Source organism: Musa acuminata, chromosome BXJ2-10, assembly GCF_036884655.1.
Source record: "Musa acuminata AAA Group cultivar baxijiao chromosome BXJ2-10, Cavendish_Baxijiao_AAA, whole genome shotgun sequence".
Taxonomy (NCBI): Eukaryota; Viridiplantae; Streptophyta; class Magnoliopsida; order Zingiberales; family Musaceae; genus Musa; species Musa acuminata.
In genome coordinates this window covers 30,000,110-30,137,713 of record NC_088347.1, presented here as the reverse complement: position 1 = coordinate 30,137,713, position 137,604 = coordinate 30,000,110, and the positions used below count along the sequence as shown (strand labels likewise).

Here is a 137,604-nt window from a genome sequence, read left to right as displayed (position 1 = left end):
AATACAAAAATTCATCCGCTTAACACTCTATTATATGACTTTGCAGCTTGTCTGAAGCAAAAGGGGGACTGGTTATGGCGGAAACTTTGCAGATGAATGGGCTTGTAAACGGAACGTTTCAAGTCAGACATGCAGCAACGATGTCTGAAATTGATGATTTCTGCAAGTCTCTTGGTGGAAAGACTCCCATCCACAGCATATTGGTTGCAAATAATGGAATGGCAGCAGTTAAGTTCATGCGCAGTGTCAGAACATGGGCTTATGAAACATTCGGAACTGAAAAGGCCATTCTTTTGGTGGCTATGGCAACTCCAGAGGACTTAAAAATTAATGCGGAGCACATTAGAATTGCTGATCAGTTTGTCGAAGTTCCCGGCGGAACGAACAACAATAATTATGCTAATGTCCAACTCATTGTCGAGGTTGGCTTTGTTTATCTTTTGTGATTACCTATTTGAGATTACTAATTTGAATAAGAAGTAGATATTATGTGTCCTTTTTTGTCATGACAATGATGGATAACACATGAAAGCATGGCAGTTGGCAGAGATAACCCGTGTTTCTGCTGTGTGGCCTGGATGGGGTCATGCGTCTGAGAATCCTGAGCTTCCAGATGCACTGAATGCAAAGGGAATAATCTTTCTTGGGCCTCCAGCTGCACTGATGGCAGCACTAGGTGATAAAATCGGCTCTTCTTTGATTGCTCAAGCAGCAGGAGTACCAACACTACCCTGGAGTGGTTCACACGTAAGTCTTGATTACTAGTTACTTCCTATGGAGTTCATTTCTTTTCACATTGCTTATTTTTTCATTGTGAAATAAATCTGTTTTCCAGGTCACAATACCACCAGAGAGTTGTTTAGATTCAATTCCAGAGGAAATATATAGGAATGCTTGTGTATATACAACAGAAGAAGCAGTTGCTAGCTGTCATGTGGTTGGTTACCCAGCCATGATCAAAGCATCTTGGGGTGGTGGTGGTAAAGGGATAAGGAAGGTCTGTTATCTATAAGTGCACAACAACTTAATCTTTTTCTTTTCATGATGTTAATTGGACATTTAATGAAGTATTCTGAGAAAAATACGATAAACATGATTGACCTATCTGTTGGCATTTACATGGCATCCAAGTTATTTACCCAGAAAAAGATTGAATTAAGTACATAAAGATTATTTTAATTAGAATTCTGGAGGCTTGGTGCAGTTTAAGTTCCAATTTCTTATCCTGGGAAAGAACCTACAGTGAAATGTTCTAAAGATGCAGATTATATGGTGCTAGTTTACACTTAAACTTTATTGTTTTTGCATCTTGTTGCTTCATTGCAGTTTTAAAGTTAATGTTTTCTTTAACAAGAACGAGAGAAAGAAGCTGTAAGTTTCAAATTATTTATGGTCAGATTCGTGGATCTTCTCCCACCATTTATATCCCTTGAGGGCAAATTACTGGTGAAACTAAGAAGACTCAAATCCTCTATTCTCATTCTTATTAATATTTTTTAGGAAAGCAAGTGTTGTTCACATCTGAGGAGGATGCACTTCCTAATTTGGATCTAAATGTCACTTAATTTATGTAGGTTCATAATGATGATGAAGTTAGAGCTCTGTTCAAACAAGTGCAAGGTGAAGTTCCGGGGTCTCCAATATTCATAATGAAGGTAGCATCACAGGTGAGATTTTGCTTGATATCTTCAATTTGACAGTCAGTGCCTGTCCACTGAGTTCTGACATAAGATGTAAATCGAGGCAACATCAAACATGGTCTTGGGTTTAATATCATTTGGGGAAGTTTTTGACACATTCTGTCTGCTACTGTGGTACTATGAACATGGTTTTGGTGAGATGCCAAGGGCTATCTTGACATTGTTTTGTGTAATTTGGGCTAGTGCCACCTTTCACAGACTATTTGTTTTATATCCTAGTCATGAATTTAATCTTTCTAAATTGTTTAGACCTCATAACTTATTCTATTGATACAATATAATAGATGATTGGATTTTTGGCAGTTGATATTTCAAGTTCTTTTACATGTTTAAAAAGAATAACCTTTTTATCTAGATATAATTTTCATGAGATAAAGACCTTGTTTACCTGAGATGAGAATATGCCATTCTGCTGCATTTCTAATCTTATGTGTTTGAACTTTTATCTTTTTGTAGAGCCGGCATTTAGAAGTTCAGTTACTATGTGACCAGTATGGAAATGTGGCTGCTTTGCACAGTCGAGACTGTAGTGTTCAAAGGAGACATCAAAAGGCAAGCTTTCCTTCAAGTTTATATTCAGTGTTTCTGTTTTGTGAATTTGTCAGAAACTTTTATCCATTAACATTTAATTCTATTTGCAGGACAAAAGTAGTAACTTCTGTATCTTCTCACATTCTGTTCCCCATTATTCTTTACTAGGTTCATATTATTGTTCAAAAGAGTGCGATTTGCCCATAATGGATCATTTCTTTTTAAATCATGTTAGATCTTTTAATACATTAATGGCCAACAAAATATTGATAATTATATTAGTTGTTCCAGCATTTGGGTCTTCTTTTTCTTAATAATTTTATGTTTAAACACAAAGTCTCCCTTTTCATTTTATTTCCACATTGACCTCTTCTAGCGAAATCTTATGATAACTTGAAGAGTATCTTAATAGTGAACTTAATGGTCAACAGATCATTGAGGAAGGCCCGATTACAGTTGCCCCTCCCGAGACAGTAAAACTACTTGAGCAGGCTGCTAGGAGGCTTGCAAAGTGTGTAGGTTATGTTGGTGCTGCTACTGTTGAGTATCTTTACAGCATGGAAACTGGTGAATACTACTTTCTAGAGCTCAACCCGCGGCTACAGGTTTGTGCTTTCTTCTCAATCATCTGAAACTGCAGTTGATTTATCTGAATTCTTTCTCAACATTTTTTTCATTTTGTTCTTTTGTAGGTCGAACATCCTGTAACTGAGTGGATAGCTGAAGTAAACTTGCCAGCGGCTCAAGTTGCAGTAGGGATGGGAATTCCTCTTTGGCAAATTCCAGGTACATGAAACTTTATAGTAGATCTAACCGGCACACTATCAGTTGTTTTTTATGCCATTTAGTGTTTTTGTAGCTTAATATGTGCTTGGGTTTCCAGAAATCAGACGCTTCTATGGAATGGATCATGGTGGAGGTTATAATGCCTGGAAGAGAACTTCTGTTCTTGCAACTCCTTTTGACTTTGATAAAGCAGAGTCTGTTTGGCCTAAAGGTCATTGCATAGCTGTTCGTGTTACTAGCGAGGATCCAGATGATGGCTTCAAGCCAACTAGTGGGAAAGTGCAGGTGAACTTTTGGAGTTTATATTTCTGTATTGTAAAGATGTATAAACAATATGCTTATTTATTGACTGGAAAAATGCAGGAATTAAGTTTTAAAAGCAAGCCTAATGTTTGGGCCTACTTCTCTGTTAAGGTATGCCCTTTAAGCAGTATTGGATTTGGTTGCATTTACCAAAGAAATGAAATAGATATTTTCCATTAACCTGAATGAAACATTACATTGCCTATGCATCACACAAACACATAGGAAATTTTTTATCTAATTTTCTTTTAGGCTGATCAACATGTCCGCTTTTGTTTTGACCTATATTGTATACTCAAAATTTCTTCTAATTAGTATTAAAATAGTAATATCCTTGTTTGGTAGCTTAGTACTTGATAGATTGTAAATGCAGACTACAGACTGAAGTTTTTGTTATCTTATTCTTGAAATTGTAGTTTAGTAGCTCCTTGCAATAATGTGATCATTTTACTTCATTTGCAGTCTGGAGGTGGCATTCACGAGTTCTCTGATTCTCAATTTGGTATGTCTATCAAAATGACCCAATCTTCAAGTTACTTTTGAAGTTTTTTGAAGCCCTGCTGTTTAAACTCTTTGATACTTTTGTAGGTCATGTTTTTGCATTTGGAGAGTCTAGAGCTTTGGCGATAGCTAACATGGTTCTTGGTCTGAAAGAGATCCAAATCCGGGGAGAAATCCACACCAATGTTGATTACACCATAGATCTTTTAAACGTAAGCTATTCAGGTTTTCACATTCTCCAACGTAACCATGCAAACCCATGTTTTCATTCTCGTGCACTGCAATCTCAGGCTTCAGAATATAGAGACAACAAAATCCACACAGGTTGGCTTGATAGTAGAATTGCTATGAGGGTTAGAGCTGAAAGACCTCCTTGGTATCTTTCAGTTGTCGGAGGGGCTCTCTATGTAAGATGATGCGACTTTATTATTGCAAATTTCTGTTGTGCGTTGAGTGTAGTTTGTTTATTCAGTTCTCTTACTCTTGTTTTCAACTTCTTAGAAAGCATCCACTAGCAGTGCAGCCATTGTTTCAGAGTATGTTGGTTATCTCGGAAAAGGTCAAATCCCACCGAAGGTATGGTGGTACCTAGATTGCACGACAGTTCTTATGACTTAGTTGCTTTTCCTTTTTTTCGATTATCAAGATAATTTATTGACCTTGCAAGTTTGGTTTCAGCACATATCACTTGTCAACTCTGATGTTACTTTGAATATAGAAGGGAGTAAATACACGGTAATATACCTTTTGCCTTGTGCCCAACATATCTTTATCTTAAATAAGCATGTAGTGGCTACTCTTATTGATGCTGCTTAATACTTGTTCTATTGGTTTATATCTTAGATTGAAATGGTAAGGGGTGGGCCTGGTAGCTACAAGCTTAGGATGAATGGTTCAGAGATTGAAGCAGAAATTCATACTTTGCGTGACGGTGGTCTTCTGATGCAGGCAAGAACTCTATTTCTTTTCCTGTATTTGCCATCATAATACACTATGGTTATTCTTTTTACCTTCTAATACACTGTATAGGCTTTTATGCTTAGTAGCATCAATGTTATGGTTCATCCATGTATGCCTGGGATCTCATGGTCTTACCATCTTACATGATGTTATTTTCTGAGAGCACTTTTTCTATCCTTTAAGAAATTTTGGGCATATAGTTACAAGGCTGCTTATCAAGTGAGAAACAAAGTGTTTTAACAAGTGGCCACGATACTTTTTCTACAATGAGATGTAGTAATGAGATACTATGATGAATGGCGCTTAGCTTCTTGGGAAATCAATTTAACTTCTGGGCTAGAAATGGTCAAGGACACGATTAATTGCTAAGACCTAGATTTGAGCATGATAACTTGTTGAATTCTTAAATATTATAATTTGCTTCATGTTCTTTCCTCTAGTGTTGGATACAGTGGATCCTTTCCAGTGGTAGTATGCATTTGACTGTATGAATTCACATGCTCGTAGTGGGAACTATGAGGTAAATTGGCTATAAATTTTGTTGAACTTTGGAACAAGTGCATTAGACTTCACATTCGGGTATTTGAGAATTCTTGCGGTAATATGTTATCCGCAGGTGTTTATTCCCCTGCTATCATTTTTCTTCAACTCTTTCAGCCTTCTGATTCTTACCACCAGGGGGTGGACTAGCAGTAAACATGCTCCAGTTTTTTATGCTAAATAAGAATCTGGCTAATTCCAGATCTGGAGATTTGACAACTAGGCTATCAATTCCAGTTTGTAAATTTAGAAATATTTTTTTGTGTTACAGGTCAAGCAAATGGTGTTTTGAATTTTTTATAGTCTTGTTAGAATATCTTGTTTATCCAACTTTCAGCATTCCCAGAAGAACTGAGCTTTTTCTCCTCACCTGCACCCTCCTTTTAATGAAGACTTATGCTTGTTTAGGGTTTTGGGTAATTGCTAATTTATGTGTATAATAAGGATAACTGACGAGCGACAGGTTGTAGAAAAATTCTTTAGCTTTTGTCCAGTGATTTAATACATAGTGGGATACAAAGTATGATGTATATAGCGACATAATATTGACCTGGATTCTGCCAATTGATGGCTTTTGCAGCTCATATTTGTCCACATCTGAGGATAAACTATCCAGTAATACTTGTTGTATTGCTGTTTGATATTTTACCATACTTTGATGAGTTGAAAAACTTATTTATATTTTAAAGACTTGAACCAAGACTTTTCTATGATTTATATACAGTAACTATTAATGTTAGGTATGGATGGTTAAGCTTGAGTGATTCAGAATTTATGTCGAGATTGGTCACTATTAGCTTCAGATGAGTAAAGTTATAAGTCAGTTCTTTTAATGCAGCGGTAGCAACACTAATAACAGTTCAATTTTAGGAAAGGTAACATAAGTATCAGCTGCAATCTTGTTAAAGACAATAAGTAAGATTCAACTAATACAACATGATTTCTTGCAACTTTTTAGTATGTGCAATATCAAAAGCAAAAGTTCTCTGCCATTCACAAGTTTTCACCTACGACTATCTGTAAACAACTACATTATTGATGGCTAAGCTCATTTTGTCAATTGATAATGGAAGTATGTCTGACTACTATATCTGAATTGAATTCTTACAGTTGGATGGAAATAGTCATGTGATTTATGCTGAAGAAGAGGCTGCTGGCACTCGCCTTCTTATTGATGGAAGGACTTGTTTGTTACAGGTACAAATAATCATACAATTCTCATTTTTGTTTCTCTGAAATGACCAAATAGAATTACAATATGCTTTATGTATGTTTACTTACCATTTATGTAAGCAGTCTTTTCTAAAACAATGGCACAATTACCAATGATCAAACTGATGTTACGAGTTTTAGAAAAGGTTTTTGATGAGCATATGAACTTTGTTTCTAGTTACAATTATCATGGTGTGTGGCTTCGAGGAGCATAGATTTCTCTAGATGCTCTAGCTTTGTATAGAAAAACTAATTGATGAACGGACTGTTTGGTTATACAGGCAATCGTTTTGCATTAAGATTTGAGTGATTCATGGAAATTGTAGTTTTTCTTGTTTCTAATATGTCAGTCACTAGGTTTCTTGCCTTTTCTAAACAGTAAGCGTTGCTAACTCTCAATTTCTGTATTCTTCGGCTTTTACTTAGAAGTTGACTTTATTATGTTTGATCACTTTTTTCTCCGTTTTTAATGCTTTAAAATTGTGAAGTAATCCCCAACATTTTCAAAATGTCAATTTGACTGTAAAAGCCTTTCTTGTAAATGATTACATTCCGTTCTGTTCTGCACACTTAGCTTCTACTGAACCTATAACTGGTCTGTATACATTATGAAGCTCTAGAACTTCAAATTTCTTATGAGGTTAATTTTTCAAAATATAATTTTTTAATATTTTTATGTCCTATATTGATTCTCTACATATATATGTGATTGGCAAAAAGAGTGTCACAAAAGGTCTGTGTGAGCACTAGGAAGTTAGTTTCAGGTAAATTGTTAGAAATGCATAATGTTGCTTACATTTTCTCTTTCAATTAAAGAAACATGGCCCCTCAATCATCTATAAGTATTAATTATGAAATATACTCTTTTGTTATCAGAACGACCATGATCCATCAAAATTGATAGCTGAGACACCATGCAAACTGCTTCGCTTCTTGGTTTCTGATGGTGCTCATGTTGAGACTGATACACCATATGCTGAGGTTGAGGTTATGAAGATGTGCATGCCATTGCTATTGCCTGCTTCTGGAGTTATCCATTTTGTGATGTCTGAGGGCCAGGCAATGCAGGTAAATTGTCTTACGGAGACTTGCTCTTTATTTATAATTATTCTTGATCCTTCTCAAAGTGACCAACATAACTTATTGTTTAGGCTGGTGACCTCATAGCAAAGCTTGATTTGGATGATCCCTCTGCTGTGAGAAGAGCTGAACCATTTCATGGCTCATTTCCTAAATTAGGGCCTCCTACTGCAGTTTCTGGCAAAGTACACCAAAGATGTGCTGCAAGTTTGAGTTCTGCAAGAATGATTCTTGCAGGATATGAGCATTACATCAATGAAGTAAGCACTAGAAGTTTTGAAAATGTTTACTTACGTTTGGTCGTTCAATAAAGATTTCAGTATTTAAATCTGGATACTGTTTGGTTACCTACACTTCAAGATTCTGGTCTCCATGTGCTATAGCAATTGGAACCAGTTTTCTGTATGATGTGTTTTACCAGATGGAGCCCCAACATCAAAAGATACAATGTTGCCATTTCTGTTCATGATGAATTTGTGTTGTATGGTTTCAGAATTCAATCATAGATGACCTCAGGAAATAGAAAACACTGTCATATGCCTTATTGGTTGGGCTTAAGTTGAAGTTGAATATTTTGCCACAATCAAACTTCTGCTAGAGCCTAGAAGATATCATTTTTGACTCATCATGTTCAGTAAACACTTCCCCCATGAAAATAAAGTTTAGTTACTTAACCTTTGGCCTTTGATGATAAATTGACTTCATATAGAGCTTTAACGGTAGTGGTTGGATAGGATGGCTGTGTGACAATGTTTAGTTTGTAACTTCTTGGAATATCTAATACTTGAAAAAGGATTCATGTTTTGTGGACAATGTAGTGACATTTAAAGCTTGGTCTTTGTGTTATTATCATTGTCATTAGTGTTCTTGTTTGTGTTTTTGACAATGAAATATGCAAGAGGAATATTATTGATGGCATGACAGTCATCTTTTCGTTTGTTTTACTTTTTCATTTCCAGTACTATGCTGTTTTATAAGTTATAATTTTTTCCTATGATTTTATTGCACACATATCTTGATCTCGTCTTTTGCTATTTCTCATATTCTTTTGTCTTGATATGGTGTACCATTTCATCCTATCTAACATAGTTTCAGGTTGCTAAGGTACTGCAGTCTTTTTTTTACCTAATTACTGAAATACTTGTCAGGTTGTTCAAGACCTTCTTCACTGTCTTGACAGTCCAGAGCTCCCTTTCCTACAATGGCAGGAAAGCATGTCTGTATTGGCAACTCGTCTACCAAAAGATCTTAGAAATGAGGTTTGTAGTTAGTTGATGTACAAAATTTGTAAATTTTCTTCCTTTTGTTTATTGTCTTCCTGATTTTCAAGACTATCTGCATGTTGCATTGTGGTAATATTTGTATACTTCCAATATAGTTGGACACAAAATATAAGGAGCATGAAGCAATATCAACTTTTCAGAAAAATTTGGACTTCCCTGCCAAGTTACTAAAGGGAGTTCTTGAGGTCAGGAGTCCTAATCAAAATTTTCAGTAACTTCGTGTTTATTTTAAGAAAAACTTTCATTACTGTTTTCTTGGATATTTCTTCCAGGGCCATCTCTCATCCTGCACCGAGAAAGAAAAGGCCACGCAGGAGAGGCTTGTGGAGCCTCTGATGAGTCTTGTGAAGTCATATGAGGGTGGTAGAGAAAGCCATGCGCGTGTTATAGTGCGGTCTCTGTTTGAGGAGTATCTAACTGTTGAAGAACTGTTCAGTGATAGCATTCAGGTAATGAATTGTATTTTCAGATGATAATTTTTTTATTACGTTAATTATTCATGAAGCCACCATCAACATGACACTTCTATATTAAACTCATATATTCTGTAGCTAGCTTTCGAAGTAGCTGGCTGTCCATTGATTAGGATCTTAATGGTAACTTTTTCTCATGGTTATCATTCAATTCTTTGGTTTATACAGGCTGATGTCATAGAACGTCTCCGGCTTCAACATAAGAAGGATCTCCTGAAGATCGTAGACATAGTATTGTCTCATCAGGTATGATTGGAAACACTGTTCCATAACATACTACTTGCTGGCCTAATAAGGGTCTGATTTTGTCTGAGTCCTGTATCTTGATAAAAAGAGAAATAAACATCAATTATTGGTATTTTGCAATGATGATGTGATGATATGCTATATCTGCTGCATTGAAGGGTGTCAGGAGTAAAAACAAGCTGATACTACGACTCATGGAAGCAATGGTTTACCCTAACCCTGCTGCCTACCATGATCTACTGATTCGTTTCTCTGCTCTTAACCATACAACATACTCTGAGGTCTGTATTCTCTATATATCTTACATGTTGAAGAATTTAACTATTCAGTTTGAAAGGTCCTTTTCCCTAATTCGTGTCTTCATATAATTTTTAATCGCTGCAGTTGGCACTGAAAGCGAGTCAACTTCTTGAGCAAACTAAGTTGAGTGAATTACGTACGAGCATTGCCAGAAGCCTCTCTGAACTGGAAATGTTTACTGAAGAAGGAGAACGCCTATCTACCCCCAGGAGGAAGAGTGCTATTAATGAGAGGATGGAGGATCTGGTTGGTACTCCATTAGCTGTTGAGGATGCCCTTATAGCTTTCTTCGATCATAGTGATCCCACCCTTCAGAGGAGGGTCGTGGAAACATATATTCGTAGATTGTATCAGGTAATGTTGAACTAGTTGGCTAACAAATACTTGGTTACTTAGAATAATTACAGATAAACTCTTAATCCTGAATTTGACTAGAAGACTCTTTTTCCAGCCCTACCTCATAAAGGAAAGTGTTCGCATGCAATGGCACCGATCGGGTCTGATAGCCTCCTGGGAATTTTCTCAAGAACACATTGAGAAGAAAAATAAGTCTCAAGATCCATCAAATTGTTTGTCATCAGTAGAGAAACACTGTGAAAAGAGATGGGGGGCAATGGTTATTATTAAATCTCTTCAGCTTCTGCCAGCAGCAATTAACACTGCTTTGAAAGAGACCACTCAATGCATGAATTCTGATATTGATCATGAAATAATCCCAAATGGGCTTCCTGGGTGTTCTGGTAAAGGCAATATGCTTCATGTTGCTTTAGTTGGCATTAATAACCAAATGAGTACTCTTCAGGATAGGTTAGCTTCTCTGCAAGATCAAAATACCAAATAGTAATTAACTTGAGCTTATCCGTTGACAGTTATGTTACTAATACATTTTGCAGTGGCGATGAGGACCAGGCCCAGGAGAGGATAAATAAACTGGCGAAGATTTTGAAGGAGAATACTTTAAGCTCTGATCTTCAAGATGCAGATGTCAGGGTCATTAGCTGCATCATACAGAGAGATGAAGGACGAGTACCGATGCGCCACTCCTTCCACTGGTCAGCTGAAAAGATGTATTATGAAGAAGAACCTTTACTTCGTCACCTGGAACCTCCTCTCTCTACATTTCTTGAATTGGTTTGTGATGACTATATTCTCAAGTGATGGTTATGATTTTTTTCAACTTGTTATTGACCTTAACTTGCTCCTTGTTCATACATTTTAGGAAAAGCTGAAAGGCTACAGAAACTTACAATATACCTCTTCAAGGGATCGCCAGTGGCGTCTGTACACTACTTTAGATAGCAAGGCTGTTATCCGGCGGATGTTTCTCCGGACACTTCTCAGACAACCAAGCACAATTAATGGCTTTGCATCAAGTCAAGTTCTTGACACAGAAATAAGCCGTGCCCAACCTTCTTTGTCCTTTACATCTATAAGTATACTGAGGTCATTAATGGCAGCTTTAGAAGAGTTGGAATTACATGTCCACAACACAACCACCAGGTCTGATCATTCTCACATGTATATTTGTATATTGCGGGAGCAACAACTTCATGATCTTTTACCACCTTCAAGGTTAGTTCTACATATAGTTATTCTCCATTTCCCTTTTTATTATTTTTTTCACTGTGAGTAGTTTTGCAATAACTTTTCCATATTTTTCTGTTTCTTGTTGGATTCTTAGTGAAGTTTGATCCGACATAGAAGTAATCTTTAGCAACATCAGATAAACATTTTTTTTAAATTATCCAGGATATTGGCCCTAGATTCTTGTCAAGATGAAACTACTATTTGTCTAATATTAAAGGAAATGGCTCTTAAGATTCATGAATTGGTTGGTGTTCGTATGCACCGTCTGGCTGTCTGTGAGTGGGAAGTGAAGCTATGGCTGAATTCTGATGGACTAGCTGCATGGAGAATTGTGGTGACCAATGTTACTGGTCATACTTGCACCGTTCACGTAAGTATACTATATCAAAGCTAACAGACGTCATTTGATAGGGAAATATAATCTATAGTTGCAAATCATGAAAAATAGTTTGTAGTTGTTAATATATTTCAATCATGCAACCTATGGAATTAATATAATTTCGTAATGTTTGTATATACTGAGTAGTTTCAGCTGTATTCTTGTTTAGAAATTTTCAGTTCAATTTGAAAATTTACAGATCATTTCATATTATTCTAGATCTATCGAGAAGTGGAGAATATCAATTCACATGAAATGGTTTACCATTCTATCACCCCTGCGAATGGTCCCCTCCATGGTGTCCCATTGAATGCTCAGTATTCGCCACTGGGGTTCATCGATCAAAAACGTTTAGTGGCTAGGAAAAACAACACAACATACTGCTACGACTTCCCCCTGGTAAAATTCCCATTCCTTTATATATCAAAATAGAACAGTTTTTTGTATCATCAGATATGTTACGGTTAGCTCTCCGCTATATAATTTTAAGGATATCTAACATCCATACAGGCATTTGAGACTGCACTTCGACGGTCATGGGCTTCTTATGCCTCTATTGATGCTAGAGTGAATGACAATAAAGATCTCATCAAATTTACAGAACTGGTGTTCGCCGAGAAGTTTGGAGCTTGGGGCACTCCGCTAGTCCCTGCTAGCCGGTCCTCTGGTCTCAATGACATTGGCATGATAGCCTGGTTGATGGAGATGTCCACTCCAGAATTCCCTGATGGGAGAAAGATTATAGTTGTGGCAAATGATGTTACCTTCAAAGTTGGTTCATTTGGTCCAAGAGAAGATGCATTCTTCCATGCAGTAACTAATTTGGCTTGTGATAAGAAGCTCCCTCTGATCTATCTGGCAGCAAATTCTGGTGCTCGGATTGGAGCAGCTGAAGAAGTGAAATCTTGCTTTAAGGTTGGTTGGTCTGATGAGTCGAGCCCAGAACGTGGTTTTCACTACATCTATCTGACTCCAGAAGACTATCAATGTATTGGTTCCTCTGTTATTGCTCATGAACTGAAACTGGAAAATGGTGAGATCAGATGGGTCATAGATACGATAGTGGGAAAAGCGGATGACTTGGGAGTTGAGAACCTATCAGGAAGTGGTGCTATTGCTGGTGTTTATTCGAAGGCATATAATGAGATATTCACTCTTACCTATGTGACTGGACGAACCGTTGGTATTGGAGCATATCTTGCTCGGCTTGGCATGAGGTGCATTCAGCGTCTTGATCAGCCTATAATTCTCACTGGATTTTCTACTTTGAACAAACTTCTCGGGCGTGAAGTATACAGTTCTCACATGCAACTGGGTGGCCCAAAGATCATGGCCACAAATGGGGTTGTTCATCTGACTGTATCAGATGATCTCGAGGGCATTTCAGCCATTTTGAGATGGCTTAGCTATGTTCCTCCTTACATAGGTGGCCCACTTCCCATATTGAGATCCCTGGATCCACCGGAGAGGCTTGTCGAATATTTCCCTGAGAATTCTTGTGATCCACGTGCTGCTATTTGTGGAAGTAATGGAAACAATGGCAAGTGGCTAGGAGGCATATTCGACAAAGACAGCTTTATAGAGACGCTGGAAGGTTGGGCGAAAACTGTGGTCACGGGAAGAGCAAAGCTTGGCGGAATTCCTGTAGGGGTCATAGCTGTTGAGACACAGACGGTGATGCAAATTATCCCTGCAGACCCTGGTCAGCTTGATTCCCATGAACGTGTCGTCCCACAAGCAGGACAAGTTTGGTTCCCTGACTCTGCAACTAAAACAGCCCAGGCTCTCTTAGACTTTAATCGCGAAGAACTTCCACTTTTTATCCTTGCCAACTGGAGAGGGTTTTCTGGTGGGCAGAGAGACCTATTTGAAGGGATACTCCAGGCAGGGTCTACGATTGTTGAGAACTTGAGGACATACAAACAACCTGTATTTGTGTACATTCCCATGACCGGAGAGCTTCGTGGGGGTGCATGGGTTGTCGTGGACAGCAAGATTAATCCAGAGCACATTGAGATGTATGCTGAACGGACTGCCAAGGGCAATGTACTTGAGCCTGAAGGAATGATTGAAATCAAATTCAGGACAAAAGACCTCATCGAATGCATGGGTAGGCTTGACCATGAGATTATCAGTTTGAAAGCAAAGCTTCAGGACATCAAGGCTGGCATAGTCTCTGGCGATGCAGAGGCACTTCGAAAGAGCATAATGACTCGGGAGAAGAAGCTGTTACCTGTCTACACTCAAATAGCCACACAGTTCGCCGACTTGCATGACACTTCCCTCAGGATGGCTGCTAAGGGGGTGATCAAGAAAGTTGTGGATTGGGAGGAATCTCGTTCTTTCTTCTACAAAAGGCTACACAGGAGAGTCTCAGAGGGATCACTCGTAAGAATTGTTAGAAATGCTGCTGGAGAGCAGTTGTCGAATATATCAGCTATAGAATTGCTGAAGAAATGGTTTCTGGCTTCTGAGCAAGCTGGAGCAGTGAGTGCTGTGTGGGAGGACGACGATGCTTTCTTTTCCTGGAGAGATGATTCTAGAAACTATGAGAAGTATCTTGAGGAGTTGAGGTTTCAAAAAGTATTTAAACAACTCATGGAACTCGGTGAATCGCCTTCCGATTTGCAAGTTTTGCCTCAATGTCTTTCTACTGTTCTTAGCAAGGTATGGCACTTTTCATCTTTTATTTTGTGTTTGAGGTTATTCTCTTCAAAACTCACCTTCAATTTTCCCAAATTCAAAAAGAAATCTAATCATCTGAAAGTTCTGTTAAAACTTTTCATACCCAAATCTAAGTTGGATCAATTGCTCGAGTTATTCCTAGACTTTGCATCGGTTAAACTGTTTAATAATTATTTGTCGTCCCATCCTAAAACTCCGACCTTGCCAAAATGATCTCCGGTCCAAATCTTGGATCTTTTTTACTATGATCTCAGTGCACAATTCGATTGTTTAAATTTGATGCAGATGGATTCAGCCAGCAGAGCGCATCTGGTTGAAGATATCAAAAAAGTTCTCGACTGATTAAACTGGATGGATTCCTGCTATATTTAGTGTTCTTGCTGGAGTAAATAGCAATTAACTCCAACAGCGCCGACCCCAACCGAAAGAACCATCTACCATCTTCGAGAGAAAACAATGTTGAAATTTTCCGAAAGAACCATCTACCATCTTCGAGAGAAAACAATGTTGAAATTTTCCGAGATCAAGATTCTTCTGCTTCTGGGTATCGACAGTGCGACTGCTGGTTTTTTCTTCCCACTATAAGTGTATTTTTTTTTTCCACTATAAGTGTATATATGGTGGATGTAGGTCTGGTGATAGATCTGTACTAAATCTCTACATAGATTTAGTGAGGTAGAATGATTAAGGAATAATGTTTGTTTGTATCGCTTATTATCCAGTAATGTCAGATTTCTGAAGACATGGATCTCTCAGTAATAAAGAAAACTAAAATCTTCCAAGCAACTCTTATGTTGTTGTTGCCGCTTACTGATGGAAATTGTGTGTGAGCTTGGTGCAATTTTAAAGAACCAGTTTAGTTACAATAGCAAGATTCAGATTACATGACACAAAACAGTTGATGCACGATAGCTGACAATAACCAGCCATAAATTTTACATGGTGTTGCACTTCCACTTGTCAGAGACCCAACAAAATGACATAATTAGAAGAGTAAACAAAGAAATTGCAACAAAATCTGCAGACTTCACTTGAGTTATACAAGAAGGCATGATGCTTCTAAGGATTTTTCTCAAGATTTTGTGCAAGGCATAGCTGAATGTAATTATGGAAGTTTGTGCCATTCTCACATGAAATGAAGAACATAGTTTCTGCTCACTAAATCTTCCCTTTCAGAACCAATTGATGTAGTCCACAGAGCATACTGCTGATGGAAGATCATAATTTTCATCACAAACTTTTAGAACAGATCAAGAGAGCACATTGGAAAAGAAAATTGAAGGCAAGATTTCAGTAGCAATAAGCAAAGAGTGAACATTTTAAGTAGTGTACAATAGCAAGGAATAAGGAATGAACCAAGTTAAAGAATATGAAGTCCTCATGGCCAGCAACAAAAACTCGGTATCTCGGAGTTGAGCAAATCCACCACTGTTTATCCATTATTCCAGCAACATAAATGTCATCCTGCAAAGGTCTCTCTTTGTAAGTCTTAAAGGTCAGATCTATGAGAAGAGATCATCGACAAAGATTCGAGAATAACTATTGTTAACGAATACCATGCACTTCTTCTTTTCTAAATATTTATCATTTGCTACACAATATCTTGTAAAATCTAAACTTGGTGTCAACGAATTGATGATACAAGTAATTATATGTCAAGAAAAAACAAAAAGAAAATGAATGATGCTCAGGCTATAACGTCACCCAAATGCAAATTCATTTTCAAGATTCCTTTTTTGATGGCAGTAGCTAAAAAGTTACCTATACTACATATAGTGAGCTTGGAAAAAAGATATAAACTTAGGTATAGCATATTATACTTTCAGCTTTTCCTCTCCAAGATGAAAAAGCTGAGAATAAGATAACTGCATGAGAAAAACAGTCTCAATAAATTATCATAACTGTCTCTATGCACTGCAAGTTGCAAGTATAGTCACTTATGACAGAAATCATTTATTTGAGGTTAAGTGGAGTCATCACCGAAAGACCTTAGATACAGAAATCATTTATTTGAGGTTAAGTGGAGTCATCATCAATCTTTTGTGTAGTGGAGGTAGACCTTTGGCACCATAAAAACGAGTTTAAATTGAAGCGTTAATGCTCATCATAGCTCATCCCCTATCTTTGTGAACATTCAGATTACTAGCAGTTGTAGGTACCTCACAGGAAACTCCCTTCAAAGTGATGCTCCTTTCCACACACACACACACACACACACACACACAAAACCAACCACCTCTTAAGGACATTCATCACTGTATATGGAACTTGAAAATGTGGATATTATGAACAATGGACTTGGACATCTAAGTGTGGCTAACATACAGGAATTGCTTGTGTTTTCTGAATACAAACTCGTTACTATTAAGGTACTCATCTACTTATATTCATAAAGCAAAATATGAATCTCTTGCCAGACTTACGCTATGAGATAGTGGATTCCATACATCTAAACCTACAAATTAGTACTACAGTCAGCTATAACACATAGAGGTTCTATTTACAGCAAAATAAATGACACGGGATTTCTAACAAGTACCGTTTTTACTCATAATTTTGGCAGCATATTATTATCATCTTATACATAAACAAAATCCGTAAGCAGTTTTACATTTCATCAACCTGGTTTATGATGCCTTCATCATGTTACCAAAATCAATGAACAAATAGTAGTTAACAACATTCCTACTACATTATCTTGCCATCAATTTCACTTCTGAACCTCCTGCAATTGTATGAACAATATCCTCAGAGTGAGCTCCAAATTAAGACCTGCAAGTGATAATATTCTCTCCATGGTTATTTTTTTTCAGTTGAGGCACAGTCCAAGTTTCATTTAGTTCCTCATAATCGAAAACCTGTAGGCTCTTGGATACCCTAACCTGCAAGATAATGTCCAAAAACTAACTTAATTTCCTGGCATGTCCTCATGTCTTCTAAATCAATGTACAACTGGGGCCTTCAAAATACTACAAAGTTGATCTTTTAATGAGAAAGGCAAAGTCCTACTCTATTACAAGTATAAATCGCATGATAACCACTCATCGCAACGAGCAACATCTGAAAGCAAATTAATCTAGTAAACTGCATTTATTTTGATTTGTCAACAACAGGGCCCCAGAAATTTGTAATATAAAGACAAACTGTTAAAGGTAGAACCATGAGATAGGATCAGACCTAGCAGCTGATACAGAAATTAATATACACAAGCTCAGGTTGCAACTACAGAAGTAGAATTAGGGTAGAGAGACAAGAGATTGTGAAGCAGGAATTTCAAGAAAGAATACATATTTGTTTGCCTCAGAAATAATAAAGAGATAACATTATACCACTTCTGAGAATCAAAACATGGTGGCAATGGATGTTAGAGATTTGCAAGTGATAATACCAAGCCCAAGAATGATAACATGATGATGTGATCTAATGTACGTACAACATATTAAGCAGTCGAAATTGGACATCTTGCAATATAAACAGACAAGTTTTGAGCATCAACAGTAGACAGCTTTAACTAACAGTTAACTAATAACTTGCATCATTACTTCACAAAAGAATCCTCTTAAGCATTGTTTATTTCATGATAGAGACTGAATCGCACTCAATGCGTTCTACCAATTTCCTAGCTGAAGAAAGACAACAACCAAATACAAAAGACTCAAAGGTGAGAATTTTACCTTCGTCTTTCACTCCAACGCAACAGTGGCGCCGACTTCCTTGAGTTTGGCGGCGATCGCCTCCGCCTCTTCCTTGGTCACCCCCTTCTTGAGCACCACGGGGGCCTTCTCCACCAACTCCTTGGCCTCCTTCAGCCCCAGGTCGGTGAACGTCCTCACCTCCTTGATGATCTTGATCTTGGCCGCAGCGTCAAACTTCTCGAGCTTGATGTCGAACGCAGTCTTCTCCTTCTCCTCGGTGGCGGCCTCGACACCCGGATCCGTCCCCGCCGAGGGCAAGCCGCCTCCGGCCTGAACCAATTGATTGAGGCCGAGCTTGAGGCGGAAGAGGATGGAGTAGTCATTGCGCTCCTCCTTAGTCAAAGAAAGAAGCTCATCGGCGATTCGCTCGAGCTTCTGGGTCCGCGACTCGGCCGCAACTCCGCCGGAGGGTGCGGAAGAAGAGAAGTGGCGGGCGGCGGAGAAGAGGAGGCGGCGGAGCAGCATTTGGGGCATCAAAGGTGGCCTTTTTGGGATTAGGAACTACGGGAAACTTAAAAGGAATAACTACGACTCGAACTACGGGCGCCATATTTGGATCCGATAACACATAAAACCCGAATCCGATCTGAGTGTCATATATGAATCATGTTTTGGGATCCGTTAAACCACCACACCTTCCTTTCTTCCCCCCTCCCGAGTCTCCTCATCTCTCTGCTACTCGGAGTCCCTCTGCCGAGGCGTGCGATCGCTTCGCGATCAATCTGTCCTTTCCTCCTCCTTCCTTCTTCTTTTGGCCCTATTTTTATCTTGGGTGTTCTTTTCGGTTCGGAATCTTCTCCCGAGATCTCTTTCCTGCTGGGTTCTGTTTCGTGCTGGTCTAATGCCCGTATTCTGTTCTGGAATTAGGGTTTTCCATCTGGCCCTCGACTGAGTTCTCCATCGCCTTCGATAGCTGATTGCTCGGGCGAGTTGTTCTCCCGCCGAAAGATCGGTTCTTTCATGAGATTGCATCTGCAAGCACTGATTCATACTTTCATGTTGATGGCAATCGAGTGCAGGCAGGATCCAACAGGAGAATTGGAAGATAATGCAAGAGATTAAAAGTTCAAGATGCCACAACAGCTAGTTCAGTGTTAGATGCAATGGATTTGGGGACAAAAGCTAGTGTGGATACATTGGGAGAGTGTGCAACAAAAAGCCAGATTTTGATCACTGAATTGGGTATTTGTGGTCAGCCCAAGTGTTATCCAATTCATGTTGAAGAATTCTTCGAGAAAACTGAATCCGTGCCGTGAATCTATTACCCACCATTCCCCGAAGAAGAGGTGGCCATTTAAGCTTGCAGCACAAGGCAAAAACAGTATCATTTCAGCTTAATGCTGCTGCAAGGAACTACCTGTGTTTTCCGATGAACCAATCCGTGAAACAGCATGTGATATCGAAGAGGACTTGATGCTTGGCTCAGGTATTCGTTTGGTTGTCAGCATGATAAGGTGAGGCCCGAAGCTGACTAAATCCCGGTTGATCATTTCATCCTCTGCTTTCCCTTTGATAAACTACCATACAGCAGCATCCCGCCAGCAGGTAGTCAAGGGATCTTTGTGATAGGACTTCAGTTTCCTGCTCACGCGTCTGCAATGGCAGCTTATGAACCACCAAATCGGTATATTTCTGCCAATCTGATTGTGGCTTTTTGTGGATGACCAATCTCGTCTTCTTTTCCCTATGACCAAAAGGATCAGCAAGCTTGTGCGAAAAGAATACAATTACTAGAGACTAAATTGTGGTCCTTTGATCCTCGATTCGGATGTCTTAACGTTGAACGGAAGTTCGTAGTGATCCTCAGCTTGGTTGGCCTGGCAGAGATCGGATTCACCAGAAGACAACAGAGTAGGATCGTTACATTTCCCCTCCAAGATTTGATCTTCCAACAATACCAAGATCAACAACCAAGGACAGGTACATATATATGTACATGATTCTAGTCAAAAGAAAGAGCATCCGTAGCAGGAACCACAACAATCTGGGGAAGGAAGCCACCAAGTCAAGCAGAGAAGGCGCCATCAAAGGCAGCCAAGCCAAAGGAGCTCCTTGGTTCCAGAGCCCTCCCCACCTCCTTCAAGGCAGAGACCTCCTCCCTGGCCTTCCTCCCCAGAGCCGAAACAGTGAAAGAAGCCAGGAAGTGGAAGCACTCCTCTCGCCTCACCCCATGGTCTGCCTTCTCCCAGCGCGCCTTGCTGCTCTTCTCGAAGTCCTCCGCCACCAGCAGCGCGATGTCCGCCATTGCCCTAAACTTCCACCTTGCAAGTCTAGCCTTGTGTGTTGTGGTTCACCGGTGACCGATGGGGCTCGAGATTTATAGCATCTGGTGAGCGCAGCATCATCCTCCCGTCTTTGCTGCGTGGATGTCGGCGTGGGTGCGGATAAGGCTCGCGCGTTTGGTGCTGTTGTCTATTCTACTCTGACCGGACCGACCCACGGCGTGAATTATTGTGGGCTTTCGCGGTTTCTTCTGTGAGGTGAGACGTACGTGGACTGTTTCGGAGTGCGGTTTTCGTGGAAACTTGTGGTTTCGCCGGGTGCCAAAACCAGAAGGGTAACATTTGCCGCACTGGATCTATGATCGTTTTGTTAGATTCGTGCAGAGTCCCAACAATTGAAATTAAATTGTTTTTTGCCTGTAAAAATAAGAAAAACTCGGTGCTATCCGAATCTCCTAACTCGAGAAGAAAACTACACTGCGACCCCATTTTGAATGGTAAAATGCATGTATATTTGATTGAGGGAAAGGGCTCCCAATTTAGAGCGGAAGCAATGACGTCGTCCACCGTCACACCAACACATACGACGTCCCATATGACGTCGTATGAACACCGTCCCATATCTACTGGCAGACGACGTGTCTCCCACTGACAAAGACCTTCGCGCACCGAAGAGGAGGATGACGGTGGCAAATAGTACTCCTCTTTTATTATTTGACTTGGAGTTGGTTCGTAACCAATTTGTAGAAGCAGCAGCTGAGTCGCACGCGCTCGATGAGGTCCATGGTCTTAAGATAAGATTAGGTAGCTCTTGGAAGGTGGAAGCTTATTGTGTTAGAAACCCATGGATGCTGCTTCCCCCATCTTCTCCTGGATCGGTACGTCACATAAATAATGCCAGCCAGTATCATTAGGATAAGCATGCGTGCAGTATTTGCACGTACTATTGCAAATATACACTGATCTGGGCCCGCACACGCAACGACGGACCCACCTCTGTGTATTTGCAGCAAAAAAGAGACCTTTTTCTGGGTGCGGTGCAAAGAACGATCACGAAATAGATGAAGGCAAAGAGGAGGAGGCGGGCAAGTAAACATATCACGCTATCTTTATGTTCTTGATTCGCAAGAACGCCTGCCATAAAGATCAACCGACTACAAGAGTTTGGGATGGTGCAGTTCAAGCGAACCGGCTAGACCGATTGAGATCCGGTTCGGACCGCGATTTGCCAGTCCATTAGTAATCAGTCATCCTTAATTAGGCCCGTCGTCGCTGACATTGGGGCCCGGCCCACAAGAGCCATTTCGTTTGGCAGGTGCTACCGGTTTAAAACAAGATTCGATCTCCTTAACCCGACGAAACCTTTTCCCGACCCGTCTCCTTGGCCTCTCATCTCACCCGTCTGGACATCCCTTCTTCCCCCCCAAAGCCTTTCTCCCATTCCCAGACCCTGTCGAAACCCTAACCCTTCATCATCCATCAATCCAGTTCGCTTCGTTCGAAGAAGCCTGAATCGAAGGTGTCATCCGGCGGTTGGCATCCGATCTTTTGAACGCGAGTGGGAGAGGTGGAATCCATGGCGAGGAAGCCCAGCGGCAGCAACAGCTGCTGCGCCGTCTGCGAGGGTTCCAATCTCGCTTCCGTCTGCGCGCCCTGCGTTAATTATAGGTAATTTCTCTTGTTTGATCATCTGTAATCTGCATGATCGGATATTTTTGACGTTATTGACTTGGGTTTCCTCTAAACTTTTCAGAATAAATTATTATAGCACCGTGTTGATATCGCGGAAGAACGTCCGGGAATCCCTCTATTCGAGGCTGAGCGGTGAACTGGAGGCGAAGGTTGTTTGCGTGCCTGTTGACTAGGGTTTTTAATTTTACAATGTCCTGGATTTTGTTAAATTAAGTAGAGCTATTTTTCATGTCTTCTAATGTTTTTTCCAATAGTGCTGTCTTAGGTGTTCTTATCTTGTTTCAATGACAACCATGGATCACGTAACTGTTATCTACTCTTTTGATTTGATCATAGGCAGAGCATAATGAGAGAATAATTTTTAGAAAACGATGGTGCCAGGCATCTCACATAAAAATTTCCTTTTCCAGATGATCCCATGTGAAGAAAATCATTGTTCTTCACAATATGAGAAACTAGGAGCAAAAGAACTTCTATAGATTGCTTATTTATTCTTTTGTTTACTCACGTTTAATTAGCTGCTACTTCTTTGCTTGCTTTTAATTGAACTTGTTTGGTTCAAGTATTAAAAGAATAAAGATAATTATTCTAAGAATATGATGAAAGTAATAATATATGATTTTTATGTTCAGATATATTTATGATGGATGAAGAGAAAGAGAAAAATACCTGTATGAATGAAGGGAGTAGCTAATTCTACTGTTTTGTTAGAATAGGCTATTTTATGATGGTGTTGTCATGGCTGAAGTGGTCATCACTAAGGTTGCTACTAAGATGGTGGCCATGGCTTTTGGGGTAAGGTGAGGTAGAGGAGGGAGAGAGACCGAGGAGTTGAGGCTTGTGGTGGAGTTGTGTTGGGTTCAAGAGATTGAGTGGAGAGAGAAGGGAAGACTGCATATGATTGCCATCAAGGAGTGGAGAGGAGAGAAGAGAGGGAGAGAAGGCACATTTGTGCACACACACACACACACGCACACAGAGAAGAAAAAGGTCATGCCTAGGGCTGCAAGGATATATATAATACATTCTGACGATGGCATTTTAAAAATAGACATCCAGATCGAGAGTCATCCAACTCGTCTCATTTTAAAATGAAAATTCCACAAGTCTCATTTATCACAATTCAAATGCTCCTGTAAACCAATGCCAACTTTTATAAATGTATAGATTAAGGCTCATTATATTACCGCTTTTCATTTGATCATTAACAGCTAATCGAATGAAGATGTGATTTAGACCTTCATGGTATGACTGTTGTTTGTTATCCATGTATTTGGTATCATGTTTGTGTTACTGACTCAAATCATTGATTATACATGGATCTGGTGTTCATGATGAGGCTATCACCAAGAGTGCTTATTGATGTCTATCAGTAGAGACCCATTGTGTGAGAAAAATGGCCTGGTTAGAAAGGTTCTCCAGATCATAACTATAATCTTGATCTACTGCTGTGCATATATTCTTTCAATGCCAAATTGTTGTGAATTATTAAGTTGCCATGATATATCCTCCTGGCCGAGAATTGAGCATTACATGAAGGACTTGAGATGGTGCACCTCTGTTGATGTAGGCTTGGGATTTCTGATTTACATGCTTGCTATACTGTATTCATTATTATGTTTATTCTTCTACTGTTTTTTTTCTCTTAAAAACATTTCTTCTGTTTTGTGTGTCGTTTCCTGTTTTGATATATATATTTTTAATTCTACAGAGGAAAGCAGATGAACAAATTAATTGGAGAGTGACAGAAACCGAGAAACTCAAGAAGCTGAAGGATCATGGAAACTACTTAAAGATGCAACTTGCAGAAGGTTTGTCCCTATGTAGGTAATACGTGTGTAAGCACCAAGTCTTGTGACAAGCAGGTTTGTGCTCTTTGGTTTTTAATCTTGTCGGTGTTATTCTCTTACAGAGAAGGCTAAGCTTGCAGAAGCCTCAAATGATTTGAAATTGAGACATGAGTCACTGGATTCAGCTTTTGCAACAGTAATACATTTTACTTTGATATTATTTGTACCCACTTGTACTACCTTTTGTCATTCTAATATGCTTTAATCTTGCATCGATGACTTGTGACTGTTGGACTCCGATCTTTTAGATAAAAAGGAACCGTATGGAGTTGTTGGATAAATTTAATAGTGATCTTATATACAGCCAGCGCTTAGCCCATGTAAGTACCTTTTCTTAATATTTTTGTTCTTTTTCATAAAATGTTTAGGAAATTTTGTGAATAATTTTTTATATGTTCTGTTCTAGTTTCAGTCAGTCCGGTTTATCAACACTGGTTTTTTATAATTCATATTATTTTGCAATGGGCTGTAATGCTATTTTATACAACATTGGTATCGTCAATATTCTTAAATAAGAGGCGATCTCTATGATTACCTCATGTTCTTGGATGTTATGGTCTTGGACATAAGTGAAAAATCATTGTTCTTGTGATCCTAGTCTTGCATGTGTTTGAGATTAAGCCACATGTCTCATCGTTATTCTTCATTTGTGTCATTATCTTTTTTATTTCTCCATTTTGTCTTTATTTCTATTTTTCAATAAATTTTTAATCTCTTAAACATGAAGTCCCCCCTTTTTCCAGTTCATTAGCTCTTGAGTTTTGTTTAATGTATATTCTTGCCTGCTGGTGTGTTTGCTTGTAATTAATGATGAAAGGCATTGATTGTAGATTGGGTAAGTTTGAAATGACAGACCTTATGAACTGATGATATATCTTTTTGATTAATTAGTATTTTTAACTTTGATATTTTAATTTAAATCACCTGGTATTAGTTTGCTTAGGATCTAGTGGGGTTTGGCTGGGGCTTAGTATGGAATTGTTAGCAATAGAAGACATTGCCTGGCTAAATTTAGCTAAGAATGTAAGTTATCATAGACATAAAAATGCTATTATAAAAATCTTCTACTGAATCTTATTTTTGATAAAAAGATAAATCTGATGAAAGCTCGAATTAGGTAAACCTTTGCAGTGTAAGATAGATATTCATGAGGATCCCTGCAATAAAATCAAAGAAGGCTACTGAGACATTCACCCCTTCAATATTTCCTGCTCATTTTGTGTCCCCCTTTTGACTGCTGGTTTCTCAAGTTAGGATGCAATGTGATAATGCATGGTTCAAAGGTGTATGCTCAATATATAAACATTTAAGTGTTATATGACTATGGGAAAAATAATACTGAACATAAATATATTATATTCCAGTTGTTATTTCATTATATCCTCATTTCTTAATTTATTTTTAGTTTTTAATTTTGTTTTATCGTTTTTTCTTTTTTTTCTGAAATTGTGATATTATTTTATGCAGATGGCAACCTCTGAACGTATTCATAAGCAGTCCGTGGTTATAAAACAGATCTGCAAACTCTTCCCAATGCGTCAGGTAATGACTGTTTAGCTCGTTAATATGATGCATTGTTACAGTTATGTAGTAGATTGGCTTCATTAGTTTGAACTAAGTAGGTAAGGATCAGTCCTATGAAGCTACCATAAATAGTTGGTGAAAGGAATACTGGTAAGGTATTTTGTTATCAAAACATCAACTCGTTAGTTACCCAGGGTTATGCAGTTCCATGCTTCTGTTTAGTTGTCCAATGGACGACTAATTTATCTGTTTTGCCATTTTGCCCAATGTTCATATATGACTAGGGATGCAAATGAAATTGTCTAACTTGTCTGCCTTCGATGGATGCTGACATTTCCCAACTATTCGGGATAAGCTGTGTGGATCCTTTTTCCATCATTGAACTCGATAAAAAGCAATATCCTTAGTTAATTTAAGAATATATAAATCTTTATCTATAGTTTCTAGTAAGGTTTTCATGGTTTCTCTCATACCATTGGTACTAATAGTCTTACCTCTTCTAACTACGATGTCTTAGGGGACATGACGATTAATATCCTAAATGGGTATAAAGTACCTCTAGTAGAAAGGACTAGTAACTACTTAGATGCAAGTTCTAGATCATCTACTAATTGAAAAAAAAGTCAAAGTTATATTAATATTTCAGTTTTAGTGGTAAAAGTCAACAACAACAAAAAAGTAGTAAGTCCAACTTTTAATGGTAAAACTCGTGTTTGTCCAAAAGTCTAGGATTGGAAGTGTAAAAAATAACTGTTATAAGAGTGTCCTCAAAACCTTTAATTATTATTTATGCTGTGAATGTTAATTCTTTAGTTGCAACCTCATTATCCAAGTTGTAAAAGAAAAAAAGAATGCCATGATGACTCTTGTACTCTTTCCCTATATATAATTAAATTGACTATAAAGCCATCTGTTGCATGATCAGACTTTAAAGAGATTGTTAGAATCATATAACATTTGACAGAAGTTTCCTGAGTGATATATCTTGGTAAATGAATATGATACAATTTAGCTTGTTTGCTATCTCTGTGCTTTCATTTATTTCTTCTATAGTGGTTTGTTGTCCTTTTGGTTCACTATTCTTGTCGTTCATTTTCAAAATATCTGCCAGATAAGATTTTGCATCTTTACTTTGTTATTTGTGAATCTTCTTGTTGAATTCTTAAAACTTTTAGTAGTTCAGTTCCTCTTCACTTGATAGTTAAACAGAGTATCCTGGGGATTGATATAATGTTTTTTCTGTCATTATGACCAGCACAAATTTTCTGCAAATGGTATGGGGGATAACTCCTATGTTGAATTTATGTTTCTTTCCAATTTATATCATAGATATACTATGCTTACCAAGTTCTTTGCCATAATTTATGGTAGTAGTTCAATATCTGTTAATTTTTTGCCACCCAAACAAATCTTTACTTTATTAGAAGTATCTTATTCTGGCCCAAATTTTTGCTTTAAAGAGTGTTACTGTTACCAAGTGTCGAAAGATAACATTTGTAGGTGCTTGGCTCGAAGGAAAGAAATTAAGACTCAACAATGAAGATGTGCGCATGAACATACACGACAAACATCTTTCGAAGATATTCTTTTGTTAAAAGGCGAATTTGGCTTGAAAAGTATACTTTGGCAGTCAGAATGTTCAGCATTTAAGAAATAAGTTATAAAGAATTTGGTTGTAGCAAAGATGAGCATGGATGATTGAAGTGTGTTATGATGATAAAATCGGAAACAAAATTATATATGTAATAGGCTACAAATGCTAATTGTGGATGCTGATGAAAAACTTTGAACGTCTAAAAAAAGACTGGTATAAGAAAAAGAATTGGTAGGAGTGTCGAGTTTATTCAAATTAGAGGTACCATGAAAACAATAATAACAACAAAGAAGTCATGGCTAGAATTAGTGAGGGAATTTAAAGGTGAAATAATTAAGGAATTTGCTTTTGTTTGTGCTAAATAGGATATGTGCACAGATTTGCTATATATGTGGGAGGAATGAGTTGTTATTGTTGATTATAATGGTTGGTGGAATTCACGAAGTTCTAGCATGTCTGCATGGTGGTTAAAGAAAAGGGTTTTTCATGAGTTTTGGGGTATCCTTTTTCCACGTTTTGCTAAAGATTTTTTTTTTCAAAAATGGATTTAACAAAATTAAGCATAAAAAGCCTAAGATTGTTCTCATTATATTTGGTTCTGAGATTTATAGGTTGAAACCTCTTTGGAGAAATGAAAATTTTTTCTCCAAGTGATATAACCAACACTGGATAGCTGATCATCAAATTAGAGAGTACAAAACATTCCACCATTACCATAATGGATGCAGACGTTTTAATAGGTAAGTCAGATCTTTAAGAAACTAAACTTCTATCTGGAAGTGTTTGTTCCTTTCAGTATCTAAATTATTAGAAGCTGAGTTATCACCTAAGGCTAATACCTATGAAAATGGTTCACATTCAGTTTTACTTAAATATCCCTTCCCTTGTCTTATCTATGCAGCTCTGGTGAATATATACATGAAACTTCTGTTACTCTGCCTTTTCTCTTGTGAAACTAATTTATAATGATAAAGATTAACTCATAGATGTTGCTAAAATGATTTCAATATTCGAAGATTGCTTTAGAACAGCTTAAATAGTTTCATATGATGCTTCTTATTTCATTTCTAGGTGAACTCAGATGGAGCAAAGGATGGATCAAATGGTTTTTATGACCAAATATGCAATGCACGTTTACCTAGAGGACTTGATCCACATTCTGTTCCATCTGAAGAGCTTGCAGCTTCCTTGGGGTAGAGTTTTACTTGCTTATCGATTCTTCTGGTTTTGGATCTCAATTGTTTCTTATTTTAACTCTTTAGAGAAATCTAGTTGGATTCTCAATATCATGTCAAAAACACTTATCAGAATGTTCCATTATCTTCATTTTACCTCCATTTTGTGCCTCGTTGCATTATGGCTCCGCTCCATAATATGGGTTGTCTATATTTTTTAGATCACTTCTCTCTGCTGTGGATTTATTTGAGGTTGTAAAAAAAAAAATTCATGCTACTGTTAGTGTTTGTTGCTTTAATATTTGGTGACCCAATTGAGTGGGCTATTTTGTAGTTTGGTTTATGAGTGAGTTGTCATATGTATTACAGCTTTATGTGCCACTGCTGTATGAGCTTACTTGATTTTTGCCATCTTCAATTTTGTTTCATTGCACTACTTTCTCATATTATGGTATTACATCCTCAATGGTGCATAGTTGAGGTTTGCCTCTCAGAATACTTCTGAAGTGACTATAAAGTCATTTTTTATGCTTTTCAAACAGGTACATGGTCCAATTGTTAAATCTCGTTGTTCCAAGTTTGGCTGCTCCAGCACTACACAATTCAGGTTTTGCGGTAAGCTACATTGTTTGCCAATTAGTATTAGCGACATCTACAATTCATTTGTTCGGCAGACAAGAAGGCCCAATTAATTTTACTCTGGTTTCATATTTCACACCTGAAAGTGATTAGTTAATGCAATGCAACTTATATAAATATATTTTTCTTGACAATGAGTTATGTTTACCATTCATCATTTCTACAGAATGGTAGAGGTTTTACTTCATGTTGTGCTCTTCTGTGCTAAATTTCTTGATTAATGAACTATGTTCATGGGCTAATGAATTTAGTGGGCTGTATTGTTGCTTATTTTATACCTTTGAAAATATGCAACAATGACTTGCTTTCTGGATGATATATTTATCGTGTTCATAGTGTTGTTCCTTTTCTGTTGTCAAAATGAAAGAACATGACAAGAGCTTCTGGTCTTTATATGCCACTGCTCTCCATTATCATTGTGCTTTGATCTTGTTGTTTTGTCTCTCCAGGGTTCCTGTTCACGTATATGGCAACGAGATTCATATTGGGATGCTCGCCCATCTTCACAGAGGTATTGCATTGCAAGGAGCTTTTATCCTATTTATTCCAATAACATAATCACACTACTTTTGTAATATGCAGCAAGGAATATCCACTTTTTATACCACGCCAGAATTTCTGCTCTTCCAGTGGGGAAAATTCATGGTCTGATAGAAGTTCCTCTAATTTTGGTGTTGCTTCAGTGGAGTTAGAAAGAAAGCCTTGTTTAGAGAGTTCCAGAAGTAGTAGCTTCAATTATTCCTCTGCCTCACCACATTCTTTTGAGACTCACAAGGACCTGCAGAAAGGGATATCACTTCTCAAGAAAAGTGTGGCATGCATCACAGCATACTGCTATAATTCATTATGTCTGGATGTGCCCCCTGAAGCTTCTACTTTTGAAGCATTTGCTAAATTGTTGGTTGCTCTATCTTCTTCAGGAGAACTACAATCAACAAGAAATTCATTGAAGATGGCATGCTCAAGGTATTTCATTTAGTCTTTGTACTGCAATTTTGTGAAACTTGATGTCGTTCTTTTCTTTGGCCACATATTGCAGTCACTATTGCTTGTAGGTTCCTTGAATTGTGCAATAGTTTGACCAATGAACTGTGACTTGGACTGCTTAATAAATGTATATATTAACTAATGACAGTTTATCGTAAGGTCCTGGGTCCGAATCCTGCCTTCTCCACTTACCTTTTGTAATACACACACACACACACACAAATGTTATTATTGTTTTAGACATGCACAACACCAGGTTGTAAGATGATCTTAGGAAGTTGTATAGTTTGATTATATAGTGATGACAACACAGGTTGTTCTAGAAAAGTTGGTCTCTTAGAAGGTCTTGCTAAATATTCAACTTAAAGAAGAAAGGTCTGTTTTAGTTTATTCCTTGAAATATTTAGGAGCAATTTCATATGTATTCTACAAACATTATAAATTATGTATTATCACATATACTCTCGTTAAGAGTGTATATATATGAGTCGGGCAAAATAAAGAAAATTTCATGTACCCCCTGTAAGGTAGTATGATGATTTTTTTTCTATTTAAAATTTGTCATAATGTACCTTTTAAAGGGTAAATATGAAAATTAGCTTCTTCAATAGGGGTACATATGAAATCTAGCCACGATGAACCTCATTGACACTTCTTTATTGAGCTGTCCTATCAGTTACATGTATAGTTGCAATAATGTCTTTTGTGTGATGAAAATTGTGTATTTATCGTACTTCAATATGTTTTTGTATTGTATCACCTTGTTGTGGTCTTAATTAATGTCTCGCTAGACATCTAAATCAGGAATTAGAAATTGTTAACTATTATTTGAATTTCATGTATTTATTCAATTGGCAAATAATGCAGTTTAGTGACAAAATGATGTGTGCTCTTCTGTGGTTTGTGAACTACTCGTAAGTCCAGGGTATGCATACCTCGTGAAGCATACAACATGTTGCTTTTTAGTGGATTTTGTACTTTTTATGATTGTTCTATCTGCATCATTAAAACTGAGAATCAGATCATTGTATTCTTAGTCATCTCTATCTTTCCGTACATGCATGTTCATTGAGATACCATTACCATCCATCAAGTTTTTACATGAATGGTAATTTTGTTTAGCCAATCGGGCCATTGACCCTCTTATTTTTGCTCTGAATGACATGGCAAAAAAAAGCTTCCATTTGTAATCTTGGTCTTGAGCAGGTTAGGATTCAATATCTAAACTACCACTTGTAACTGGTGGCAATAGTTGTGGCTGAGCACAACTTCATCCATCCATGTGCAGTTCTAAATGGTTGTCAATTTTTTTTTTTTTTTTCATTCCGGTGGTCTATGGGTGTCAGGGATGATGATATAGGAATTTAGTTATAGATATTGGCATCAAAAGCAACCTAAAATAAAATTCTTGTCAATTATTTTGTACGTATACCAAATTGCTGTTTCCTATATTTTATTCCATTGTATGCATACCAAATGGAAGGTTGGAGACAGATATTTGCAGTAAAAAAGTCATTTCATGTCATTACCAGTTGTATCACTTTTTTTTTCCCATTACTGATTGCCATCATTGATTCAAAGTTTTCTTTTATTGGCTATGCAGACCAGAAAAGCAAACTCGGCAGGCGAAGAGATCATCAGTGTGGAATGTAAATTCAGGGGCTACATCAAGCTTGGTTGACAGCATGCAGAAAACGATTATGGTGAGGCCAACTGCCTGTAATCTTTATATGTGCTATGTCTACTGTCATGGGTAATTTACCTAACAAGTTCACTCTGTTGATCAGCCAAATGTTCGTGGTAGCAGCCACCTTGCGAATTCCGACACAAGTTTTCTCTACTCTGCTGAGATGACCGAATTCGGAAAGTCGGAAAGCCTTGTGGAAGAATGGGATATTGTGGAATGTCCTACACTTCCTCCACCACCATCACAAGTGGAAGATGTCGAACACTGGACGCGAGCTATGTTCACAGACGCCACAAAGAAATAGCAACATATAATGTACATATGTAAATCTTCTTCAGGTCATGTGGCTAAATCGACCTGCAGTTCTTTTGCAGCGAAATTGTCAGATCGAATTAGGATACTTTAGGTTTAACACTGTGAGATTGACCTTCCATTCATGTATCAAAATATGCAGAATGACAATTTGTCTGTGGTTCATGCTATCAAGTTCTGATGAAATAATAGTGCTGATTACAATGCAATGTAAAGTTGATCCAAGTGTAAGTAGTGGCATGAAAAAGACAACTAAGAAGGCATTGTCTCATGCTAGATTGGATCATTCACAATAGACAAATATGCACTCATTAAAAATCTTTACTCTTTGTGAGGAAACTTGATTTAATGATTGTACTCGATAGTGACCGGTACACCGGCAATGCCAAAACATTGCAACAGTAGATGAGAGAACAACAAAAGGTATGTGATGTTGATTCCGATGGAGGAACCCTTTCTCTGAGCACCAACAAGGTCAACAGTTGGAATACACAGACAGAGAGAGAGAGAGAGAGAGAGAGGAGGAAGGAAAACCTTGTGCATACACATCAGAAGCACGGCCTATATGCTTTCTACCTGAGGAAAAGTCGCCACGACAATTTAACGCTGAGATGTCGCTGATACAATTCCGGCAAACACTAATCTTGCTGTGACGATCGAGAAGATGAAGTGTTCTGAAACCCTAATAACAGCAAGGACATACGACACAACTTAATTCCGTATACAGAGGAACCTTTTGAATCCAGAGATTGATGAAACAGATTAAAGCGCTCCATCATGCAATCAGATTGATGGTCCGCCACAAAGAACAGAAAGATAAATCCATCATCGTCAAGCTTGTTTACCAGATCATCCACGAAGAAGAAAGAAAGCCTCGCGGCACTTAGAAATCTCATCGATTCTTCCAAGAATCGTTCTCGGAGACGGCGACAACGAAACCGAGCGATGCAGGAAACAATGATCGATCTAAGACAAGGGCGGACATGGTCAATCGAAACCTCCCCTCTCGATGCTTCGATCGAGGAAAAGCGTCGCCTCCCTCCATTTAGCGTCTCCAGCAACGTGGGGAAGGGCGGGGGGGAAAACTAAAGAGAAAAGGAAGAAAACACCAAAGGGTACGATAAATCGCCCGTGTTCTTACCGGAGGCCAGCCAGCTCAATCGGAGTGCCAAAAAAATTTTTTTTGTCGTCAAAACCTTCAAATTCCGTATTCTTAGAATCACCTGCGGTGACCAGAACTATTAGACGTTACGTGGAGGCTCCGGCTAAATAGAAGACTAAATAGAATGGGATACGATCACTCTCGGTTAGCATACCGAATAAAAGTCAGCTCTCAAAGTCCCCCAAAAAAATTATTTTGGTGTCCAAACCGTCAAATTTTGCGTTCTTATATTCACTTCGGGTGACGGGAACCTATCAAATACACCAGTGAGTGGACTTGAGCTATTAATCATTGATTCACGATGGATTCTGTGTGTGTGTGTATATATATATATATATATATACTCACTATTCCGATAAAAAAGAGCTTTTCAAAACATAAATCGTAGCCTTATTGGCTAACTAATGACCCATCAATCAAATCTATATATTTTGTGAGAATTGCCATGAAATCTTCTAACCATAGATCGTGGCATTCTGTGTATGATCCAGTGGCAGTTAAACTGAAATGATGGTGAGTCCCAGTGTTCGCCTGTGAGAGAAAAGTTTTGAATTCAATTACTCTTTTCATTTACAATCAAATTGATTGGTTCTTCCTGTTTATATAAAAATAAACTTTTATTATCTTTTCAATTATATGCAATTAGATTCTTTTTCTTTTATAATTTAAATGCGACTCCTTAGACTACTAAGATTGCATGAGTCGTACTTCCTCTGTGATATATATATATACAAATATTGTTTTATATTAAGTGGTCCTCTACAACATTAATACATACTTATTATTGCAGTCAACATGGGAATATATTATTAATATATTCTCAGCTAAATAAATGGTTTTGTTTGCGATCTTTTTTATAGTTAAATCTTTTTTAATGTTGATGTTAGAGAATAATTCTTTTGCACCAACCAGCGGACTCGTAGGTGGGGAAAGATCTAAACGATACAATAGGGACTGGCAGAAGATGAAAAATATCAGCTAATTTAACTGAAAGATTTTAATTGTTTATCACAAGATTCGGGGAACAAATTTGGCTTTCTCCACTTACCTTTTGGCCCCCCCCCCCCAAAAAAAACACTTGCAGAAGGTGAAAACAGAGAAAATAATTGAACAAGAACATGTCCTAATTGAGAAACTACATTAGCATCAACCACTAGGAAGTGTCTCAAGTGATTTACCAGATTTGTTGCTGAGCAATGGAAGCCCTTTATTTTGCCTTCCTGATCAAATCGACAGGCTTCACAAGCGCGAAATGGCATAGTCAAGTGCGTCGACCAAGAAATCTGAATTATCAGTGACACCAATTAATCCATGAATTATATGGTCATACGAAAGGGTTAATGACCTGCTAATTAAGGAGCAATGAGAGTACCTGCATCCTGTTTGGTGAAGCACATCGGCGGCTTTATTCTAAAAACATTACCATGAAGACCTCCTTTCCCAACCAGAACTCCCAGATCTGTATACAAGAAGGATTAAGTTTTTTGATAGCAACCGGGAGGATAAAATTTGCACAATGGAGATTTGTTCTACTTGAAACAGAAGAGAATATAAGAGAGCCTACTGAGCCAGAATCATACCCTTAAGCTTCTCAAACAAGACTGCTGCCTCTGCCTTGGCAGGTGTCTTGTCCTTATCGGATACAAGTTCTACTCCCAACATCAATCCCCTGCCTCTGACATCTCCAATAACTGAAAAGCAGCAAGTGATAAATGAGAAGATAAAACATTCTCTGAAGTCTGAACAATGCACTGTACAGACAATCCTTTTTTCTGTGTTCTAGGTAACAAGATACTGAATAACTGTGTCATAGAAATCAAAGATCAAAACATTAACTCATGATTGTCCTAGGTAACTTTTGATACAAGGCTCTAATTAGCTTTTTTAATATAGTGCATATTAGGAAATCATTAAGTAGAAAAAAGACTAACAGCATCAGTTTTAGTCTAGATATATCAAAACATAACATGGAAAAACAGAATATTCTGAGTTCGAAAGCAGAAATTTGAAAGGCATCGAAATTTAACTGTCATGCTTTTGCTGAAGCGTTCTCAACCGATCTATCAATTGGAAACCAACATCGGCGCAATGTGCTTGACGCTTTTCCTTGTCCAGAACCTTGAGCACAGCTAGTCCACCAGCAGAACATACCGGATTTCCGCCAAAAGTGTTGAATTGGATTCTTTTGGACATCACACTTGCTATTTCAGGAGTTGTGACAACTGCTCCTAGTGGTAGGCCATTGCCAATACCCTGTGAAAATCATCAAACAGAAAAGAACCAAGTTCTCTGATTCTTTATGCAAAAGTGTCGATGCCATATTAGGCGAAGTCTTTTAGAACCAATTGTATGCATTATACTTGATGAATTTGTTACTACCACAGAAAATACTGTTTGTTAGAGGAGGGAGTGATGTAAATTGTTCGCTTCAAGGGAAAAAAGAACAACAATGTATGTGAGAAAAATCTTTTACCTTTGCCATTGTGACAATGTCGGGAATGACACCCTGCGTCTCAAATCCCCAATAATGGCTTCCTGTCCTGCCAAATCCGCTCTGAACCTCATCTGCTATGCAGACTCCACCAGACTTCCGAACGATATCATATACCAACTTTAGGTACCCTGGTGCCAATTCAACAGCACCTCCAACTCCCTACAAACATTTGGAAGCGAAAAATGTTAAGTTCCGAGTTGCTGGAATAAAGAATAAGGAGCATCCTTGAGGAATAAAAGAATTACAACTTTCCAGCCACTCTGCAAACTGAGCAACCCTGACCTGAAAAGTTTCTGCAATAAAGCCTGCGACATTTCCAGAAGTACCATAGTTAATATGGTCTTCGACTTCTTTTGCATAACGAGCTGCATCAGAGCCAAATGCTCCTCGATAAGGGTCAGGGTTCATAACATGATGAATCTCACCCTGTAAAGTTTTGTGCGAAACGAATGGGTCTTCAGGCACACATGCATGTGAGAGAGAGAGAGAGAGAGAGAGCATATCATTTAGAAAATCTTTTTAAAATAGCCAACCTGAGGAATTGGGTATTTCCAAGTATGCAAAGCTGTCAGTCCTATCGTACCAGCACTTCCACCATGGTATGCATTTCTCAAGGCAATCATGCCTAGATTCCCAGTATACATTCGAGCCATCAACATTGCTAATTCATTTGCTTCAGTCCCTGAATTGACGAAATACACAACCTGCATTTCTCCTCAAAATAAACGAATATTAGCATATAGAAACAAGAGTGTACAGACCATTGTCTTACTTTCATTGTCGGTAGCCAATTCTTTGGGTTATTACAAATCCACATGATCGACATGCAAGATCATAAAAGTTCAGACCATGTTAATTACATGTAATTAAAATGTTTACAGAAGTAAGCACTATTAAGTACCAGCCAATTATATCAATTTTAAATAGCATCTGAGCAACCATGATTTCTTGCTTTTCATAGCCATTCCTACATGAAAAAATAGTCATCTTCTGCTAATGCTACATACATAGATTAGCTAGCAGTTGAATATAATCTAAAAGAGTTGGCATAAAGTACCTTAAGGTTGCCTGGCATTTTCGAAGCTAGAGCTTCAGCAAACTCAACAATGGCATGATGCAAATAAATGGTGGTGGTGTGCTGGAGTAACTGTGACTGCTCCACCACCGCGTTCACCACATCAGGATGACAATGCCCGCAAGATACCGTGACTATGCCGGCGAAGGCATCAAGATAACGTTTTCCGGTCTCGTCATAAAGATACTGCATTTTCCCTTCCACAATATTCAGCTGAAAAGGAAAAAAACAATCCTTTAGGTTTGGCAAAGAAATTTCATCTGTTAATACAAGACAGCTGAAGATATGCAGAAATTCTAAGCGGAGCCAAAAAAAAGGAGAAAGCAAAAGATCCAAAAGAAATATATTTATACTAAAAGAATGGCAAATGAAGCAGATTAAGATGGTGAACAATCATTATGCGTTGAGGGAGACATGCGGGCCACATTTGTATGATTCGAGATGTAATCTCACTGAAAACTAAGAAACTAGTCGGGATCTGAAGAGCATCGAGGCAAAAATGGGATCCTAACAAGAACCCAAATCGAATGCTACGACGGCAGAGAGATCGGGACAAGAAATTACTGGCTTCTGGTAGTAATAGAACAGCGATGGTCCAAGAAACTTCTTCCGCTTCTCGAGGACCTCATCGGCCAGCATCCCCTTGTACGGCCGCGGCTGGTGGTCGAAGGGGGGCAGTGACGGCGACGCGGAGGAGAGGCCGCGGCGGAGAAGCTCGCGGAGCTGCGCCTCCGATCGGAGGCCGCTCCGCCACAGATTGCGCCGGAGGAACATCGACGACGAGAAGGGGAATACGAATTAGGGTTAGTGCGGAGAGGGCGAGGAGGAAGCGGTGGACCCTCGCACTACCCCCTCCCCTCGTCTGCTACTAATTGGCGCCATATCAAAGGCAATGCACATGGGAGGGTTCAAGAGGAGCGAGATCATAATTTTGTACCCTGGAACAACCCGCTTTATGATTGGAGGATAGCAAGGAGGTCCCACATGGAATCGCGATGGACGGAGGCCGACAGGTGCGAATACTCTGGCTCGTATAAAAAGATTTGCTGATGAGCTGGAGATTCGGCAAGTGGGACCTTCCCACGTCAGAGGCGGCGCTTGGGTCATATGATTAGCTGCATCGAGGGAACAGCTTTTTGTAGGAGTAGATTATGTCCACATGTGAGACAAGTGGAAGGGAACTCTTATCACGTCGTGATAGAAGATGAGTGCGGCTCACACGGAAAAGACGGGGATGATTGGAGTTAAATTATTATTTAGTAACACAACTAATACAAGTGGGGCAATTTATTATTATTATTATTATTATTATTATTATTATTCTAAAACCACGTCAGTTGTTTTTAATTCAATTTTTAAAAGCATAAAAATCAATTTTATTCTTATAAAATATGTAAACTAATTCAGATCAATTCAATTCAAATTCAATTTTCTCCTCGTTTGTCTTCTTTAATTCCTCTTCCTTTTTTTTCTTTTTTATATCTCTTCATTATAAGTTAATTAAAATTGCCCTCGTGCTACTTACAATTGAATTGAAATACATTCATGCATAGAATATATTTAAAAATATATTAAAATTTATACAAAAATAATCTTAAATTCTTCGTAAAATGAAAAACTTAGTAGTTATCCGACTGGTGTACACTATAACTCATGTCGGCTGTTATCAAGAACTATCAACAACAAGATTATAAATAGTATTTATATTAAAGAAGATAAGGCCATCAGCTACGATCCAAATAATCCTGCCAAACAATTATATATTCAAGAAAATCCCACATCATAATTAGAAATATTAACTACAAACAAATAAACTCCAAGGTAGCAAGCAAAATAGATGAGATAGTCAAGGGATGAAAGATGCTACACATCCTGCCTTACACAAGTTGTTCAGAAACAGGGACCCCAAGAAATGGGGGAGCATAAAAATTAGTACAAAGAAAGATGAGGTTTTCCAACTCAATCGACCACACTCTTACGGCTATCAAATCAACCAATGGCTGAAACTGGTTACACTAAATTGGACAGAAACCTTGATTTTGCAAGGCCTGGGAGCCCAAAAAAAAAAAATATTGGGGAAAAATGATTCCAGTTACATGTACAAGGGAAGGAAAAGAAAAAGAATCTCACATTGTTATGGCACAGAGATCTTGAAAGACGGTCCTAATGTTAGGCCTCTCGTTTACAGGGAGAATGCACCTAAGTGATACAGCAAGCAGTTCATCCATCACCCTTGGACATTCCTCCAAGCCTGTGATATCTCTATCGAAGCAGTCCGTTCCCCTCCCCTCTCTGTTGCACATCTGAACCCAATCTGTCAGATCAACTGCACCTGTCTGGCCCGAGATAATATCACCAGCACTTCTTCGGGTTAGCAGCTCCATTAGTATCACCCCAAATGCATACACATCAGCCTTAAATGACGGGAATGGCTTGCTCGCACTTTGTAGCTCAGGTGCCCGGTACCCAAGTGCTCCCAAGTTTAATATATGCTCGGCGGTCCCACCTTGTGTTGTGAGACGATGGAGGCTGTAATCTGTCAATCGAGCGGTGAGGTCTGGGCCAGTCAAGAGGATATTTGTCGGTTTTAGGCTTCCATGAGCCAAGCCCTTCTCGTTATGGAGGTAATACAAAGAACGAGCCACATCAATAGCAATTTTTAGCCTTTGGCTTACTGAGAGGCGGGAGTACCTTCTAGGTGTTGATTCTACAGAACAACACAGTTGAACCAAAGAATAAGATACTCACACACCAAAGAACAACTAAGTTATGAATGACAAGTCCTAGTATGAACATAAATCATGTGTAGCTATGTTAACAAGCAATGCAGCACAAAACAGAGTGGTTATTCTTCTAAAACCAAAAAAATTCAAACAAAAAAAAAGCTGAAAAGTGAAAAGGCCAAACAGCAAGGCACAAGACGGAAAATTAATAGTAATGGAAATAAAACAAAACAGAAGATAGCCCCTAAAAGAGGGTACCAAGATGAGGTATAGACCTATCTAAGGAGGGAGTGGTGGGTTATGCTTCATGAAACAAAAACAGAAAAGAAATAATGATTGATTTCTGAACCACAGACATTTACACATCTTGGGAGGAGATGAGGATCATACCAAGATGCATAAAACTTTCATCTGTATAAACATAGCAAAATCAAGGGCTATGGGTATTGCAAGATATCTTACTCACATTTGTAGGTACTAGATGCCTTCTGCTGCTAAGAATATTGAGAATTTAGAATTCACTATTTAGTTTTTCGAGATCTACCTTCATAGCAAATGAATCATCAATTACATTATCTAAACTAGAACAGTGACTAGATGAATATATTAAATGAAAAAAAAGTCTTAAGTAAGAAGAATGCAATTAGCAAATCTTTTAGGTTGCCACATATTGCGGGACCCCCCCAAAAAAAAAATCCCATCAGGGATTTTATATACAATATGGGACAGATAATTGAAACAGATGATGTACATAACTAGGACAAGAATTGTGATTCAAAGATGCAAAAACTAGACAAGCCATCGTGGGATCCTTCACAGGCTATATAGACTCAAGACTTCATATAGCCTAAAGAATTCAGTTGGAAGTTTGTAAGAAGCAACTGAAAAATACCATCCCTCGTGATTTATTAGCAGTTCCTCGGCAGGCTCAGACTTCATAATTAATTTCTACATCCTGATTATGGCTGTTCTGACAACTCCATATCAAATTATTTGTTTCCACACCACATTTTGTCCCAAGTTTGTCTATAATACACCATCTCACATGTTGTATTTACTCAATAGACAATATCTTCAGTCTAATTTGTCCTTTTAGTTCTTTCATATTCAACAACTTGCAGCAACCATGTTGCTGAAAAGAACTAAAAAGAAAGCAAGACCATGTTGTGATCAAACAAAAAAGAACTTTTCATTATTGAGTCCCTTTTCAAGTCTAATCTAAACAATTTCTTCTTATCCTTCTACTCAACTGCCACTTAACAGAATCTGGCAGGCATGTGCTCCTGGAAAATGGACTATATAGACTTTTGATTAATTTCACTTAATATGAGACTTGAATCAGATCAAGTAGCATTAAGCCATCTATAAATTTCATTTATAATGTGACTTGAATTGGATCAAGTAGCATTGACATTTTTCATACAATGAACAAATCTACTTAACCTATGGTATGCAGTTAAGAACTCGACAGAATCAGTAGGCATTTTTGGAACTTTGGGTCATCACTAATTAAGACTTCACCAGCAAAATTCACCAATTATATGTCATCTAAAACGCTACTTTCCTTGTAGAAGCACATTTACAATGAAGGTTTCAATCTTAATTTCTTTAGAAATTTATAGTAAATTAGAATGTATTGCTTTACACCTATTTGGCCACAAGTACCCAGTTATGGGCTATTTTGATATAAATAGTGTTGATGTAACTTTGCAAAATCATTTAGTGGTCCCATTTACAGAAGCAATAAGATGCTTGGATATTGATAAAACATAAACTAACTTCAAGATTTTGATATGGTAAAAGGTTGACATGAAATTGAAGGGGAAGTTCATAGGGAGAGTCAAAGAAGCAACAGGATTACCAGAGAACCAAAGAAGACATGTAGCAATCTAGTAATTGTATCAATATCAGGAAAGCAGCTGAAATGGGATCAAGTTACAGAAAGTCTTACCATAGAGATAAAGTGCCAGACTATCTCCATTAACATAATCAGAAATAATCAATCTCTCTTGCTCCCTTGGGCCCCAATAATAGGCCCTCCAAGGGACGATATTAGGATGTTTGATGGTTCCAATTCTCTTTGCTTCCTTAGCAAATTCTTTTTTGATTTTGACAAGGCCAACTCTTAACCACTTCACAGTCAAAATGTGACCACTATCAAGGGTTGCTTTATAGGAAGTTCCGTGGCTGCTTCTACCAAGAACTTCTGCAGGGGCACGAGATAATTCTTCGGCTGTGAAAATCAAAGAGTTGTCCAGGAAAAAAAGTTCTCCAGCCAGTCGGTCTGGTGAATAGACATCCAACATCACTGATTGCTCAGATACACCCAAATCAATTAAATGAGGCGAAGAGCCTAATGGTGACCCTGGAGAAGATCTCTCTCCTGTGGTACAGGTCGGAGGATGATTCTGTAGCACATTATTTACCGTAGATTCTGTTAATAACTCCTTGTGTGCAGACACTGATCTGGTAGCTGATGTTAAGAGATGATCATTCGAGAAACTCATCGAATTGATCACAGGAGTATCTTTTGAAGATTTAAATATCTTACGACGACCAAATCTCCCAAGTTTTACTTCCATTCCAGTTGCCTGATCTCTAAATCGATTCTTTCCACAAAGTTCTTGGGTCCTTATCACATATAATGCCATTAATGCAAACAAAATTAACATGACAGCACCAATAGAGCCAACAATAGATGCAATTCGAACACTATACTTCATATGATGATGACTATCACCGCCTTCACCGTTACTTCCTGAAGACATGCCGTTGGGAGAAACCAGTAAATTATTTCCTGGATAAAATGCGGTGCTTGGGAACCTCTGCAGAGTTTCTGGTATAGTGCCTGATAGATCATTGTAGGAAACATTGAAAACATTCAGACCTGACTGAGGCATGTCAGGTATTCTACCCCTAAAATGATTCATCGATAGGTCAAGTATTTCCAAAGTGCCAAGCTTGCTTAGCTCACTGGGCAACTCTCCAGATAAGGTATTGTTTCGAAGAATGAGCAACTTAAGTCTTTGCATGTTACCAATTTCTGGAGGCAATGGACCAATTAATAAGTTATTAGATAAATCAAGACTCTCCAGATGACTATAAGAAGGAAGAACAAGTGATTCGGTTGAATGTGAACTTTGAAGTGGAATAATTCCAGAAAATTGGTTCCCTGAAAGATTCAAGCTAATTAAGGTTAAGGATGTGAAAAGTCCTGGCAGAACTGGTCCTGAAAGTCTGTTTAGACTGAGATCAATTATGGATAACTCAGGATAATTTCCTAAGGTAGAAGGAAGAGAGCCAACCAAAGAATTATTTCGAAGTCTTATGGATGTCAGGTTCTGAAGTTGAGATGCCTCAGGATAGTTCCCAGACAATGAATTTGAGCTTAAATCAATAATTGCCAATGTAGGTTCCCAGCTCTGCATCACAGATAGACCACCAGAGATATTGTTATTACTAAAATCCACTGATATGCATACCCCTATGCTTGATGGCAATAAACCTGATAGCATATTCGAGGACAGATTTAGAAACTTCAAGGATGTAGAGGTGATATCCCTAACATTACCTGCAAAAAAGATAAACATGTTAATCAGCTGATCTTGGAATAACAAACTGGAGCAGTGTGTAAAAAAAGTTTACTAAAACAAAGAAAACCATTTCAGTTGATAATTGTAAATACAAAAGTTAGCATTTGCACCATAAAGGAAAAGAATTAAAACCATCCTCCGCATTCCTGCCATTTGATTTTTGTACATTCCCCAACCACAACCAAATGTGCATCTTACCACGTTGGTTTTTAATTGTTTCTTTCATTCCCCAAAGCAGGGTCTGAGTTACATGTGATAATCGACAAACAATAATTGCATGGGGAATCTGGGTCAAATCTACAGCCCATGGGCATATCAAAGGCCCAGAATAATAATATCAAGTGACATACATCACCCTCTAACCGTACCTTATCCTTTAAGCCCTTTTGTTCCCCCATCTTGCTTCACTTTGGTCATTGTAGATTTTATTTTATTTTTTTCTTCTTGGACTATGGCCCACATCACCCTCTAACCATATCTTATCCTTCCCAAGTCATGTATTTTTCTTGACATGGCAATAATTGCCGAATTATTAAATAACTTGGCCTGTATTACATTGGACTTAAAGGACTCAATATCTAGGTTCTCATAGACCGATCCACGATCCAATATAGTTCAACAAACCCTATATAATTCAGGAAAGAGAACCTCGCTCCAAACATAGAAATAGGTCTTACAGTAGGACTCCTTTAATTTTAACTGTATTGCTGTTGTTTGCACCATGTTAAACCAAATGAAGCAAAATACTGCTACAGAAAATACTGAAGAAACAATATCTCCACTTAAACAACCTTTTTTCTCTAAACGCAATATATATTAAGACGGCATAACAAAGACCATTCACTTTCATTTGGATGCAAGAATGTGATCTTCCAAAAGGGTTTTTCCCTTCCCTACATGGTAAATTACCTTAAAGAGTAGTTAGTGACATTTTTTCCCTAAGAAATTTACCATCTCTACTAGTACTATCCAGTAACAGAGGTCTATCAGAAGCAATGGTTGTGCAAGTAAACAAAAGGCAGATTGTGGAGACGCTCAAGCAAGACTCTGATTATTCTACTAAGTTTCTCAAGTGCTCTTAATAGTTGCAACAGATCATAGCATATTTACCTGTAAAACCATTTCCACTGAGGTCAAGTTCTGATAAGTGCAGGGTACTGGCAAGCAGAGCTCCCGGTACAGATCCATGCAGCTTATTAGCAACAGCCCGGAAAACTCTTAAGCTGAACACCGAGTCAAAAGACGGAAGTTCCCCACTCAGTTGATTGTTGCTGACATCCAAAGACTCCAAATTCTTGAACACTGGTATAGCATCATTCGAAAAGAAGCCGCCGCTGAGCTTGTTATTACTCAAGTTCAAGTACTTGACCGTATTCCCCAAGCCCGTGAGGTTCTCCGCATCAACAAGGAGGTTCCCGGTGAAGTCATTACTACTCAGATCGACATAGTCTATGTTCCTGAGCTCCGAAAGCAGCGTCCCGATGTCTCCCCACAGGCCATTGGATCTCAAATCCAGCACCCTGAGCTGCTGAAGATTACGGATCCCGGCGGGAAACCCTTGCGACAAGTTATTCCAAGAAAGATTGAGGTAAGTCAACCCCCAAAGCTCAGTGATCCGGCCGGGAATGGGCCCGTAGAACTGGTTAGCCGAGAGATCCAAGCGCCGCAGCGAGGACACGCCGCCGAGGCCGGGCACGAGGCGGCCGGTCAAGGCATTGCCGGCGAGGCTGAGGTTCTGGAGGCGAGCAAGCGGGGCGAGAGTAGAGAACTTGAGGTCACCGACGAGGCCGAGGCGGGCGAGGTCGACGGCCACGACGCCGCCGGCGGCGTCACAGGCGACGCCGTACCACGATCCGCAGACGGCGGATCCCGCCCCGGGCTGGTTCCAGGATCCGAACACGCGGCCGGAGGGGTCGGAGGAGATGCCCTTCTTGAACTCGATGAGGGCCCTGGCCTCCTCCTCGTCCGCGACGACGACGGCGGAGAAGAAGAAGAAGAAGAGGGAGAGCAGGAGGAGGGCGTCGCGGATGTACGGATCCATCTACTGGGGTATTCTCCTCTGAGGCGAGGGCTGGGCTTCAGGGAGCGGTGGAGGAAACCCTAGTCATGGAGGAAACCCTTTTGAGGAAGGAAGAGAGGAAGAGAAGTGCGTGTGAGAGAGAGAAAGGGACAGAGAGGAGTTGGGGAGGTGGCTTCAACATGTAAATTGGGTTAATTAATATTATTATGGTGAGGTGAGGAGAAGACAGAGAAAGGAAGAATAAGCAGAGCAAACAGACTGTAAAGGACTTATAATAAAACCAAATAGAACAGAAGACTTACACACCACACCCCCACATGATGGATGGGGGGATGTGTTCCTTCTCACTCTCTCTCACTTTCCATCTTTCTTCTTCTTTTTTATATCAACTCATAAACAAATGCCATTTTGCTCCCACTCTCTCTCTCTCTCTCTCACACACACACACACACACATTTATTATGATTTCCAATTTAAGGGAAATTGGGAGTGATGGGCAATGACCTGTCATGATCAAAGTTTGGGAGGTGAGTCACCAAATTACTATTTTGCATGTTTATGGAAAGAAAGATTTTGGGAACAATTGATGGGTGAGAATGACAGCAAATGTGATTTTGATTCTGATGCGATTAGGTGAGGTACTAAATCAGTAGTACTACTTTGGTGGCTTGCAAGAGATGTAATGTTTGCAAGCTAAGCATGAGATGTGTTGTGGTTGGAGCCAATGGGTTGGGCTGGTCTTGTCAAAGCAAGCTTTAGACTTGATTAGATGTGTATTATACTTTCATGTGATCTTCACTTTTTATATGCACACTCAAAATCATGATGAGAATAAGACTCTGATAAGAGAGCTTTTAGCCAGTAAATATTTTGGGTGGTCAGTCAAATTTCATCTTCATCATTTACATTTATCATATGCATATATATTAATTATAAAGAAGAATCTAACATACCAAAGAACATAATAAATAAATACTAGACCTGTGTGGATGAGCCTTGGAGTCTTGTGGTAGATTAAGTAGAGAATTAGGAAGAAGATAAGTAGAAGAGGAAGTTGCTTTGGAGAACTCATCTGCAAAGTTGTGAGAATAAATGAAGCCCTGCCACTGCTCAAGAAAGATACAGCTTTGGCACACAAAGACTGGCATCTTCTCCATGTGCCATCCCACATGCCATCTATCATTCACTCCACAGAAATAAAATTAGGGGGTGATGGTGGCCTGTGTCTCTGTGAGTGTGTGTGTGTGTGTGTGGGGGAGGGCACATGTGTGCAGGCTGCAGGAACTTACTTGGCCTGGGGTTGACCTGTCCTTTGATGACTTCTTTGCAGGAGGTATCTCTCTACTCCTGTGCTTTCTCCATTGCTTTGCAAAGCCCTGTTGAAGGCTACTGGTTTCTGCTCATCTTGTGTCCCACCCCACAAGCACAAACTCCTCCTTGTTCATTGTCCCATTTGCTGTGGAACTGATTCTAAATAGGCAGATGAGTTGCTGTGAAACTTTTCCTTTTGTCGGCAGGATCTATCTTGATTCCTTGAGCAGCTGTTAGAGAACAACCACTAGGTCAATGCAAACTAGTTTAAGTGCATAAAATTAAGTAGAACATGGATTATAACAATCATGCATAGTGCACATGATTTACCACACTGAGATTTTGGTTTAAGAGAACAGATTACAGCAAAGAGATTGAAGAGCAGGCAAGATAGTTCTTGCATAAGTGGATAATAATAATAATAAAAAAGAATGAGATTTTTGCTCAATATATGGATGGAGAGCACTGAAGAGGGCTGCTTTCCAGGTCCCTTAAGATGTCTCTCACTAAGTCCTCCTCATTTTGCACATAATCATCAAATTTTCATATCTAAATTTAGTCAAACTCAATAAATAAAGCAGTTTTAGATGCATCTAAAGGCTATTACACCACTAAGACAAGACTGCAGAGAAGCCAACTCCAGCAGCAACATCAACAAGTTATATGAGACATACATGAAAGGGAGTTGATTCTGAGAGGGATTTTTGGTCCTCAGAAACTCCCAAATGTCGAGCTATAGACTGAACAGCTATATTTTGTATGCTTGTAGAAAGATCAATGGAATCAACCTAACAATTAATAATTCTGTTGTCACATTTACATGGCTCAAGTCACATATGAACAGAGAACACTGCAGCAGAGCATTGCTTTTCAGTGAACATTATAATGCAATTATTTAGCTGCCTGAAAACCATAAATTAATGGAGATGCATTTGATACATTTCACCCCTTTTTTCGGCCTGAAACTACATGTAATGGAGATGTTTGGCCACAACTTTTCTCATTTGGGGTGATAAGCAGAACTTTTGAGGACTCTAAATCAATTTTCTTTTATTTCAAGTCAATGTAATCTCTTTTCTCTTATTTTTTGAGAAAAAAATGGGAAGATTATACAATATTGATTCTAAAAATTAAGAAAGGCCAATAATACCTAAGCAGAAACTGGTGCCAGTATTATGTTGGAAGAAAGCTTAGACAAGAAGACGACTGCTGTAGACCCCCAAAGCTAGTTGGGAACACTAATATGGATTTATTGGCTGAAGACCAAGCTAATCAAAAGAGAGCTGCTATTGCTTCTAGGTAACCAGTTTGCTGAACTCTTCTAAGTCATCTGCCACCCTATATTTTCTGAGAAATTACCCAAGCAAATCATGCACATGCATTTTCTATAAAACCATGAAAGCTAATGAGAGTTCAGCAATTTCCAAGAGAGAGAGAGAGAGAGAGAGAGACTCGTTGGAAAAATTTATTTTTAATTTATGAAGGATACCTTTGCTAAGCATTTCTACTCACAAAGTTAAAAGACTACTGCATCTGTTGAGCATCTCTAAAACCTGCATCAGCAGGAGCTTTATGCATTCAATCTTTCTTCTAAATAGTGTTTAGGTGTTTGGAGAGCTTTAAGATTGCATTGTGTGCCAACCTCTTGTTTGTATAGTATAAAAAAAGAATTTAGATGTACCTGCAAAACATAAATGTGCAATAGACAAGAACTTAGACAAAACAGCTTATGGAGGAATTTGGATAAACTGGAAACTTATTGTAACAACAACAGGATCTTGTACCATGTACCAAGAAGACATGTTATGGTCTCATAAAACCTTGGTAGAGCTAACAGTAGCATTAAACAAGTTAGGACCAGAAGGGCTTTTAGATGACAGTGACACTTGCAGAATGCAGATATTGATTAGCCTGCACATGCCCAAGCCTCACCCTCTTTGAGCATTATATATGAAGTCTCAACTCAAGTGATGTGAGATGACACTAGAGAAAGGTACAGGGAACTCAAAAGTAGGGCACAGACTTGTGTACATTCTCCTCACTCCTTAAAAAAAAAAAAAAAAAAAACAAGGAAAAACAATGCCTTTCACCAACCAAATGTCCCAACTCCACAATCCCAACCCCCAAAATCCCCCACCCACACAATCCCTCTCTATTTCTAACATCTTTGTTCTCCCATGATCCCTCAAGACTCCTGCTTGCTGATTCCAACTTGCTCCTTTTGTAAGGGTTGCTTGATTGATAAAGACCTTTCTTCCAGATCATGGTTGAAAAGGGAAATGAACCCCATAAAGGAGTACTGAGAACAACAGAAGAAAAAAAAAAACATTAACATTTTCTTAGGCCTGTTTTCTAGGCCAATCAAACAACCACTGGGCTCCCAGTGTGAGAACCCTTTGAAATCTAATTGGTTCTGGAGTTTCCCAAGGGTTTAGTATTGTCATAACCTTAACCTATGAGGCCTTAGACAGGTCATCTGAACACACCTATCTTGGTCTAAGCCAACCTTAAGCTACTTAACCTTCAAATGGAGGCACCATCACTTTTGATTTTTTACTTGTGATGGTGGTAAAAGAAATGTCTCAAGCTGATGATGACACCTTCATGACAAGGAGGTTAGAAAATCAGTGGATACAGTTCTTTCATTAAAACAGGTGGTTGGAAAGTTAAATATAAAAAAACTCCTTTATGCTTGTAATAAATAAAGCATGTAAAAAAGTTTCAGAGAAAGAATTCAGCACTAGCTTGCTCAAATTTGCACACCAAGGTACTTTGGGTCCCCATGATGCTCTGGGATCTGGATTGATGACCTACAAAGATCCACATACATATTATTTCTTGCAAGTAGAGAGAGCATTTTCATGACCATAACAGGCACAAAAGAATCATCTTACCATGATATCAAAGGTCGAAGAGGTGAATTCTTTAATTCTACCACACCTGTAAAGATATTTAAAATCATTTGATCTCTTGCCACACTGATATCTCTAAAGACCTTCTGGGTATTCTCGAAAATCTTTCCAAATGCTAGCAAATAGCAAGTTAGAAATAATGGTTCTAACTTGTGATAACAAGTTGAAGGAGAAACAGAGATGATGTTGGGGGGAGAAACAGAAATAATGTCTGGTGAGAGAGATAGAGAGTAAAAATACCAACACTGTGACAGCAAGTTAGAAATAATGGTTCTACAACTCATTATGTTGGAGGAGAAACACAATAGGATCATATCCATGAAGAACTAATTGAAAATAATGTGCAAATACACACAACCACTAATCTTTCAAGTATTTCAAGAACACAATTTGTTCTTAAAAGTCATTGAGAAAACAAAGTGATCTGAAAGGTTACTTTTTACTACGAGAGCTTTTGGACGCAATTTGGCTAGAAGAAAGCAACCTGTGACGAGGGTTCTCTGTGACTAATAAAAGCTTGATGTTGATACATAGCTCTTCTTGGCAAAGGCTAAAAATTTACATTACATCCAGTAAAATATACATAGAATAAAATTACTGTAAACAATACAATGCCCCCCATATACAGAAAACAAGGAATACAAATGTGATTTCACTTGACACAGAATGTCATTATAGGAGACATGAATGGGATAAAGAGAAGTGACCTTAGTGAGTTTCTTTCATCAATTTTGTGTAAAGGTCATCTAGGCCCAGATAGTTCCACTGGATGAAGGTTGTCAGTGGAATCTTGAATCCACTCGTTGTGATTATGCGGGGCCAACTCATCGTGCCGCACCACTTCAACCTTCTGCCATTCCTCCCACCTCTCGGCAAGACCATCTCCTTCGAGCATCCTTACCACCTCCGACATCTTGGGTCGTTCCAATGGTGAGCCCTGAGTGCATAGCAGCGCAACTTGGATAAGCGACTCCACTTCAGCTTCGATGTAGTTGTTCTGCAAATCTGGATCCACTAACATTTCCAGTTTTTTGTCTTTCAGAAGACCTTTCACCTGGAAGCAATGCAGGTATCAATTAATTAACATCTTCCCATGTACTAGAAAAGCAAAGCTGATACAAATTATGTTCATAAACAGAGTCAAATAACTAAAATTAGAAACAAATGACTAAGCAAATTTTGTTTCCAATTATGCACTAGTGATGTAGTATGAAGTTCTTATTGATCCCTTATGAGAGCTCTGTAGCTCACCAACTCAGAGTGCTGAGCTTCATGGATCAAATGATTTTATACTACCCTCGAATAAGCAGACATACTACTAGATGCCTCACTAGCGTGAAAGGCGGATATACTCTACCAGTGGGTCCAAAAGAGATGACCAGTCTAATCATTTTCACCCTTGGATACTGACCATAGTGGAAACCTTAAAACGTGCATGATTAGATCCCAAAGTCACTAGAAAAAAAAAACCTAGGATAAGGTGCACTGTTCCAGACCAATCCTAATCTAATAACTGATTCCAGATTCTTAAATTTTTAAAGTAAATGTGTAAGAGAAAGATGGCTTAATGAATCATGGGAACAATGGCCAGCACTTACCCAGTCAAGCAACATGACATCATCATCATTTGCAAGCCGAGCAAGATCAAATGCTCTTTGACCTGTGATCAGTTCCAGAAGCATGATTCCATACCCAAAAACATCAGTTTTCTCAGAGGACTTCCCTGTTGACAAGTATTCTGGAGCAATATGACCTATCGTTCCACGGACAGCAGTTGTGACATGGGTATCCTTGTAGTCCATTAGTTTGGCTAAGCCAAAATCCCCTACAACTGCCTCAAACTCCTCATCCAACAGAATATTTGCAGCTTTAACATCACGATGAATAATTCTTGGATCACAATGGTCATGCAAGTAGGACAGCCCCCTTGCAGCACCCAACGCAACCCTCCGCCGAATTGTCCAATCAAGTGGTGGCTCTGATGGTGGACGTTCTGCAAATAAATATTAAAATCTCATGAGATTAAGATAACTAAAAAAAAAATCCCTTAATAGAGATCTCTTTAATTGTTTGAACATTGTGATTGGTATGGCTTACTTTTTATTCTAAAAACAGAAACATTGTTATTACTAAAATTAAGAAAATGCTTTACAATCCAATAGCGATGCAGTCGAAAAGAAGTACCTCTTAAGCATGATGCAACACTTCCATTAGCCATATATGGATACACAAGCAATCGTTCAGTAGGAGTCATACAAAATCCACGAAGTCTAAGTAGGTTACGGTGCACAGCCATGCTAATCATCTCAACTTCAGTTTGAAACTGAAGCTCCCCACCTGGGGTGCGTTCTTCTTTTAGCCTCTTTACAGCTACAAGTGAACCATCCGCAAGCCGTCCTTTATAGACTTTCCCAAATCCACCTCTGCCTAAAATGTTCTTGTTACTGAAACTATCAGTTGCAACTTGTAATTCTCGGAGAGAAAACCTTTTAAGCTGGCCCAAATGAACTTCTGGATCCTCTTCAGCTGCATAGAAATCCCTGGAAAAATTAAGTACTACAAACATGTAAACAATACATAAAACAACATTAATAACTAACCAGGCACATCAAAGAAATGTTCTTGTGGCTTGCGACGACGCCACCAGGCAAAACCAATAGCAGGTGCAGCAAACAGCAAGGCAGCACCTGCAGCAACCCCACCAGCAATCGCTGCAATGCTGGAGGCACTACTTCCTGTTAAAATGACAAGTAACAAGCTTTTAAATCTCCACTCATGATTTTTTATTTTTCATGTAGCCTAGGCCAAAGCTGACATGCACCATGAATTCTTTATGAAAACTTGAAAAGAATGCTTTCAATGGATAACCATATTAAGAACAAAAAGTCACCAGTGGGTACCATGGGCCCGATGCAGGTAAGAAATTTTACCTACTCATAATACAAAATGTCAAGTAATCCATAGATTGAAGTGCATTAGGATTCCAACCAGGGTTTTTAATTTCATACCGTACCACTCGGTACAGGCGATACGTATTGATCCATCAGCAGACCGGCACGTGGACTGCCCGGTAGGTTTTTGGCCCCGTATAAGGTGATATAGGGCTGTACTAGGCGGTAACGATCAAAATTTCGATCGTTACCGACTTGTACCAGGCGGTACTATAGATTTCAGCTTTTGATGTTGATTGTTAGAATTACTTGTTAAATCAGGAATTTTTGGTAGCAATTTGACATAGAACAAGTGTTGATGTAGTCTCAAAGAGGATTACTGCAACTAATTGAATTGAAATAAAAGCATAAACCTGCTGAAATTCTAGAAACAGTACATAAAATTGTCTTAACAATGATTTCAGAAAGATAATATGATGCAGTGATTTAAAAAGCGCTAGGCGCCAAAAGACACTAAGGTCCAAAAACGCCCGAGGCGCTAAAATATAAAAATATATAATATAATTAATAAATATAATTATTTAAAATTTTAAATTAAAAATATACTATTAAATTAAAAAAAATCTATTAACAATATTAAAAATTAATAATTTCAAATAAACCTAACAATATTAACAATATACTGTATGCTGTTAACAGAAGGAGAAGGAAGTGTAAGGGGGTGCAGAGCCTGCTGACTAAGAAAAGAGGAAGTAGCGGCGGCGAGCGGCGGCGAGCGGCGACAGCGGCGAGCGACGACAGCAGTGAGCAGCGGGAGCGGGAGCAGGAGCGGCGAGCAGCAAGAGCGGCGAGCAGCAGGAGGCGCGAGCGGCGACAGTGGCAGCGGGAGCAGGAGCAGGAGCGACAAGCAGCGGGAGGCGCGAGCGGCGACAGCGGCAACGTTTGCGAGTAGCAACAGCGACGAGCAGCGAGAGCGGGAGCAGGAGCGGCGAGCAGCGGGAGGCGCGAGCGGCGACAACAGCAGCGTTTGCGAGCAGCGACAGCGGGAGCAGGAGCGGCGAGCAGCGGGAGGCGCGAGCGGTGATAGCGGCAGCGTTTGTGAGCAGCGACAGCGGCAAGCAGCGGGATCGGGATTGGGAGTGGCAGCGGCAACGAGGGTTAAGGTTGGGTTGTCACTGATATCGGTTTTAGTTGGTTCGATTGAACCAACTAACCACCGGAGACCGAACCAGACCTAAAATCCTGGTTCGGTCGCCTTGGTTAACCCAGGCGCTCGCCCGAAGCGCTAAGCGCCTGGGCTCGGGCGAGCGCCCAGGCAGCGCCTCTTTGAAGCGCGTCGCCTGGAAGATTAGCGAGGCGCTCGGGCCTCGCCTCGCCTTGCCCGAGCGCCTGAGCGCCTTTTTAAATCGCTGATATGACGCAAGTCATTGTCCAATACTTCAGATTTATAAATTTAAATATCATTTTCAGTTCAAACATGCAGGAATTATTGTGAGGAAAAATCAGTTTCTGATAGGATGAACCATAGATTTCAGCTTTTGAGGTTGAGTCATTAGTTAACTCTTTTCTAATGACTCCATTTTTTAAAAATTTAAATATCATTTTCAGCTAAAACATGCAACTCTTTTTTTAATATTTCAGGTATTTTTGGGGGGATTTATGCCTATTTTAGGTGTATTGCTCGGTACGTTGGTACCGTACTATACTGAGCAAATTTCGGTACACTGGTATAATACGAGATTAAAAACCTTGATTCCAACACCAAACCAACCAAAGCACAACAATTTCAAGTATACATGTAAATCATCTCAATCCATCTGAACTCACACAAAGTGCTTGACATAGTTACTCTAATCCCATTTGTCATGATCTGAGCAACATACTAGTGGGCCTTATGATGTAATCCAAAATGTTTAACTCATATTTCTGGTGATAAGTCAACTATGTATATTAAACCATCCTTTCTTTCATTTCTGATCATAGGATTATTTATTTCGTGTGAAGGAAATGTATAATAGCAGTGTGTCAAAAGGAGTATGGTGGAGGTAGGACCGTAGGATTGGCTACAATTAGTGGATGATGGCAATGGCAGGCGATGGGAAGCAGCACTAGTGGGCAGTTGAAGGATGGTAGCCTGGGGTGGTGCAGTCAAGAAGGAAGATGAGGCAAGCAAGACTGGCAGTACGTGAAGAAGGTGATGATTGAGGAATAGATAAAGAGCAAGAGAAGGAAAACAACTGAAAAATGATAATCTTGTACAAAACTTTAAATATTTAGATAAGATGCCTTTTCTTCGGGAACTATCTAAAGGCAAAAGGGCTTATCCAATTTAATGAGGATGTTGTGGACGAAACTATATAGTAGGGATTTTTTTCATTAATAAAAGATAATGTGGTTGTATGGGAAAAAAGAAGAAGAAGAAGAACTCATGAAGCACGATCCTTAAAAAATATATCTTCTTCCCTCATGCCACTTCTAGAATAATGTTTCTGAAATCTGTAAATTTGTAACATCAAAGAAGGGAAATTCCCATTTAGGTACCTAGGAGCTCTAGTTGCCCTTGATAGACTCCCTGTGCTTATGATGAATCCTGGCAGCAGATTAACAATAGAATAAGTAAATGGGCTGGATTCACTCTTTCTCAAGCCAGGAAGATTACCTTGATAAATTCACTTTTATTGGCTTCCCAGGTGCTTGGCTTGAATGTGATGTGGTTGCCTAAGAAAGTTACCAGCTCCATTTAGAAATCTGATATAGATTTTTTGTGGTCAAAGCAAGATTCCCAATTTCCTACCGTACCAGAGTATTGAGCTCAGCTCAGTATGATACGGTACAAGTATACCGAGTAGTACGCTTTGACATACCGCTCGTATATATATATATATATATATATATATATATATATATATATATATATATATATATATATAAATAATAATAATAATAATAATTTAAAAAAATAAAAATAAGGGTGACATCACCTCGTTTCTTCTCCCCGTTCAGCCTTGGCTACGTCTTCTCCCCGCGCGGATGAGGAGAAGTCGCCAACGATGCCAAGGCCTCGTCATCTCAGATGAGGAGGCGACATCTCATTTGCGACGTCCGTCAAGGGAGGGCAACGACGGATTTTCAGGTTCTCCCTTTTTTTTCCCCTCTTGTTCCTTCTCCCTCGACTAATACTGTCCCGTAATGGGCGGCGACGGTCGAAATCAACCGTCACTGATCGATTTCGCGTGGTAACGGGACGAAAACAACCCCCATTGATGGTACCGTCTGGTAGCAGGTGATCCATGTACCGATCTGTTGGCGGACCGATACGTACCGCCCAGTATGTACCGTCCGGCATGAGCGGTATCATTCGAAATTAAAAACCTTGGGTCAAAGGGTGACAAACTCCAAGAGTATGCTTTATATTGCTTGGGATTCTATCATTAAACCCGAACATGATGGGGGTCTTGGTATTAGGGATATAAATGCTGTGGCCTATGCTTTGCAGGTTCAGAGACTCCATGCTTACTTGTATCATGGTACAGGTATTTCCTTAGAGGTGGTGAATACTAAATATGATAGGGTCTCTCCTTGGACTAAAGACTTTCCTAACAATTGCAGTCGATCTTGGAAGCTTTTCATTAAAGCCTTAAGCCAATTTAATACCTATTTCTCATATGTTATTGGGAATGGCTCTGATATAAATGTTTTCAGTGATCGTTGGCTTTTGAGATTCTTATCAATTTGAAAATTACCTACTTTTATATCAGATTGCTCTGCTGATGCCTCTTTATCTTACTTTATTTGTAATGGACAATGGATGTATGATCTTGTTTTGCATACATTTGGACCCACTTCAGCTACCTTAATCCAGAGCATTGACTTACCTAGTTCCCCTAGTGAGGACAAAATTGTTCAGCCACCTGATCAGAAGGGGCAACCATCTACCAAACAGGCCTATAACCAAATAATGAGCTTGGTGAGAGGTCTGCCTAATAGTCAATCTATATGGCTCACTTGTGGAAAATACCTGCTATTAATAGAACACTTGTTTTCTGCTAGAAACTCCTCCATTAGAGGCATCAGACCACTGTTCGACTTGCTAGATATGGCATTGTGAGGCCTCATGCTTCTTTCCTTTGTAATTGGTCGGAAGATGATCAAATCCATATCTTCTTCTCATGTCAGTTTGCTGGGAGGGTTTGGTCACTTCTAGAGCAGAAGCTGGAACTTGACTTCTTTATAGATTGGGTTAATGGGGCATGCATGAGTGACGGGCAATCTCTTACTAGGGAGTGTGCATGGCTGCTAAGAGCCATTATTGCTTATCGCCTGTGGTTGATCTGGAAGGGTCTGTAACGATCAGTATCTCAAACCAGTCTATTTGCTATTTTTGCGAAGATTTATGGTCCGGTGATGAATCATAGACTCTTGACTAAATTTTAAGGAGATAACCCTAGGACAAGTCATGTTTTCATGCACTGGAATAGATCCGCTAATAGATGGCATGAATTGAATTCTAATGAGGCTTTTTTGTGCAAATTCACAGAAAGGGAGGGGCTGGCTTCCTGATAAGATTGGGGGATAGTGCTTGTCTAATCACAGGATGCAAATACATTGAGAAGGGTGGCAGGAAATACAATGAAGCAATTGTTGTCTTTGAAGGACTCAACAACCTGCAACAGGTGAAGGCATCAAACTTCGAGTTGAGGTGGATGATATGACTCTTGCTAGAGCAATGAACAAATAAGAAGAACCTCCATGGCATATTCTAAACTGTGTTAGATTAGATCTATTTGGAACTTAATATTATGTTTTGAGGACTCCAATATATCTCATGTTTATAGAGAAGCCAACAATTGTGCTAACTGGTTGGCTTCGAAAGCAAAAAATTTCTGGCACTTCCCGGCTTTGGAGGCAAAGTACGCCTCTTGAGTTGAGTAATATTTTGTGCTCTAACAAGCAGAGCAACTCTTGTTTTCTCATTTTGAGCTAATACAATGATCTCTATTTTCGAAAAGAAAATATAACATATATAATAGTTTTGTTTCACAGTACGATCAAATTCACTTTAACAAGCTTCAAGGAAGAAACAACAAAGAGAATTACCTCCGGATGAAGGTGGCGGTGGAACAAATGGAGGTGGTGGAGATAATGGAGGCGAATTAGGACAGGCTTTTGAAGCACCCGGGCCACATAATCCAGCGTTATTTTGAAAACTGCAGATCAAACAAATATGATTTGTAATGACAATATCAAGGTAATAGCAAAACCAAAATGTTAAGAAAATAGCTAAAACTGCAAAGCACCTGATGGGAGTGAATTGCGAGAATGATCCATTCGATGGAACTTCTCCAGACAGCCCGTTGTTTGATAAATCTCTACATGTTTATTAACAAAAAAATTCATCTTATATTAGCAATTAAAATAACACAGTAGGCATAAATTGTTTACACAGACTACATCAACTTACAGAACTTGAAGAGCATTTACGGTGGTCAAAGATCCAGGAATGTGACCCGAAAGACTATTATTGTTAAGCCGACTATCCTTGGACAAGAAATTCAAGAATAAGAAAAATGTAACTTACAAAGTTAAAAAGAACAAAAAAAATATTGTAAATTTAATGACTGTTCATCAAGCTAACATCCGGCATAAAATTTCACAGATTAAAGGATGACCAATCAAAGGTTTTGAGTGATCTGCTACTGAGTTTCTAGCAACAGAAATTATGGGCAATAGTGGTGTAAGAAATTACAAAGAAAAAAAAGAGAGAAACAAGAAGAAAGTAACACCAAAAAAAGAGAGAAACAAGAAGAAAGTAACACCACCAGCAGGCAAGGTACACTAAGTGCCTCATAAAATTCATGTGTCGCTTCTATCAGTTGCAACAAATTGACAAAAATACAACTTGCAATTCTAAGAAACCTATCTCAACACAATACTCATGAATACACTTCATTTTCATGAACCTGTTTTAATGCACAATCTCTACAACTAAAATTTCATGTGTTTGATAAACAAAGAGTCGAGTCCTCATACAGAAAACATTACAACAATTTTTGCGAATGAAAACATGGGAAATACTTTTTCAATTAAACTTTAGATACAACTTGACATATAACTAGAGTGCCTAAATCTTTCTCCAAATAAATTCAGTCCCAACAATCATGTTACAATACACTAATTTTCCTGAAAAGTTGAACACCCCTAACCCAACAACATATACCTAAAGTAGCATGCATACTACTCTCAATATTAGGCTCTTAAGCCAAATCCCAAAAAATACAAAAAATGCACCGCGTGAATGTTGTAGAATTTGTCACTTTAAAGAATAACCAATGATCAGATATAACAGGGACATGAATATATTATGCAAAGATCTGCTAGAAGGAACCAACACAATTTGATTTTAAAAAAAAAATTCAGGAAACGAGACTTAGAAATTTGGCATTGCAAAATCAAATAAATAATGCTCCACAAAAGTGCTTTTGTCTAATATGCATGTGGAATAGAACTACAAGATGCAAAAGCAAAAAGAAGGAAGAAAGGAGATAATTTAGTGTAAGGGATAGGAAAGGGCATACAGGAAACGCAGATTCTTTAGGTTTCCCAACGAATCAGGTATTTCACCGGTGAATTTGTTTAGGTACAGATCCAAGCTCACCAGATTCGTCAGATTTCCAAGGTCGCTAGGAATCGTGCCATTAATATTGTTACTGTAAAGTTCCCTGAAATTGGAAATACAGATTCCCTAAATGTCAGTACCACAATTCAGTAGCTAAAAGCACCAACTGAACGCATGAATATGTTCTCGGTAGAGAATATGATTCTTACTATAACAGTTCCATTTTTAAATAACAACACAATTACAAAAGCCATTTGAGTCACATTTAATGGTCCAGATTCTCACGTATATTTCACCAAAAAAAATCTGTTGTAAAACTTGTTTTTGCGGGCTGTTTGTCCACAATGCATCAGTTATTAATATCGCTTTCTAGCATAGGGGAATCCAAGTTATGAAAACTTGAGGATGCACCCATGAAGATAATCTTTCAACAAGCTAGTCCAACAAATCAAAGTAATAAAATTCGCTGTTGAAAACAAGGGGCGTACCCAGTACACAAGGCTCCCGCCAACGCAGGGTCAAGGGGGGTCAATGTACACAGTTTTGCCTTTAAATATTTATAAAGAGGCTATTTCTATGACTCAAACCCTGGTCTCTTAGGTCGCAAAGGATGCACCCATGAAGATAATCTTTCAACAAGCTAGTCCAACAAATCAAAATAATAAAATTCACTCTTGCAAACAAGGGGTGTATCCAGTACACGAGGTTCCCGCCAATGCGGGGTCAAGGGGGGGTCAATGTACACAGCATTGCCTTTAAATATTTATAAAGAGGCTATTTCCGTGACTCAAACCATGGTCTCTCAAGTCGCAAAGGATATATCCATAAAGATAATCTTTCAACAAGCTAGTCCAACAAATCAAAGTAATAAAATTCACTCTTGCAAACAAAGGATGTACCCAGTACACGAGGCTCCCTCCAATGCAGGGTCAAGGGGGGTCAATGTACATAGTCTTGCCTTTAAATATTTATAAGGAGGATGTCTCTGTGACTCAAACCCTGGTCTCTCAGGTCGCAAAGGAGCAATCTTACCGTTGTATTAAGGGCCGCCCTCTTGTAAACACAACAAAAAATATATATAAACAAACAATACTATCACTTGATTATAGCCTTCATATACCACCATCTACATTTGATCCTACAAAGTGTATAAATAGCGTTCCCATTTTTGTTCTAATAATGAAGAGACAAATACCAACTGCAATATATATAAACATGAACACATACAAGTCCTGGCAAGCTCAAAAGCAGCATAAAATTCATGCAAGGAAGCATTAACAGACCAGTAAACACATCAACCATCACTCTGAAATAACCAAAGGAATGAGGAGTAGCCTCTATAACTAAGCATTTCATATTAATTCAAGTGCTTAATTCATATGCATGGGCGGATAAAGAACATGAACCAGAAAATCAACAACAACAAATAAATATATATATTTCAGTCCACACAATGCAACAAAGAAGAACATAAAACATGAGTTCATACACTTTGATGGTAATTTTTCTATAAAGACCCAGAATGTCCCACTCAATAGAGATAAACTAATCTGACTTCATGGTGTAAGTTCTAAAACAAGGAGAAAAAGGAGAACCATGAAAAAAGCTTCATAGACATTGCAACAATAAATACTAGGATCAGAATGGTGATCCAGCATATAGTAGTACTGTGCAGATTATATCCATCATTGCTCTTTTTAACAGTATCATAGGATCAAAACTAAAAGAACATATTCAGGTCCTAAATAGCATACTTCAAAATGCTAATATATATCTTTTCTTTGGCATTAAAAATGAAGAAATATTCAGGTCTTAAACAGCATACTTAAAATGCTAATCGATTTGCTTCATGGAGAACTTACAGATATTGCAACTTCTTCAACAAACCAAGTTGGGGAACCAAATTTCCAGATAAGTCTGCGTTTCCAAGATCGCTGCAAGTAAATATGCACGATTAGTTTCCTTTACACAGAGAAAGAAAGAAAGAAGATGCAAGATTAGGGTTAACAAGTTGCTTAATCTCACACAATAAGCACAAGAGGCATGCTCTCTTACACTCTTATGACATTGTTATCGTTGTCACAAGTAACATGGAACCATGTGCACGGATTGACCAAAGTCGGGTCCCAGCTCTGCAGCACATTATTTGGATCGATTAAGTTGGTCTTAAGACTGTTCAAAGCATCACCTGTTCACATTGATTCTCTGAAGATTTAATACAAAACTTAGGCAATATTGATGGTGCAGTAATTGCTACAAAGAGTCACATAGAAATAGAAAAACTGCAGATCAATTTATTACTGGAATTAAAATAATGGAACCGTAAATGTCCCATACCCTGACTTCTCATTAATAATTCCGTACTATTTTTCATAATTTTTTTAATGAAAGTTGAATTTACACTAGAAATGAAGAGGAAATGAGCAATAATAGCTATATAAGTATCTGATTTAGCTGCATCACTAGCATAATGAACCGTTCAAATGGAAGGCACACATCAAAGATCTCAATATTTATTGACCCACGAGGTGCCTTAGATATCAGTCCTTGATATGAAATATTTTCTTTTGTGGACTATGAATACATCTATAACGCATAATTTAATCATGCTTTTTTCAGGTTGGAGCTTAGCTTCTGGACCAACTGGTCACACGTTCACCATCACTAGTGATTCCTAGTTGACCAGCATATCTAACACCAATCCCAATCAAGATGCATGGCCATACGAAAAGCACTAACGCCATAATCTCACAGAATCTTTCTTCCGGTAGAAACCATTAAATCCCACAACACTTATGAAAAGTATCTTTCGCGATGCCAATCAACAAATTATATTTTGAGTCCACGCCCAATTTTCACTTGACAAAAAAAGATTTTTCTTTATTAGACGAAGTAAGAAGAACTAATTCGGAAAGCAAAGCAAAACCCTTTAAATTGGCGTTCGATATAATTACTACCGATCCAAATGATCACCCTAGTACTAAGAACAGAAAACATCGATATCGGAAAGAGGCCGAATCCAATTTTAAAGATTTAACCGACTCTAACCATGCCTTATCCTCGATCCAAAAGGCGATGCTACCTATACAAGTACCACTAGCCCGCTACGAAGCAAAAGGAAAGCGCAAAACTTGGGACAACGAAACCAGTAGCTCCGGTATACCATGAGACACCACAGGAACCCCCACGGCTCCAAAAAAAATTTGGGACAACGACACCAGTAGCTCCCAATCGAGCGAGGAAAGGAAGAGAGCATACCTTCCGTGTTAGCTAGAACTCTGCCGAGGGGACTACAGACGAGGACGAACCACAAGAACCACCGCGCCATGGCCTTCCTCACCGCGGCCGCCATCCTCCTCCTACTCTCTTCAGGACCGCACGAACCCCTCTCCGGAAACCAGAACAAGAAAGGGGAAAGAAAGAGACACCCCGCACAAACCTCCAATCCCCCGCCGTTGCTCCACGGACGGCCACCGAGAGAAAGCGGTAGCCGACGACAGAGGGATCGGAAGAGATCTAAAAGATGATTCGAATCTTCCGCTTTTGGCGATGGATTTGCTTCTTTCCGCCTCTCCCGTCTGGTATTCTCCGTGGAGAGAGAGAGAGAGAGAGAGGATATAATAATCTACTCCCCATTAGATCTTTTTACATATCAATCCTCAAAAACTTTGACAATTATGTATATTTTTTTACATACCGAAAACTCATTTGTAATTATTCTTCTAAATATAATTAATATTTGTTAAATTAGATTAAAATAATATAAATTATGATAAAAATATTCTTTATATTTTTGTGTTAATTATATTTTTTATAAGGCATAAATGTTGTTGAGACAAATATATCGACCTTTTTTTTATTTATTTCATAAATATTTTAAGCACTCTACAAAACTATCATTTTTGGCATCCTCTTGATTAACACATTCCGGATTTGTAACGAATTTTCATACAAGTGAGGCGAATCAGGTCGAATCATTGTCTCGGACGAATAATATCATTATATTATTGTGGAAAGGAAAGGATTCCAGTTAATAATCAGATGAGAATATTATTAATTATAAAGGTATATACAATTTTCTTTTTTATTTTTGAAATATATAAGAGAAATTGAATTTTAGAGGGATGAATATGAAAAATCCCAGACAAAATAGAATACCGCTGCAAGTGCTCGGAGACTGAGACGGTGGTGCCCAAGCTTGGGGTTGCGGATCCTGTGTTCCGGTCGAGAACCAAACAGGGAAACGACAACGGGCGGGGCCCGATTCATCCACCGATGAGGATAAGAAAGTGCCTGTCTGGCGGTCATGCCGGTGCAGGCAATCCACACATCCTTTGCTTGTGGAGGCCTTTAGCGTTGACCGAGGATAAGGTGGGGGGAAAGGAAATAGGCACTTTTACATATATGTCCTTTCTTTGCGAAAGACTTAGCGTTGACCAAAGAGAGGGCGTAGGTGTAATCGTGTCCGACGGACACCGAAGTCCTCTGATTGATGTTATCATATGCCGAATGGAGGGGAATCGTGTAATTTTGTGAAGCACACAATGTGTATAATCGGTGGGACCGGTGGCCAGAGGACAGGGTGGGACCATGCAACGTCGGGTCGGTCAAACCACGTGCGATCAGACGAGGAGGATGTGATGCGTGTCGTGTGCCGTTGTTCCAAGCGCTGACTTGGGGTCGACTGTTTAGTACATACATCAACAGCAATTAACTATAAAAATCAAATAGTTGGCTATGTGTAGTATTTAGATGATTAGATTTGAATCGAGGGTTTATTATATTTATGGCACGTTGTTTACTTTCTTTCTTCTTCTATAATCAAACACATGGACCAAAGGTGGAAGAAAGTGCTCGTGGGGGCATGAAGAAGAAATGTGAGGATGGAATAGGAGGATATAAAAGTGACGCTACCAAACGATCTCTCCTCGATGATAAGGAAGACAAACAAGAGTGCTCGCTTGGATGTTGACACAGTAGCTACCTCTTGTTCTTGAAGAGGCTATTTATTTGACCGGGTAATGCTATACTGTTCCTGATCGTGAATCGAGACCCCGTCTAACCGAACCTAATTAATTAATCGTCCGCGTTTGACTTTTCCCCGTTGTCTCTTCCAAACGTAGAATTGGGAGTGGCAAAGGATGACCAGTAGAGGAGAATTCGGGGAATTCCGTTCGAGAATTACTCGCCCGTTCTGTCACAAGTCAAGTCCACGGTCATCACTGTCGATCCGAGCTCGAAAAGTCTACGTAGACCGCCTCAGAGTCGGGCGGAAGAGGGCGAAGTTTCATGTGAGCTGCAGGAAAGCGGTGTGGATTGGAATGACGGGGACGGGAGGAATGGAACGCTACTCCCACACAAGTAATTGGCTGGAGCGGTGGATGACAGTGGGTGTGGAACACATTTGAAATGGATTGGCACGACAGAGACGGGAAGAATTGAACACAATAATATATATATATATTTTAAATGTACTTTGATATTTAATTTATTTTTTTTTTAAAAAAATCATATTTAGTATTTTGTGGGATGCTAATATAACTTTTTTAATTCTTAAAATATCATATGGCATTATCTAAAATCATAAAATTACTTATAAAATAAAATTATATTTATTTATTATTTTTATCTATTATATATACATCATAATATCATATGGTCATATGAATTCTTTTGTAAGATTACATTATATTTATTTTAAAATAAACATTAAGGATAAATTTATAATAATATTGAATGAATAATATACATTTAAAACATAATTTTCATCTATTATTTACCATACACTCAAAGCATTTTATAATTACATATCCACTCAAATCCTCTTCCCACTAGTTGATTTATCTCTGCTCCTCTATTAAAAAATATATATATTTTTAAACAAAACTTAATTTTATTCTCATATTCTAACCTTTTTTTTTTTACTTCTCTGAACCGATTCAAAAAACCGGTTCATTGAATCCCGGTTTAGATCAGCGAACTGATTCAGGTCAACCCTATGTTACTCCTGCTTTGTCCCTCCTCTTCACCACCATGAAAAGAGCACTTTTCATACTGCTAATATTGCTACTTCTCAGATAATAACAAAGCATGTGATGGCTGGAAGGTATTCTAAATTCTTAAGCTTCTTCAAAAGTCAATTTTTCTATAAGAATTATAAATGACTGCATTTCTACTATACAATGCAGCACTTTTTTTTTGCATAATCTTTTACACAAGCTAAAATAAAGATTGATTGATATTCAAGTATCATGATTCTTTTAATCCTCTTACCCCCAGTGTGCAGGTTCTAGATTTCTCTCTATGCTGTGACAATTCACAAGACAATTAGGATTAATGGTGCCGAGAAAAAAAGGTATAAATAAAGATTCATCTAGATCTAGCTATGAATGATGAGACCTAATATAGCTATGCTAAATCAAGATTCATAACATCTCATACAAAATGGTCGAGACAACTTGCAATTTGATAAAAATACTGTGAATACAGAAAATAATAAAGTGGTGTCCAACACTGGAATTGTTTTGGAAAAGTATCACATAGTCCTGAGATACATACCTGATCGCGAATCTTTAGTCCTGAGTTTTCATACATGATGATCAACCTTGTTCTTTATAAGGAGTCCAAATCAGTTTACTAACATCAACTTCCAAACCTCCACATTAAGGCGGCGATCCAGGACCTTGAGGTCAGCACATATGACATGTTGTCCCTTCCTATACTGTATCAAGTCAAGATTCTGTAGTGTGCTCAAAATGTCATCAGGTTTAATCGCTGTCATGTCGCTGAGTTCCTGTTGATAAATCACACTTGCAAGTATTAGATAAACGTAACAGGTCAATGAAAAGCTACTTTCACTAGGGTCTCCCCTCCTAATAACTTTGCAACTATCCATGTTTATGAATTGAATTTTCTTTTCTTAATAAAATGTTTTAGCTTATTAAAGACAGCAGAACTTCAGATGGAGATGTTCTCTCTCTTCGGTATTAACATGTAAGGATGACATCTACGGAGCTCCTGCCTAGAATAAGAGTCCCATTCTGTCACTCAAGATAGACATGTACATGAAACAAAAAATTGCATAGACAAATAGGAAACATTTACTCGGTGAGTGAAAAATTCAGTAGTATAAAGAGGTCACTGATTGCAGTTATCAGGAAGAAAAAAAAGAAGACAAGTTCAACCCTGATAAACGCATGGAATTAAGAACACGTCAGATACTGGGCAAGAACAGAGATGGAGATGGACACCAACCTTGATGGAGATGTTGCCCTTGTGCTTTTTAAAGATGTCTAGAAGAACCCTAGTCCAATACCCTCTATAGCTCAACAGTCCAAGATCAGATAGTGGTCGCTCTGGGGTTCCAACTTTACCCTCCTCCTTTGAAAGCTCATAAGCTGTTCAAGATTTAAACTTGATTAGGAGAACCATCATCAGCACACTAGATATAAAAAATAGATTAAATGCATTACATTATAAACAAAACCAACTTTTTCCATGCCTAATAGGATTCCAAGCAAAAGTTCGACAAAACATTATAATATATATCAACCAAACAGGGGCAAGACTGGTTGGATTTTGCCTATGCAGTTCAGGCCTAAGTGGCAAGAGAAACTTTTACCTACATTTCCACAGTCATGTCATGTCTTGCACACTTAAATCACCATCCACGTAACAACTATTCTATCATCAAATATTCATTATCCATATCAAGAGAAACAAAAGCATCATGACGTTATGCAGAATCATGAAATCATTATCCGATCGACAAAATCATTCCATCACCAGTACAAACTATCATATCACATTAACTCGATCAATGCCACCGTAAACATTTTGAACTATGTATTGACAAAATCATCACCATACCACCACAAACAAATGGAATCTTCAAATGCCACCGTCTTACAACCTTGTGAGTAAATCCAAAAAATTCATTGTAGCATCCACCATCCACCGTCTTAAGAATATTCAATGACTGGAACTAAACTAGAGAAGTTGTAATAAAAAGGATATATGGATCTACCCTCTTTTCAGAACCACCAGACTAGTTCATGCGGAGAAGGTCTATGCAACTAGGCCACCACTATTAACAAACTTTATAAACAGATTCTTACAAACAATACAAGAGGGAAAGATAGGAAGCTTTACAGAAAGCAATTAGAAACTTCCATATCCTTTCCTCTGGTAAGGAGGAAGAGTTAGAATGCATGCCAAATTGTATGATTCCTCTGAATGTTTTTCCTGAGTAACGAAAAAAAAAAAGGATTTTAAAATACCATTTGATGGAGAACTGTGTTCAGAATAATAAAGATGATAAGGCAGCAGATAAGGGCAGTTTACAAGTTTTGGTTTGTTTCCATAAAATTGATTCTGTCACCCATATGATATGTTTACTGTAAAGTGTGAGCCTTGGTGCTGCCACAAGGTCGATCCTTTACAAAAGTGTATAAGGTTCAAGTCTCATCAAAATAATTGTACGTTTTCGCCTATAAATTATTTCTCTCTCCTGTTGATACTCCGAACACTCAAATGTGTAGCTCATTCTTTTTGGGCATATACAGTATGATACAAGTTGTAACTCCAAAATGTGACACTCCTAGATTTTCATCAACCTTCAGATCAGCTAGTTACTCATTATGGCATCTCTTCAAACAACTGTGTTTCAATATAATTTTAAACTAACGAAGACCACATAGTGTTTGCTGAGTCCAAGTTAGCATATTCTCAATTCAGATTCTTTATCCAAAAACCACCCTAGGTATCCTACTCAATGACATATTTGAGCCAGCTGAAGTCAAACAACTCTGGCCACAAGGAAGTTATTGCTTAAATCATCTAATTTGAGTTTTCTATAGACTTTCTGAATTGCAGCAGCATTGCAAAATGAACTTGTCAGAAAGCAAATTGAATGAAGGACAGGGATCCAACTTCATCAGAAAAAGTGAATATATGTTACACCAGCAAACCAACAGGTCAAAAAATTAATAAAAAAACAACAAAAATAATGCTATATCAAATAGTGTCAATAATTATGAAATACTACTCCAATATCGTGACATAATAAGTAAGAAATCTTACACTTGCCGATGAATTAACAAGAACCTCAGCATATGAAATGGCTTATTATACAATGTGAAAGAATAAGTAGCAGTGGTTTCAAATGTGTCAATAAGGCATATAAACTAAACATTTTCAAAAGAAAAAGACCATCAAGAATGGTACCTTTGAGAAATAACCAACCATGTGGCAACCTCAATCATCACATTCACAAAGAACATAGAAAAGAAATAAATCAACATCATAATAAAGGGTCTTGTGGTCAAGAAACAATTTAGCCAAATAACATTGTTCTTCTTGCCATCAACCTGCAGAGAAACTTCTATTAGAGCAACACCTATTTCACGCAACACTGTTAACATTGGAAGAGGATAGATATGAGAGGAAAAAAAGGAGTAAGATTTCTGAAAGAATGAATTGTACAAGAAGTTGATCATATTGGCGGGCAAATCCAGTAAGCACTACTTATCTTCGACAAACTTGTCATACAAGCAAGCATTAATCATCAGAAAGGGAAAGGACAGAGAAACTCATCGCTTTAGCGTAGATCAAATCCACTGAAAGAAATACATGGACACGAGAATATGACGCTCACCTCAAACATAGAAAGGGATCCACTTCTGTATATCTCATCACTTGGAGGATGCTTAAGGTCACATTTACGCTACAAAGTGAAAAGAACATGTGTGAGAAGTCAACAAGCCTTAGAACACATTGCACGGAATCACAAGAAATAAGAAAAGATATAAATAATAGTCAACAATCTAAACACTATATTATTGTAGACTCCAAGATCGTTGACTCACGGAAAAATGTTCAGGTGGCAAGATGCTAGTATGGCAACTAAAAACTAGAAGATACAGATACTTAAATCTCACAGCAGCTCCAAGATAATGGAATCAATGTGCCAGGTGGAAGCTTTTCTCTCTTCTTTTTTACTGTTTGGATATTTAAAAGTTGCATCCATGAGGTTATCATTTCATCAATGTGAGCAACCAGATAGAAGGAATTTATATCATACCATGTCCTGGATTAACAAATACCCAGTCATTTCCTCTTGTAACTATCTTTTTTTTTTCGTTAGAAAGTTAAATAAACTTTATGTAGAACCTCTTTTGTAGTATTGGGATCATTGACCCCATGGAATCATAAGCACCTATGCTGAGGACATAGCATAAACATGTAGCCCAATCACTAAGTATTTATACCATTGAAAGAAATTTATTGTTCAACATATTCGCATTTTGATATGTAAGCTCACAATGTCCAAAGTAACTCCCAAAACAAAGGCCAGCTACATGTTCTTGAACTTATGTCATCTTTTATTATTTTAATTCTGTTATAAATTGCTATATTTTCTCCAATGTACTAAACATGGGCAACAAGAAATGTACCACAAAATAAATTATTCTACATGAAAAGAATGAAAAAAACCACAAGAGAGACTCAATGAAATGAAATCCTATGCGTAAGTGGACAAGCACCTATTCTAGATCACATGGCATATGTTTGACTTACTATGTGTCTCATGTCCTCAAGAGTCAGCAATCCACCCACTGGCACAAACCAAACCATCTTTGATTCACCATATATCATTATCAACCACCTTCCTATAAATATATGTAATATCAAGTACCACACCAATATCTGTAATATCATTATCAGTTACGCTTGGAATACTCATAAAAAAAATGAATTGGTTTAACTAACATCAAATCAATACAGGAACAACCAGTTTCATCGTGCACATGTAAACAAGCTTTACCAGCTAATTTACTCAACAAACAGATAATCTGAATGCTTGACTTACACATAAAGAACTATATACAAATAGCTTAATAGCATCAGATATGTGTGCACCATCCAAATTGGATAGGACTTCCAAGTTCACTTATAGAACCATGATAATAAATTGCAGCACAATAAGTTGATAAATACACCAAATATAACAGCTATTCACAAGAGAAAGAGTGTTAGTGGACAACCATGAAACTCATAATTAGTATCTACACATCTAAGCTTCTTAAGGTGACCAACTACAGAAATTCAGAGGTAGCTCACCATATACCTCTGAAGCAGTTCTTTGCACTTCATGAAATTGAGGCAAAATTCACAGAAAAACAGTTTTGGAGAGTCACTGTAGTCTGGTGGAAAAGGAGAGAAGTACCATGTATCTATCTTATATCTGCCAAGTTCTATTTTTGCAATGTTTTTGACTTTTGTAAACTCCTCATGTTCTTGTAAACTAGCAGCATCAAGCTCCTCATCACCATGCTGATATAGTAAACATTGGAATTAGATCCATGTACACAAAATAAAATGCACAAGTTGAGATTTATGTACAAGTTTTTAAAATCTGTTTTCAAAATTTTGACCACTCATTTTTGTATCAGTTACTGTTGTTTGTTGTACCGAACTTCATACAAGCACAATCTATAAAAACAAAATATTACTCTTTTTTCTTACAGAAAAAGGGAACTACAAATAGTTTGTTCTTTTGAGTCATGTATACAGTTTCCCCATCCAAATGATATTGATCTGTCTGCCCAAAAAAAAAGTAAACAGAAAAGTGAAATTGATTGTGGAAAATGAAAATATTACCATAGTATTGCAAGCTCATATGTTTAGTCCCTATGCTACTGAATATTTATACTTTAAAAGTGTATAGATGGGTCTCATTATGGACTGGAGGACATTTGATCTAGCATATCTGTAGCCATAATATTATGGCTACGGATATGCTCATGATGCTCCCTATTAACAAAATGAGAAGAAAAAATTCAGGAGAATATGCAACAAAATGGCTGGGCATAGACATACCAAAATTACAAAAATTTCTGGTTAATTTTTTTTTTCACTTGATAATATGATGGACAAGCTACTGCATGTAGTATGGAATTGCAAAGTTTATAGTGTAGTTTAACTAGATGGCAAGCAACCTCTTTTGCCGTAAAAGTACCTCAACATGTGTCTCATCAATCTTCCGTTTCTGATGACGCGTCATTTTCAAGCTTGTCACCTGAAAAGGATCATGTAAATACTTGTAAGGCTTCTTCCAAAATAAGATGCATATATTTTGATGTAGGTTTAGCAAGTGAAAATTATAATTTATATGTAGCAAGCACACCAATACAAATCCCAAGAATACCAATACATATCCCACAGGTGGCAAAAAAAAAAAAATCTGCATCTCTGCTACTCTCGGAGCCTAAGGAATAAACATGAACACTCTGCATATAAACATGAATACTCTCGGAGCCTATAAAAAAGATGAACACTCTGCTACTCTCGGAGCCCTTCTTCAACTTAATATCCAAAGTCCTAAGGAATAAACATCTGCATCACATACTTAACATGCAATAGAAAACAAAACTAGTATGAAAAACTACCTTGTCTTCCTCCTCATAAAGATCAGTCTCCATAGTACCAAGATCAAGTTGCTCAAGTTTAACCCGCTCATCGAGCCTCCTATTGACTGGAAAGAAATGACTAAGAGGGCATTAGTTATTTACTTCAAGAGAAAATGAATAGGAAACATGATATCAATTTGGCATTACACTGACTACACTTCCAAACCTGACGGGAGCTGATCAAATGTACAGATCTTGACTACAATGTTTCAGTTCAAAAGGCCCTCATCAAAATTACTACTATATATATCACACTTCCTAATAAACATCTCGACTGATATTATCATGAAAATGCTACAGTTTAAAAGAACCTCATTACGGAATTAGCAGCATACCACAAAGTGTGCATCACTGACATCTATAACTTAATAAATACCTATAAGCGTTGTTACATCGAGTCCTAACTTCCCTCTTCCTCCTCAATTCCAACTTTTCCAGCACGAAAAGAAGTAACCCTGACCCGAATCCTAATCTTGACCCTAACCCTAACTGTAATCTAACGTCGATACAAACATGGAGATGGAAGGACAGGAAGAAAAGACGGGCTCACACTCGGTGTAGTGGACGTAGTACTCATAGTCGTTGGGTATCTTCCGCCGCTCGATGACCTTGCCGGGGTGGGGCTTCTGATCCCTCCACTTCCAGCAGCAGCGCCACCGTCGACCTCGACCTGCCCCTGTTTGCAGGGTTTTCAGCCTGGCCGGTCGAGACGGTCGTGAGATCGGGTTTTCTTTTGCTAGAAGGCGAGCCGGGTTCGGAATGGTCCGGTTTGTCTCCATTTCCCAGTGTATTGGGCCGGTTTGGCTCGATCTTACATGAGTTGAGACAGGCTGTAAGATTTTGGGTCAATCCATAGTATCGGTTAACAAGGTGGAGCCCATATATCATCGACGAAGAAATGCAGTTGCCTGTCCTGGCCCGAATCAGGAGAATAAAGACTTCAGTTTTGGCATACGCCATCATTAGCCCGATCCCGTGTGGGCTTCGAGCGAGGTCGTGACCTTTAGGGTCATATGGATGTCATGTCGTGCTTCTTTTGAGCCATGGTGTTGGCTCAGAAGGTGGAGCCCACTGATCACCTGTGAGCCCATGGATGTCATATGACCTTTAGGGTCATATGGTGTTGCCTGCCTTGGATGAACCAGGCGAGCAAAGGTTTGTCACCCTCATTTAGCCATGTCATGGCTCTCTGGCACATATAACCAGGGAAGAAACATGACCAGGAATAAACCATGATTACAATTCAAAAAGGAAAATAAAACGAGGCCTAAGTGCAAACAAAAACGTGATTTGAACCCGACGTGAATCGAACACGCAACCTTCTGATCTGGAGTCAGACGCGCTACCATTGCGCCACGGATCCGTTGTGTAAAGAGCGTAACCGTAATCTTTTAAGTTTAAATATAGCTGACCAATTAGTTGCCCTAGCCGGCCCGGTTTAATCGGACCCCGTATAATAGACGAGTGCGTGCCATGGGAAACGATACGGCTCATCGCTACCGACACAATCTAGCTGCAACGGAGACTCGATAACTCGGAAGACAGAAGAAGGCGAGCGCGAGCTCCACACCGCAGAGGGGCGCCATGGCTACCGTGATGCAGAAGATCAAGGATATCGAAGATGAGGTAACCCGATCCAGCTTTCGAAGATTCCTACCGTCTTTGTTGTTCGCCCTAGATGTATCAGTCTCTTGGTGTTGTGGGGTTCAGTGCCTTCTCCTTTTGACTGGGCGTGATCCAGTCGAATCCAGTCCGATGGCGGATCATCTGTTTCTCAAGTGTTTGTCTGTGTGTATCGAATTTCTTGCCTTACGTCACTGCGTAGGGTTTTTGTCTTCTTTCTTGATGGAGGCGTTTTGCTTTATACGGTTGAATCTCCCGCATATTTTTGATAGACGTCTGTTGTAGAATCTTGATGGTGACTTATAGGTGTACTGGAGGCAATTCAGAACACTGCTATCGAACGAGGATTAGATAGATCGTGGAGGTGTTGCATTGGTTTCTTATTAGGGATCTTTTGCCTGCTCACTTTGTTTGAAGTCTTTTGCATTTTAATCTTGTGAGTTGAGATGCTAATATTGCCACCAATATTGTTTTGGCAGATGGCAAGGACTCAGAAGAACAAAGCGACAGCCCATCACCTTGGTCTGCTGAAGGTGCCTTTTATTTCATATATCGCTGCCTGTTTGAAGTTGGTTACAATCTATATAGCACAGACATTCACTTCTCTACTATTTATTGTCTCCTCATTGAAGCTCTTTTTCCCTATCATAAACTGATCTATTGTCAATATACATACAATGAGACTGAAACTAAGCATGACCAACGACATGTTATGGACCAAGAGTTTGTCTTCCCCTTGTCGATGAGGAGCTACTATTTCTTTACCATTCAAAGATTTTTGGCTTCCATTTCCAGATAACAGTAATGTGTTTTTTTCATGTACGTGGGCTAGTTCTTTTTGATGCATGGTTGGTCAGCCATATTGTTGACCATTCTACATTCTGATTGAGTGCCACTTTCATATAAAAACAAATATGAATTGATTATTCCAATAAGTTCAGTGTTAGGCATGTGCCAAAGTAAGTTATATGTTCATGTTGAACTTAAGGCTTCATTTGGTTTAACATTAGGGAGGGTTGAACTGATGGTTATTGGTTTAACATTCCTAGCTTTCTGGAGCATAATTAACCTGGTTAAAGTGTTCCCACCCTGATGACTCAGGGCAAATTAACCCATCAAATTACCCTATAGGAATCTAATAAAAAAAATAGCTTTAAGTTGGTTAGCTGGATTTATTTTAATCCCAAACAAAATGCAGCCATGGTGTTGCAAACCTATACTACTCTTGCATATGAATCTGTGCAAAAATGGTTTATTATGCTCATGTTTTCTTGGCTTGGGTTCTGATTTCAAATCTAAATTGATGGGTTAAAAGGTTGATTCAAATAAGTGTGTCGAGTACTATATTTAGATATATAAAATTTCCCATTCAAGGTCTTGCTTGGTTATTGGTAGCGTAATTGTTCTGATTGATGTACTCAAATTTTTTTTTTTCAATTTAAATTAATGTTGTACTATATAATAACAAGTCAATATTTTTATTTCCAAATTTCAAAAAGAAGGGTAACTGATGGTATTGGCATTTATCAATGCTTCATTGAGTTGGAGCACCTGCAGGATCATTGTCTAGCACTGTTAAATTTGTCCTCCAGTTTTCCTTGCTGAGTAGATCCTAATTAACAAAATGTGATACTGCAAATGGAAGTAAAATGAGAAATTTTTTTATGGCAACCTACTATATAATGCAGCTAATTGCTGAAATTACTACTATGGTTTATGTATCTCAAAGTCTCACTATTCTATTCTTCTGCATTCTAGTTCAATTGCTCATAAATACTATGTTTTTTCCCCATCTTTTTCCCCCAGTTGTATAATGAGTTGATTGTTATTTCTATGAAGGCAAAACTTGCAAAGCTACGTCGGGAGCTCTTGGCACCTACTTCTAAAGGTGGTGGTGGTGCTGGTGAAGGCTTTGATGTTACTAAAAGTGGAGATGCACGAGTTGGTCTTGTAGGTTTTCCATCTGTTGGAAAATCAACACTATTGAACAAATTAACAGGCACATTTTCAGAGGTGTGTCACTTTTTCTAACAAAATTCTTTGCTGCATAATATATATATATATATATATATATATGCACATTCTTTTGTCAATGTAATAGATGGTTGCTCATGTCATGAGCTGTAGCTTTAGGTTGTGATTGGAAAATAACTTTATGGTGTCCCTTGCTTTCTATTTATTCTTAAATTCTCTACATGTATGTGTTTCTACTTGTATTCTTGTGCAGTTGTTTGATTTTTTCTTAAATTAATATCGTTGTTTCAGAGTACTGGCTGAAAGGACTCCATATAATGGTGTAACTTAAATAGTGGGTGTTTTAATCTATTAGTAGATCTAGGGACACTAGCATTTTGCATTCCGAGCTTTTGTCTCCTCAATGAAGCAATCTTGTGGAATTTTTTTTCTTTTGTTTCTTTTTTTTTTTTTGGTTGAGAAGATGCCACTGCCAGTCATCCAGTTCAAGGTGCAAGCATGCAGGTTCAGACTATTATTGCACCATAACAGCTACATCCAAATTCTAAAACTCTTTATCTGAAAATTTTGTATACCATATATCAAGGTCTGTCGTACCGAAGCATACCGGGCGGTACGTACTGGTCCGATAGGTTACTGGTATGCGGACCGCCCGGTACCACTACAGTGCTACAGTATAAAATAAAATTATTCGGTACATCAGGGTGTACCGCTCGATACGCCCTGATGTACCGCCCGGTATACCAGTACCATACTGTACCGAGCCCAAGTCGAAACGTTGGTATTGTACGATACGGCGAACCATGCCATATATAGGCAAAGAAGCTGGGTGAGTTTACTCTTTTATGGGCAGAAGGCACGCTTACGAATCTCAAACAAAGAGATTGATTTCATACATATGCCTATAAGATGGATCGATCTTGCCAAGAGGGAACTGCTAGGAGTTCATTTAAATAGTTGCATGTTGTTGATGAGAACAAAGATTTGTGGGATTTGTCCACATCCCAATTGGATCTCATGGATCCCTGATTGTGATTGTTAAAGTCCAATTCTAGGAGATCTTTTTGGTGATGTGACTGGATCCACCTAGAGCTGATCCATCGGGATCTAGTTTTAGTTGGTCAAACTTGTATAGCTGGATCTTGGAGATCCAAGCTGCATTTTGATCAGTTCTAGAAAAAAACCTGATCCCAATATTTGATCCAGCCTATTTAAATCAATCTCAGTGCTGTGATGTTGGAAGAAAACTATTACACTAATTGTACAAAGAGAATAGCAGGTGTTTTCTATGTGCTATGCAGCATGTTGTGAATTTGATTTAAAAAAGCATTAATATCTTGAAATATTTCTGATGTAACAGGTTGCCTCTTATGAGTTCACCACCTTAACTTGTATTCCGGGTGTGATCGTGTACAGAGGTGCTAAAATTCAGGTATTCTATTAATACAAAGGTCCATTTGCTTTTTGAGGATGTCTTTAGAGCCATGTGGTGATGAAGTTGATTTATTTCTAATATATGATGCCTCTACAATTGACTCTCTTATCAGTATATTATATTGGTATTGTACTGTAACTGTCTACTGCTGTTCTTTGTGTGGTTTTAGTTTTCCCCACGCATTCATGTTAGTACATGCTGTCATGTTATGTCACAACCAAAACTCTACGGGCGTCAGATCCATGCTTGTCTCACATGATATACACAGATAGCATGCATGAGCTCTCATGCTGATACCATCTCAGCATGATACAGCTCAATTGAAACTCACCTAACACTTTAAAAAACTCAAGTATATTGGTGTCATATCATTTGTCTGTCTTTCAGTTTAAGGAAATAGTAGTAACTAATCTTTAAATTCAAGAAGTCTAAAGAAATTGTCTGGAAACAAATTCCATGTTTGCTGATTAAAGCTCTTAAATTACACATTGTGAAACTTTGCATACGCCCCGAAGAGTTAGGTTCAACCATATAATGCCCTTTTGCAAGTGTTTTAAGACTTTGAGATTATAGGTCTTTGCATATGTAGCCATATAGAGCATATCTGATGATCCAACTATCATGCGGTCTTCTTGTGTGCTCAACCAAGACCCATCTAAAAAGTTCTTATCCAATTTTTTAACAGTTACCACCTTGTTTAACTGATCTACTAAAGATTCAGATGCCTTTATCAAAATGGAGCTGTAATAAGTTCTTAATTACAATACAAAATTATGAGAACTTTTATAGTTCTCTTCAAGTAATCAATTGCGAGAACATAGGTATGCTGCTTAAGAATTTTCTCCATTACATACTTTGACTAATAATTACAATTTTTCTGCTCCTTGATTAAATGAAATGGAGCTAGTGTTTTTTGTTTTTTCTGATTGAGATTCCTGCACTTCCTGAAATCTGATTTGTCCCTGAACCATAAATTTGTAACTGTGGTCATGTTAATTTGTGTTCTTTCAATACCTTGACTACCTTAATTAGTCAGTAGAGTTTTACTATATACACATAATATGTAGAGTCAAGAATTCCAGATTACATTCGCCGGATGCATTTAGAGGTGCTCATGGTTGGGTGATGCTTGATGAAGACCCAACCTAGCATACTGGAATTTTGTTGGACCTTGGTCTAGCCAAAAATTTTGGGAAGCCAGCTATACTTGACCTATTATACTGGAATTTGTAGGAGCTCGGTCTAGCCAATTATTTGATGGTTTCAGCCAATTGTGACCAGTTCTGGCTATATTCTTATCAGTTCTACTCTGGACCGGCTTCTGGTGTGTTCCAGCCAAATTTTGGTTGATTAAGTTTCTTTCCAATGGTTAAGGCTGATCTCAAATAAATTTTGTGCTTTTCTGTATGTCTTCAGAGAACTGATTCATCGTCCAATTTGACCGTGATCCTAAATTTTTATAGTGGATTCCAAATAATCTTCTAATTTTATGAATCTTTACCTGGACATGCCACTTGCATCCATCTAGCATTGTAAACAATGATTCCCCACCCTCAAAACCTTTCCCTTGTTTCTTATCTACTTGTTACCTTCTGCCCTTAATGCGCCAATCACTCAGTTCCTGCTAAGTGTCAACAAGCGCGAGTGTTGCCATGTCAACTTTCTATCCAACCATGTTTATTGAACCTACAGCCACCGATACAAGGTCCCTCCAACCAATCTGCTTTAATAAGAAGCCACAACTGCCTTCTGATCTTCTAGATGTGGCCAGCAGTAATTAATGGCAGATCAGATATGCTCTTCTAGACATTCCATGTATCTTAACTAATTTTTACTCCAAACAGCAACCATAGTTTGCAGCCTTAGACAAGGTTTTAGTATGTGACTATTCCCATTATACATGCCAACCAGATGTCTCGAGAAAGCCCACCTCAAGCACCATCCTGGACAGTGGCTTTTTCACCTCTGATTCAGAAAAGAATTGCCATGAAATTGCATATTTGAAGCTGCTTTTTAGCCACTCGTGAGGATTTCTATAAAATATGGATAATGATTGAACCAACTTCTTTTTTTAGTTCTAAATAAAATTTAGGTGAAACACAAGCTTTTATTACTTAATATAGTGGATTTGGTTTTCCAGTCAGACCAGCAGAAGATGCATGCATATACATATTTGCATATTAAGATCAAAGCACATTAGTGCTTGCAATCAAAACAACTCCCATTGCAGTTTGCAAGCCCCTGTTAGGTTGTTTTGCATTATCGTGTCATTGATTCTTCTAGTTAACAGAGTTCACTTCATAGTTGTGGTTTTTGTTAGATGATTTTTTTTCTAATGTGTTGGTTTTCTTCAGTTATTGGATCTACCGGGGATCATTGAGGGTGCAAAGGATGGAAAGGGTAGAGGAAGGCAGGTATGCAATATGCCCAACATTTCAATATTGTGTATGCTTTTGTGCATGTCTCTTTTAATCAATGAATTATTGCAAAAATGAACTTTGTAGGCAGTCTTAAGGATGTTTCCACATACATAGGTGAGAGTGAGCATGGATGTTTTGTCAAATAGCTTATTTCTTGATATCGAATTAGCACAATGATTACTTGTCAAACTTTTAACACCTAACATCTAAAATAGCTTTTTTTAGACATTGAACCTAATTAGTTGATTAGGAAGCATGTAAAACTTAATCTATTTCTATTAGAGGTATCAGATATCTTTTCTTCACCTTTTTGTCGATTAGGAAGAACAGGGTAACAAACAAGTTGGCTCATAAGAGAATAACATCTGAAGCATATCTGATTATAGCACCAAAGAACATTGTAGGAATAATTCATGTGCTATTTATCAATATCTTTAGAGTTTGGCAAGAACTAACTTAGGTGGCTGGTGGCTTAGCATACAAGAATGACAGGAGTGGGTTGGGCTACATGGACAATGAGACAAATGGTTCTGAATAACAACCTTCATGAATAAGGAAAAGGTGGAGAAGTAAGATTGTTAACCAAATAAAGGTCATGCTCTCTTCAAAAGTTCTTTAGGAATTTGGTGAATATGAAAAATGGATTGTGGGACTATTTTGTACCAGTTCTGTAGTTATTTTGAAGATAATAATATACTATTTTAAGGACAAATGCTTGATTTCACATGGTGGGGACTTACAACATGTCTAATGAGTTATTAAATAGAGGTAGCTTATTTTGCACGTATTCATTGCCACATTGCCCTTAACTTCTATTGTCTACCAAGTATTTTGGAAATTTTATTATCCTGCTTACTGATATGTTTGAATTTAGCTGATTAATTTTTGATTTTTCAGGTGATAAGTACTGCTAGGACTTGCAACTGTATTTTGATTGTTCTTGATGCTATCAAACCAATAACTCACAAGCGGCTTATTGAGAAAGAACTTGAGGGGTTTGGCATAAGGTAATATGGAAAATGATTTTATTCTTACATGAACCTTGTTGTGTTTATGGTGCATCTGGGATGAGACTGGAAACACAGAAGGCCAGAACCTACACCAAATTTATGTGTTACTCCATATGGTTTTGTTTGTGTGGAGTACCACTTGGTTATATAGAGAATTATCATCAACAACTTGGATTCTTCTTGTGCATTATTTAGATATTATCTTAAGAGATAATATTTGGACAACAAATAACCATTGAAATTATTAGAAGCACCATGTAAAGATGTCTTCTTCATCGTCCCAAGAAGTTAAAGCAGTGTTGCATCTCTTTGCAGCTTTGCCTACTACTATCTAGATTAAAAATATTTCAACATGCAGTTTTTGTAGTTCTGCATCAAAATTATTTTATTATAGAAATATGCTTTAATGAATATATTGAGTTACTATTGATGCATTAGTAGTTCTTGATTATCGTGCTTTGTGTGCTGCCATTAGCTGTTTGCATAGTTTCAATGTTTGTTTGCATTTGTATATATACACACACACACACATGCTTATGTGTGTGTACGGAGCTCCACACTAATTTTTTTGTCTGTGGACAATCTATTACCTCTGAAAAGATATAAATGCATTACTTTGATCAAATGGCAGGTTAAATAAGGAGCCCCCTAATTTAACTTTCAGAAAAAAGGACAAGGGTGGCATCAACTTCACATCTACAGTCACAAACACACAATTGGACCTTGAGACAGTTAAGGCAATATGTAGTGAATATAGGATACATAATGCTGATATTTCTCTCCGGTATGATGCGACTGCAGATGATCTGATAGATGTTATTGAGGGAAGCAGAGTCTATATGCCATGCATCTATGCAGTGAACAAGATAGATCAGATTACACTCGAAGAACTGGAAATCCTAGATAAGCTTCCTCACTACTGTCCAGTCAGGTATCATTTTATTATACATGTGTTTTATCCTTTATCCTTTATCCTTAACAATGGTGTTACCACCTCAATTTATTAGAATTGTCTGAAGTTGTACTAGTCGCTGAAGTCAGAATGAATTATTTTCTTTTGTAATCGTGTAACAGTGCTCACCTGGAGTGGAATCTTGATGGTCTTTTAGAAAAGATATGGGAATATCTTGATCTGGTTCGAATTTACACAAAGCCAAAGGGTCTGAACCCAGATTACGAGGACCCTGTCATCCTATCTTCCAAGAGGAGAACCGTTGAAGACTTCTGTAATAGAATTCATAAGGACATGGTCAAACAGTTCAAATAGTAAGTCCTCTTACATTCATTTAATTTCTGCTGTTTCTTTTAGTTGCTATGAGTTCTTCAGGATGATCCGCATGATCAATCTCTTTCTAATTGAACCATGCAGTGCACTAGTTTGGGGTTCAAGTGCGAAGCATAAACCACAGAGAGTTGGCAAGGTACTCCCTTTTTACTCTTAAAATTTGCACGTGTCAAGACCATATCAATTTGTGAACCTTGCTGCCCTACTTGTAACGCTTCAGGAACATGAACTCGAAGACGAGGATGTAGTTCAAATCATCAAGAAGGTGTAAATCAAGCAAAGGATTTCTGTGGTTCTTGGGTTGATCCTCGATGGATTGCAAGGGATGGCAGCTGGGTCTGAGTTTTGAGTTGAGCTCTACTTTATTAGGAGTTGTTGTCATCCTTGTATTCCTGCTCGGGTTAGAATTAAACATACTACTGTATGACAGTGCTTCTACTGGTGAAAAGTTTGCACTGCTGTAGAACTGAACCGAGCAACATTTTGTGATTGAGATCATTCATGGAGACGTTGTTTAAACTCTGACCATGCTACATTCCAGGTACATGAAATACATCCCACAGTGCTTTTAAGACTGCAGGCTTTGCAAAGAAATGAAAGTTGCATTATGTCTTTGCTGGTTCTTCCATGAGAGAGAGATACAAGAACATTCATCCATGGCAACACCGTGAGTAAAGCTGCTATGTTTAATCTTTCTTCACTTAACTAATAGATCGAGTGACTGGACTATTTTTTGTTGAGCAGGACTTTTGCATAAATATACAAGACAAGGAACACTTTGGGCTGGGAATCTCTCAGTTTTCAACGACACATTGTCCAGCCAAATCCAAGTGTTGGCAGCATAGTACAACGGACATAGCCGCCTCAAGGTTTAGCTCCGTGTATGGCACGCATAGTGGCACTTAATAGTTGAGATTCCAACAACATACAATTTTTTTCTTAGCCAAATGCAACAAGGTAATAAGGCCACCCAAAGTGTGCAGGGCAGACCGAGAAACACGCAACCCACAAACTATTCTACGTGAACGCAGACGGCCACTGCTTCATGCTCCTATACAGCACTGGAAGTAGCCCATAAACTTCTTCCTCCCCTGCACCACAAACAAGAAGAAAAGCATACGGATAAGGTAAAGCATCACAGAAGCTCCTACTTTTAGAGCAGTAAACCAAGTCTTATCGAGTTTTTAGACTTCATATAGCTAAAAAAAGATGCATATGTGTTTTTGATTATTGAAACTATATAATGATGAATGCAGGGACAAAGTAATCTGCCTGCCAGACGAGTATGTTTTGGTTCTTCCTGAAGGAGGAAAAAGCACCCTTTCCGTGGAACGAACGATGAGATAGACAGGTAACTTTTGCTCCTCCTCTCCCAACATGTCACAATGTACTTGTTGCAGTCAGTGCGAGTACATCAATCATTAATCTGTCATAAATTTCCACAGGGCCATCACACCACACTCTCTGATCAATCCCATCAATGCATGGGATACCGGAGCCAATCGCTTTGCCACCCCCCACCTGCTGCTTCATCTCTCCGTCAGCTTCTCCACCACGCGCAAATGGGCCACCGTCCCACTACGGCCGAAGGCCTCGCCCACTTCCATGATTCCAGGTCTGGAAATGGCCGATGACTGCTACTAGCTACATTGCATGGTTTTCAAGTCTCACATTCCTCTCCCACGATTTCATTCCACTCCCAACAAAAATCTCTATTTTGTGCAGGCCACGGATTTAATACGCAGCCGTGTTCTTCAAGCTAAGTTTCATGGCTATTTCTGAAATGTGAATCTATCGATATTTTCTACGGAGAATTAAGTGATTACTTCCAACATTTTTCTCCCAAAAAAATGAAAAGTAAAAAAGGAAAAGTAAAGAGGGAGATCGAAAGTACGGTGGGTGAGCCGTGGTGGTGGTGGATGGGGCGGCGTAGGTCGGGCTCGGGAAGGCTGTGGCGTGGCGCCTCCTGCTCCTCCTTGTTGGTGGTGCCGGATCGGAGCTCGTCGTCGTTTCCGAGGCTGGCGCGGGAGGTGTTCTTGTTCTGCTTCCGCATCTCCCGGATCTTGGTGAAGTCCATGGAGTAGTCCGGCACCCCGTTCTTCATGTCCCACTCCCCAAACGCCGGCACCGACATCCACCCGCCGCTACCACCATCGCTCTGCAACCCAAACAAAATCAAGATCGAGCACTACAAACGAAGAAGAAGAAGAAGAAAAGCTCGAGCGGTGACCTCCTTGGAATCGCCCATGGGGGATTTCTTCGCAGCTTCAAAGGGGTGAGTTGTAGGCCGAGGAGCAACTAACATGGAACCCAGCCTCAGCACCGTATTTATTGCGCGTAATTGATGGGAGAGGAGAAGAGGACAACAGTGGCTACGCTATGCTTCGTGGAAGATGAGGAGGCCAGGAAGACAGTCTGTCGAGTGGAACAGCTGTAGTCCTTGGGTATTCACAGGTACCAGTGGAGGGGTGAGGGTCGCAACCGTGGATGGTTTTGATTGGCTCCTCATGCCGACCCGCGTTATGGCCGCGTGTCGACAAGCTAATGACGTGGATAGATGTATCGTTTTCATCAGGTCACAGCACAAGATGGTGTGATACGGCACGAGACATCAAACAGAGGAATACGGCCTCCCATTGGTGGCCAGCCTTGGGGTCCTAAATGAAGCTACTGGGACCCACACTCTCGACCACGACATCGGTGGTGGGCCATGCGAACCGTCATGGTATCTAATCTTCGCAGGGCCAGGCAAGTAGTTAGGAGCAGTTAACCGGAAGAGTTGAGTAGCTGAAGTCAATATCAAATTGTTCTTGGGATTCGGGTTACGCAGCGGCTGCCGATCGCCTATCCGAGCTCAAGCAGGGTTCAGGAGGCTTTCTTCATTCGACGGACTTCCACGAATGCCTCATCATTAGTTTTATCTTCTTGATTCATCGGGCGATGATTTAGCCATCGATCAGAACTTACTTCAAGATTCGCGCGGATTAGCTGATCCAAGCGTACGCATTTGATCTTTCATTATATTACATCCGAGGTTAAGATTCTTATGTCCAACTTTTTTGGTCCTAACAAGTCCAGCCCAATCTTTATTGGGCTCAATTTAGGCCCAGATGGAATCATGTTAATTGATTTAGGAATAGGATTTTTTTTTTTTTGGGGGTGCTATTCTTCGTTCGTAGAACACATCGATACGGATGGGGGAATCGAACTCGTGGAGGACGCAAGCCACGAGCTCCAACTCTTACACGTGGCTACCCGCGAGTGGTCGACGATCGCAGCACGAGTCTTGAAGCACCCTGCGGTTTTATCTCCACCCCTCTTTTCCTCTCCACAATTATTCATTTTATTTTATTTCTTTACCCTCGATCTTAAGAACAATCGCAGAAACACTATCTCCCATCGCACCCGTCGAAATAGCTATTCTCCCACAAAAAGATCACGAATCATCCGTTCGATCGTGTCGGTCTTTCTGTGATTTAGTTAAATGGCAGGGGTATAAGTTCAATTATTTTATAAATTATTACGAAAGCGAAGTGGTCGATGGATCGCTATAAGTATCTGTTTCGAGTTCAAACCATATGCGATGGGCGGTGGGTTTTCCCGGTGAACTCTCTACGCGGAGACCGCTCGCGGGATAACTCGCTACCCTCCATCGAAATCTTCTTCGTGAGTCCCTGGTTTTATAGCCCTAGTTTACGGCGAACTGCTTGAAGAATCTTCGTTGTTTCCCCTGCAAGGTTTCGCCCAAGGTCGATTCTTTTTGACGCCGGTAATGGATCTTTCGACCAGGTTGCAAACCCTCGACCTCCGATCGGGATTCCTGTCGGGCTCGCCCCTTGTGGACGCCGGAAAGGCAGGAATCCTGCCGCGGGTCCGTCCCTCCTCGGTTTCTCCCGCTGTGAATAGGCGATTCGGTGCGTCGTTTGTTAAAAGGACTGGCTTTGCTGGCTCTAGGATCAGAAGGCTCCGCGTTTCCCCCAGGGCCGCCGTGGAGACGGCCGTTTTGGATGCCGACACCGCCGCAGACCTCGAATCCCTCTTCTCGGAGAGCGCCGTGGATGATGCGTCGAGGAGGCAGGGGAAGAAGAAGTCGAGCACTGGGGCGTCGAGCGTCTCGTCGGGGGTTAGGTTAGAGAATATCAGTAAAAGCTTCAAAGGTGTGACGTTGCTGAAGGACGTCAGCTGGGAGGTGAAGAAAGGGGAGAAGGTTGGGTTGGTCGGCGTGAACGGTGCCGGGAAAACCACTCAGCTGAGGATTATCGCCGGGTTGGAGGAGCCGGACTCCGGGAATGTGGTTAAGGCGAAGGAGAATATGAGGATCGCGTTCTTGAGCCAGGAGTTTGAAGTTTGCCAAAACAGGACAGTGAAAGAGGAGTTCTTGAGCGTTTTCAAGGAGGAGGCGGAGGTTGCAGATAGGTTGGAGAAGGTCCAGAAAGCGTTGGAGAGCTCTGTAGAGGACCTGAGCTTGATGGCGAGGTTGCTGGATGAGTTGGACTTGCTTCAGAGGCGGTCACAGGATCTGGACCTAGATCAAGTGGATGTGAAAATTAGTAAGTTGATGCCTGAGCTTGGTTTTGCGCCTGAGGATTCTGATCGGTTGGTAGCATCATTCAGCAGTGGGTGGCAGATGAGAATGTCTCTTGGGAAAATTCTACTTCAGGTATGTTTGGTTAGCGTTTTAAGAACATTTTCTAGGATTTGATAGTTCATATGTGCTAATTCTTTAGTATGTTCATTTTAATCACAACAAAAAAGAGTGCTGATTTTTTTTGTTTCATCATAAATCTGAATCTAGGGAATAATTGTGCAACTTGATTTACTTGTGAAACTTCAGCTTATCTTGTGATAAATAATCCTATTGTTTTTCATTGATTTAGGTTCTTCTGATTCATTTGTAGTGTTTTGTCCATTTCAGCTTGCTTGTCCTAATTATCTTATCTGTTTCTTGTTCTTTCTCTCTTCAGTCACCTCTTACTCAACATGCCATTTTCTTTAAAATGTGAATATTTAATTGTGAATATCATTACTATTTTTAATGTTGCTCTATTGTTACAAATCATTGAGTTCTTATCTGGTTTTTTTATATTTGGTATTGATTTTACTGCTTGTTGTCAATTCATGCTTAATGATATGCATCATGCATTTTGTGCTAGTACAGATGGTGGATTTTTTAATATAAATCATGGTAATTGCAGGATCCTGACTTGCTGCTGCTTGATGAGCCCACTAATCACCTTGATCTGGATGCAATCGAGTGGCTGGAAGGCTATCTTAATAAGCAAGATGTGCCCATGGTTATTATATCCCATGACAGAGCTTTCCTTGATCAACTGTGCACGAAAATGGTAGAAACAGATATGGGAGTGTCGAGGACATTTATGGGTAACTATTCTGAGTATGTGCTAGCAAAAGCAGCATGGGTAGAAACTCAACACGTGGCATGGGAAAAGCAACAGAAGGAGATTGAGCACACGAGAGACTTGATAAACAGATTAGGAGCTGGAGTTAATGCTGGACGTGCATCCAGTGAAGAGAAGGTACCTACTGATGTTGTTTCCTTGAACATTCTTCAAATACTATATGTGTTAGACCTTATCGATCTTGTTCCCTCCAAGTATCAGTTAGATCTTGGAGGCACTGCATCACATTTGTGAAGTGATAATGCTTCGTTTAGTGACTCGAGTAGTAACTATTTGTCATACCAATTTGGTGACGAAAATCTTTGATTTCAGAAATCACAAACTGGTTGTCTTATCACTATAAAATGCACAAACAACCTAATAATAAATAGTACAATAGGAATATGTCACTAATAGAGTGGGTTAAAAGCTGAAAAATAGAAGGCCTCGAGTATATGTTACTAATACAGTAGATTAAATATTGACAGGTAGAAGGCCTTTGATTATTACAATACCAATGTAATTTGCTTACTTAACACATCCTGTGTCATGTTGTTTCTAGTTTCTTGAAACTGAGTAGTGTGTCATGCTTGTTCCTTATGCTATAATTAACTCATGCTGATGTGTTGCCAGAAATTGGAGAAACTCAAAGAAGAAGGACAAGTTGAGAAGCCTTTTCAGAGAAAGCAATTAAAAATTAGATTCCCAGAGCGTGGGAGAAGTGGGAGAACAGTCCTAACCATTAAGAACCTAAATTTTGGATATGGTGATAAGGTAAGGTAACTTTTCTTAGACAATGGAAGTATAGTGCTTAACTATAAGGACTTACTTTCTTTGAGGCAAAGAGAAGTTACAAGTATATTAGGAACATCATTTTTCTTATCTGATGTGTTTTTTGATGTGGCAGGTTTTGTTTAAAAAGGCAAATCTTTCAGTTGAGAGGGGTGAGAAAATAGCTATTATCGGGCCAAATGGTTGCGGAAAGAGCAGTTTGCTTAAACTTATTATGGGACTGGAGAAGTCTCAAGAGGGTGATGTTTTGCTTGGGGAGCATAATGTGTTGCCAAATTATTTTGAACAAAACCAGGTACGTTAACTGTGCTTGAAATCCATCACTTCAGTTTCTTGGTGACACAAACTTGTAGCACACAAGATGCCAGGATATTGATGGTCATGGAAATAAAAAATAAATACTAACAATTTTGTGATAATGAGAATAGCATCCTTCATTAATTCTATTATGTTCCAGGCGTACTAATTTCACAATAGTATGTTGGTTTGAAAAATTGAAGGATGTGTTTTATAGTTAACTAGATCTTAATGAACCCTACTGGTGTTATTGTATTCTTTAATAATTGCAAAGAGGTGTTTAATTCAAAAAAACAATTAACAGGCGGAAGCACTTGATCTGGAGAAAACTGTGCTAGAGACAGTTGAAGAAGCTGCAGAAGACTGGAGAATTGATGACATAAAAGGTCTCCTTGGTCGTTGTAACTTCAAATCAAATATGCTTGATAGAAAAGTTTCTGTTTTGAGTGGTGGAGAAAAGGTATGCAACCTGGAAATATTATTTCCTTACTCTCGATTTTCATTTCATCCTTCTTTGTTTTTCTTTTTTTTTTCATTCACTGGAACTCATTTTGATTGTAAAGGAGAGATGGATTCAATCATAGCTAGGTTATTTCAATTATTTTTGTCTATGTATTGAAACTGTTAGACTAAACCTGTTGACATTTGTATTGTTCTCAAGGATTTGCATTGTCTTGATAATGTGAAGATTTGTTGGTTTACTACCGATGTAATAGTACATAAGCTATAGTATAGTGTAGCTACATATTTATGTGTAACAACAATAAACAAATTATAACAAGTTCGCAACTGCAGTTTAATTGTTGTGCACATCAGTTGTAGCTTCACAAGATCCCTGACTTTGTAAGACAGTTTCACAAACTAATACTTAGAAGTCCATGAAGTGTTGCTTTTCTTCTCTCACTTAAATACTATAACCAAACAAAGCAGTATCTGTTTTAAAAGGGTTCCTGCTAGTTTTATCCTTCATTTCTTATAGAGTATTAGTTAATCTCCTATTGACTATATTTATCTGCATAAAGGATCATCTTGCATATGCACTATGTCCACAGGTTCTTAATGCATTGTATTCTTGATATTCTGACTCGTGCACTGGGTACTGGGTGTGCCCTTTTTTATGCTTGGTATTCTGACTCGTGGTTTCCAATTTGGTTGCAGGCACGACTTGCTTTTTGCAAATTTATGGTGAAGCCATCTACATTATTAGTTTTGGATGAACCAACCAATCATTTAGATATACCATCAAAAGAGATGCTAGAGGTGCCTTTTCAACCTTGGATCTCCTTGTCACACTTCTATATATTATATATCATTTGGTAAACTGACTTGTTATTATTTTGATTCTGAAACAGGAGGCTATATCCGAGTACCAGGGAACTGTTATCACCATTTCTCATGATCGTTATTTCATAAGACAGATAGTCAATAGAGTGGTAGAGGTGAAAGATGAAACCATGCAAGACTATGCAGGAGATTACAATGTAAAATATTTTACTCAAAATTTTTCTTTGAGTAGATGGACTATATATCCATGTGCTGTTATCTATATGCTTTATCATATTCCTCACTCTCAGATATTCTAATATCTTCTGTTTCTTACAAAGACCATCAACAGTACTAGTGACTTGCTCAATAACATAAGATTTTGATTGTAGATCTATCATTGGTCATTTTCATCACAATTTCTTTGCTTCCACGGCCTTAAACCTATCATAATCTTGGGCATTGAAGTGATAAGGAATTATAAAGTGATTCTCTCCTATAAATATGGTCTGACCCTTGATTTTCATGGTGCTTGGTTAGCTGGCTAGTATTCCTTCTTGTTACTGCTTTCCTTGCTATTGTGGTGAGGGTGTTTGTCATGGAAAGTTTTATGAATTAATGATTTTTCCATCTTAGGTCAGCAAGTCCTAATTTTCCTTTAAAATCTTGAACTTCAGTTGGATGAATATCATCGAGTTTGAGCTTCCTTTCCAAATAACTGATTTGTGTTTTGTTCTCAATGCTAGTCAATTTCTTTTGTTTATTTATAGTCAAATAGAAGCATTAATAATTTCCTTTATTATTTTTAACAGTATTATCTGGAAAAGAACCTTGAGGCTAGAGATAGAGAACTGGAGCGCGAGGCTGAACTTGAAGAAAAGGCTCCAAAAGTAAAAGCCAAATCTAAGATGTCAAAGGTGAAAGTTTGCTGAACTTCCGATTATGGAGGTGAAACAAAGGCTTGCTCAAAGCAGGAAGCATGTTTCTCTGACACAATTTTGGATATTTCCCCCTTTATACAGGAGATGAAAGCTGCCAGAAAGAAGCAGAAAATGGTGGCTTTTCAGCAAGCAAAAGCAAAGTCTAAAGGGTTGAAGAATGCAAAGAGATGGAAATGATGATGTACAAAAGCATGTAGAATGCAACAAAGAGTGATGAATGGTCCTCAAGCGATGAGAACATACAAGATTTATGCAGATCAAAATATCAATACTGTAATTAAAAATGTTAAGATTGTATATAATACATGGGTACAAACACTACCAAACAAGTAAATGCGAGCTTAGCTCTTCCTAGAATTTTAACCTTGCTCATGTGCGATTAACTTTTTGTACTTTGTCATTTTTTAGAACGTCACAAAAGGATAAAAAGAAGTAAAAGGTTTGGTTAATCCTATTGTTTTGTCGGTCTTAAACAAGCTGTACTCCTCTTCAGCTTGCAAAATTTGTCAAGAATATTCTTCTACGGTATCTTGATTGTGACAGTTACATTTTGAACAAAATTGAGGAATGATATCCCTCCATCGAGAGGAGAGTCTTATATTTGCATTAGTTTTGACGGTAAGAAAGTTTCGTTTTTATTTTTAAGCATATATTATACAGATGATCATTTACCATAGGTTCTCTCGTTGAGGTGGTCAGTAGAGCTAGATGAGTTTGACCTCTGATATATTTCGAGGACTATATTAAAAGCCTAAGCACTAGCGAAATTTATTTTAGAACTATCCTCTCCTTCACTTGAGTTGTGGAGGTCAGGTCCCTCCTCCACCCAAGGCGTGATGGTTGGAAAACCCAACCCCTAACTCCGCCCGAAGTATAAAGGTCGGGAAATCTTGATCATCTCCTTCACCTGAGTTATGGAGGCTGGGTCCCTCCTCCGCTTGAGACATGGAGATCAGGTCCCTCCTTCACCGGAGGCATGGAGGTAAGGAAATCCAACCCCTAACTTTGTCCAAAGTATAAAGGTCGACAAATCTCAATCACCTCCTTCGCTTGAGTCGTGGAGATCGGGTCCCTCTCTCGCTTGAGATGTGAAGATTGGTTCCCTCCTCTACCCGAGATATGGAGGTTAGGTTTCTCCTCCACCCGAGGTGTGGAGGTTGGGAAACTCAACCCCCTTCGCTTGAGGTGTAACGGTAAGGAAACCTAGTTACATCTCTTGCACCTCTTACGTGAGGTCCTCAACGAACTAAGGAGGTCAAGAAATCTAATCACTCTCCACCTGAGGTATAGAGGTCAGGAAACCCAACACCTAACTCTACCCCATATATTGAGGTCGGGCACTCGGCCCTCTCTTCTCGTCATCGTCGAACCACGAAGGTCAAGGAACAAATCTCTATCATTGTCAACCTCCACACTTGAAGGAGGATCGAGTTCACATCAACAAGGATTAACATGCTACTGAGGATAGCTCGTCGATGAGGGGCGACCCCTTATCGAGGGACGAAGGTCGTCAATTCGAGGCACTGATCATATGCTCTCTAACCCCATCAACATTTTCCTAATGCTCAAAGTTAGAGAACAATCGAGGAAGTCTACGATAACATCTTAGATAAATTAGATGTTACACTTTAAATTCCTCTTGTAAGAGCCCTCGATGAAGTATACTTTCTGTTGAAAAATCTAGGGTGACATCACATACGCAGTAGAAGAACAGAAAACAAAAATCTTAGAATTTTTTACATAAAACAAGTCTCTTATCATTGTGCAAAGATTGATGTGCAAAAACCCACGAAACCAAAAATTGCATCTATAAGAAAGTTATGTTACCTAAGGAGATCATATATCCTTGGATTCCTATATATTTGTAGGAGAGGATAAAGGAGGTCAATTGTTATCATCTTTAATTGTAATCCATATTATAGGGGCTGAAAAGATACTCCTCGAATCACTACTCAAATCTCCTCTTCGTGCGCATCACACAATCAAGAAGAGGCTGCCCCTTCTTACTATCCATATACTCCAAATAGGGGCTGCTAGCTGAAGAGGAGAGGAGGAGAGGAGAATATGAGGTGGTAGCCAAAAAACCTAGCCCGTGGCCTCTCCTATTTATAGAGTCTTCCTATCAACTTAACCTTAATGGATCCATATTGGATATTGGATCTTCATCCAACTACCCAAGCTCCTTAGATTAGTGGGTCTCTACTGAATAATCTCTCATTGGCTCTTATTGGATCTTATACATACGATCCAATAATTCATGAGCTTATTGGATATCTAATAAGATAGATGCTCTAACGGATATCTCATATATGAACCTCTACTCATCGCAACACCTAGTATATATATGTGACCCTCTAAGCCTAACATCAAGCTGGCCGTAAGTCATACATATCAGAACTTCTTTTGGCTCAGTAAATTATTATCTACATAATAATTCACTCAACTCATTGACTATGGACTTACTAAGCCACTACGCCGTAGTCCCCAGACAATATAAGATAATCCAATTCATTGGACATGTCTATCCTTAGTTACCATATATCTATAGTCGCTTGTCCATTTAATATCCTATAGATCATATACCGGACATGGTGTTGTCAAACCCATACAGTTTCTAATCGAGTCTCGTTCTAACTGGATTCTCCCGGAGAATTCTTTCTCCTTTAATCTGAATGACCCTAGCCAGGGATTTGTCTAAGAAAAAATACATAGGATATTCCTCTCATGACATTGAGAGAGGATGATCCTCTATCGATACTGAATATCCCTCATAAGATTAGTTGTCACTCCCGATGACCGATTGTGCTAGACTTAGAACTTTCAGACCTATAAGTATGGTGTCAAAGAGTGAAGTACTCATACATGACATCTTAGGCATCTCAAGTCTAAGGATCATATATACTATTGTGACGATGGAATCGTTGTTTGATAATAAGGCACCATCCAACATTCCGTGAGATGATCGATCAACGAACTTATTTTCCAATGAGCACCTATATTATATCCCTAGTATCCCCACACGAACAACTATGAGATTAGTTGTCTCCATTATATATATATATATATATATATATATATATATATATATATATATATATATACAATATACTAATCTATCCGGTTATCTCGATGTCCCTTTCGAATAACCTATGATCGGGATTATTGAGGTATGTGTTTAAAGATGAATCGGTCTCATTATTGTGATATCATCACGATCTGATTCTCGTTGCACAAGTGATAGGAAGGGATAAGTGATAGGGAGAGCATCGTCAAATAGTAGTCGTCCAACACGTAGCTTCCACGTAGTGTCTATGGTGAAAGGAGAAGACAAAGATCACACTTCACTTGTCTACCCACGTGAACAAGGGTCCAAGACAAATAATTATAGATTGTCGCCCTTCTCACTTGCGTGGATAAAAGGCCAAGGGGACGTTAGAGGCAATTAGATATTGTCTCCCAATAGAATATTTCATAAAATATTTCATCTCTTTAGGATTAGATATAAAAGCTAATATTCAATACAATCAAAGGGAAGATTACTTTTCGACTACTTAAGTCCACGTTCACCTACTTCCAGTTAGGTGTCAAAAGTGTCAAATTGAAAAACTTCACTCTTTGTGTAAGAGATGATTACTTTTCGTCTCTTTGTGTAAGTGATACATCGGGAGCTCGACGTTTTTACCTCGAAGACATCTTAGATAATTCTGTCTATATAGTTTGAACCACGTCAGATTGACTAAGACATCAATAATTTTTTTTATAACAAATGAATATAAGAAAATAAAATTAATATGATTCGATCATATTAACAATATGGAATATGGAATCTGCAATTGAGCATGAGCATCTTAGGTTAACCTTGTTTGAAGTGCTGCTTATGAGAGTTCTTTAGAGCTGCTGTTGCTACACATTGAACTGCAGTTGCTTATGGGTTTCCTCACTCAGTGTCATGCTTAGATATCTAGATTTCATCTTTTTCATGAAATTAAGACACTCTTTCTCTGTTGTGGCCACTTGTTATGATCATATTGTCTCTCAAACATGTGCACTCTTCTTTTCAACTTAATCTGCCCTCAACAAATCATATCAATCCTTTTTGCATCAGCAAATATGTAAGTCATATCAATGCTATCAAAAAGTCAAGCAGAAGTTAGCTTATCACACTTGATCCCTTAACTTCAATTAAATTAGGTATTGCATTGATTGTGAGTTCCAACAGCACAAGGAAATATGTGTGATCATTCAGAGTGACATCACTAAACAAAATGGAGTAGATGATGATTAAGATTTCAGCTTTATAAAGAAAACATTATTATACACAATGTGAGGAGAATGGCCTGTACATGATTCCAAAGGCCAAAACAGAGGAAGGTTGGTGCCAACCAAGAGTTGAATCATCCATAATAAAAGATCAAAGAACAAATAAAGTCTTTTGTTGCTTTCCATGTTCAATGACAGGAATCCACCTTACTAAGAACTTAATAATACAAAGTCAGATCAATGATTTCTTTGATCTTATCACTGTGATGCAAAAATATGACAATGATTGCATGCATCTCACAGTATTCTACAAACTTTCTTTGCCAAGTTGATGAGTTATTTGCATATGATATCTCAGAATCATTGCAGATTGTACAGATCAGTGTAGTTTTCTATGCTTTCAATAGTGTTTGCATGCATCAAATCTAGGAATCCTCCTGTCAAACTTTTTGTTGATCCACCTTAGTACACATGCCACATTCATACAAGAAGCAAAGTTTGGTGTCTCATTCTCTTTCATCATGTATTCTTTATTGCTTCAATCAATTCATGGTGTGCTTTCCACCTCCATCTCCTTTCCGATTTCAACCTTCATTTCTTCTATGTTTTGTATGTGATCAACTCATAAGATTTATATGAATGCCTTCCACATTCTTTCCCTTTCCCCTTTCTTGTCATTAACATATTATTCTCCACCACTTTGATCTCATTATCAGTTCTATACCTTCTGATACCACACAAAGTTAGTAGTTTTACTCTGATAATTGCATTTATGCTTCTCAGTTTGAGGAAAGAAATTGATGGGGTCACTTGAAAGATTTACTCGGATGATTAATGCTCTTCGATTTTATTATTGATATCGACAATTAATGTTAGTGAAGAGAGAGAGAGAAGAATTCACCCTTTGGTTTTTGTTTTTTTGTTTTTACTTCCTGGGTGATGATTTGTTTCATGGTTATGGCCAGTGTGTTGGGTTTTAGCCGCCGCCAGCCGCCAGCCGCGAGCCGCCAGCCGCGTTCGTGTCGGGTCACCGTCCCGGTGGACCGCGTCGCAGGTCGAAGCGGCACGATCCCCTCCATTACTGGAAAGGCGTCAAAATTGGCTAAATCACTGGACGGTGAAGTAATGGAGAGGGCAACGGCGGCGTTCGCCATCGCCATTTCTCGCTTCTTGCGCCACTCGCGTCGAACTTTGCACGCCCCCTTCCCTTCGTCTCCTCTCGGCATCCTTTCCCACCCTCCGCGCGCGCCATTGAGAGGGAGAAGGAGAGTGGAAAAGCTGAGACCTTTCTGCGTTTCTCTCTTCAGGTCCGCCCTTTCTCTCTTCCCCCTTCACCCGTCTTGTTCTTTTCTGTTTCCTCTTCGTTTCTTTGTGATATCCTGCAAGTCGTCGCCAAGATTAGGGTTCTTTTCGTAGTCTGCGGGTGTGGTCTGACTAATTTATGATGGGGTTCGATTGGAGCTTCTAGAATCGTGTGGATGTTGAAGATGCGTTGCGATTCTTTCCTTGTCAGTCACCAAAGAGAGCGCTTTCTTGGAATAGCATCTTAAGGTTTTTAGATGTGCCGCTACAAGTTATAGATTGTGGTTGGGTTGTACACGATGGATGTTTTCAGTGAGAGGAAGTTTATCCATCTGCGTCAGGGTCGAGATCAGTGAAACCCTTGGATCCTGAAAGCATATTTCTGTTTCCCCTTGTCTTCTTTCTAGACCATAGTAGAGCGTCTGGATACTCCTTTTCATGATCGCATGCGTGCCTTGTGTAGCTCATTATTATGTACTTGAATATCTAAAAGTGGATTCACGGTTTGATTCATAATAGTGTGCATCTATTCGATAGCATCGATTGGAGTTCTCCTGTGAAGCCTTTTTTTTCCTTCCCTTTGATAGATAGAACACCTGAAGTTTAAATTACTTCCTATTCTGAACAAATTCAGGGAATTTTTATCAAAAAATTACTTCTGGTAAGTGTAAGACAAATCCTAAAACTCTACACCTCATGAGTTTTAATTTTATTAACTTCTTTTCTTTATAAGATGTTTAATTTTGGGTTAAGACCCTCACACCTTTGCACTAGAAACAAAAAAATATGTGGACTTGATAGATGCTAAAGAGAACTGAGATTCATAGTCATGCCTACTCTGCATTTGTATCCTCAGCCGAATAACAGGAAATGATAGTATACTTTTGTAGCTTCACCTTTAAACATTAAACAGATATCGATTTTTTTAATTTATTCTGATCGTAGTTAGGATGAAGTTAATAAATTATCTTTTTCTGATTCACTTGTAATTATATTTATGATAGTCATCATGGTTTGTTTGTACATGTTCAACCTAAATCTTCTTATGCATATTAGCAATATGGAAAATTTTTTGACTTAAGTTCGAGGACTCTCTACATGGATTATTTGCTTCTCATACCTAAACTCTTAAGAAAATTTAGAGCTTTAGTAGTATGCCTGATGGGTCATTTAGTAATTTTGTTATCTTAAGATCTTCTGTTGAATGGCCATTTCTCATGTGATTTGACTGGATGATTATTCGTATTGGAATTGGTTTGTGTTCCATGTAAACACCCAACTTGGTGTGATGTTTTAAGAATTCTTTAATCAAAATACAGATGACTGGAACTCTTCATATGTTGCAAAACTGCTGTGTGCTTCTTTAAGGGTAAACATGATAACTATCACTTGGAATTCTGCAAGCATATTTAAAGAGAATTTGTTTCGGCAAAGAATGTTTTATGGCTCTGTAAAGAGCAATTTAGACAACAATCATTAGTTTGATGACTGGGTTATCTGTTGCTTTCGAAAATTTAATCACTTTGATTTTATCATAAAATAATACGGCACTTCTTTTCCTATGTTTTTTTCTAATGGTAGGGAGGATAAATATCTACACTTGTTGCTGTATTTTTTGCTAGTAGACTTGTATGGTTTTAGAAAAAACTGAAGATTAAGTGGGTAAATGGTTGAATTTTCTATGCAATATAGATCATGACTAAAACTTCTATGTTTGATACTTGATGATGCTTTAGAATTGCAAGTGTCAATAAAGTTATCAATTTCTCAGTTCTGATTGCCAGAATCTGCAAACATATGCAAGAGTACTTTTAGCTTGCAGATTTGGCAACTCAATAACTGATGAGTGCACCATCTAATGTCATATACTTTAGTCATCAATATTATATCCATGATGTTCCATAAGTATTAGTCTTTTTCCCCCCCTATGCTGGCTTAATGGAGCTCCCTCAATTCTTTCTTATCATGCAGCCTTAAATGTGCTCCAAAATATTACTCCTCTCAGGCTGCCATCATAACAAGAGAAACTAATATGATTTTTTGGCATAAAGTAAATTCTATTAGACATGCCAAGGTTTGCTGTTGGTGGATGCTGCAAAGTCTGATTGCCCTCTACTCATAAATTTTCTTTGAGATCAACTAATAAGTAATGGACAGAGCAGACACTTCAGAGTTTGTCACTGGTGGAGGTTGCAAATTGACATTCCATGCATATTTTCATTTCACATACTCTATCATCCTTAAAGCCAAACCTCTAGAAATGAGTTACTGAATATAGAGCTGGAAGTCCTCTGCCTTCTGGTCTTCCTTCTGCAGCCTCTTTCTCACCAAAACTCAGTTTTCTTTTCATTTTGCCATTGATGGGTATGATGGATTTCGACATGACAGATCCATCAAAAGGAAAGCAACATTTTATGAGTCTCTTAGTGACTGAAGCAGGGGACTTCTTAAGATCTGGCACAAGCTCCATCCTGGGTCACACAATATTGTGTCTCAACCACTCAAGCTATGAAACCAGCAGAACTGGTGGAACAGTATGTTCTCAGAACAATCATGAGCTTTCTGCTGTGGATGATGGTTGTCGTTTGGTTCTTGGTTTGGGTCCAAGTCCAACTTCTTATACTTCAGGATGTTGCATTGCTGACGGAACAAGCAAAACAAGAGAACCTGCCACTTCCACCAACCAAAGTTGGAGCCTGGAAACCGATAATGGCATGTTAGAACTGGGACTTTCAAGAGGAAATGTGGAATCAATGGTCAATGCAGGGGGCATAGTAACTTCCTCTTCTAAGTCCAAGCAAACATCCATGGAAAAGCATCACATGATTCCAATTGTTGACGAGAGCTCAAAATCAGGCAAGAGAAACTCGGGCGGGTACATGCCAGCTCTCCTATTTGCCCCAAGGCTGACGAGTTCTGGTGGTATGGGAGATGTTCCAGGGACATTTAATCGATCAGATATTGGAGCTGATGCATCCACTGATAATGATCGTCTTCAACATAAGCTTCACCAGAGTACCACTGGTCACTCCTCTGCTGCTGACTCATCAGCTGGTGTTCCTCAAAGAACTCATCATCATCATCGTCGTCCTAAGAAATGCATGTTCAAGGGCTGTTCAAAAGGTGCAAGGGGGGCATCTGGTCTCTGCATTGGCCATGGAGGTGGGCAACGGTGCCAGAGACCTCGGTGCAACAAGGGTGCCGAGAGCAGGACAGCTTTCTGCAAAGCTCATGGAGGAGGCAGGAGATGCCAAATGCTTGGATGCACCAAGAGTGTAGAGGGTAAGACAGATTTCTGTATTGCTCATGGAGGTGGGTGCCGGTGCACTCATCCAGGATGCACCAAAGCCGCACGAGGGAAGTCCAGTTTGTGCATCGGCCATGGAGGGGGGAAAAGGTGCACCGTAGAGGGTTGCATCCGAAGCGCCGAGGGCCAGCCAGGGCTATGCATCTCCCACGGTGGAGGGCGTAGGTGTCAGTATCCTGATTGCCGGAAAGGTGCACAGGGGAGTACCAAGAACTGCAAAGCTCACGGTGGTGGACGACGATGCATGTTTCAGGGTTGTACTAAAGGAGCCGAGGGAAGCACACCCCTGTGCAAGGGGCATGGTGGTGGTAAGCGATGCCTTTTCAAAGGTGGTGGTGTATGCCCAAAGAGTGTCCATGGTGGCACACGATTCTGCGTGGCTCATGGAGGTGGTAAGAGGTGTTCTTTTGCCGGATGTACAAAGAGCGCCCGTGGCCGCACCGATTGCTGTGTGCTGCACGGTGGAGGGAAGCGATGCCACTTCCAGGGATGCAACAAGAGTGCGCAGGGGAGGACCGATTTCTGCAAAGCACACGGTGGCGGGAAACGGTGTGCGTGGGCCTCGGGGTGCGACAAGTTTGCAAGGGGGAGGAGTGGACTCTGTGCAGCTCATGGTACTATGATGGCCGCTCAGCAGGAGCGCCAGGCTGGGGAGACCTTGGGATTGATCGGTGCGGGCCTCTTCCAAGGGCTTGTTTCCTCATACGTCATAGTCGGAAGTAGCTCTGTTTCGGAGAGCGTCGAGTCGCATTCCAACTCTGGAGGACAGCAGCAGCTTCACATTCCGCCGCAGGTTCTGGTTCCCTTGTCAATGAAGTCTCCGGCGTCGTCCTCAGTATCAATTGGTTTCGGTGGAGGTGGCGGTGGCGATGGCGGTGGCGGCAACAGCCAGGAGAAGAAGAGCTGCGGATTTGTGGTGCCGGAAGGGAGGGTGCACGGTGGGAGCTTGCTGTCTCTTCTTGGTGGGAGCTTCAAGAATGCTTTGGATGCCGGGCTGGTTTGATGTCATCGCTGGTAGTTTCCCCCGCTGCATAATAAATACTGGTGTTGGATACGTTTAGCGTGTGATGCATTGCATGAAGGAGTTGCTTCTTGTTTTCTGTTCTTGCTCTGCCGCTTGGGCTGGGAGTTGTGTTAGTGTCAAGAAGAAGATGATCACTGTGTCAGTTATTAGGTCCTATCAAGATTGAGGATGCTATTTGTTGTTGGTTTTCCGTGTTTATATATACGTATATGGTTCGATGAGCGTATTTGCTGGTGTACACAGTTTGGGTTTACATGTTGACACGCAGCAGTGGAAGCGACGGATTCGATCGAGATTTATGACCTACACGTGCCACGTTTCCCATGCAACAACCGAACAGGGCTCCACGTAAAGCACGTCGAACAGGAAGCGGTCACAACACCCGTTCGCTGTACCGCCTCCATACACGGCTCTCCATGGTTGCCGGCGGGGGAACCTCCACGTCGCCGACATGCTCCTCCTCCCTCATCCTCCTCCTCCTCCTCCTCCTGCTCTCTTCGCTAACATCCCCATCATCAGTCCAAGGTGGCCATGACGGTGGAGAGGAGGCCAAGGGGAATGAGATGCGGCACGAGAGAGCAGAGCAGCAGCAGCAGCAGGGGCCGCAGCCGGTGGAGAGGGCCATCGGCCTCACTAGATCTGCAAGCCGGTGGGATACCATCAGGACATGGGCCAAGCTTGCCTGCATGAATCTTCGGCCACCTGATTCAACGTCGAGCTCTCTCTCTCTCTCACGTCGCATCCTGTTCATAGTTACTCGTCTATGTTATTTCAGGCTCTCTGTGATCAGAGGCCGGGGTTTCAGAGAATCCAAGCTTTATGTTGTATCTTTGATGATGATGATTTGTGATATTGATGACGTGATGTAGGGAAAGATATGGAAGGGGTGAGTAGAGTGCATGGGAAGTGGTGAAAGAAGCAGCGTCGAGGAGCTTCGAGACGAGCAAAGGGGCAGTGGAGCACGCGGCGGAGTCGGCGGCGAAGGTCGCAGAGAAGGCGGCTCACAAGACCAAGGAGAAGGCGAAGAGGACTGTGTCGAAGCCTAGTGGGAAACCTGATGCAGAGCTTTAGATCGATGCTTACAGCCGTCTACTTGTGTCGCGGATTCTTCCTTCTTCACTAGCTTTCAGGTGGTGGTCTCCATAGCTCATCTTCTCCCACCGTGTGTACGTGCGGAAAGAATGGTTTCGATAGTCTTCTTTTCCTTTTTTGCACTTCTCTGCTGGCAGTGAATTACCTATGCGTCTTTATGTGATCCTTCGTCTCAAATCTTCTATCTATTCATTATTGTTTGTAACACATTTGATGAGCATAAGAAGGTTGACGAGAGTTTACCTCACATTTAAGTTCTCGCACATGAAACTAAGACACAATCAGTAATAGGCTTGCCAATCTATGACATTTGCTACAGCAGAAACAGAACAAAACCAAGATCATGGCATAAGAAGCCACACTAATGCATTCCTATGATCACAAGAAGAACCATGAAACATGCACCTGAAAGCAATTGTCAATGGACTTTCTGGTGAATTTTTTAAGGACAAGTGCCTACAACAGATGATGTGAAGTACAAACATCAATCTATAAACTAACTTAAGAGAAGCACAAAACAGATTAGCGACTCATCCTGATCGAAATTGGACCTGACAATACTAGTTCCAGTGAAGTCTCTAGCTTAGTGTTCCAGTGGTGATCGCTATCGGGGGCAATGGAGACCTTACGGCCGCCGCTGGGTGTAGCGACGAATGACGATGCGTCGTTGGTGACTTGGAGATGGCACAGGAGGTCTTGTGTCGATCAGCTTGCGGAGGAAACGCTGCAGATTTGGGATCTTGCAATTGCTCCAGTGAGGCCAAGACATGAGACATACGAGGCCGGAGTTTGGCCTCATGGTCGATACATTGCAAAGCAAGCATGGAAACAACAAGAGCTCCATTCTTTGGATACTGCCCTTCCAGCCTTGTGTCCATGATCCGGAATACTTTCCGCTTGTCACCCAAACAGGGTTTCGCCCATTCCACCAGGTTCTGCTCTATGCCCAGCTTTGATTTGTCGACGGCTCGACGCCCAGACAAGAGCTCCAATAGTACAACCCCGAAACTGTAGACGTCAGCTTTCACCGAAAGTCTACCTGTAAAATATTGGATGCTTCTAAAGTCAAACTTCATAAACAACAAAGCTATCCGAAAGGAAGGAAAGAAAGAAGGGTCGATAACATATTAATGAATTTTGAGTTTTAATTAGTTGGCTAGTCAACGTATAGAGATGAACAATGCCGTCTACAAGCTTGCCATTTTTACCTCCAAAGAGCTGCTCCGAGAAATTTTGGCCTTCTTAAGAGTTAAGTTACATCAGGCCATCTCTGAAATTTTGGTCTCTGTTGGCTTCAAATTCTAAGAATTTCCTTTTACTTTGTGTTTTTCGATGATAATTATGGGCGACTGAATTAGCAAAATGAATTTTACTGAATTCCAGAGAATTTCTTTAATCGTTCAAGAAGTATTCTAACCGAATGATCATGTAGGTGTCTTAAGACCGATACTATATCACAATCTAATCTCAGATACGCTGAAAAAATGAGTGAACAAGGTTTAATAGCTAGAAGACAAAACCTGTTGCGATATATTCTGGAGCTGCATATCCATGAGTGCCTATGACTTGGGTCGACACATGAGTTCTATCTCCGGTTGGTCCAGCTTTTGCCAAGCCAAAGTCTGAAAGCTTGGCGTTAAACTCCTGCGTAACAAGAAAAGTCTTGAGAAACATTTTTTTCTAGCTTATATGTTTTCAGCCACCCTCTTTTATTAGCAACCTAATCACACTCTCTCGCTCTCCACATCAATAACATACCGAGTCAAGCAGAATGTTGGAGGCCTTAAAATCTCGATATATAACTTGAGATTCAGCGTCATGCAAAAAGGTGAGCCCTCTAGCAGCTCCAATTGCAACCTTGATCCTTGTCGTCCATGATAGTGGTTGAGCACTTCCTGGAAGAAGCATCCATGAAAAACAATGTCAGATGGATTGTCAATAAATAACCAAGAAATTCTAGAGAAACTATCGTGATTGCTAAGCTAACATATAACCAAGACACGATAGGCACAGTGCCTGATCACTGAATAATATATTAGAACGATACAAAAGGTCAACATTCTGCCTATAGGGTTACTGTGAAGCAGTAGTTTCAGATAAACAATGTGTTCTACCCTCTACGATAAGCGCTATTTTTAGGTTCCTTCTTTTCTACCTAGACGATGGTGGTGCCTTGCTGCTTCTAACCGTGAAGCCAATGTTTCATGAGATGTTATGTCATGAAGTATATATTTCTTTTTGTTACGTACTTCTGAACAGATGATTTTCCAAGCTGCCTTTTGGCATGAATTCATAGACCAGAAGTTTACTGTCACCCTCTGAACAGTACCCGATGAGCTTAACCAAATTTGGATGGTGAAGCTGACCTAGATAATCAACCTCTGTCTGCAATCATTCAGCAACTGTAGTCAGAATACAGAAGTATTAACATAGAATTTAACAGAGGGAGCAGATGGTGTAGGAAACAAACCAGCCATTCCTTGTGCCCTTGGAAACTTTCAGGCTTGAGCTTCTTGACAGCAACAACCATTCCGCATCCAGGCTTCGTAGCAGAAAAACTTTGTTCATCGATCCAACCTTTGTAGACATAACCGAATCCTCCTTCCCCTAGAAGGCTGTCAGGGCGGAAGTTCCTCGTGGCATTTCTCAACTCATTGAACGTGAAAGCCTTCAACTGTGAGGAGGATAATATTTCGCCTTCAGTTCTTGGTGTAGAAAGATTCCCGTTGCTCGTCTTATCGCTAAAAGAAGGCACAGACAGAGTTGAAGGGGACGAGAATGTTGCCCGAGATGAAGAAACTGAAAATAAACTTCTTTTACTGGCGACGACCTTTGGAGGATCTGTCAAAAGGAAGAAACAAGAAATTGTGACAAAATTGCTTAAAGTCAAAATACCACAACACCAGCTTTATCGATCGGAGCATCAGCCATTAATTGGAAAAAACAATCTGGGATATAACTGACCCTCTCTTCTTCCTGCACGAGATGTGTAGCTATCGCAACAGATGATCTTAAACCTCGTTCACGGGAACACACAACTAACTACTTTGATTCCATTTGATCATAAATTATGTTCTCCTGGCAGTATTACTCTTACCCGGCTTTCCTTAGTCAACTATTCGATGCCAAAAAAAGGAACAATAGCAAGTCGATTCTTATGAACATGCGTCACTTTGTTCTTCAGATCATTCTTCTTCCACATGTTGTTGTATCTCCATGTTGTCTCCTTGCCAAATAGGCCACTTGGGTATGGGTTTGCATCAGATTCTAACATCTGCGCGCATGCAAAGCTGCAAATGCATCCATATGGAGTTGCCATAGCAAGTAAAACACACTTGTGCCAAAAACATTGACTACCCACCAAACTCTATCCAGTAATGAGTAGTAATCCTGGCAAGTACCATAGTATTTTGCTATATCTAGCTAGTTTCAAGGTTTTCCTCCCAGAAAGGGAAAACAAAAACTGATATCAGCATCAACAGTTAAGCAGGGAATCCACTAGAAAGGAAAGAAGTAATCACAACATGATCACCAAAGGTTCGAGACAAGACTAGATAATGTGAGATAAAAAAGGAAATTTTGGGAATCAAGTATGGGCTCTAAATCTAATTTCCACCACAAACGAACTCATCATCACTTGGCCCAGCATACATAGCATTAATCCAACAAATTAGGCAGAGAGCTCGACCAAATTCCCAGCTTCATACTCGGTAACAAAGAACATCTACGCTACACAAAGAATATAATACAGTCAAAATCCAGAAATCCAACAAATTAAGTGAGCACGAAAGAAGAAGCTTTAAAGATTTCTCTGCAACCAAGTCGAAAACACCATACGGAGGCATAAAAAAGATCCCGGCTTTAAGCATCAAATCCAAGAAAGAGAGCACGCACATGAGGCATTCCGCGGGGTGTGGGCGTTCTCGACCCGCGACGAAGAGATCACGCAGTTCCCCATCGATTCCCTTTTCCCCGCCAGAAAGCAGCAGAAAGAAACCTTTCCGCTCGACCGAAAGCTCGTTCCTTTCCTCTCCCAGTCGTTTCTCTGCGGCGGTCCGCGGTGGAAACAGAGGCAAGAGGAGCGAGAAGAAGAAGACGGAGAGAGAGAGAGAGACAGAGAGCCCGAGTGGAGGACCGCGTGGGGTGTGGGTTTCCACAGGGAGACATGTCAGTATACTACTACTATTATCACGACAGAGGAGGAGGGGCCGACTGACGTTGGATTGGTGGCAACCGTACGGTGTCGGAAGACGACGTCTCCGTTACGGATTTGGCCGGCGCCGTTATCCCGAGATGAATTCCACGTCGCTTTCCGCCATGCAATTCCTCCAGCTTTGCTCTGTCCCGTCTGCCCTCCTTTCCATCTCTACTTCTCAGGCCTCCTCAACGGGCAACACACCCAATTCCAAGTTCATGTCTCCCACTCTTTTACCGTATCTTCCATATTATCACCGATGAACAACAGGAAAAAAAACATTCGATTAAGAAAAATAAACGATCAAACTTGTTTTCCAAAGGCTTTTATCGAAGTGGTGACAGGAATCTATTCCCATATAGGGTCGGTGGTAGCTTCATTGTCAATCAGCTGACTTCTCTCTTTCTCTCTTCATCAACCTATGGAATACCAAGTTGAATTTTGTTCAAGGCATGAAGACATAGATGCACAACTTGCAAGTCCTTGTTGGTTTTCATTTTTTGTTATCCCCTCCTATTTCATGATAGATTGTTTTCAGATCGGTTCATCTATTGTCCCACCAGCACTGGACCTGTCCTGCAAAAGGACAAGACGTCTCCAATGAATGGGTTGATGTTGTTACTTGCACGCAAGGAAGGAATCAGGGTGAGTTTTACCCTTGTCTCGAGACAGGGATATTGACACATCTTTCTGATCCGTCGTCTAGATTAGATTCGACTGTATTTTAATTCAATGTTGAGTTCGGACAGAACAGTGAGGATTCGAGTCGGGAGTTGGGATGACGGGAGTGGGAAAGCCCCATCTATACGGTGAGATTCCAACTCCAAAACATGTGGTGTGGTGCAGTAAAGGGGAGGAGGACATTTCGAAGGTGATGGTTTGATGAAGCACTATAGGTGACAGATAACAAAGAGACTTCCACTTAGGGTGATGTGGTGAAACACGATGCATCCCACGGTTGGATCGGATCTATTGACTCGAGCCGACTTGCGTCGTCGACATTGTTATTTGCATATTTTGCGATTCCAACACTTGTCATGCTTTCTCTATCATTTATTATTTATATATATACATATAGAAAAAAAAACTTAGAAGATCACAGCATGACGAGATCATGACATAATCCATGACAAAGAGAAAAAAGAAGAAAAAACAAAAGAAAAGTAATATACTCTATGGATTCACACCATAACGAGGAAATCAAGATGATGGTGATGGTGATGGTGATGGTGATAAGAAATATATTAAAATAAAATATTTTTTTTAAAAAAATACTCCAACTTCTTTAGTGTTATAAGATAAAAGTATTATGTTAATTATCTGAAAATAAAAAAGAATGCTCCAAACTTCTTTTTGTGTTATAAGATAGAGACAAAATTCTTTGAATCAAATTTTGGAGTATTTCGATCGAAGATAAATCAAATTTTGGGTATATTATGACAACAGGTAATTTATTTTCTTTAGACACAGTTATGCCTGCGTCGCTAGAAATATGGCATCACCAAGTCAGTCTTTGCAGGTCGTCTTCTGTTAGATGCCAGGAAACCACCGAGTTTGTGGTTGAGGGGAGACAACAAGTATGTCAACCTCAACCCATTTGCTTGTTGAAGAAGGTTGCTCACTTGATAGGACAGCATGATTCAGGGTAGGGTTGCCCTCCATCACGAGGTTGAAGTAGCCATCAGCTTAATTGGACATGTTGACTCTTCTCAGTCTCCCCTATCAATCCTGTGTCTCATAGGCCTCTGAAGAAAACAGCAGGTTTTATTGGCTTGCATATATTGTTTGGTTGCCAGCTTAAACAGGGCAAATGCCAAGCACGAGGCATCTCCAACACATGTCAAAACTTCATGAACAACAATAATCCAATGCACAAGAGTCAATTCAGAACCTGAGAAGAATCAAGGCAGTCTTTAACTCTAGTAAATGAAAGACTATATCTAGAACTTGGTTTTGATTCCAGATGTGACAGTTTACCAGATAGTCAAGGTGACATGCATGCATGAGGCCTAAAAGTTTACAAAGTTGCAGCATTTGTCTTACTCAACCAAAAGAATCAAATCCATCTTTGAGAAATGTTGATTCACATTCCCATCTATACAGCTTGAAAAAATCTAAGATTCTTCAGAGGTGTAAGTTAAAAGGAAAAGGCAAAACACAAAAGACTCCATTGTTCCCTATTGACCACGAAATGTAGACAGGAAAAGAGATGCATCTATAGTTTTAGTATCCACCTCTTCATGCTTTTAGAGGATTGTAAGCAATGACAATGCACCACTGTCTCCGACCAAACCACCGAAAGCTCTGATGCACCATTGAGCTTATCAGTTGCTGCCAATATTTTAATGCTGATACTACAATGTTCCTGCAATAAGATGAGTTAGGTGATCATCACTAAGCCTGGTGAACATGCAAGATTCTGAGCTGGTCTAAAGGTGCTTTTTGACCTGGTCAAATCTCATCGCTTATCCTTCAGATGTCCATGTTAATCTAAGCAGGTTAGCAACACTTTATACTGCTAGCTAGCACAGAGAAGGATTATTTAATATAGATAAGTGTTACAAGAGTTTGGCCTGACACATCACCACATCAAATGGTTCAAGTGATGTGGTTTGATGAACCTATCAGACTCATTAGAATAATCAACAACAACCAAGAAAAAATATTACAAGAGGAATAAATAACAATGTTGGAATGAAAGTGAGAGAAGAAAGGACAAAGAACAAAAGGCTTCACTTTCAATTGCTGACTGGTGAGGGTCACCTCTTCTTGCTTAGATTAATAAGATACCATCTGAGGTCATGTGTGTGGTGGAATGGCAGCTCTCTTTCTTTCAAAATGTAGTGAGGCTTCAGATTAGTTTTCCTTCAAAAATTCATACCTTCTCAATTTGACAGATAAAGTGGAAGATTTATTGCTGGATTTTGTCAGGGTCTATTTGCTTCAGACTATGAGGTAGAACACATCTACAGAAATTTTGGCCAGGACCTACTCAAAGCAGTTTAAGCTATAAGTTTCCTAGACAATATAATACCAAGCCAGTAATGGTGTCCCAAAAAAGATGATACAACCAAGCCCTTCAGAACACTGCTTTACTCACCAGATGATACAATCTGATGGCATCTCCTATGGCCTTCTATTATCCTCACAATTAGTGATCACTCGACAAACCGGAGAAGTTAAATTGAATAGAAGACTTGCATCAGAAACAAGTTATATCAGTCACTAATCATATCGAGACAAGATAGCAAACAAAAAGGAGTACGAGCAATAAGCAACAATGTCAAGACAGCTAAATTCCTACAAGTCAGTTGAGGATGACTTCTATGTTCACATCAGACAGAGACCATGCTGCGAGGATTAAGTTATTCAAGATCAAAAGGAACCCAAAGCAACAGTCAAAGCATATCAGCTCCAATTATATTAAATTACCAACCAACAGGCATTATGAGCTTTGAGCAGTCAGTAACCACATTAGACATAAAAATCAAAACACCCTTGATTGAGAGAGTATGACAAGGCATGCGCTCAAACAGTAACTGTCAATTTAGCAGCAGATGTTAGGTGTCAGGTTCGACCAAATTGAACATATAAACAACATCAATACATGATGCATTTACTATGTATTAATCCATACAAAAGAAAAGGCATCCATTATCATGTTCCAACATAATGATCCACTTGTTTCAGGTAACCCAAGTTAAAATCTAGTGAAAAAGCAATGGGAAATAAAAACTAGTTACTCATTCTGTTCTTTTGCTAATTTAGTAGTGGGCTTACCAATAAAAATGTGCACCATTATCCTTAAAAGTGAAAAAATAACCTGAAAGAGCATGACCCAGTTGAATCATGTGATGCACCAATTAGCTTTCACATCACACCCTGACAGTCTTCTTATTTCTGGCACTCTAGTTAAAATATAGCGAAAAGGAAGCACTTGCTCTAAGAAATCAGCACCAACATGTCTTTCTTTCATGTGATTCTAAAATAATGGTCTTACTGATTCTCTTTAACAATGCAGCATTTGGTTGCCTGCAATATATGCGGATGACCACTTGTAGGAAAAGCTTAGACCACTAGAAAAAGGGCCAACATATATAGGAACCCTTCCACCCCCTCATGTGCAAGCCGCGAGAAGGATAAATACATGTTGCACATGTATCCGAATGAAGGATGGAGGCTAAATCCACTGTCCTCATATTTGCACAAGTGCCAGACCTTTTATTTTTATTTGTCTGCTCTTGCAAAAGTCCATTATGAGGGTGGGATGTTATAACCTCGTCCACTTCAATATCCATGCAACATATTAAGGTCGAGAGGCTGTAACCATGTAAAAGAAAAACAATGCTATCTGTAATTTGGTGAGTGATACATTGTGATACTAGTTAATGTTGATAGAATCCACACAACACCAAAATAAATACTCAAAATTTTCATTGCCATAGTAATATTACATCCGTCTGACAAATACACATATGAGAAAGAAGGGAAGAAGAATAAACTCCACAGGATCGAATCTAGGATTCATCCACCCAATCAATCGAGCAGATACACACAAAAAAAAAAAAAAACAACAGGGACTCATAAAACCAGGAGATGGTTCTTATTTTATATCTTGCACACCAAACCAGAACAAAGAAAAATTCTACATGACCTTATGCTTCATGGTAGATATGGCATGTACATTACACAATGATGACCTTATGATGAACTTTATATACATGAATGACAAACCAAACATCTGAGGACTAAAACCAATATCCTATCATGGAAGAAAAAGGCAAATGAGCACCCCAAAGTTGATGCAAGTACGTGTATGCAAACAAGCAGGAGTATGGCAGCTTGGACGTGGGAAAGCTAGTGATGTTGCAAATGCACTGGTAAGGACACACCTATTATTTGCAGACTTAAAATTGCCTCTGATAAAAACAGGACATGTCTGCAATTCAAGCCAAGGAAAGAAAGCAGGAACCACAAACGGGAATCTATATATTTTCAAAGACACACAACGCCTAACTTCTGGACTGACGAAATCCTTAAAAGAATAGAGTAGAACTTTCTATATCACATACTAGGATGGCTTGAAGGTATCAAGAAGAGCCCTTTTGCAGGATGGCTGCTTACTGGAGTTTGTGTTGGTGGCCGGAGATGACAAATCAAGCACGTTAAGTAGGAAATGTCGCTCCTGGATAATACAAGAAATTGAATTATTAATAATGAAAATATAAATTAAATGTTCAAGGAACAACAAGCTTCTTCCAGCTGTTGGAGACAAGTCAATCATCTCTTTGTATTTCTCAAGAGGAAACCAACATGCTGATTTATGTCACAGAAGTACCAGTAGTAGTGCAGAAATTTTAATAACAACTTGTTATGTAGTTAGCAAAAACATCTACATGCAGAGGATCAGGTGCTTTTGACATGTTTGATCCAACAACTCATCAAGAACATTATAGATTCCATAATTAATATGTGCAAACAAGTTAAAAGGGATAATTCTTTAACAAATGGAAGTTCAAGAAAAAAGTCAAAATCTATTTCTGCAAGTTCATGCACTTTTGTTTTCCTATTATGTGATGCAGGACAAGGACTGTACGACTATCGCAATCGTGAGCATCAGCATGTAGGTTGGTTCCAGATCCAAGTGGAAGATATTAGATTGCTTAGCTCAGTAAGATATAAAAAATCATAACTCACACTTGAAGTAAAAACTGGGCTTGGAATTCCATCTGTAAACGACTGGAAAGGTGGGATTGTCTGGAGGGGAGATGCAAATTCTGAGAGTGCACAACCACTCACAACTTCATCCTTTGGCATTTCAGACACTGATAAGATTGCCTCTGAAAGCAGGACAAATAATTCAGTGAGAACATTTTCATCTGTTCCAGTATTCACAGTCAGTACTATATAGATTTGTTCCATACCTGGAGAAGCAGTCATGCTGGAACATGCGGCGTCATCATTAAGATAACTGACCTCATTATCCGTCTGCAGTGAACAATCCTCATACTGAGGATTGCTTTTACCTTGTGCAGAATTCAAGTCGTGGGTTGAGCCTGTGCTGCACCCAGAACTCCCTTGAGAATCCTCATGAGAATCAAGTTGCCTGATAAATTGACTAGCCATTACGTTTTACTCGTACATCAACTGATAGAACTAAAAGTGAATCTATTAGTCTACACAAACGTGTTTTCCACTCTCTGTTTACCTCAATGGCTGTTGCTCCTCTTCTTTGTTGCTATTCAAATCCTCTATCAAGTCTCTGAGCTCATCTAGCATACAACCCATTCCAGATAATTTTCTTCTCAGTGACCCACTGTCTTCAGTTTGGATCAAGTAATCTTGAAGTTCCTGATGAAGTCCAAATATTCACAAAACCAAAGCAGGGATAAGCTATTTTAGCGCTGAACGTGAATCCATGTATTTCTAATTTTGCAACTAGCACCTTCCATGCCTCGTCGAAACTCTGGTTGGTATTTTCAGCATTGACTTTCTTGGAAAGGGATGTAAGCAATTCAGCTTGTTGCAACAAGGCTGTTAGTTTTGGATCATCTCTCCTGATAAAGGTTCCTTGATTATCTTTGTTGGAAACTGATTAGACATCAGTAAAAGTTAGTGTTTATAAGACCAGAAGAAGTGCTTTATGACAATACTAACCACTTTCACTGAAATGGATAGAAACATTGTTTACCATCATATAGAGGTCCTCTCAGGTTTTCTGTCAAACCATTTAAAGTATCAGAGTTCTGAACAAGCACTGCTAGAGGTGGTCTTAGTTGATTTTGTTCCGGTCCATGTTCCCCAAGAAATCTCTTATGCCCTTCATTAATCTCCTTGGGATGAAGCACATGGTATCTATCTTGCAAGTGAAAGGAGTGTGAGAATCTTAATTATTTGTACCATTACTTGGTGGTTCAAATTACAGAAAATCTTTTTACCTGATCTGCTTATTGGATGTTGATGACTCCCTCGCCACTGCTGCAGCATAGCCATCTTGAACTATAACCCTCTTATTACTTTGATCAAACGATGAACCCTTATTCTCCTTGGAAGAAGCCTCAAGCTTTACCCTTTTCTTGCAGAGGGTGGAGAACCGGTTCTTTACGGCATTATCAGTTCTGTCATTGGGTATAGCAATAGACATCAGATTTCTATAATTTGTTCTTCCATAACACTGGATGCGTCGTCATTAAAGGTAGAAGTGGGAGTGAATACCTTCCTGATACCACCTTTGCAATCTCTGTCCATCTGTTCCCGAAAATCTTCTGCGCCTGCACATTAGCTTTACTTGGAGGGTCAAGGGCATACAGAAAATTCAAAGCAAATCGCAGCTCACTAGCAATCAAATTGCATTAATAGAACAGAAGAAAACGGATCTTCAGCTGTAAAGGACACTGTTCCTCCTGATGCATCTAAACTGTATGAATATTGTTGCCCATATAAGGAAACCAAACACATACCAGAAACAACGACCACACATCAGAAAACAGGAATAGAACAGGAAGATGAGCAATAATGTTCCCATCGTAATAAAACCACGATAGCAAAAGGCTACTTCTTTGACTCGATACAGGTGCCAACAAGATAGTTAAAATCCGCGGACTGGTTATCGAATTCCTTACCTCACATAAGAGCATATCCTCCTCCGCTGACCACCCACCTTTCTTACACTCTGAATTCAAGTAGGTGTACCATCTGCAATTTTGACAACGGACTTGTGTCACTTCCGCTAAAGATTCCAACACAAATCCATCCACAAATTTAGCAAAAAGATTTTTCCTTTTGAAATTATCCGATGTCGCTCACCTTCTCCGGCACTGTCTGCTGGTCTTATCCTTGAATAAAGCTGCGATACTTGTCCAACTGCCCACAAAACCAACCAGAGTCCATAACAGAACTTCCAGATGAAGTGCAAGGACTGCACCATTAAATTAGAACAAGGTCAGAGAGAACAAAAATTCAAAGAATTGCAGACTGACTTGTCGGTTCCGTGAAGAGCAATGTGTTCCCGGAGCAAATCATCCTCCTGCAAGAAATCCAGATTCCAGACCGTCAAAAACTCGACCTTTGAGTGACCAAAAAAAAAAAAGAAAAAGACAGATAATTGAGACCTGAGACGTCCAGGTAACGATATGCCGATCCTTCTTCGCAGGCGGCTTCGCCGAAGGAGCGACTGAGATGGGGTTGTTCTCCTTCTCCAATCCCTGCATGATCAAAAGTATTCCAGCCGAAGAGCTCGTACCGGATCGGAAAAGACCTCGACGGAGGGCGGATCTAGCGATCCATAAGAAGCGGCCGAGGGTTTTGAAGGGAGGAATGGGTTTGCGAGGGGATTGATTAGGGTTTGGAAGCGCGCGAGTTCGGGAATGTTTGAAAAAAAAATGAAATAGGGAAGGGTAAGAAACGTGAAAGTATTAAGAGGGAGGGGAGGAGAGGAGAAGGGAGTTGGAAAGGTTGATGGTAAACAGATGGGAGAAGAAGAAGAAGACGGGGTGGGGGTGAGATGGCGTTCACCCACCGGTGCGTTTAAGGACACGTCACGTCCTCCGTGAAGGTCAGATAATATATTTTCGTAATTATTAAATTCATTTTTTAAAAAAATAATAATAAATAAATAAATAAGGTCAAATCATCAGCAAAAATCGACTAAAACATATTTTAAGTATTCAAAATGCCTCATAAAGAATGATCCAAAAGGTCCTCCGGTTTCATCCTTTATAAAAGAAATATTGAAAGCCCAAAAAAGCCAAATTTTCTTAAAATATATTATTGAGGAAAACTGTTACCTCATTAAATAAATATTATGAAAAACATATCAATTTTTGTTAAAATATATTATTATATTATTATTCAAAGAAAACAGTTTTCTGAAAAAAAATTCAAACAAATTTAAAAGTAGAAATATTGAAGTCGTGAAGCGATCGCTCATCTCCGTAACGTGAAGTGGATTTACTGTTATCCGCTCCGGAGGGCGGTGCGATGACTCCCTCACATGAAGGCGGATCAGAGGCGAAGTTACCCGGTGACAGCGGCAAATTAGAACACATTAGATATGAAACTAGAGGAATAGATCTTTTGATAGATACCTGTGTGAGTCACACTTGAATCAAGTGGGGCATGGGATTGAGACAGCCCCATGAGGAAGGTCAGTTGTTAGGTAGACCTGCAATTTTGAAAAGGAGGAATTGAGAGGGAAAAGTTTCACCATATAGATCGAGCTCTTAAACACCACAAGGAATCCATCTCCATGAGGACCTGTAAGAGAAGGTTGTGTGGGAAAATTCCTTGCCGGTTGCCATCATCCACCTTCGGATGCCGTCATCTCACTGTGGCTAGTTCATCATGCATGTGTTGTGTTGATTGTTCCAGACTGCTTTGTCTGCATGAAAGCAACACCTCCTTCTGAATCAGTCAATAGAAAGGAGACAATTATTTATATTTCAAAATTTAAATGTTACGTGATGAAGTCACAGCTGTTTGAAACCCAAAAATAAAAATAAAAAAGAAAGACTTTGTAGCAGTTCATCCTCAACTTTGACTTTGATCCAACCATGATTGGAAAAACAACTGAAAAAATATATCATATCATGCCTGATGACATTGTGCACCAGTTTGGGTTGGACAAGATTGATTCCACCTATTATCTATTTATCAAAAAGACAATTTATTCTTGCCACTGAAGTGAGTGAAAGAACACAGTCAAACATGAGAAGAAAATTCAAGGCACACAGGAAAATACAATGCATGTATATGTGTATCCATACATATATCAAGAGGATTAGGACAATAGGAAAGAAGAAGATGGATCAGTCAAAAGAGAGTGTTGACATCACAGGAGATAAAAGAGTTATGTGAGTAGCTAACAGGAGGAGATGAAGAAACGATCAAGGAAAAAGAAGAGAAATTACCTTCAATAGGAATTTCACTAACCTTAATAAAGTCGACCCGAGGATGAAATGGTCAGCTCATCTCCTGAGGTTAATGCAATCAGCAAGTTAGACTATATAATTAGCAGTCAATTAATTTTATTGAACATATAATTCTCAATAAGAGTTTGCTTTTGTACTATGGGAATAAAGAGAAATGCTACACACAAAGGTACTTTAAAAGGGTGTGCACAATATTCCCAAGTTAAAGGCTCAGTGCAATCCACATCATGTGATATTAGCAGCTTTTACTTTTTATTTCTTCCTTTTATCCTTTTAGATTGCCAAAGCTTTCTTTTCTCTTCTTTTGTGGGTTATTCATAGAGGAAAATAACACGATGAGTGGATCCAAAAGGAGTAAATAGACAGGTCCCACACAGGAAGAAAGGAAGGAGTTATCATGTCCTATATCATAAGTTAGATTGTGATGCTTGGGATTCCTACATTTTGAATGGTACCTTGCTTTGATGTCCGCGCCACTTTCCCAGGTGCAGTTCTCGCCCTCCCACCTTCCTGTCCACGGTCGATCTCTGTTGGAAAAGAGAAAGGGAACTGGAATCCTATGCCTCGGTGCTCCATCATCCACGATGGTAAAAGCTGTGGCTGCAGGCTCCATCATCCACCATGATAAGGCTCCAGATTCTGAAGGGCACTGCCGCATACATTCAAGTCGTGATGTTTTAACCAGGGAGCAGAAAAATACTTGAAAGAAACAGTGCATGCACCTCCTGACCTGAATACTGGATTACATGTAGAAATGCTGCCTCTGGAGGAAGTCAACATGTGTGTATAGGCTTGCCTGGGTCTGACTTCTCTGCTGTCTCGGTGATGAAGTGAAAGACTGTCATATAGCAGCATCATAGATCCAAGAATCAAATAACTCTACTGAGATGTCCTGAGATCCTGCAAGTTTAGGCAGACTAGTTTTATAACTGTCACTCAGAAAGAGAATCTGGAAATAAATGATGAATCTAGCATTCTCATACAATAAAATGATGAATCCAGTTCTGATCATAGTTTTCAGTTACCATCATCTTCTACAGTGTAGGCAGATCCAGAAGCTTTATAATTAGACAATACATGATCACCAGCTGTCAGGATTAAGCCATTATTTTTCTGATCAGCTATCTTCTCAACAAAAGCTGATCTCCACTGAGTTGTCTTTTGACCGAAAGCAGAAGAGTCTGGCGATATTAAATAGAGGGCCCAAGAGGAGGAATAGTAACGAGGTTCAGAGTGCCCTACCACTGGTCATCTTGTGTTGAAAATGTACTCAAATTCTCCTTGAAATTTACAATGTCTGACCTCATCCACCAGGGGTTACCACGTTTGTTGTGCAGTAGCTGTGTGTTTGTGAAGCATCAGTTTGCACAACATTCAAGTTCCAAACCCCTGTTTGAATCTGTAATACCTTTGTTCTTTTGCTTTCCAACAGTATCCAATTCCTGTTATCAACAGCTGTTAAGCAAAATTAAAGACACATAAAACCTCTAAATTTATTATATCATAAAAAGTGTTCAAATAACTCCTTTTCCCCCCTCTAATAAGAGTATAAGACTGAAATGACTTTATTATATTGCAGTAAAAAATAAAATGCTTATCTTCCCATTCTCTGGGTCTTTGGACTTTTTGTACCACACTACCTGTTCTCTAGGTATAATTCAGCCCTTGGGCTTTGCTCAAATACTGTTCAGTAGTCTGAGCTTCTCCTACGACAGGACAGTGTTGGTTCACCATATCTGTTCCTCACTTGGTCAACCCAACCCAGTAATGCCTCAATATAACTACCATTTTTTGCAAAGCAGCTCTGGGAGGAAAAGAACTTTCTAAGAGAAGAAATCTGGGTGGAGAAAAGATTGCTTTATCATACTCCTGACTAATTTTTTCTGCATTCCTTCTCATCCTGGTTTCTCAGAAATATTTGATCAATTTCCAAGCAACCGAGTGCTTAATTGTCCAAAAATAACTTGCATTTGTTAAAAGCAGGAGCTGGAAACTGAAATGACTTCAATAGCAAGTGCAACACCAATATCCTTTCAGAAATTATGGATCAAGTAACTGAAAAAGTCACAAAGGCTAGGCATGACATATCACTTTAATTGTTGGAGTAGGTTAATGTGCATACGGGATGTACAATTTTAGGCAACTGACATCAGCTATATGACACAGCAAAATCAGGCATATATCACCCTTATACACAAAATATCTCAGGAAATCATAACAATAAACATTAGAACATTTAAGAAAATAAAACAGGTGAGAACCCATTTGACCATCATAATCATTTGTATAATATTTGTCGCTGTTGAAAAATACCACAACTATTTACAATGTCTAAATATCCAATAGTTGCTTCCAAAGGTTTTGGAGACAATGGTGCAAAGCCTTTATATTCCCAAGCGAACGAAAACCTTTGTTTATCTCCTGTTTTCCCTGCAGAAAAGTTTATCAAGTATATAATACTTAAACATATAGAGATCACTCTTTCCACTGATGAACTCACTTTAAAAAATCATATAATTCCAAAATATGGTAGATAAAAAATTTTGTTGCTTCAACATTCTTTGACATGCTCTGACTATATAATAAAAAGTTTCATCAATGACAAAAGTTATGGAGCATCACAATGAGACAAAAGGAAAAAAACAATTTTACAAAACCTCAGAATGTAAAAAAGGGAAAACGCTACTACTTCAACTGTCTTTTTACCTTCTCACTTAATAGAAGATATTATATTTATCAACAGATATAATAGACTCTTGCTCAGAAAATACAAGTAACCAATAAACTGAGAAACTATAAGACTGGAGTTTTTCTTTGGTACTATTTCATGTAACATGTTAGTTCTTGTTTTAGCTCTCCACAACTATTACCATCAAAATCCTAGTGTTGAAAGGTATGATAAAAATAGAGCAATCTCGGCAACCACCAAAGAAACAAAATTGAGGTTGTAGCATTGCAGGAGTAACTACAAGGCCATTTATTTGCTTAAGAGAAAATAATTGTTTGCAACTATGAAGCACAGATACTTCTAAGTGGCAACTCATGTAGCATATATAGAATAACACCTTGCGATTACTGATAAAAAAAATGTCTACAGATTGTTTAACAAGATGTACATACATGAACCTTGAATTATAGAAAATCGAGGAAAGATCAAGATCTTGTTTCTTTATATTGTCTTTACTACATAAAAATAACCCAAGCATCCAAGAGTAACTTACATAGCCGAATATAACTAAGCAAGCTAATGGAGACCTTTAACAGTTAAAATTACCTCACAAAGAACCATTTATGATTGCTAGAACTTCACAAAAAGACACAGGTTGCAAGGCAGGTCATGCGTATTATATTTTGCATATTATCCATTCCATCTCTTTTTTTATTGCCGACTCAATCTTTGAGTCTTCATTTAGACTAAAATTTCAGAGTGATGCCATCAAACAGTTTGCAATATGAAGCGCATTTGACAGACAAATGTCTGCTTTTGTGGTAGTTATACAAAGACCACTTCACTCATTAATTTGGTCGTATATAACATTTTGAAGTATCATCTGATGACGTTGATTCTCTACCAACAGGTATAGAACAGGGCAAGAGGAGACGAAGGACACGGCGACTTGCGCGGAAGGAAGGCGGGATCTTGGGCACAAAGATCTCATTGAGGGCATACACCTAGGGGGAGGAAACCCCCAATTTCTACACGAAAGATCCAAACCTTTGGTGTGAAGAACCCTCACAGCCCGGTGCCTCTCTTGTTCTCCAACCGAGTCTACGCCTACGCCACGCATGGGCGACAGGGGGCACAAGGAAGGCGGGATCTTGGACAGAAAGATCTCAAGAACATGACTGTGTACCTCTAGGAGAAGAGAACCACCGGCCCGCTGGGGACGACTGGAGCGCAAGAAAGGCGGAATCTTGGAGGGAAAAGAAGGGATTCGGCGCGGCGGAGAGCAGTGGCGAGACGCAAGAGAGGCAGTCGCGGTTTCATGGTAGTTATGTCGGCGTATCATAACTAGTTATACGTACACGTGTCAACGATCCGTCCGCCGCCTTTGCATGTTTAGCCTTTTTTTCACCATATTAAATAAAGAAATAAATACAACTGTCAGATCTCGTCCAATTTCTATTGCATCCGTCCATCGAATCCGGGAACGTCGACGGCTATGAGATATATATATATATATATATATATATATATATATATATATATATATATATATACTCAAATAAATGTAAGTTTATTTGAATCTAATTTTATGAATAGATTCTCACCAATCAAACTAGGTAGCAATATCTTGGTGTCAAATTTGAATCTAATTAACATATATGTTTGGATTCAAGGAAAGGATAATTAAATTTGGTTTAAGTGGGTTGGGTATATTTAATACTTGAAAGACCCAACAAGCTACAGTGACTCCCTCCCTCCCTCTATCCAATAATCATTATTGCTATGAAGTTAAACAATATTTTTGATCCAAAGTCTTGCATGAGAATTCATAACTACAGATTGCATTTCAATGTTTTGAAAGCCACCCACCTTTGCTTTCGAAGATAATCTTCATAAAAGAACTGCATGAAGAACATAAATTCATCATAATGGGGGAATTCTACAAAGACTTGGTTTCAGCTTCTCAAAACAAGATATCTTCTGTGCCTTTAGATAAATAGAAAGCAAGAATGATAATAAGAGACTTGAATGAAATCAGGTCATCTTAACACTGGAAGATGTTCTTTTTGTGGTAGGTTTTTCAGAAGATCATCAATACTGATTGTCTTAATGTTTTCAAGAAGCTGTTTTGAACTTAACACCATCCTTCTACCCTCTGAACATCTTCTAACCTTGAAGCAGCATATTTCTGAAAACAGAGTTTCAGAAACACTCATGTTTCATATCATGCTGCAGTCAAGTTGTCTTGGAAAACTCATTTCTGAAATCAAAGAAAGCACTAGAAAAACCATTTCTGAAAACAGATTGGTTTGATGCTGAAGTCGATTCATCTTATGCCATCTCATATGTCCATTGCACATGCGTAATCCTATTATTCTGAAGTACCTAAGCAGGCAGAGTGCAAATACAATTGACAAATGCAAGATGGAGAGACATTTTTTTAAGAGTAAGATTGCAAAGCCTAGTTGGCAACACATGCATGCTACCGATACAAGCATTTCATTTTAAGCATATATACTTGCAAACATATGAGAATTAGTAGTCTACTCACTGATGTCTTCGATCTACTTTCTTACTGTTACATGCCCTGACATTTAGAAGATCAGTAGAGTATTTCTAAGATGAGTTGTCTGACATCATGATACTGTCTCAACTATGGTGGACCTAATGTTAAAGACATATTGATAATCATGGTTACTGGATTAGCAACCTCATGCATGATTGATAATGATCTGTCTTCTGCATGTCACCATACAGAAACTTCCTGACTTGATGATCCACTTCCATTTCACTTCAAAGAAATATATCCTTCAAGAGAGCCTATTGCCTTTGAGCCAAAGTATGATCACCAGAGCACTGTTGTGGCAACTTTCTTGGCCATGCAAAGACTTGGTGCTTGAGCTTCCACATGCAGCAGAATACTCTTCACCAAGCTTTGAAATCATTGGATCAGTGTCAAGAACAGTGGCCTGTCATGAGATTTTGCAGACCTTAATCATTGCAGACCTTATCTTGGGCATGGCTTGTCAGATTCCCTTTTAGCCTCACCTGTTTGGACTGTATGAGGATGGATTACAAGATAGAAATAAAGTTACATCATGAAAGGGAACTCAGTAACTTACCTGGCTAGGAACAAAAGCATCGAATCAATACTTGAAACAAAAGGCATCTTGCAATCTAACTAGATACTACAAGTACTACATGCCAATTGCTGTCCATTCCGAGTTTACCGCAGTTCATTTTTTTCCTTTGTTCTGAAGAAGATGACTGCAGTGTTGACTTGTCCATCTTGTTTTCAGCATCTAGTCAACACAATCTGCAGCATTATGTTTCTTTTTAAGGCTGGCCGTGTCGATTGGTAATCATCTGAAGATTGTTCCTCACACATCGTACTCTCCTTTGATTGTTCTTCTTTCATCTCGCATTTGGTTCTTTCATTTCCCTACTGAGAGTTTCTTGTGAAGCAACACAAAGGAAGTCACATCTGGCACAATCTTGCAGGGAAACTTGTAATGCACAAGATAAGCTGACAGCAGTGTGAGAGATGCAAACTGGAACACATACATTGAACAAGCATTCTGTTATAAATCATGCATGCATTTAAATCAGGAAAATGATGGTTGATGTCCTTCTCATACACAGACCAATCATCATGGTGCAAATATGCTGTCCTCCTCAGGGTAGGGAATGCATGATAGAGAACAGACATCTGCCTTTGTACTGAGAGCCATGAATCGCCAAGTCTGACCCTTGGGGGATGCGCAAAAAATTGTGTTTCCTGAGCTGTATCTTTCACTCTTTCCCTGTTCCTAGACTTCTGCAAGCTCAACAAGTTTGTCTACTCCTCCTATCATGGCCATTTGCAGAGTGCAGAGCCCTTTTAGTTACCAGAAAAAATGTCCACAGAAATCTTCCTGAACATGATAGGAAAGATGCCCTGTGGAAATCAGTAACTTACTGTCCTTGATGATCTCCTCATGAATGTTTACAACTTGGAACAAAGAATGTGGCACCAAATGACAGTGGCACTTCTCTTGATCCCCCGGATGCTGCCTGGTCCACAGTTTGGTGTCTTGAAGTAGCAAGCTCACCAGTCTATCACTAGGTGGTCCTTAAAGGATGCCATATCTACAATGAACACTCTTATTTGTGGAAACATCGATTTATGACATCGTTTAGTCTCGCATCACTAAGAAACATAGGTTAGATATTTTAATTAAGTAATTTGTGTTCTAGTGATGTCTAATTCCACAATTTTCTGAATCTGTTAACATTTGATCATCAATTCAAAAGGATAAGCTACAGGATCAACAATCCATGGAAAAGCTTCAAATAAGAGATAAGAATAATTTCTTATTGAACAAAATCAATTCTGCCTTACCTTCTTTCTTTATGTATTACTTTGAGAAATTCTTTCCTTATATCATGTATAAAATGCTTCAGAAAACTGATGTGATACCTAAAATTTACGACGGAACTGATTAAATACTTGCATATTTCCTCTCCTAAACCTAAAGTTTTGTTGTATGCTTTAGAATAACAAGAAGTTGACACGCTTTACAACCTTTTAGCTTTGGATGGATGAGACTTTGAACTTTCTTCAATACAGATGAGCAGATATATGAGAGATAGCTACTTCATGTCTCATGCAAAATTATGACACACTTCAGCAATAAGCACAAAATTCCTGGTGCAACTTGAAACGATCTACACACATCAAAGACACTTTATTTCCTTGTTGACTCTCTCCCCCTCACCTGATTCAACTCTGGAAGTTGCATTTTTCCTCCTACATCGATGATGATGGAAACAACCAAATTTAAGCTTGAAATATAATTTGACTAGTGCTAATGCAGCAGCAATTTTCACAATTTACCAGGAGAATTATCGAGGGTGCTCTAGATAATAGACCGAAACGAAGAGACTAATGAAAGTGGTGGTGATCTGGCCATGACCAGAGAGCAGATTGATCTCCCATGCTGCCCAACAAGTTGCTGAAGCTGACTTCTGGGGCTTCATTCTCTACCTTGGCACATTGGAATTCTGGCTTGCAGGAGTTGTGGAGGAGCTGGTTAATGTCGACTGGCCTAATTGATGGGAAGTATGGCAAGATTTGGTGAGGAGGCAGGGAGCTCTCAATCACTGATGTTCTTGAGATATCTATGTTGATCTCTGAGCTGTTCTCACTTCTATTGCTGCAAGAACCTTCAGTTTCTTTGTTGAGATTGATCATATCCGATGTTTCTGTACCTCTGAATGCCAAAATCTGCGCATTTGACTTGGCTCACGACACAGGAATATGTATGAAACTACCAGAAATTACTTGAACAAAATCTTAATGATCATATAAATAGAAAGAGACTAACAAGAACAGACATGTTCATACTCCACAATCTAATATAGGAAGAATGGCTACTTAAGATAGATGGTGTCAAAATTTTTGACCCCGAGTGCATCACCTGTCAATCTTTTCTCTACAGTTGATTGCGTGAGGTGGATGGAGCCTTACTGATGCTTGATAGGTCATATATCACAGGTTGAAGATGTCCTGATCAGAAAGGGATATTTTCTTTTCTTCTTCTTTTTGATGAAAGATCCGAAAGGGAATCAGGAAAGAGATTTCAAATTGTTGCCATTGTCTTCACATCAATACCAAATGATCAAGTTGGTTTGTTAGATTATCATTACTCCTGTGATTGATATTGACTTATTTGATGTGATTTTTTTTGTTTCTTTTTCTTTTATTAGTTTTATTCTGGTTGGTACCAAGGAGCTCATTTCTTTGTATCTTTTGTGGCTCATTTGCAAGCATCAGTGTCCTGCAAAATTTCATCTGATGCAGAAGTTTCCATGTCCTCTGGATGAGTATCAAAAAGGAAAAGGTAAAAGTCTTCATCATGATCTCCAGATCTTTCTAGTACCATTTCATAGCTAAAAAGATGGTTGTGTTTGGCACAATAAAGGAGACAAGGAAAGGAATCAAAATAAAAGATAGACACGGTAATGATTCACCCAATCATTATGAGTTCATTTCTAATCTATGAACAGGCATCTTCCTCAAAAGACTCAAAACTACTCATGCAGAAATGAATAGATTTAAGTTGAGATGTTCATCATATATTTATATATAGATTGAAGAAAATTGAGACATACCTCAGCTCGGAGTTTCTTGTTCTGGGATTGGAGAGCCTCGTTCTCTGTTTTGATGGCCTCAAACTGCCTCTTGAGCACATCATAGTCCTTCTCCAATTGCTTCGTCTTCCACCTTGCTCGCCTGTTCTGGAACCAGATGGCCACTTGCCTCGGCCGCAGCCCAAGAGCCCTGGCCAGCTGCATTTTCCTCTCAGGCTCCAGTTTGTTCCCCAGCTCAAAGTTCTTCTCCAATGTCCTCACCTGCTCTATGTTGAGCCTCTTCTTCTTCTCCCCTGCTTGCCAACCATCATCCGACAAGTCATCGTCGGCGTTCATCTCCTCGCAGCTCTCGATCCCCGGGAAGGATATGGATCTCTTCCCCATCACCGGAGCCACACCTGCACCACCAAATCAAGTAAAGCACAATTGAGTCACTTCCACCTGAGGTTGGAGGCTCGGAAATGGTTGCCACAGACCACCTCTGAGGTCTTGCGGACCGGTATGGAGGAGGGAGCCGAGAGGGGCTGTGAGTTGGTTCCCTTCTTCATAGGGTGTCTCCGTATGGAACATGAAGTTCGAGGGGAAGGAGGAGGAAGAGGCCATTCCATTGCAGGCCATCATCTGCTACAGGGTAGAGAGGTCACAGAGCAAGAACATGGTGGAAGGGGGGAAGGAAGAAGGATGGTTTGAGGTCGATGGCTGGGAAGATGGACACATAAACTGCAAAAATACTGTACAGAGAGAAGAAGAATATGCAATCAGTTATAGGCAGCGATGAGATCAAATTAAGATTAACATGAGATGAAGACGAGGAGTAAAAGTCTGCTTGGAAAGATCTACGAATGTTAACAATGTTTACGTCCAGAATTGACAATCTCTATCAGATTCAATCGACTAGTCTGTTTCTCATAAATAATGTTATCCCGATCGACAGCCATCTTTATAATCTGTGGTTAATCACTGTGGACACAGTCCACACCTTATTCCAAACGAGATGAACGGAGTTGGATACTTCCAATTGCTTGCTTGGTTCTTTCCCTGCAATGTGATGCAGACAGATGGGTACTTGAATTCTTTTGACAGAAGTTGCCATGTCCATCTCAACGAAGCTGTATTTTGTGGTGTGGAGTGTTAAGTGGGCAGCCATGTGAAAGAGAGACGGATATCATATTAGGGAAAAAGAACAGTAGTAAGATTCTGCCAGTGAAAGGTGGGATTTTACTGGACAGAAAAAGGGGGAGAAAGATCACAAAAGAAATGGAAGAATAAGCTGGCCATAGATTGGAAAGTGTATATAAAAAGATTGGCACTTTGAGAGAAAGGAAAAGGGGATGACAGGAATCTAAGGATGGGTCCTCAAAGTTGCAGCCTCTGCTACCTAACACACATGCAGCTCATCATGCACCTGATTCACCCTCAACACCAACACCAAACTCCATGAGAGGTGGGTGCTTATTTTATTCTTGTTTCTTCTGCGCCCCTGTGCATGGCTATCTTGGTGGCAAAAGCTGCAGTCCCACCATTGCTCATCCCTCCCCTCCTCTCAAAGAATCTGTGTGCCAACCATCCCAATTCCATGTCTCAGCATTTCTGAGACTATGATTATTTTTATCATTATTAATCTCTCTATCAACAATGCGATTTGGAGTAGCAGACGTACTTTGATTATCGCAAGGAGAATTGTTAGCCCTTATGTCTGTCACGAGAGCAATAAAGAAGTAGCATGAAATCTTCAATGAAGTTTTGTTTCTGCCTTCCGAGAAGGCCTGCTGGTCCATCTCGGTTTGTTGATTTCCCATCAATGCGCTTGTCTTTGCACGACTCTGCTATTTCTGCTGTTCTTGACTCATCTGTGCTGTGTTCATCTGTTTCTTCTGTGGTTAGATCTTAAGATCGGAGTGATGAATCCTACTGTAAGTTCATGTTGTTCATGTAAACCACCATTCTCTGTCTCTGTCTCTCTCTCTCTCTCTCTCTCTCTAGTTGGCTTTACAGGCCAACACATGGCTTCTCACCTAAAGCCATTTCATATACGAGGAAGAGCCATGGATGCAGAATAAACTAGTCGTCGAACCTTCTTCAACCACAGTTTCACATGCCAACCATATGTGGATTCTATTAAGAACGAATGATGCTTGGAGAGAAGCTATTCTTTCTTCCACCTCCCTCCTCTTCAATCTAATTGCAATCTACCTGAGCTGATGCGCCAATGTGCAGAAAATTCTGCTACATTGTCTGCTAAAATTCTTCTTCGATCGAACTAAAGATGCATGTTCTTGCAAGCCACGGAGGAGATCACGCTCAAGAAGATGATCCAAGAACAGATTGTGATGCTTTGCGCTCACTCAACTCAGAGAACTCGAGATAGAGCATCAGATGAAAACTAGAACAAAAATAATTCAATCGTAGCACAAGATCCTAACTGCAATTCTGGTTCCCTAAGCAACAAAAAAAGCCTAAAAATGACAATACCAAAAGAACACGGCAAGAACCGACACGTTTTCGTGGAGCCTTCATCATGGAGCGCGAGGGTCGCCGATGGTTATTTCACCAAGCTGGAAGTTGGATCAGTGTCCACCAGCCATACCAACACTCTTGAAGTTCTTCCTAGAGAGCCTTGGAAGCTTTAACATTCCGACCACGCCGGCAACGAAGGCGATTGCAGATGCCAGAGCGAAGGCAGGAATGTTCCCCTTCCCGAAGAGAGAATCCCATGGGCCTGCACCGAGAGCTATGATCACCTACATAGATCAGAAACCATCGTATGTTAGCAGAAGCTAAGAATACAATTGCACACTTGTAAATTAATTCATGTTCCTCTGTGAGCAGGTCAAGAACAGAGATCAGGTGGATGATGGTGTCATCAAGAAGAAATTTAGTAGCATGTCAAAACCAACCTGCGGGATGACAACCGAAATGTTCAAAACTCCAGTGCAAAGCCCTGCAAAACAGCCAAATTTAGCTGCAGAAATCGATCGATGAACTATGTCTCTTGGTGAACGAAACGCGTGGGAGGGACTGACCTTGGCCGCCACCCTCATTCACAACCAACTGTGCTGTAACAGCAAAAGGAACACTGTACAGAACCTACAAAAGAGAATCAGCAACGTGCATGTTAGTGTTTGGAACCCATTGATAAGTGTCAGTAGAAGCTTGGGAATGCTGATACTTACAGCAAGAGGAAAACCAAGAGCTGCAAATGTGGCCAGAGCTGCAGCTCTCACTTCACCATCTGCTGTGATCACGTTCTGGACTGAGCCATGGAAGTCTCTAATGGACCAAGTACTTATGATTGTAGTGCCAGCCATGCCGGCAAACATGGTCATGTTGCTGATCACCCAAACAATTCTTGGAGTCAACTTTCGGCACATTGGCTCGATCAGTAAGGAAGTGATCATCAGCACAACCTAAGAAGAAGAAGAAGAAGGTAATCCAGTTGTTAGGACGATGAGGACGTGAAAGAACACAAGTAGTCAGCCATCATCTCCAGTTTTCTCACCGAATTCAGCAGCAAACCCAATGCGCCTTGTCGAACACCGCGATCGTAAGCATCGATCTGCGCAGGAGTTCCACTTGGGTTTCCATGGTAGACTTCGCGGCCCATCCAATCGGTGTCGTAAAGGATGAAAGGAAACCATGAAAGCTGGAAGCAAGCAGAAAAAGAACTGTCAGGAGCTCCTGTGGAATGCAGTCTTCACGGCACTTCAATCTTCATATCCATACCCAGGTGAGGGAAGTGACAAGGAGGACCGAAGGCATTCCCGGAGGCAAGTTCTTGAAGGCCTTAAAGATATCGATAAAGCTAACTCTATCCTCATTCTGGCTCTGCGCTTGACCATCTTTCGAGTTGAGCTTTGCGCCGGATTGAGCAGGATCACCCAGAGGAATCTCCTTAGCAACAATTAGAGTCACCACCAAACAGATGAGAAGAAAGACCTGTTGACAATCAACTTCTTCAGCAACAATTTCTCATTCAGGATCTAACTCTCGTGCACAGAGATTCTTCTGATAAGACCTACCACAGCAATCAGAAATGCACCCTTCAGGTTTGCACAAGCTTCACAGCAAGACCTTGTCAACAAGAAAGGGAACCACCTTCACCACATTCAAACAAAAGAGATTAAGAGTTCTTGTTGGAAATTTTGGATTATGCACATGTAGAAACGTCGATGATCATTTAATCTTATGGATCTGTAGACGTACTTGTGCCAGGTTCCGCTAGAACCAGAAGAATATCCTAAGATGTTTCCGACAGCCATCCATGAACAGAATATAGCATTTGCTGCGTTGCATCCATGAGTTCCTGTCGCACAAATAAGCACCAGATCGTGCCATTAGAAAGCATTCGGTATCGAATTGTTGGAGATGCTCTAAACTTGAAGATGCTCACCCGAGAGATCAGCCATGAGCGCCCGAGCTGGACCCTGCAATAAACATGTTGCCGTGACTCACGACTCAAATGGAACATAGGAAGGCATTGATGGTTGGAACTCGATGAAGCTTACTTGAACTGCATTATTGGAAAGATCCAGTAACCAGAATCCAAGAACATAGACTATCGCTGCATGCCACCGAGGACCATGATACACACTGCATTCCCACAAGGATCGCATGTGTCAATCAAAGATACGAAGCTCATGCAACGGGAGAAGAAGAAGCTCACCTGCAATGCTCTTTCGTGTCACCAAGAGCATATCCAATGTCAGAAGAAAACCCGACCACGATCACCTGAAGCACCAACGTAGAAATCCATGTAAGAAGATCAAGTTATCAGTGGCAAGATACGAAGACTGATGATAACAGTTGCAGCACTCACAGCAACACAGATCATTGTGCATCCAGCGAGGAGGAAAGGCCTCCTCCTCCCCAACCTCGAACGACATTTATCGCTCCACAGGCCAACGCAAGGCTGAACCTGTTCACCAGAATCAAACAGTGGTTGAAGTCACTCAACAACAAAGACAAGGAGCTTGAAATCTCAAATACTTACCACAAAGCCTGCAACAGGGCCACAGAGCCACATGATAGAGGAGAGAGCATGCGAGAGTCCCAACGTCTGCATCGATAAGCACAAGAATATTTGTTAGTCAAACAGATGTACACGTCAACCCTGGAAACCTGTCAGGACCGATGTCACCTTTCACAGACCAAGAAAACAATTCTACGTTCCTTATGATATTCTGGAAAAATAGTGCTAAGACGCCCTCTTCCATATGCTTACATTCCCTAGACGTACAACCGATGTATGTGCAGTAGTTATTCCTCTCTCTCTCTCTCTCTCTCTCTCTCTCCCCTCTTGTTTCTTGTATTGCAATATGATGAGAAATTCTCATCAGACTTGCTCAAACGAATGTAGAAAGAACAAAGCAAGGAGGAAGTAAACATCTGCATGCAGGCGGAGTAGTCGCACTGCAGACGCAGAGATGCGTTTCGTCTCGAGGTGTACCTGCACGTAAGGCGTGAGGAGGGACAGTTGCAGCGCCCAGCCGTATTGCACCCCGCCGGCGACCATGCACGAGAAGATGAGCCTCACCAAGCTTATCTGCTGCGGCGCCGGGCCGGCCGCGCCGTTGTCGTCGCCGTTGGAACCCGAGAGCTCCACCTCGCCGCCGTGGCCTCCCCTCCTGCGCCCCGGCATCCTGGTCTCCCCCACCTGCTCCCGCACCCTCACTGTCGCTTACACCAGCGGTCGGTCCAGCATCAAACGCCTATTCAGATCCGTGATTGATGGCGTGGAGAAAGATGGGTGCGAGACTCGGATATGGTCTCAGCACAGCAGAGGCGCGGATTTAAACGTGCGAGCCGCGGTGTGGTGCCCCTCGGCGCATCTCTGTGTCGACAGATGGAGTCCATTCCTCAGGTTTGTAAGATGAGGTCGCCTGTTCGTAGCAGTCCACGTCGATGGTTCACGACAGCCTCAGAGCGGTCTAAGGAGCACCATTCACCTGGAACGGATAAGGATCCGGTGCTGCATTTTTCCTACTCCTTTTTCCCACACGCTTTCTTTACCTCCTACCGATCAAAGGATCCCACAGGTCCCACCTGTGAAGATCCAATCACAAAGCGTCTCTCGCACGGATCTGGTCGCCATTCCACAGGTGCCGATTCTACGCCGCTCTCGGCTTCCAGCTCGACACCGTCGTTTGGTTTGGTCAAATCACCCACAGGATATATATCCTTTATCCGAAAAAGACGGACGTTGGAGATTAGAAAACGGACTAGAAGTGGACGGCTCAGACTACTCCATGCGCACAACCATCGAGTTTTGTGCTTCATTTCATTCCATAATTGCGTGCAGGCTCACTGCGCAGTGTGGCTAAAGGATAAACCCAACCATTGACCAATGTGGTTTGCCATCTGCCTTCCATCACTGTGACTAGTGACAGAGGTCAGCAGCGTTGCAGGCAAATTAAGTGCTCTCATGGTTCATGGATTCATGTGATCTCCTGCTGTGACTGAGAGAGAGAGAGAGAGAGAGAGAGAGAATCATAAATGCATAGCAGAAAGCCAAATGTGGTTTGCCATCCGCAAATGAATCTATAATTATAATAGATGAATCTATAATTATGTTTCAAGAGTTTCAAATTCTTAACTTATCTCGTCATTAAGTTAGAAATATGATGGTATTCACATAATTAATTTTCATAATAATTATGTTCCTTAGCCAAATAATTTTATTTTAATTAGATCACTTTAATTTTAGCTAATAAAAATAATGACTTAACATATTTAATTATACATGTATACTCTTAATATTCTAACATATCCATGACTCAGCTGCTTGCAATTTTATTCTTACGTAGATATCGAAGATGAATGAATTGTTGCATTCTTACGTAGATATCAAAATGAACATTACATGAATCAAACATACTATCGACCCATACTTCGAACCTAACTTTGGTATCTCAGTGCATTTGAAAGAGCAATGTTGAACGACACCCACATCCATATCCATATCCATATTCGAAAAATTAAAGACAATAATAGAATATGGATAAGCATGTAGAGATGTGACATGCACACCTTTTATATCAACAATTCCAATGGATAAATGGGTGTCTCGAAAACATGATGGGATCGGTCCTGTTTCTTCGAACCACTAATAAAAGATCGAGTACGTACATGCCCACATTATGGTGCGTCAAGGAGTGTGCCGTGGACGTACGTATGGAAGCCTTGGATTGTGGGCCGAGATGCAACTCAATCGAAACAATAATTGAGTCGATTTATCCATACGTCAGAAGGGTCCTAACATCAATAAACTTCCATCTTCATTTATGCATCCATGGGACCATATTAACCGTAATATATATATATATATATATATATATATATATATATATATATATATATATATAGTCTTTGTTCTGATTTAATTATCAGAATTAGACTAAAAAATAAATTAATCAACTATGATTGTTGCTGAGTCACTGGTTAAATGGATGGATCAATCGTTTTTAGAAGTCAAATTCTATATTCAGGTAATATAAATATATACAGTAATTAAAAAATAAGTAGAATTTCAAGTACTAAGGGTTATTATTTGATTCTGAGGTTTGGAGATTCCTTTCGGGTTTTTAATATTTTGTTACAAAAATAATAATGACAATATAGTCAATCATAAGTACTAATTATTTGGGATATTTAAATCTTGATTCATAGTTTATCTTAAGACTTATTATTTAATTCTAACCAGATATTTTAGGTACATACTCATATCATCTTAAATGATTTCTTCTTTTCTTATTCTAATATTTTATTATATAATTTTAAATAGATCAATGATTTCTATAGAATAAAGAAAGATTTTAAGTTATTATTGTTTTTTTTATAAGTATTAATTTATTAAGTTATTATAGAATAAAGAAAGATTTCTATAGAATAACTTAACTTAACTTCCTTTTAAGTTATTATTGTGACCACTATAGGATAAAGAAAGAAAGATTTTATTTTGTTTTTCTTAAAATTGGATTGAATCGTTCGATTTGATACTGATAACTATGGTTGTAGGGAATTATAACACCTATTGTTTATGCAATTAAATACTACTTATGTTTGCATAGTATTTATTATATATGGTCCACAGGTATTGATTTGGGTCAAATTCAGAGAGGGTGCAACTTTGTGGTGGGGGACATAAAGCTTCACATCAATCCAAGTCAATTGTAGAAAGTCCTCAAGATTTCACACTACATTTGTCTTCACAATGGCAACATCAAAATTCCATGTGAAAAAGACTTTACACAATCTCGGCATGTTTGCACTTCTTGCAATCAAGAAGAGGATAGGGGATGAAGACTTGCTGTTTTGTCAGTGTCGTTCTAAGATTTGGTTCCCAAGAAATAATGTTGTCCTTGATGGATTGCATGTTTCGGTCCTAAAGTGATCTCGAGCCATGATCAAGTCCATGCATCTACGAGGCAAGTTCGTATGAATTTGATTGTATATTCATCACACTGCTGATGATTGTTGTTAGCTTTTGGTGCCGGTGACCTTTGTAGAGGTTGTGGATCAGCTCGACCTGGTTCGAGATTACAGCCTTGACGAGGTGCCAAAGCCCCTCTTGAGATGGTTGGTGATGCACGAAGATGACTATGATTGTTCGTAGCTTTTGGCGTCGTCGACCTTCGTTGAGGTGGTGGATCAGCTCGACTTGGTCCGAGATTGGAGCCTTGATGAGGCGTGAGAGCCCCTCTTGAGATGGTTGCTGATGCGCGAAGGTGCGCGAGTGTCTAGATCGAAACGAGCTCCAGTGTCTTTTGCTCCCCATGTAGTAGAGAGAGAGAGAGAGAGAGAGAGGAGTCTAATCTCGCGCATTGTGTTGACATGCAGTAAAAGAATATATATGTGGAAAATAATTTCTGACATGATCGATCTGCACAGCTCGTGTATCGAAGGCGAACATTTCCCTTACCAAGTGCCCTTAAACTGTCAATTGCAATTTAGTGGTGGCCGATGATTGAAGCTTAGAACTTGCGAGATGAGTACTACGATCGTTCATGCAAGAAAGATGAAGCACGGTTCGATGCATCAGATAACTCCCTGAAATGAGTTTCGATTTCATGTTCCTCAACAGTAATGTAGTTGAGTGCTACTCTCGTGAATGGTATATGAACTATGCATGTAGCATAGATCGTTTCACATGAACAGGCTCCTAATGCTCGCGGCTTGATCGCTACTTACGCCTGCAGCGTCGAGCAACTCCGACAGCCTCTCACTCAAGTCGTCGACCTCCCGATGCAAGCTTCTGATGTAGCTGCACGTATCCTGCAACACCTTCGCTGCTGAAGCCTGCACCCACAACGATCAAAACCATGATCACACCCTAAACCGAGAAGCTGAAGAAAGGAAGCCCAAGGATGGCCGGCCATGGAGCTGTCTCCCGGCAGCCTTACCCTGTCGTGGCTCCCAAGTCGTGCTTCATGGAGAAGCGATTGCAGCTTCGACATGAGGTCGTCGATCTGTTGGTCGGTGATCCTTCCCGAGCTGGACTGCCTCGATCGGGATCTCCTGCTGGACATCTTTTGGCTATTTGTGTCCCTCGAATTCTGGGCGATCTATAAATATATAGAAGGGAGAGATCAAAGCCTAAGAGGCAATGCAAGGGGAAGTCGTTCTTGTAGGGTGAGGATGGCGAGTGGAGTTTGAGGACAGGTGACTGTGAAGAAAGGACAATATGAGAAGGAGAAGTCACGAGGGATGTACGAGAGAGAAAGAGGGAGGGATGTAAATGGAGCAGTGGAGCAATACAGGAGGTGCGATGAGGAGGAAGACAAGTGCATGAGAGAAAGAAATGGGCAAGTGCTGTATAAAAATAGTGATGCAGGAAGAGAGAGAAAGAGGGGGAGGATCGCACCATGGGATTCTCGCCACGCTGTGCCACTCTGATGTGTCTGCAAACTGGGTCCATCTAGTTCTGCGATCTGCTCATCTCATCGCTTGAGGGAAGAAACCAGCTGGAAGATCTTTGGGCTATGAACTAAGCTTAATCTCAAAGCATAGATCTTGTGGACGTCCTATCAATAAAAAAGGAACAGCATAAAGAAAACGAGTTAAAGGTGCTCGGATCTGTGACTTGTTTAAAGGAAAGAACAACTTATAGTTCTTCATCTTCTCTGTAGGTCTCATACTTGAATCATAAGAGGAGAAGCTCCTCTCGGGCACAGCTAAGAGACGCAGAGAGCAGCTGCATGTGGCAGTCAAAGGAAGACGCCCAATCAGCTCCGCTGTTTCCTACAAGAGACTTGGTGCCGCGTGCATCACGAGGCACATGAGTTCCAACCGATGGACAGCGAGGTCCCTAAGGAACTCGTGAGGCATCATGGTTTCTTTAAGGCATGGATCTCGTAAGCGTAGGTCGAAGCAATCACGCAAACACCTTGTTTATCCTAAGAGGGATCCCGTGAGTTGGGGATTCATACTGCTTTCAGGTCTTAAACTCGACAGAAGGGTAGCCCTTCATCTCACGGCTCACACTGATCGAAGGCGATGAATGACTTGGTGTGGATCCTAACGAGAGCGACGAAGAAGTGGTTGTCTAACCCAAGAAGAAGGACAAGATAACCCAGATTGGTTGCATTTGACCAGTTGAATTGATTACATGCATTGCACGTTGAACAGATCTTACTACGGAGACAATACTTCTGCTTCACCTGCTTCTTCAGCTGCAGGTGCTTGTTGTCACCTCTCTCTCTCTCTCGATGATACATGGCTTACACCTTTGATCGTGCGGTCATCACTCGGATCTCAACACAATCGATCAAGATCATGTGCACACCTCGTAGCCTCCACAGTTCCATACCCTGACGTTCTTGCTTGGAGGTTGTGGATAATTGATGAAAGCATTCTCTCTCGCCTCCATTCGATCCAAACTAAGTGATCAAGTGTCACTTGATCTCCAAGAACTCGATCAAGGTTATCATGGAGAAAACCACTTTTACTTCAGCCCGTCTTCTTCTCTCTCTTAGATCCTGAAGGTCGTTCCTCCATATTATTTAGGCCTTTATACGTGAGGGATGTTCGACAATGACCTAATCTTAGAACAGAATTTTCTTTTCTTCTTTCTTTAGCTCACAGGTTTTTAGAGCTCTATTGTTCGGGTCGAGTTCGATTACCGACTGATTTTTCTACAAAGGATTTTGATCCCTTTTTTCACTATAAATAGTCAAAAAAAATTTACCGACTAAACTAGCTGACGTTCTTGAAAATTTTCAGATAAAGTTTCAATTCCTGGATCCGATGAATCTAGTAAACCACCATTAAATGTATAAATGAACGGAAAACTTATACAAACATACTATTTATCCATCAAAATACTTGTGAAGATAACACAAGCATCCTCTCATACAACTCAATCTTGTGTGCTTCTGTAGCGAATATAGGGCATTTCATATATTGTAGGGCTTAGGAGATTGAACACTGTTGCAGGAACATTGCAGAAGTTGAAAGGCTTTTGACACTGCCTTTTGTATCAGCCATGGGTGCCATTCTACCTAAACAAAGTGCAAAAGATATTATGTTTATTACTCTAAGAGAACAAAACAAATACCTCGATTGAGTTGGTAATGATCAAATCCATCCCACATGGATCCACATGCCGCATCAATATCATCACAGGTCCAGTGTTTTGCCACAACACATACCAAAATAAATAGCATGAGATTCCACTGCTGTTTCTTGTTTGCATAGAAAAACCTGCTGCATCATCTTTAATTTTCTCATTTATTTCTGAAAGTAATCAACAAAGAAGATCATGAGATACATATTGGTGTTTCTATGAATTGCCTATGGTTTTCACTCGTCTTCCTCGAGAGAATCTCTTTCAGAAAAGAACAACTTCCATAACATGATAAAGGAAACATTGGATGAATGCATAACTGTAACTATCATCATGTTGAATATGCTACGAGGTAATTGAAGTACGAGTTTCCTTTTCCTGGGGCACGAACCTCACTACGGACGTTTACAACTGGAGATGGAGTACAACAGTCTCTCATGTTTTCTTGCTGAGACAGCTTTTCTCTGTCATGATTTGGCTTCCTATTTGCTGGACGAAACGTACACTTCAGCCAGCATCAGTCCAAGATATGAGCAGCGCAGCATATCTTGGATCTATCATCTTCATTCATGCTCTTAGCTTTTAAATTGACCTCTTCCTGAAAAAGCTGTACACAACAATTATTCAGCAGATCGTTTGGGATGCGAACTAGCATATAATTTACCAACCAACCAGACTAATTTACAGTTGCATGAAGTCACTACCCACTCCATGCATTAATGCTTGATTTCATTTGAAATTAATATCAGAGCAATCTTCGTTTAACTTTTTCAAATGCACTACTGCATATAAACTACTCTTGCTGAGACACTCGTAGTCAAGATGACGCCAAATCTTGAGTTTGATTCGTCAGATATGGTCATCTACGTATTCTTCGGTCGATCTACAGGAGATTGAAGAAGAACTATTATGATATATATAGAGGTTCTCTAGGTTTAGTCAACTAAAAAAAAGAAGAAGAAATTTAACCCATTTTTCTTTCGATTTCAATTGCAGATTCAGAAAGCCCCCTCTTCAGAATTTCCTTTCTTGATTCACAGTGCTTTAAAATGGAGAGGGGCATTAGTTTTATAGGTTCATTAGATATCTTTTATATTAAGAATAAAATTATATAAGACTATTGTTAGACCAACAATGTTTTATAGATCTTACGACCAAGGGTATGCTTTTTTCAATATTTGGAACCTTTAATCACCCTTACAAAGATGACATATTATAAGTATTGAAAATGAAAAAAATTATCAATATTGATATTTTTTAATTTGTATTTTGGATATAAACATTTAATGAATATGAATGAAATTTTGCCGAAGGTATGATGCTGAAATAAGGTTTTCGTAGTGAACTGGTGCAGAAAACCATGAAATGAGACTCCAATTTGTAAATGGATAGCTTGGGCCTAAATGCTATCCTTCTTATTGGGATAAACCGAAGAAAACTTTGTATATGAATAAATACTATTGGGATAAACCGAAGAAAACTTTGTATATGAATAAATACAAGCAGGTCGTAATATGCAACATAATTAAATAGAATCATAATAAAATATAACACCAAGATTTACATGAAAAACCCCACTAATGTGAAGAGTAAAAATCACGGGGCAAACCAGAAAACATCCACTATAAGAATAATGAATATACAAATCTCAGAGTCTTTTGCCCAAAACCCAAGCAACAATCACAAGAGAATAACTGGGATACAAGGATTACGTCATTGTACACAATATCCAAAAATCTCCCCAAGTAATCACAATAAGAATCTATCGTAGATCTGATCTAACATGGGATGAGAACACTATCTAGATGATTGAGAACAATCTCTCTGCGTTGTCCTTATTTTCTTCCATTTTCTTCTCTTTTTAAATCACATTATTGCTGTAGTTTTCTACCCTTATTGCTGTAGTTTTTTGCCTTTGTTTTGCAGCCACCATACCCCCCTTATTAGATCTAGGTTATGGTTCAAAGAGAGGTGGGTTATGGGTTGTTAAAGCCCATTATGGGCTGAACTCATGGGCTGTCAGCCCAACAACGTCCCCCTTTAGCCTATAAGGAGGCTGTCTAATGACCAATTGTCGACACATCTCTTGCCTTTCTTTCAGTAAGGTCTTTGTTAGCATGTCTACTTCATTATCTTCTGTATGAATTTTCTGAAGTTGTATCTATTTCTCTTCAAGTACATTTCGAATACAATGATATTTGACATCTATATGCTTTGACTTGGAATAAAAAGTTGAGTTCTTACACAAATGAATGACACTCTAGCTATTATAATTCACCACATAGTTTTCCTATTTCAGCCCCAATTCTGGTAAGAATTCTTTCATCCATAATACTTTTTTTGCAAACCTCTGTAACAGTAATATATTCTGCCTTTGTGGTGGAGACAGTAATATACATTTACAATCTAAATTGCCATGACAGAGCTCCCCCTACAAAAGTATGTACAAACCTGATATGGACTTTCTTATATCAATATCTCTTGTC

General features: G+C 39.4%; 16 protein-coding genes, 2 long non-coding RNA genes and 1 other non-coding gene across 27 annotated transcripts in view; 6 read left to right on the top strand and 13 right to left on the bottom strand.

Annotated features, from left to right (window-relative positions):
• Positions 1–15,352, top strand: part of LOC135625051 (acetyl-CoA carboxylase 1-like) — a 17,004-nt gene extending 1,652 nt beyond the window's left edge. For all 3 annotated transcript variants that reach the window (XM_065129302.1, XM_065129301.1, XM_065129300.1), the window contains exons 2-32: positions 47–422; positions 541–747; positions 836–997; positions 1,575–1,667; positions 2,157–2,252; positions 2,663–2,836; positions 2,924–3,017; positions 3,115–3,302; positions 3,381–3,431; positions 3,783–3,822; positions 3,909–4,033; positions 4,112–4,228; positions 4,323–4,397; positions 4,500–4,556; positions 4,665–4,769; positions 6,432–6,518; positions 7,410–7,601; positions 7,685–7,873; positions 8,762–8,872; positions 8,992–9,081; positions 9,169–9,345; positions 9,538–9,615; positions 9,774–9,896; positions 10,000–10,269; positions 10,367–10,722; positions 10,809–11,046; positions 11,135–11,487; positions 11,665–11,872; positions 12,101–12,280; positions 12,392–14,548; positions 14,852–15,352. In XM_065129302.1, the coding sequence (XP_064985374.1) occupies positions 75–422; positions 541–747; positions 836–997; positions 1,575–1,667; positions 2,157–2,252; positions 2,663–2,836; positions 2,924–3,017; positions 3,115–3,302; positions 3,381–3,431; positions 3,783–3,822; positions 3,909–4,033; positions 4,112–4,228; positions 4,323–4,397; positions 4,500–4,556; positions 4,665–4,769; positions 6,432–6,518; positions 7,410–7,601; positions 7,685–7,873; positions 8,762–8,872; positions 8,992–9,081; positions 9,169–9,345; positions 9,538–9,615; positions 9,774–9,896; positions 10,000–10,269; positions 10,367–10,722; positions 10,809–11,046; positions 11,135–11,487; positions 11,665–11,872; positions 12,101–12,280; positions 12,392–14,548; positions 14,852–14,908 (6,798 nt within the window). In that variant the 5' untranslated portion in view covers positions 47–74 and the 3' untranslated portion in view covers positions 14,909–15,352. The remainder of the gene's footprint in view (positions 1–46; positions 423–540; positions 748–835; positions 998–1,574; positions 1,668–2,156; positions 2,253–2,662; positions 2,837–2,923; positions 3,018–3,114; positions 3,303–3,380; positions 3,432–3,782; positions 3,823–3,908; positions 4,034–4,111; positions 4,229–4,322; positions 4,398–4,499; positions 4,557–4,664; positions 4,770–6,431; positions 6,519–7,409; positions 7,602–7,684; positions 7,874–8,761; positions 8,873–8,991; positions 9,082–9,168; positions 9,346–9,537; positions 9,616–9,773; positions 9,897–9,999; positions 10,270–10,366; positions 10,723–10,808; positions 11,047–11,134; positions 11,488–11,664; positions 11,873–12,100; positions 12,281–12,391; positions 14,549–14,851) is intronic.
• Positions 15,353–15,714: 362 nt separating this feature from the next.
• Positions 15,715–20,270, bottom strand: LOC103968634 (uncharacterized). Of its 2 annotated transcripts, none has more exons than XM_009381911.3 (2): positions 18,241–20,270; positions 15,715–16,030 (listed from the first exon to the last, which is right to left on the bottom strand). In XM_009381911.3, the coding sequence occupies exon 1, from the start codon at positions 18,733–18,735 to the stop codon at positions 18,250–18,252; it is 486 nt and encodes a 161-aa protein (XP_009380186.2). In that variant the 5' UTR covers positions 18,736–20,270; the 3' UTR covers positions 15,715–16,030; positions 18,241–18,249. The 2 variants fall into 2 exon arrangements, with proteins under 2 accessions (XP_009380186.2, XP_009380187.2); XM_009381912.3 differs by lacking the exon at positions 15,715–16,030 and adding an exon at positions 17,108–17,448.
• Positions 20,271–21,826: 1,556 nt separating this feature from the next.
• LOC135625049 (uncharacterized) lies at positions 21,827–32,108 on the top strand. The gene is made up of 12 exons (XM_065129298.1): positions 21,827–22,151; positions 22,237–22,324; positions 23,887–23,986; positions 24,088–24,161; positions 24,274–24,345; positions 25,493–25,567; positions 28,215–28,336; positions 28,861–28,933; positions 29,407–29,468; positions 29,540–29,923; positions 31,548–31,647; positions 31,732–32,108. Exons 1-12 carry the CDS (start codon positions 22,060–22,062, stop codon positions 31,933–31,935), a joined length of 1,446 nt encoding a protein of 481 aa, XP_064985370.1. The 5' UTR covers positions 21,827–22,059; the 3' UTR covers positions 31,936–32,108.
• Positions 32,109–34,070: 1,962 nt separating this feature from the next.
• On the bottom strand, positions 34,071–37,567 carry LOC135625050 (alanine--glyoxylate aminotransferase 2 homolog 1, mitochondrial-like). Its single transcript, XM_065129299.1, has 9 exons — positions 37,239–37,567; positions 36,657–36,887; positions 36,133–36,303; positions 35,882–36,025; positions 35,579–35,758; positions 35,133–35,358; positions 34,686–34,796; positions 34,478–34,564; positions 34,071–34,388 (listed from the first exon to the last, which is right to left on the bottom strand). Exons 1-9 carry the CDS (start codon positions 37,446–37,448, stop codon positions 34,345–34,347), a joined length of 1,404 nt encoding a protein of 467 aa, XP_064985371.1. The 5' UTR covers positions 37,449–37,567; the 3' UTR covers positions 34,071–34,344.
• Positions 37,568–38,403: 836 nt separating this feature from the next.
• Positions 38,404–45,307, bottom strand: LOC135625048 (probable inactive receptor kinase At5g10020). The gene is made up of 3 exons (XM_065129297.1): positions 44,101–45,307; positions 41,349–42,968; positions 38,404–39,381 (listed from the first exon to the last, which is right to left on the bottom strand). The coding sequence occupies exons 1-3, from the start codon at positions 45,029–45,031 to the stop codon at positions 38,801–38,803; spliced, it is 3,132 nt and encodes a 1,043-aa protein (XP_064985369.1). The 5' UTR covers positions 45,032–45,307; the 3' UTR covers positions 38,404–38,800.
• Positions 45,308–49,740: 4,433 nt separating this feature from the next.
• LOC103968629 (LRR receptor kinase BAK1) lies at positions 49,741–62,340 on the bottom strand. Of its 3 annotated transcripts, XM_009381907.3 has the most exons (11): positions 61,999–62,338; positions 60,796–60,928; positions 60,603–60,674; positions 58,700–58,843; positions 57,586–57,657; positions 57,422–57,493; positions 57,222–57,331; positions 51,834–51,968; positions 51,418–51,759; positions 50,832–51,226; positions 49,741–50,287 (listed from the first exon to the last, which is right to left on the bottom strand). In XM_009381907.3, the coding sequence occupies exons 1-11, from the start codon at positions 62,090–62,092 to the stop codon at positions 49,976–49,978; spliced, it is 1,881 nt and encodes a 626-aa protein (XP_009380182.2). In that variant the 5' UTR covers positions 62,093–62,338; the 3' UTR covers positions 49,741–49,975. The 3 variants fall into 3 exon arrangements, with proteins under 3 accessions (XP_009380182.2, XP_064985367.1, XP_064985368.1); XM_065129295.1 differs by having other exon boundaries at positions 57,222–57,493; positions 61,999–62,340; XM_065129296.1 differs by lacking the exon at positions 61,999–62,338 and having other exon boundaries at positions 57,222–57,493; positions 60,766–60,891.
• Positions 62,341–65,999: 3,659 nt separating this feature from the next.
• On the bottom strand, positions 66,000–71,989 carry LOC135625766 (putative MYST-like histone acetyltransferase 1). Its single transcript, XM_065130857.1, has 7 exons — positions 71,761–71,989; positions 71,190–71,275; positions 70,760–70,819; positions 69,862–70,074; positions 68,396–68,464; positions 67,966–68,108; positions 66,000–66,137 (listed from the first exon to the last, which is right to left on the bottom strand). The coding sequence occupies exons 1-7, from the start codon at positions 71,987–71,989 to the stop codon at positions 66,131–66,133; spliced, it is 807 nt and encodes a 268-aa protein (XP_064986929.1). The 3' UTR covers positions 66,000–66,130.
• A 512-nt stretch (positions 71,990–72,501) lies between these two features.
• TRNAW-CCA (transfer RNA tryptophan (anticodon CCA)) lies at positions 72,502–72,573 on the bottom strand. The gene has a single exon. It is a non-coding gene; the product is annotated as a tRNA-Trp (tRNA).
• Positions 72,574–72,678: 105 nt separating this feature from the next.
• Positions 72,679–81,479, top strand: LOC135625046 (developmentally-regulated G-protein 3). The gene is made up of 10 exons (XM_065129293.1): positions 72,679–72,836; positions 73,313–73,366; positions 74,673–74,846; positions 76,168–76,239; positions 78,597–78,656; positions 79,560–79,669; positions 80,304–80,603; positions 80,747–80,938; positions 81,042–81,093; positions 81,178–81,479. The coding sequence occupies exons 1-10, from the start codon at positions 72,795–72,797 to the stop codon at positions 81,226–81,228; spliced, it is 1,107 nt and encodes a 368-aa protein (XP_064985365.1). The 5' UTR covers positions 72,679–72,794; the 3' UTR covers positions 81,229–81,479.
• A 146-nt stretch (positions 81,480–81,625) lies between these two features.
• Positions 81,626–83,347, bottom strand: LOC103968626 (uncharacterized). Its single transcript, XM_009381902.3, has 3 exons — positions 83,188–83,347; positions 82,852–83,115; positions 81,626–82,048 (listed from the first exon to the last, which is right to left on the bottom strand). Exons 1-3 carry the CDS (start codon positions 83,260–83,262, stop codon positions 82,001–82,003), a joined length of 387 nt encoding a protein of 128 aa, XP_009380177.1. The 5' UTR covers positions 83,263–83,347; the 3' UTR covers positions 81,626–82,000.
• LOC135625047 (uncharacterized) lies at positions 81,944–83,038 on the top strand. Its single transcript, XR_010491873.1, has 3 exons — positions 81,944–82,084; positions 82,214–82,308; positions 82,403–83,038. It is a non-coding gene; the product is annotated as an uncharacterized LOC135625047 (long non-coding RNA).
• Positions 83,348–84,525: 1,178 nt separating the features above from the next.
• Positions 84,526–90,006, top strand: LOC135584207 (ABC transporter F family member 5-like). Of its 2 annotated transcripts, XM_065129292.1 has the most exons (10): positions 84,526–84,623; positions 84,695–85,617; positions 86,153–86,494; positions 86,990–87,130; positions 87,264–87,443; positions 87,750–87,905; positions 88,604–88,705; positions 88,798–88,926; positions 89,521–89,625; positions 89,731–90,006. In XM_065129292.1, exons 2-10 carry the CDS (start codon positions 84,730–84,732, stop codon positions 89,824–89,826), a joined length of 2,139 nt encoding a protein of 712 aa, XP_064985364.1. In that variant the 5' UTR covers positions 84,526–84,623; positions 84,695–84,729; the 3' UTR covers positions 89,827–90,006. The 2 variants fall into 2 exon arrangements, with proteins under 2 accessions (XP_064985364.1, XP_064985363.1); XM_065129291.1 differs by having other exon boundaries at positions 84,544–85,617.
• Positions 90,007–94,949: 4,943 nt separating this feature from the next.
• Positions 94,950–99,768, top strand: LOC135625044 (uncharacterized). Its single transcript, XM_065129289.1, has 2 exons — positions 94,950–95,216; positions 97,183–99,768. Exon 2 carries the CDS (start codon positions 97,572–97,574, stop codon positions 99,519–99,521), a length of 1,950 nt encoding a protein of 649 aa, XP_064985361.1. The 5' UTR covers positions 94,950–95,216; positions 97,183–97,571; the 3' UTR covers positions 99,522–99,768.
• A 1,210-nt stretch (positions 99,769–100,978) lies between these two features.
• Positions 100,979–104,797, bottom strand: LOC135625045 (probable serine/threonine-protein kinase PBL3). The gene is made up of 6 exons (XM_065129290.1): positions 104,529–104,797; positions 103,105–103,475; positions 102,884–103,019; positions 102,393–102,529; positions 102,155–102,278; positions 100,979–101,673 (listed from the first exon to the last, which is right to left on the bottom strand). Exons 1-6 carry the CDS (start codon positions 104,590–104,592, stop codon positions 101,213–101,215), a joined length of 1,293 nt encoding a protein of 430 aa, XP_064985362.1. The 5' UTR covers positions 104,593–104,797; the 3' UTR covers positions 100,979–101,212.
• A 4,445-nt stretch (positions 104,798–109,242) lies between these two features.
• LOC135584192 (transcription factor MYB124-like) lies at positions 109,243–113,327 on the bottom strand. Of its 2 annotated transcripts, none has more exons than XM_065129286.1 (12): positions 112,941–113,327; positions 112,809–112,855; positions 112,636–112,692; positions 112,452–112,524; positions 112,045–112,100; positions 111,768–111,947; positions 111,521–111,684; positions 111,275–111,420; positions 111,038–111,180; positions 110,754–110,947; positions 110,527–110,669; positions 109,243–110,014 (listed from the first exon to the last, which is right to left on the bottom strand). In XM_065129286.1, the coding sequence occupies exons 1-12, from the start codon at positions 113,037–113,039 to the stop codon at positions 109,901–109,903; spliced, it is 1,416 nt and encodes a 471-aa protein (XP_064985358.1). In that variant the 5' UTR covers positions 113,040–113,327; the 3' UTR covers positions 109,243–109,900. The 2 variants fall into 2 exon arrangements, with proteins under 2 accessions (XP_064985358.1, XP_064985359.1); XM_065129287.1 differs by having other exon boundaries at positions 110,754–110,935; positions 112,941–113,323.
• Positions 113,328–122,091: 8,764 nt separating this feature from the next.
• On the bottom strand, positions 122,092–124,383 carry LOC103968620 (homeobox-leucine zipper protein HOX21-like). 2 transcript variants are annotated; one of them, XM_009381896.3, is made up of 3 exons: positions 124,035–124,383; positions 123,580–123,956; positions 122,092–122,692 (listed from the first exon to the last, which is right to left on the bottom strand). In XM_009381896.3, exons 1-3 carry the CDS (start codon positions 124,177–124,179, stop codon positions 122,351–122,353), a joined length of 864 nt encoding a protein of 287 aa, XP_009380171.2. In that variant the 5' UTR covers positions 124,180–124,383; the 3' UTR covers positions 122,092–122,350. The 2 variants fall into 2 exon arrangements, with proteins under 2 accessions (XP_009380171.2, XP_009380172.2); XM_009381897.3 differs by having other exon boundaries at positions 124,038–124,347.
• A 1,570-nt stretch (positions 124,384–125,953) lies between these two features.
• Positions 125,954–129,305, bottom strand: LOC103969807 (sucrose transport protein SUT1-like). Its single transcript, XM_009383451.3, has 14 exons — positions 129,005–129,305; positions 128,549–128,614; positions 128,375–128,473; positions 128,222–128,286; positions 128,064–128,148; positions 127,949–127,982; positions 127,762–127,861; positions 127,578–127,653; positions 127,282–127,494; positions 127,058–127,201; positions 126,732–126,965; positions 126,582–126,645; positions 126,456–126,499; positions 125,954–126,299 (listed from the first exon to the last, which is right to left on the bottom strand). The coding sequence occupies exons 1-14, from the start codon at positions 129,194–129,196 to the stop codon at positions 126,126–126,128; spliced, it is 1,590 nt and encodes a 529-aa protein (XP_009381726.2). The 5' UTR covers positions 129,197–129,305; the 3' UTR covers positions 125,954–126,125.
• A 2,479-nt stretch (positions 129,306–131,784) lies between these two features.
• Positions 131,785–133,568, bottom strand: LOC135624434 (transcription factor ILI7-like). The gene is made up of 2 exons (XM_065128039.1): positions 132,957–133,568; positions 131,785–132,852 (listed from the first exon to the last, which is right to left on the bottom strand). The coding sequence occupies exons 1-2, from the start codon at positions 133,080–133,082 to the stop codon at positions 132,700–132,702; spliced, it is 279 nt and encodes a 92-aa protein (XP_064984111.1). The 5' UTR covers positions 133,083–133,568; the 3' UTR covers positions 131,785–132,699.
• Positions 133,569–135,426: 1,858 nt separating this feature from the next.
• LOC135625043 (uncharacterized) overlaps positions 135,427–137,604 on the bottom strand; it is a 6,916-nt gene continuing 4,738 nt past the window's right edge. Inside the window, exon 2 of the long non-coding RNA XR_010491872.1 lies at positions 135,427–135,725. This is a non-coding gene — a long non-coding RNA (uncharacterized LOC135625043). The remainder of the gene's footprint in view (positions 135,726–137,604) is intronic.

Excerpts from the sequence above, each read along its gene's own strand:
- LOC103968634 (XM_009381911.3), bottom strand. The coding sequence starts at position 18,735 with ATGCCCCAAATGCTGCTCCGCCGCCTCCTCTTCTCCGCCGCCCGCCAC.
- LOC135625049 (XM_065129298.1), top strand. The coding sequence starts at position 22,060 with ATGGCGAGGAAGCCCAGCGGCAGCAACAGCTGCTGCGCCGTCTGCGAG. Across the intron at positions 24,162-24,273 it reads TGGATTCAGCTTTTGCAACA|ATAAAAAGGAACCGTATGGA; the intron begins GTAATACATTTT and ends CCGATCTTTTAG. Across the intron at positions 25,568-28,214 it reads AACTCTTCCCAATGCGTCAG|GTGAACTCAGATGGAGCAAA; the intron begins GTAATGACTGTT and ends TTTCATTTCTAG.
- LOC135625050 (XM_065129299.1), bottom strand. The coding sequence starts at position 37,448 with ATGTTCCTCCGGCGCAATCTGTGGCGGAGCGGCCTCCGATCGGAGGCG. Across the intron at positions 36,888-37,238 it reads TCTATTACTACCAGAAGCCA|CTGAATATTGTGGAAGGGAA; the intron begins GTAATTTCTTGT and ends TTTCCTTTTCAG. Across the intron at positions 34,797-35,132 it reads GCTTCAGCAAAAGCATGACA|TTATTGGAGATGTCAGAGGC; the intron begins GTTAAATTTCGA and ends GCTGCTTTTCAG.
- LOC135625048 (XM_065129297.1), bottom strand. The coding sequence starts at position 45,031 with ATGGATCCGTACATCCGCGACGCCCTCCTCCTGCTCTCCCTCTTCTTC. Across the intron at positions 42,969-44,100 it reads CAGTGGAAATGGTTTTACAG|GTAATGTTAGGGATATCACC; the intron begins GTAAATATGCTA and ends TCTTTTTTGCAG. Across the intron at positions 39,382-41,348 it reads TCTGGCACTTTATCTCTATG|AATCAACACCTAGAAGGTAC; the intron begins GTAAGACTTTCT and ends GTTGTTCTGTAG.
- LOC103968629 (XM_065129295.1), bottom strand. The coding sequence starts at position 62,092 with ATGGCGGCCGCGGTGAGGAAGGCCATGGCGCGGTGGTTCTTGTGGTTC. Across the intron at positions 57,494-57,585 it reads GTAAATGCTCTTCAAGTTCT|AGATTTATCAAACAACGGGC; the intron begins GTAAGTTGATGT and ends ATAAACATGTAG. Across the intron at positions 51,760-51,833 it reads ACATTTCTTTGATGTGCCTG|CTGAAGAGGATCCAGAAGTT; the intron begins GTTAGTTATTAA and ends ATTTCTATGCAG.
- LOC135625766 (XM_065130857.1), bottom strand. The coding sequence starts at position 71,989 with ATGGAGACAAACCGGACCATTCCGAACCCGGCTCGCCTTCTAGCAAAA. Across the intron at positions 70,075-70,759 it reads TTGATGAGACACATGTTGAG|CATGGTGATGAGGAGCTTGA; the intron begins GTACTTTTACGG and ends TTACTATATCAG. Across the intron at positions 68,465-69,861 it reads AACTGCTTCAGAGGTATATG|CGTAAATGTGACCTTAAGCA; the intron begins GTGAGCTACCTC and ends TTCACTTTGTAG.
- LOC135625046 (XM_065129293.1), top strand. The coding sequence starts at position 72,795 with ATGGCTACCGTGATGCAGAAGATCAAGGATATCGAAGATGAG. Across the intron at positions 74,847-76,167 it reads TAACAGGCACATTTTCAGAG|GTTGCCTCTTATGAGTTCAC; the intron begins GTGTGTCACTTT and ends CTGATGTAACAG. Across the intron at positions 79,670-80,303 it reads CTTGAGGGGTTTGGCATAAG|GTTAAATAAGGAGCCCCCTA; the intron begins GTAATATGGAAA and ends ATCAAATGGCAG.
- LOC103968626 (XM_009381902.3), bottom strand. The coding sequence starts at position 83,262 with ATGTTAGTTGCTCCTCGGCCTACAACTCACCCCTTTGAAGCTGCGAAG. Across the intron at positions 83,116-83,187 it reads CCATGGGCGATTCCAAGGAG|AGCGATGGTGGTAGCGGCGG; the intron begins GTCACCGCTCGA and ends TTTGGGTTGCAG. Across the intron at positions 82,049-82,851 it reads ACCACCACGGCTCACCCACC|GGGAGGAAGAAGTTTATGGG; the intron begins GTACTTTCGATC and ends TTTGTGGTGCAG.
- LOC135584207 (XM_065129292.1), top strand. The coding sequence starts at position 84,730 with ATGGATCTTTCGACCAGGTTGCAAACCCTCGACCTCCGATCGGGATTC. Across the intron at positions 86,495-86,989 it reads GTGCATCCAGTGAAGAGAAG|AAATTGGAGAAACTCAAAGA; the intron begins GTACCTACTGAT and ends ATGTGTTGCCAG. Across the intron at positions 87,444-87,749 it reads ATTATTTTGAACAAAACCAG|GCGGAAGCACTTGATCTGGA; the intron begins GTACGTTAACTG and ends AACAATTAACAG.
- LOC135625044 (XM_065129289.1), top strand. The coding sequence starts at position 97,572 with ATGGGTATGATGGATTTCGACATGACAGATCCATCAAAAGGAAAGCAA.
- LOC135625045 (XM_065129290.1), bottom strand. The coding sequence starts at position 104,592 with ATGGGGAACTGCGTGATCTCTTCGTCGCGGGTCGAGAACGCCCACACC. Across the intron at positions 102,530-102,883 it reads GGAAAATCATCTGTTCAGAA|GAAGTGCTCAACCACTATCA; the intron begins GTACGTAACAAA and ends TGCTTCTTCCAG. Across the intron at positions 102,279-102,392 it reads CCAACATTCTGCTTGACTCG|GAGTTTAACGCCAAGCTTTC; the intron begins GTATGTTATTGA and ends CTTGTTACGCAG.
- LOC135584192 (XM_065129286.1), bottom strand. The coding sequence starts at position 113,039 with ATGCAGGGATTGGAGAAGGAGAACAACCCCATCTCAGTCGCTCCTTCG. Across the intron at positions 112,101-112,451 it reads AGGATATGCTCTTATGTGAG|GCGCAGAAGATTTTCGGGAA; the intron begins GTAAGGAATTCG and ends GCTAATGTGCAG. Across the intron at positions 110,670-110,753 it reads CAGCATGACTGCTTCTCCAG|AGGCAATCTTATCAGTGTCT; the intron begins GTATGGAACAAA and ends TCCTGCTTTCAG.
- LOC103968620 (XM_009381896.3), bottom strand. The coding sequence starts at position 124,179 with ATGATGGCCTGCAATGGAATGGCCTCTTCCTCCTCCTTCCCCTCGAAC. Across the intron at positions 123,957-124,034 it reads TCCGCAAGACCTCAGAGGTG|GTGTGGCTCCGGTGATGGGG; the intron begins GTCTGTGGCAAC and ends TTGGTGGTGCAG. Across the intron at positions 122,693-123,579 it reads ACAAGAAACTCCGAGCTGAG|ATTTTGGCATTCAGAGGTAC; the intron begins GTATGTCTCAAT and ends TCAAATGCGCAG.
- LOC103969807 (XM_009383451.3), bottom strand. The coding sequence starts at position 129,196 with ATGCCGGGGCGCAGGAGGGGAGGCCACGGCGGCGAGGTGGAGCTCTCG. Across the intron at positions 127,983-128,063 it reads TTTCCAATAATGCAGTTCAA|GGTCCAGCTCGGGCGCTCAT; the intron begins GTAAGCTTCATC and ends TGTTTATTGCAG. Across the intron at positions 127,862-127,948 it reads GCTCATGGCTGATCTCTCGG|GAACTCATGGATGCAACGCA; the intron begins GTGAGCATCTTC and ends TTTGTGCGACAG.
- LOC135624434 (XM_065128039.1), bottom strand. The coding sequence starts at position 133,082 with ATGTCCAGCAGGAGATCCCGATCGAGGCAGTCCAGCTCGGGAAGGATC. Across the intron at positions 132,853-132,956 it reads GACTTGGGAGCCACGACAGG|GCTTCAGCAGCGAAGGTGTT; the intron begins GTAAGGCTGCCG and ends TTGTGGGTGCAG.